The sequence below is a fragment of the Aptenodytes patagonicus genome, chromosome Z (genome assembly GCF_965638725.1).
Source record: "Aptenodytes patagonicus chromosome Z, bAptPat1.pri.cur, whole genome shotgun sequence".
Taxonomy (NCBI): Eukaryota; Metazoa; Chordata; class Aves; order Sphenisciformes; family Spheniscidae; genus Aptenodytes; species Aptenodytes patagonicus.
Window position 1 is genome coordinate 29,637,483 of NC_134982.1, and position 144,179 is coordinate 29,781,661.

The 144,179-nt window shown below is 39.2% G+C and overlaps 1 protein-coding gene across 2 annotated transcripts; it reads right to left on the reverse strand.

Moving 5' to 3' along the window:
- Window positions 1–5,152: 5,152 nt before the first annotated feature.
- TNPO1 (transportin 1) lies at window positions 5,153–91,402 on the reverse strand. 2 transcript variants are annotated; one of them, XM_076363113.1, is made up of 26 exons: window positions 91,334–91,402; window positions 69,622–69,813; window positions 69,320–69,433; window positions 65,430–65,505; window positions 49,287–49,436; window positions 44,167–44,273; window positions 42,929–43,062; window positions 40,426–40,507; window positions 39,566–39,688; window positions 35,457–35,575; window positions 32,875–32,935; window positions 32,051–32,219; window positions 29,248–29,400; window positions 27,852–28,077; window positions 24,948–25,119; window positions 23,368–23,454; window positions 22,481–22,588; window positions 22,119–22,277; window positions 21,938–22,025; window positions 20,767–20,865; window positions 20,463–20,558; window positions 17,534–17,609; window positions 16,637–16,736; window positions 15,125–15,199; window positions 12,150–12,292; window positions 5,153–10,571 (listed from the first exon to the last, which is right to left on the reverse strand). In XM_076363113.1, the coding sequence occupies exons 3-25, from the start codon at window positions 69,422–69,424 to the stop codon at window positions 12,185–12,187; spliced, it is 2,673 nt and encodes an 890-aa protein (XP_076219228.1). In that variant the 5' UTR covers window positions 69,425–69,433; window positions 69,622–69,813; window positions 91,334–91,402; the 3' UTR covers window positions 5,153–10,571; window positions 12,150–12,184. The 2 variants fall into 2 exon arrangements, with proteins under 2 accessions (XP_076219228.1, XP_076219229.1); XM_076363114.1 differs by lacking the exons at window positions 5,153–10,571; window positions 12,150–12,292; window positions 15,125–15,199; window positions 17,534–17,609 and having other exon boundaries at window positions 16,642–16,736.
- Window positions 91,403–144,179: the final 52,777 nt, after the last annotated feature.

Sequence of the window (144,179 nt, forward strand, 5' to 3'; positions counted from 1 at the left end):
TAGGTAAGCAGGCATTTATACTGCCAATTGAGGTATGTTCTGAAAGATTATGAGCACCAGAAGGAGATATAAAAAAATAGGAGTTGTTTACCACTGTGGTAGAGAACAAAAGATGGGGAAAAGGAAGGCAGCGTGAATTGTTAGGCAAGTCCCTTTTAAGAGTCATTTAACTTTGGTAAGTACTGTCAGGTTACCTCATAGGATTTAAAAAACACCAGGAGTGTGTTCTAACCAAGCAATTGTTCCTGAATACCTGCAGACGTTACCCAGAAGTTTAATAATTCACTTGCTTATGACCTACACATTACCTTCCTGACTAGAAATTTATTGCAGCCTTTTTGTACAAAAAGCGTAATGGAATCCGACAGACAGAAGTTAAAGCTAGAAAAGCTTAGGAAAAAAAATCTGGCTAGGAGAAAGAGATTATAAAGTTAGCAGCAAATACAGCTAACTTGAAATAATTTATTCAAAGAGTATCAGGAATTCTCCAACACAATCTTAGGACAGGCTAGGCCCTTTTCTGAAATACATGCACAAACTCAAATTGTGGTCCGATGAGAGGCCACTGGTGAGATTATGGCCTACATTAGCGTTCTGGGTAGGATGGATGTTTCTAACGTCTTTTTTGAGTTTAAGATAAACAAAAATACTTGTCCACAGAGTTATAGACAGCCACATTTATTACAGTAAGAGATGAACTGAATTTTTTTCAACTTTGTGCAACACCTCATCGAAGTTCTTTCAAAGCTAGTAATGATTTCTGTGTTCTGTTGAAGAGGCACAGCAAGTTTTAACGACACTGTTTTCAACATCCCTGGAATGATTTATTCCACTAGGCTGCCTCATCTGACTCACTATATACTTAAATGCACATTTCTATTGATCTAGTCACCAAGCTTGATCACATCCCATTCATTACTTCAATTACTTAAATTATGAACCCAACAGCATTGTTTCACAGTGAGTCACTTGGTGCCAATACTCCACCTTTATTACTCTTCTGCTCTGTTGTTGCCAAAAGCGTGTTTCATCAAATCAACCTTCAATCAAATGGAAGGATTAGAAAGCGTTAGTGAACATCAGTAACAACAAACTGGAATAGTTTAATGGTTGTAGATTCCATTTTTACTTTTTCTAGTCACGCTTCAGCCCTGCATGGAAATATCTGGGAGATTTCTAATATATTCAGGAGGTGCATTACTACAGAAACGCCATACTGAGTTTTTTCATCTGTATTCTATGTAAGATGGGGAAATCACATGATAAATTATTACGCTCTAATATTGTCATGAATACATTCAATGGTTAGCTGAATTTATACTGTTGATCTATCAATATGTTTGACATTGCATACCTGTTTTAGGCACTTACCTGCAAATATGTCAATCAATGAACTTGAAGCAGCTTCTTATTTGCAGTCAACTAGTAAAAATAACCTAAATGAAAAAAGACTGAAGTACTTAAAACATGTGAATTCAATGAAAAGCAAACAAAGCTGAAGTGTTTAGAAAAGCAAGTTCTGATTGTATAACTTCACTTAGTGCCAAAGTGCTCCATAGTGCTTACCACACGAGCAAGATGTGGTATCTAGATCACAAAGATCTTCTCCACTCTGGTTATGACAGAAACAGAAAAGGTAACTGGTGGTAGAAGGGTCTGAAGCTAAGCTAGTAAGATTACGTGGTGTCTCAGGAAAGTATTCTTAGTACAGCATAGCGGAATAAATGGTGCTTGTGTTCTTAATTAAACCAAATACAGCTTACAATTATTACCGTACTAACAAAGAGGAAATGCAAAGGCCTGGGAATGAGTTTATGAAAGACAGAAAATGAAATAATGAAAAAGATATTAGTCTGGACAGATTTTTTAGCTGTCTAGATAAGAAGCAGCTATTTGAGATACTGTGAAAGAGGTAAAATGATTTGGTTAACAGGTACTTAATTAGGATTGTGCGTTAAAAATCAGAATGGCAGTATGAACAGGATGGGCAGTGAATGGTTTGCATTTGGGCAGAAGTCATGCTGTGTGAAAATAATTCTTACCTTTGATTCTTTGCAGGATCCATAGATCTACATAATAGCGCTTACTAATGGCAGCCACCAGCTTGAGCAGCTGGAAGAAAGACGTGAACTTCATAGTGTCCTTATCACTTTGATAAAACTCTTAAGGCCTAAGTGCGTACGAAGATGTGCAGACTTGTATTAGTAATGATTTAGAGGGCCTCCTGTCTCCACACACATCGAGTAACATCCTGTTATTTCTGCCAAATTTGAAATTAAGATACTGAGGTTTGGGGTTTTTTTAAAAGAAATAAAAGTCGCCAAGATGCTTATGGTTCTTAATTAGACAAACTAAACTCTGACTTGTTACATTGGGCAATTATTTGCCCAACAAACCCCTGTTAAACACTGCCATTTTATGGACTGAAAAACAGTTACACAGATGAGTGAATGCTTGTAACAAACGAGAGCTATTGTCCAAGGTTCCAGCTAGCTTCCATCTGGTTTTGGCCCAAAGATGACAACAGTTTTGGTGTGTAAGGCCTTCAGTAAGGAGGATGGGGATAAGCAAAACTAAAATTAGCTACATCTTCCTGTGGCAGAGTACTGGAGAAAGTGACACAACTATTTTTCTCCCTTATGCTAAGGTATGTAAAGAATTTTAAAAAAATGAATACTTGAATTCTTACTTTGTCATGTAGTTCATCTGTTCTTCCAAAGTATTTCCAAAGCTGGAAGGAAAAGGTGCACATATTTACATGCCTGGGGTTATTTTGGACATGGTTCCAAAATGTTTATTTGAGCATGTACATTTCAGAATGAAAAATATATGTGCAAGACAATGACCATCAATGTGTTAAGGAGAAAAACCCCCCACCGTGTAAGATGACTCAAAATTTCCTTTTGAGATAATGATTAAGTTAAAAGAAGACACTGAAAGATGCCTTGTGTCAAGATGCTGTTCTGGGAAGAAAAATACCACCTCAGAATTTAGTTGTAAAACAGTTTGCATTTTTTTTGGTGGTTGTTATTTTTAAAGCAAATCCCTCTTTTTCATTTTTTTTTTATAGTCTCATTCACTATGTTTGAGTTTTCAAACCCTTCAAGTTTCTATACCTGCAAGCCACTGAATCCCCTCAACCAGTCACCATGAATGTAAAGCTTGAGAAAACTGCAAATTAAATGTGTCCTACATGTAAGGCCATTCCTTGACAATTTCCGTATTTTAAATATAAATTAAGATTCGACAAAAATGATTTATACCTGAAGCTACAAAGTAATTACCTCAATTTTCACTTTTATGATTCAAATGAAGTCTGGCAAAAAAGAATTGTCACAAAAACCCCCTGAAAAACTCTACGATTCAAAAATAATTCCTTATATGCCATCACTTACACATATGTGCATTAATACATGTGCAGCATAATTACATCTGTTTTCCTTAAAAAGTGGACTGATTATTGGAAACAACCTCATTTTAAGTCTGCCATTATTCAGATTAACATTTGGGTGTCTTTTGGGAGGTTTCGATGGTATATACTGCTCATTTTATGCAAAACAAGGGTAAATGCCACTGAAGGAAATGCATTTTACATATTAATACTTTATATAAGCAGTATGTTTCATTGTGAGTCATTCTGGGATAACAAAAGCTACCAATATCTACTCTGTGAGCACTTAACATACATAAATAATTTTACACACACAATATTCCTACTGAAATGCTTTGTCATTCAAGTACACCTTTAAATTAGATGTAAAAGTAATTTTTTTTTAAAAGAAATAGCATGACCTACGCTGAAAGCACAATCCTTAGTACAAACTTAGTCATAACATTCATTTCACTTACTCAAGATGCTAGTACTTACTCTACTCATCTTTTTTGTATATACAGGTAGAGTAATTAACCTCAGACTCAAAATTAGAGGCCACAGCTTAAGATCAGGCTGTAAGTTGATAGGAGGAGACTTGAACAAAACATCTGACTGACAGCAGGACGTACCATCATAGGTACCCCACAACGTAAGGGGAGTAGGGAGGGCTATTTGAAAGAAAACAGAAAGAAAACTTCCCCCCCATCCCCTCCCACACAGCCACTGGTGCGCTCAGCCAACAGGAACTGATCTCTCTGCTCATCAACTTGGTCTCTACACACCTACACCGCTGTTAACAGCTATTCCATGGCCGCCTCCTCTTCCCAGAGGCAGAAAACTAAGTCCTTCGTTAAGCAGTCTTTCAGCCGAGTATGCAGCAATTAATTTCTACTACAATTTTTATTATAGTCAGTAGTTATATCATGACAATGCATTTTATGGAATTATTATTGAATTATATAATTTATATAATAAAAATTACATATATCCATATATATTTATATATTATTGAATTATTATTTATTGAATCATTACACTATAGAAGCTATCTGTGCTAGACATGTGTAATTGTCTAAATTCTATACATGCTATTGACCAACTGTTAAATATTGGAAGCGAACATAAGATGTTCAAATCAACATGGGTGGATTTTGTTCAGAGAGCTACTACTGTTACCTACTACTGTTAGTTTCATACTTTCATTTTAGAGACTCCTGTATCAGGAAGTTATATAAATGGAAGGACAGATCTTTAAATAGTTTGTATTATCATGGTCCCATAAAAGCTAGATAAAATTAGACTAAGACCACTGCAAGCTTTGGTTGAAGGTCTTGAACAATTTTCATTTATTTTTATTTTACGCCTTTATTATTCACATTATTGATAGCACAAGCAATGAGAACGATTCCCCCTCCACCCCACCCCCCGCCCTTCCCATTTGGTCAGACTTAGCAAGCATCAGCTGTTTCAAACAAAAATACAATCCATGTACCAGTTCTCAGTAGTAAAGAAGCTACCGGTATCACCCAATAGGCATGAATTTCAGTTCATGTAAACCTCCTATTTCTACATTGATCTGCCCTCAAGCAGCATGAAGCATCTAAACTGAACTGACCTTAACTTATCCAAAGATCATTTTCTTTCAGATAAAATGAAAATCCTTATTCAAGAGACTCCAGAACTTACATGTGTGAACCAGAAGAGTGCACTACTGAGTCAGACAAAACATAAATTGAACATGAAATTTTCATCTTTCATTAAAAATTGGAATGCAACATCTATATTTAAACAACTTTATTAACATAGTCAAGCAGTGATTAACATTCACATCTATTATGTCACATCATACAAATGTAAATACAAAATTACTACAGTACAATATATATTCTCTGCATGATCCAAAATATTTGGTGGCCCCAAAAACTCTTTAAAATTCAGCAGCTTATCAAAAATTAAAACCATATTCTATTTAAAATGAAGTTCTGTTAGCACATAGGCAGACTTCAAGAAATATCACTCAATTTAGTACAGTTTGAGAGGTTGCAGGAGGATATGTTTGAAGGAAACATTCCAACATTGTGGCAGATACAGAAACATCAGATTTAAAGCTTTCAAGCAAAACTCATACAACCTAAGTTGTCAGCAGAAAGATCCAGTCATCTTTCATTTTAAACTATTTTGTATACTGCATCCAATTTAAAATTTACAAGTGTCTAGTATTAGTAAGTCAGATAATGTACAACATAACTACCTATCTCTTCCCATGAAAAAAAGACAGTATTACACTGGAGATTTCAACAGCAAAACGAACCAATCTTTTTCTCTAATTGCTGTCCTCGCAAAAAACACCCAGGCCTTCTCAATTTTGTTGCTCACCCAAAGTAAGGAAATAGATACCTAAGGTGAAAGTAGCACAATAGAACCAGCTGATAGAAAAATGATACTATAAGCGCTGAATTTTTCGAGACGTGGATTTGGCTTACTTAAAGTATACTCTAACACCACACAGGCATTCATCTTACAGAGCCATTTTAAACTTCCCTTATGTAAGTACATTCAAGTGAGTAAAGTATCCTTATTATTTTAGCAGAACATACTCTATAAGGCAAGCAACAAGAGTACTCGCCTCAGTTTCCCATTTAAAATAATAACCTAAAACTGGCTTGCTCCAACCATTAAGTGCAAAGAGCAAGCATCAGTGGCAGACAAAAACCAGTTTCTGTTGGAGAAGAATACCTAGAAGACTGATGTATGCAAGTCATTCTGAAGAATGCATAGGTGAGTGAAATACACAGCTACGGATCAAGCTTTATTTATTCAAGGTGAGGTTACTGGAAATACTTATGTAATATATAACAAATATGTATGCAAACTACATCAGCGTCTATCTGAGATAACTGCAGGATGTTTTGCCATTTACAGCAGTCATTTCACTGTAGAGCTTAACCTTTATCTAAGATAAAAAGTTACTCTTTAGACCCTATAGAAAGCTTTATGCGTCTATCATCCTCATGAAAGAGACAGTATTGAAGCAATTAGTGTTAAGTTGCAACTTCTTTCCTTGACAAAATCTGAAACAAACCATTTCCAATATGATGTTGCATTTAAAGCATTCTTCAAGAAATATTTCAGTTGTTTGAATATGGATGCATTCTCCTCAAGGGAAGAATGTTTTTGCACCTTATCTGTTAATACATTCAATATGAATAAAATAGGTGAAGCAAAAATCATTATTGTCCCACGGTAGGTTAATTTAGAATAAGTTTAAGACAGAGGAGCTGCCTAAATGAAATACATAAACTGATATAATTAAGACACATTTTTATTAGCATGTGTTCTGAACAAAAAGGGTACAAGAGTATTCACCTGAGATAAAGCTAGTATCTGAATATTTCTAAGTAGCGATGAGTTTCGCTTGAGGAAAGCCACTTGAAGTTTTAAAATATACATTTTACTATTATACAATATATGCAGTTTAAGTAATTAAGATTGATGCTAACATAAAAGTCCTAACAAAAAAAATAAATCACAGTGTGTATCAATATTGTTAGTTACAAAATTTATGCTACTTCATAACTTTTAAAAATTATAATTATTATAAATTTTAAACCCATTCTTCTAAAAGTGATCTTTCGAGTACAAGCTTTAAGGAGCAATAAACTAAAGCATAAGAATTAGCTTATTACAATTTAAATATATACATATTCACTGATTTAGAAAATAATCAAGCTTTGGAAAAAATTTACAAAATTGATTATTTTTGCTTGCACTGGTTAAAATAATGAACTATTCTAATCTTTTTCCCTAAATGAAAAGGGCTGTTTCCTGAATGTGTAATGAGAAAAATTTAGTATTGAACTTCACTTAAAACTAATTTAACAGCAATTTAGAACTGCCAAAAAGATTCATTTATAAGGATTTTAAATACACTTTCTGTTACCAACTTAGGTTGATCAGCAGCTTTTGTTCACTCTCAGAATCCTTCAAAAAGGGAAACTCAAACCAGGAAAAAGGCATATATAAAAACAGTAAACACTGACCTCCTGAGGTTCCTACAACAAAAATATTCAAGTAGAAAATCTACACCATTACTTAGCAGCGGCTATTTCTGTAGTTTAGCACACTAACAGCACTTTACTCAGTGTGTAAGGAGCAAATGAAGTAAGCCGTGCTTTTAGCATGCCAAGAGGCAGAAACACTGGAATGTAACAGACAAACTCACAATTCTACCAGTATAAACATTCAGTCAACATTCAAGAACTGTCACGACTACACCACAAGAATTAAGATGCTTTTTATATATCCCATGATGCAATAATTGAATTATAACTGTTAATGCTGAATCAGAACTTTTCTTACCTCACATTATACCCTAAATGGCTTCTGCAAATCTCTGCGCTATATTATGCATTAGGAATACGGTTTATTTGCTTTAAAGTATACCATGAGAGAACTTACTGATACAAAAGACTATTTTGTCAGTACTGTTTATTTCTGCCTTCTTTTAATTATCTTCCTTGCTGTTATACCAGATCAGTTCACATCTGTACAAATACCTCTTAAAATATGAATGTACAAAAGTGGCATCTGAAGCTAATCTGAGGTGAGGTGGAGTGGTTTTATTTGGTTAAAGGGGCTTTCTGAAATTTAAGAAGTTTAGTTAAACTCAGATTCTAGCTGTTATGCTACAGTATTATTTGGGTAGGTTTTCTATTCTACAAATTTTTTAATGTCATTTCTCTGAAACTCTTCCCTAATGTTCAAACACACTCAAAATTAAAGCAAGTTTGGGTCTAAAATAATATCCCACCTTGCTAAATTTTAAAGGTTTGGGGGTTTTTTCCCTCCCAGAATTTAAAGTGTTTTTAGTGACTATTACTAATTTACTTCAGAGTTATTAGTTAAGAAGGAATTTTGTATTTGCTACCAAAACAGTGTAATTTGAAAGCAAGTTATCACATGCAATTTTGACCAAATTGAATGAATACTATGTACTAGCATTACTGAATGCACTTCATACAGTACATGTCCAAACTATTCTTCAGGCATAATCCATTAAAATTTGCAAAGCCAAAAAAAAAAAAAGGGGGGAGGCATGTAAAACATGCATGCTATCATGCATTAAAAAAAAAAAAAAAAAAATCAAAACTCTTTAAACAGCATTTATAAGTTCACACTCACACAGCTCGAACTTCAGTGCAATGGCTAAATCATTCAACAGTCAAAGAACAGAACCATGCAAAGAAGAGCAAGTTCTTAAAAAAAAACCCAACCACCAAACAAAAAAACCCTAAAACTGTTATCCAGTATCCATTCTCCAATGCAAAGGTGAGAAACTAAATCTATAAAAAGGCTGTTATGGCTTAATTTTGTTTTGCAGATTAATTATGCAGCACTTGAAAAATGGAAAGGTGTGGCTTCACCTCTGACCAGCAGAGTTAAAAATCTCTCCATTTTCCTTTATCATCATGGGATACTCTTTAGGCAATCTAAATTATTAAAGACTTGCCACTTTCAGATGGACACAAGATCAAGTGTACCAGTTAGGATTTCACATTCACAGTACATAAGAAAATACACATGGAAGGAAAAGTAAAGGGTTAACTTAACAAGGATTTATTCACAGGAATACATGTAAGTAGAGAAAAAAAACACAACAGAAAAGCTAAACAAATGAAATGAAGAGGATCCAAACCAACTTTCACTCCGTAGCTTTAAACTTGCACCCTTGTGCATTTAACTACATCACAAAGGGCCACCAACATGCGCCGATACAGTGTAGATACCCTGCATTACATCCATTAACTTAAACATCTCTTTAAGATCATGCTTTGAACAAAAAGAAAGCATAGAGGGTAATATGTTGAGTGGGAATAAACACAAATATAGCAATCGTCATCAACTTCTACAATTGTCTTTATGTGCCAACTAACATTTATGCAGCCTTTAACGGGTCTTACCATGTAACTCATTTTTAGAGATTCTGATAAAATCACTAGTATATAACCATGCAGAAAGCACATCACACTGACAGCACAGAGGCAAATATTTTGCACAGCTATATCAGCTTTCCACATTGTGCAGGTTACACACAATACAATATCAATCTTATTCTTAACAGATCCTAAAAAGGTATTTCAAGGCCTAATTGTTAACTACAGTACTTTATATCTATATTCTTAATAAAAATAAAATCCACAGAATCTTAAAAAAGGAATTTTAAATGCAGGGCTATATTGAATTGGTAAACTGCAACACAAAACTGGCGCAACATAGGTAAATGTATACCAATTTCACTCTATGTGATGCAAGCATGCTACTTTCCCACTAATTTAAATTACTTCTGATCACTATGAGCCAGAACGCATGCCTGAACCTTAAACTGCACGTTAAGAATAATGCCTTACTCTAGAAATTAAATCTAATGAAGTACAATAATCAGATCATATCCACTACTTTAATTCTTTTTTTAATGTAAAAATTAAGATGTCAATCTTTCCTTTGAAATGTCCCTCCCCTTACCCCAAAAATGAAAGGAGTGACTCATTTGGCAGCTTGCAGGTTGCTTCATTTTATCCAAGTTAACCTTTATTAATTTACGATGGGGTTTCTACATTGTACACTGCAAGCGCCTGCTCCTAATACAGACACAAGCTGCATTTTAACTGTACTAACTTCATTTGTGTAGTTCTTCATTAACATGCAAATACCTAGGAATCCCATCAAGCAGGATGAAATAATGTAGAAAACCCTTACTTAAAAAAACATAAAAGAAAAAAGAAAGCCTTTTACTGTTTGTGACCCCCATTCTTAGGTTTCCTTTATTGTGCGCAAAATAGTTTTCTTCTTTACGTATCCCTATGGTTCAATTATATGGTTCTTATTTTGGTACAATTCCCCACAATATTCCAGAATGTGCTGTTTTGTGACTAGATTCTTTTTGTTTTTTTTTTTTTTTTTTCTTCTTCACATCCAGTGCAGAGTTGTAATAGGAGACAGATTTCCACCCACAAAGGCTCCAGATGTTAAAACATTTCCCAACATCGACTTAATACAGTGACGGCAACACCTCCCTCCCGCCCCTCCCAGTAGGGTTGGGATTGTACTGTATTCCCTACTGGTTTACCCTTCCCCCCAGTAAAGGGTAACATTTTCCCTGGGTGCAGAGGCTCCCTCATAGTCTCCCAGACTGAAGGACCTGTAAAAGGAAAAGATAAAGGTATAGTTAAATCTTTCCTTGAACCTTAACTGACAGATCTGTGCATAAACAAAGAGCTTTTTTGCCTTTTTTAAGCAGTAGGTGCCAACCTTTAACTTAAACCCCAATTTATGCCTAGATTTTCCCTCTTAAGTCTGCTTAAGAAAAGAGTCAATTTATATCAGGTAAATTATTATTCACGGAACAACAATGTATGCTTTAAAGCTACACTGACAGTTACACTATTGTGGCTAAGCTTAGATTTAAGATAAAAGCAGTCCTATATATTCTAAAAAGCTTTTCCATTTTTAGCACAAAAATATGAGGTAGTTATGACATTGAGAAAGAATATTAAACATATCTGCTACTGACCTAACAACTTCACTTTCAGGTGGATTAAACAAGATAGCCATAGTGTCTCCTCAGTTCAAACTGAGAATAATGGCAAATTTTATCCTTTGAATTTCTCTTCATTAGGAGTAGAAAACACCCTTATGTCACAACTAAAATGCCCTCATTGATAAATATGTAAATGTTTGACATTGGTTTATTTTTAATCCATTGTTCAGATCAAACATGTAATTCAAACAGGATTTCTTATGTCACTGACTTTGAAAAAATTTTAGGCTGATTTTTAAATAGTTGTCCATTCAACAATAAAACAGAATTGCATGATTCACTTCCACAATTTCAGTACAAAAAATTCTACAGCAAGTATCAAATTTTTATAAAGACTGAAGGAATAAGCTTAATTCACCCTCTTTTTTGGGTAGTATAATTCTTCACAGTATCACACCAGTTTACACATGGGAAATTTGTTTTATAGTGTGCAGAGACAGCATACAAAGCAAGGCCGTATAATAATATAACTATTCTAGAATGCACTATCATTGTTCTTTGCTGAAGTTGAATCATTCTCCACACAGAACTACAATAATTCTGAATCAGTGCACAAAATGGAACACGGCAGTAATAAACGCATCAGCCTCCCCAAAACATCAAGCTCTACAGTTACAGTAGAGTTACAGATTAGCATAACATACTTTATTCAGTGCAAAGATCATCTAGTATGTGGTTAGGAGTATATTTGACTTCTCATGGCTAAAGTGTGTTAACAAACTTGCTTTTCTATCCTGGAGGAGTATTCCTGCTTAGACCACATCTGCCATCTACTAATTCATAGGACATAAGGGAGCTGGTGTCTTTAGTGTGATGGCTTGAGGATCACATTCATCACTTTGCTTATTAAACCTGAACTGGCACTTTGTTATACCTACACTTCCAACCTTATCTTGATACACTACCGTGCGTATCATACACTCACTTTTTCTTTCTTTCTTTCTCTCTCTCTCTCTCTGTAAAAATAAAATAACGGAGTCAGACAATTGCTTTTGCTACAGCTACCATCATTTAGGTATACTATCATCCCTTTTTTTCCCTTCTTATAGGAAGGAAAGATATCTCATCCAGCGTATCTGAAAAATTCTAGTCTGATGAATTAATTATGTTTCATATAATACAAACAGGGAGAAAGTCTGCTATACAGCTCCGTTCAGCAAAGAAGATTTGTGTGCTTACCTCTAATTATGGGACTGCAGCTACAGTGCATGAGGTTAAACTCCATAGTAAGCTGCAAGGCGCTCTTTTAAGGGAAGAGGAAACTGGTCAGAGAAACGCCTCCAATTCTCATCCCCAACTTGATTTTTAAATCCATGAAGAATCTACAAATGAGAGGGGGGAAGTCAAGATAATCACTAAATAGTAGATAACATGATCATTATTTACTAGCAACATACACGGTAAGCCACAAACTGCTGGATTGTACATCTGTCCATTTGAATTCTCCAATTTAGTATTGAAATGCTACTAAGAAACAAAGGGAGTCTAGTAATGTCTTGCTTAACTGAAATGTTTTTTCTTTTAAGGGTGACATAGAATATAGCTACCCACACAAATTTGTGTGTGTATACATATCTATATGTATTTTTAATGAGCAAGGTGACTTACAACCTCAAGTTAGGCCATTTCAGAATGCTAAACATTTTATCAATTGACACAGTTTATATACGTTAAGATTACTGTAATCACATTTCTTTTTTAAATGTGTAATATGTTGCGGGAAGAAAGCTGAGCCAAAACTGCAGCCAGCATTTGGCTGAATGAATGCCTGTTAATTTCTAGCACAAATACAAAAGCATCCTGTGAGAGCTCTGTTTCTTTCATGGAACCTGTAAGACAACTTTCACTAAAAAGGAAGCTGTTAAAATCTTTTGTATTTTCAAAGAACAGCAATCCATAGTCAGTGGCAGAGAAAAGCCAGTGAAAGAGGAAAAAAAAGAAAAAGGTTTCAGTCTGGACCTTCCAACGTAATAAATTAACTGAAAACTACGAAAATTAAATGATACTATCAAAAAGGTCTTAGTATGTTAGCTCTGAAAACAGCAGGTTAAAAGGCAAACATTAGAAAGAACAAACGCAGATGAAATGGCTCCTCATCATAGAAAATAATGCCAAGAGAGTGAAGTTTTGTTTTTCTTTTTTAAATTCAAGGATACTGAATTGTGGAACAGTCTATCATGAACACATCCTCACAGAAAAGGCAATGTTAAAGTTAAAGCTCATGGTACCAAGTTTAGCCTCAACACAACATTCTCAAGCAGAGCTGTTCTTAAACAGCATGTAGCAATAATAACATTACAGTGTCACCAGTTAACTTAACTGCTTTTCTCCCTAAAAGAGAGCTTCCACAAGCAGGCCCACCTCTCTTTCCTAACCCAAAGAGTCTAATTAGCCAGCTGCCAAGAAATTACTGAAAATCTAAGAATGTTCAGGTATGACAAAAGGAACACTTTTAAAATCATCTTCCAGTAGACTTTTAGCAAGTGAGCTTCAGCTACAGTCTTCAGATACCTTGCTTTTATAAAAAGTGATAGAATTCTTAGGGTATGCATCAGATTTCAACACTGGCACCTCATCTACCCATGCTCTTGGAAGTGGTATTCTCTCTCTCAGCTCAAGTGCTAAAAAAACCAAACGAAACCAAAAAGGAAATACTGGACAATCCAGTTTTCTTCCATTGTTCCTGAAAGGCGTAATTATTGTTAGAAAAACATCTAACTGGACTACAGCAATCATGTATTCATGAGGGAGTAATCTAAAAAAATGTGCATGTCATCACTTGAAGAAAGCTTTGTCTCCTTTCTTGCATGGCAAAAAGCATAAAAGAATACACTTTAAAAAGCAAGGGTGTCCTTATGCCAAGTGACCAAGAACCATTGTGTCTAGTCTGAATGCATTAGGTCCCATATGGATAACTTGGAAAGAATCTGAAAAAGAGCCGCCTAACTTACTGAAGCAAGTATTCAATGCTGAAGGACCAGTGCAGAAACACACACAGAGACTACTTTGGACAATCATCACAGACAGCATTCTGGACTTTCTTTTAAGCTTGTATTTGCTGTTCTCTTCTGCTGATGCTAGAATGCTCACAGCTGTGCATTTCCTGGACTTAACGTTCCTTCGAAGGAGACTAGTTATCCGAGAGGCTAACTAGGACAGTGAGATTTCTGTCTTTGCTCTTAAAGATGGGATACAAAAGTTCTAGCTTCTGTTCCAATGCTCACACATGGCATTATCTGAAGAAAAAGTGCCAGTACTGACCCATGATCCTAGTAAGTACTGAGGAATATGCTCCATTTTTAAGAGGATTATCATGAACTTTTGACATACATTCTTCCTAAAACCAGAGATTTCACTTTACAACTTACGAGGGGAGCCACACTACTGAACAGTAACAGCATCTGTTCATGAAACTGAAATAAGTTTATTTTCTTTTTTTTTTTTTTTTTAATCTAAGACACTAGTTCCAAAACACAATATATCACATTCTGGGTGAGGTTTTTTTGCTTATTTTACACAAGGCAAACAGTCCTTTCACTTAAATTCTATTGACACTTTGTCTAGGGATGTATTCTTGGGTGTAACCGTACATTAGTTTCTTGAAACTTGCTCATCCAAGAGGGATTCTGAGGAGAATTAAGCAATCCTGAAAACTTATTTTCAGCAGGAGTAAGAGAAACAGAACAGGATACCGTGGAATATTTTTCATTTGCGATTTTCTAGATATTTCTCCAAATAAAGTTGGCATCTTTGTGGCAAAAAAGTACTGAACCATACAAATCTCATTTTCTAGAAAAAAAAAATCTTAAATATGGTATAAAAAACCCTGTTCTTCAAAATGCAGGCAAAACATAGTAGGCTGGACATTATGAAAAGCTCTCTGAGGATGATTATCCCTTCCAAATAAGATCTCAAGTGAACTTTTCAATACTGTTAAAATGTTTGGAATAACCCAAATGCATATAAAAAAAAATACAGATTAAAAAAAAAAGGCAGGATTTTTATGTTGTTTTGCCTGAACATTTATGACCTTGCAAAGAAGCCTCCATGACCACAAATACAGTAAGTGCTAACAGTGGAAATAGAAAGCAAGAAAAAAACAGAGGATCCAAAACAACCACCGTTAGGATATACTGTTATATTAGAAACATTACCTTACAGAACATGTCTCGGAGATCATCTTTTGGGCTAATCCACGATGCAACAGCATCACAAAAAAAAATAAAGTCCTACAAGATTGAACAATCACATAGGTTAGAAACCTCAATTTATAGGTCTGAAAACAATGCTTGATGTTCACTCTATGAACTATGCAGAGTCTTTGATCCTAATTCACAACTGCTTTTGTTTTTATGTATTTATTTTCCAGTTAATTCAGACAGTAACAGTAAGTTATTGTACGCCTATGTGTTCAGAAATAGAAATAGCTAAGTGTAGGAATAGCTTTGTTTAATCAGGTTTTTGATTAAATAAAACCACAGTTAAAAAACCCAACAACTCTCCCCTCCCATACCACAATTGTCTAACGTTAGTTATTTCAGTACACATACCAAGTTCAAGAACCAATCACCTTAATAACAAGCAACAAACTCAAGACCACAGTCACAACACTCTCTCTCTCACACATTTCCAGTTGGGGAAAAAAGCTGTTGTATTTCTTTAAGCAGAGCCAGAAGTTTTTTCTGGGACACACAGAATGTTTATCATACAGGTTCAAAACTAAAGCCACCCCAAAATCCCTATACTTAGTTCATCTGCATTACCTCCTACTACACCATTAAAAGACCAGTCTTAATTTTGTTGATAACGCACATGTTTTTTGGTAGGAACTGAGGATAACAACTACAGACAAGGAGAAATGGGATAATGAAAACAGTCCCTAATTATCCTTAAGCTATGTGAAAGAACAAATGGACAGCAGAAGAGGGAAATGCTAAGTACAGAATAAGGCATAAGTGAAACAAACTGAAAATTTCAAAACAAGGTAAAGGCTCAATTCTTGTGTTTCAGGAAGAAGAATTGCAGGCAGAGGAAAGGGAAAATCACCTTCATTTTCCTCTTAGAAAATATTACATTGGTACAGCTTTACTTTGGAGGTGTGGAGACTAAAGAGCAAGTCATATTCTATGCTTCAGATGTACCATTTATTTTAGAGGGATGCATATTCCTTGTCACATTGACTATTTAAGCAATATATCCAAAGTTGAAACAGAATCTTCCTTACCCAAGTTTTAAGACTGAAGGGGTGATTACTGTTTTTGTTCTGTTTCTTGTTTTAAAAGCCTAGGTTACATGTGGAAAATAGGTTTAAGTATGTCAACTTTTGCCATAAATTTTCCTACAGAACCTGAACACAACCTGACAGAAGTATCAAAATACAGTTATTTTAATCAAAGTTCATTGTTTACATATTCTTTGTAAGTAAAAGACAAAAACTGAATTTAACAATACTCTTCTCCTTTCCTTTGCTAGGTGGTAATTACTGAAGCATCGTGAGATGTATAATTCGCAATATAAACATTTTGGCCTCCTTGACCTCAAAATAAAGCTACATCATGTACTGCAGCAAATCACATCAAGCTGAACTTTTTCATACTCCATATACAGCTTTCACTAAATTTTACATGAGTAAAGAAAAGAAGTTAAGATCTATTCATGTATCTTACTTGGACTACTCCACTGGGGTTGACCGAGATCATGGTACATATCCCGCGGAACGCTGAATCCTTTTCCTCATTGTCTCTTATGTTTCGCAGAGAGGTGCACCTAGCAAGTTGGAGAGCAAAACTTAGCTAAGTCTATTACTTTTTCTTCAATCAAGTCAGAACTAGATGACAGTATTTGATGGAATAGGTCACACTGATAAGATGATCTGAAACACTATTTTGAACACTTAGAAAAACACTTGTTGCACACAGTCTTTACTAGCATATTCCCATTAGGCATCATCTCCAGAATATTGTTCTCCTGTTGCACTATACAGAGTTAGAAAGTGTGACCTGTATTCCATTAAATACAAAAGAAACATGGATCTGAAATATTTGTAGAAACTATCATAATTCGAAACGGAACATATAATACTATCACAGTATGAATTATGTCAGATACCACTTACAGAACAGTTATTTAACTTTTACAGCAGCAAGCAAGCTATTTTATACATAACAAATCTATAAACATATATTCCTTACAGCAATTCAAGCCTCAGACTGAATTTTAAGTAAAGTAATGCACGGTTTAAATTTTACAGTATTTGCATGCATTGTATTATCATTCTGGTGGATTTTAAAATGCTCTTTCATAATCAAGCTTTAACACAGCAAGCATGTGACAATCTTATCCCATGCATAAATTAGTTGTTAGCCACAACATAAAGAATACATGACGGTGCTACTAAAAACTCACAAACCTGATAGGACAAGATTAGTCACATGGTTGGCAATGATTAAGGATTGAGATTTTGTAACCAACTGAAAATATATCTAAAAGTGAGATAGAGAGAAGAAAGAAAGAAAGAGAGTGAAGAAAAATGAATTAAAAAAAAAAGATTGAATAATACACACCAGGGTCTTATAAACTGCTGTAGCATGGGGGCCACCTCTTGAGGACAAACGTAACCAAGACGACCAATTGTTATTGCTAAGGTAACGCAATCACGGTTATACACCACCAAACGCCAACCAAGACATGAGCAAATGAGGGGGGAGGAGAAAAAATAAAGAAAAAACAACAAATAACTCAGAAACAGAAACCAACAGAATCTGTGTATGATAATAAACATAAGATTTCACCAGTGCTGTTTATTACCACCCCCTAAATAAGAGGCAGCAACATATATGGTATACTCTCCAGGGTAAAAGAAAAATTAAAGAAGTAAATGAGAGAACACCAAAAACACAATTTAAAATCCAAAGGCTTTCTGATATAAGCAGTCATTCTGCCCTCTTCAGAGTAATGTCTTACAGTAAATTTACCTACCATATATTTAGAAGTTTTTATTCAAATGTACTATTATGGATACTCTTGATAAAAAGGAATTAACCATTTTCAGTTTTAGTATCAAGTATTCTAAACATTTTTTTTTCAATATTTAGAATTCAAGATTTCAATAGATCTAGTCTGTCAGTAAAAATACATTTATAAATACTTTTACATGGAAAATATTGTGGCCTATCTAAAAATGCTAAATAGATGAAACACTTCTCAAAGAGCACCAAATATTTGTTTTCTTCATAATCTCATAGACAATTTAATTTAAAGTGGCTGCAGATTAATTCTTTAATCCCAATGTTTCTCCTGTTCACAAAAGGCTTCCTCATAGAAGTCATGTAAGAATCCGACTTCTGATACCAAGGCATAAGGACACATGAAAAGCAAAATTGCTTAATCAGATGATTAGGTATTTCGGTTCTTTGTTCCAAGGGACAGACTGAAGAAAATATCATCGTGCAAATGTGTTTTAATGGTGTTTGCTCAACTCACAAAAGATTAATCTTTAGAAAAAGGAGAGGGTGGGGAATAATGTATCAGGATTACTTGAAGCAAAATACATGAATAATACTAAAATCCAGCAGATTTATATGAAGCAGAGAAAGGAAACCTATGTTCAAGGGACATACTATGCAACACTCTAATTAACAGGCATTTGTGAACAGTTTCATGAAACATGCAATAAAGCAGATGATGCTTTCTCCAATAAAAGTTTGGTGTAGGATATACTAGCAGTTTGAAACGTACTCATTCCATGAAAGCTGCAGCTCACTGGTAATGTACTGTTTTGCCCTGACGTTACTCAATTTCAATATGCAGTGTCTAAAATTTTTGGCAAATCTAACATAAAAACTGCATTTGAAGTGCTACTTTAAAATGAAAATACACTTTTAAGTTTTATCTGTAAGTTCTCACAGCTACAGTCTGTACAAGGAATAGTAACCTCTGTCAAAGGCCAACTTTTTGGCGTGTACTGATTATTTTCTATGCAATTACTTTTACTTAAGGTGGTCTCATGTTTCCATAGGAGAAGTGTTTTCATAGCTCATTACATAGCAAGCTAAAGCAGAAAACAGTAATGTTCTTGCACATACTAGTGGCATGCAGCACAATATCCCACAACAAACTTATAATAAGTACACCACACTCAACATTTATTTGCAGTTATGCATCCACATTTAAAGTAACTATTAAGAGAATAAAAAAAAAAAAAGTCAGTGTTTGAATGCTTCCAGAAATTCTCTAACAATGATGGAAGCAAACATTTAAGTACTGGATGCCTCTCAGTTACAGGTATTACACATCCATCAGTGCAGAGGAAGGGGGTCAGGGGAGGGGCAGGGGGAAAGAAAATTTATATTTCTATACTATTCCATGGTATATTTCACAACAAGTAGGTATTTGCTCCAAAATTATCTTTCAAAAAGTAGTACCTGTAATATGCCAGACAACTAGATAATTTTTCCTTCAAGTTCACCTTCCATACTAAATGGGGGGAGGGGAGCAGAGAAAGTGCAGCTTTTAAGTTTAGAGACTACCGGAGGAAAAATACGCATTGAAAATCTCTCTCCAATTTATCTCTTGCTTAGCCCAAAAAATGTAACTGTAGCACTGAATTTGCATAATTTTCAATCATGTCAGGTATAATGACTAAACTGTCATTTTCTTACAAGACAGTTAGTTTTCAAACAGGAAAAAAAAAAATCTCAATTAGTAAAATAGTAAACCAGAAACCTGTAAAATTATTAATAAAGTTTTGCTGAAGTATGGAAGGTGCTCTTCATACCAGAACGTGCCCTCTATAAATGCAAAAGAAACAAGCCTCAGAAATTCTGATTCAGCAAGGCATTTGGGGATTGCTCCCAATTTGGAAAGCAAAGCTGTGGGCCAGAACATAAAACATGCATGCCATTATTAGAATTCTTTTCAGAAATTTGTTATTAAGTGACCAGGTAATAGAAGTTACACATAATTTCAGTTATGTTGTGGTAAAACTGCCATCACAGATCTAGATTTTTGTGCATGATATTACAAGTTTATCTTAAAAAAAGAGTGCATTTTTTGTAAATTCAGAGAGTTCATTATTTGTTTTATATATGCAAATTACATTTGTTTCAAACACTAGACACATATATACAGTACACGTGTAAGGACATGCATATATTAAAATCAGTGTGAGCTAAGTCTTTAAGTGTTACTGCATACATTTGTCATTCAATAAATAAAACTGGAAGAATACTTAATTAAACAGATGATAAATACATATAATAAATGTTATAAAAGTGAGAAAGCAATAACTTTAAGAATCTAGATATATGATAGATGGTTTGCTGCAAGACTGAGACTTGTAAGAGCTTCTGCAAAACAGAGTTGCTTTTGCTTATAAAAGCCAAATACATAGCAATAAAATCAGTTCTGGCGTGGTTCCCCTATGCAATTTTTTAAATCATTATAAAAAAATCTCTAATTCCCTTCACCATGTATGGTTCATTTTTTGGGTACCTGTGTTCTCTAACAACGTCTTTGGTGTGTTGGGTCTGTTAATTATTTCTACAAGCTGGTGCAACACCATTGGAATATAAGGCTGCATCTCTATACCTGAAACAGCCAAAAAAAAAAAGGTTCAGAAGAAAATGACCATTAATATACATCATCTAAATAGATCCGGTACATTGAACTTACTACCAAGGACAAGAATCTCAAATTTAATTTAAATTTTAACATGAAACTATCACTAAAAGAACCCCCCAAACCCAGACAAACCATGCTAAATGTGCAAAGATTCGAAGAAAAAAATAAATCTTACCCATCTGGATGGAGATTTCTCCAATTGCCCAGGTGGCATTGTTACAGACAGAAATGAATTCGGGGTTTAGGTTGGTTCCCAAAATGGGCATGAAATCAGCTAGAAAGAACAACATTTTAAAATCTCATCACACAATACAACCATCCTGTCCCACTACTGTAAGATCATGGGGGAAAAAAAGAACAAGTTTTTTAAATAAATCGTGTAAGCCTATTTAAATGCTTGGAAAGTGTTACACATGAATGAACAAGAGCTCTATTTCTGGTATATATCAGATTAACCTGGATTTTAGAACCGAAACATATCAATGCAAATCTTTTCAAATTATGATTTTAAAATGTTTCTAATAGGCTTTATCTTTATGTAACTCTAGAAACTTTTTTTCTCCCCTTCCCTTGCTGGGGCGGGGGGAGAGAGGGGAAGAGGGAAGAAGAAAAAAACACAGCTACAAGTACTTCTAGTTTTATAACATAGTCGAATAACCCTCAAATCACCTGGATAGCTATGTATTCAGCTGTGCTTGAAAAAACAGTGAAGACAATCATGTCCTTGATTAAATTTTAAGAAAACATTAGTCACAAAGATAGATTATAACATCTGCCAAATAAATTTTAAATTCCAAGCCTATCCAAGCATTCATTTGGCAAGTTAAGTGTATCTCAAAAGTATCTGTGGGAAGAGACAGCAAATATCATGGAAGTGTGTAACTGATGCTACTTCCCTACTAAAACTAAAAATAAAGCAAAAAACCAAACCAAAACCTACTCTCTAGCCAAGTTTTCTAATTTTTATATATGTATAATTTTATGTAACGATGGATTCTAGTAGAACAAAAAAAGCTATAAATTCAAGAATTTATCAAAGCAAGCAACTATTCTAATTGAAGTCAAAGTACACCTGTTTTGCTGTTTTCCAGCATAACAGGTAGCTTGTTACATTATAAAAATCAAGAACAAAATGAACTTTTGCACTGTCGACAAAAACAAGAACATGTCTTTCAAACACACAATTCGAAGGAGAAAAGACTACAGACCCTTGCTGATAAAGGAAAATGAAAACTTACAACACCATGAAAACGCAACCCACAGAATAGGGAGCTTAACAATGGCTAAACCAGCCTCTTATCAGTTTGTAAATCAAGTTAATTGTTTAATATGTAAAAGAAACCTACCGATGCAAGGCTTAACATGCTGAAAACACGCCTTTGTCAGATCACCTAACAATGCAAAAGAACTCTGCCGTACCTCAGGCATTTTATCCTAAAGAAAGGAAGAAAAAAATGACAATTCTAGAAGTGTTTCTGATTGTCTTAAGAAAGAAAATCCTTGGATCAAACAGGTTACTCATCTCACCTGCATGCACTGGTACATTAGTGTCAGGATATTGCTGCGAGCCACCAGCTGTTCAATGTTGCCTCCAAGTCCTTCAGCTAAACCACTGAGTAAATCAAGAGCCACAATCATGAAATCTTTATCTGGAGCCTCATATTGGTCTGGCTGAGCATTATGCAACTGCAACAAATAAGGACACATTTTCAAAATGAGTATTAGATTTTCTCAGGGGTATGCATAAAAAAAAAGTTTCAGAACTGCAGCTTTATTTAGATATTCAATGGTTATACTGCAAAGCTCCCTGCCAACCCATAACTTTACGTAGTTAATATATTGGTTTAAGGAGATATTCTGAAAACATTGGAATAGCAATAGAAAAATACCATGGCTTGTGCAAGGGTCTTCTGCACCAGATTTACACAACGCTGGTACACAGGTTCACAGTATGGAAGAAAGCCAGATTGCAAGGCAGTAGCAACTGACGACAGGCACTGGAATTAAAAAAAGAAAAGAGAGAAAACAGTCACTACCTTTCCTCACATCCCTGAAGTGCCTTTTACTTGGGAGAGGTAAATTAAAAGATATTAGCATTTTAAGTATACCCACATGTAACTGATTAAGTAAACACAACCTAGAACAGCAGTACCGATTAGCTGAGCCAAGGCAACTATCAGCAAGTTGTTACTCTCTCCTACGTATACCAGTTGAGAAAATTTCTCAGCAGCAGCACCTTCTTAGAGGTAGCCAAGAAAGCGCATACGAAACCAGTTACGATAATTCAGCCAGCACTTACACTAAGCTTCAGTATCTTGACCATGTACAAGCCCTAACATTACCTAAGAGTTATGAAACTAATTTTTCCAGAGGTGCTTTCCTGCTTCACACTGGGAAAGTACAGAGAATAGACTACACGGTCTGGTTCATACCGTCAGCTTGTCTGACAATAGGTTTAAAGGAGGGATGAAGGGAGAGCAAGGAGAGAGAAGACAAGAATAAAAGGGGGATGGAACATTACATTTTTTTTCCTAAAAGAATCCCATCAAAGAAAACACTCCAGAATGGCAGAAGAAAAATCTAAAAGATTTCTGCTAAATCTAATGACATTTCCTTAGTCACAAAGTTTTCTTACTATAGTCAGAATATTTTCTCCATAATGGGAAACACCTAACGCTGTCAGCTTTTATAGTCATACTTCCTAGTAGGAGCATCTTTAGTAGAAAGTGTAATTCCTAAAAGAAGTTGATAAAAATATTCAAATTTTAACATCTACCTCTAATAAAGGGAAGAGATCTTTATCTTCATCCTTCAACATGTTCCACTTCTGGATTAATGGTGGCATTAGCATCTGAATATATTCCTGTTAGGATGAAAATGCATCAGCTGCTGAAACACTTCACTGCATAGTATTTTATTTCCAAGCTAGAAAATGGATGTATTAAGAATCGATATATATTCTACTTTTCCAGCAAAAAATCCCTGACATACCATAATTCAATAATTGTTGCAATACGTAGAAGTAGTTTAATATTAGAATTTAAAATCCGTGTCTTAAGATTTTCTGCTGAAGCACATAAGTACCTTTGCAGAGTGAATCTTTTCCTCCAGGTTTGTTTTCAGTCTAGCACCTTTTAATAGCTGCCTGGGTTGTAACAATTCTATATGATTGCCTCAGGGCCTACGGAAAATGATTTTACTAGCAATGCAATCTGGCTGTGCATCTGCCACCTGCTTTTCTCCATTTCCCATTGCCCTGATGCTACAACCCTATCCCCCCAAGTTCCTGAAACTCAAGCAACTAACCATCCAGGAAGAAAGTAGTTTCCTATCCCTCCAGAAGGACGCACTTACCCATTCTGTATACAGCTGTTGCATCCTCCCTGCCACTGGACAGCCACAGTCACAAGGACATTGAGCAAGGCATCCCTATAGCACTGTTGCTCCCAGAAGGTATCTTAAGAGCCAACAGATGCTGCCAGCTAATGCTGTGTCCAAAGATACAAAATTCTAAGTGACTGAAGAAAGTCCCACCATCACCAGGAGCTCCCATTTAGCTTCCTCCTGGTGCTGTCAAATGTCAAGGTGGCCAGGGCCAGAGAGATACTGAAAAAGAGGTCATTTGGTGGTGTGGGGTCTCAGATGGCAAGTAAAATGCCATGGACATAACTCAAATTGTTTTATTCTAGTGTGTCTATGTCATGTGAAGCACTATAGAGAAATAAAACAAGTTTCAATAACCATCATAAGAAGATGCACACGTGAGATGTATGCATATTCTATTAATTAATATACGTACACTAAAAAACCACCCAAACCCCACTGTTGGCCTATGTGTTATCTATGCTTTGTCCAAAGGATTCTGTTTTTATATACAAAATGAATGCCTGTCTCACTCTCTGATAAAGCAATTTCTAGCGATGATGTGCTCCAGTACATTGGAAAGAGGCAGAGAGAGCAGCTTAGCTATACTAAAAGTGGTTACAAAAACCAGTGTGGTCACTAGAAATTAAAACACATATTCCACCAATTTCTCTAAAGTACCATTGCATATCAATATTGATACATGTATCTCCTCTGAGCTGAAAAATTCTGAGCACGAGAAAAAAAAATCACGATGAGAAGCACATTTCACAAGCCACCACACACACAATTGTTTATTCAAAACGGCAAATATTTGTGTAGTGGCCAATTACATGCAATCTATGTATTTTACCTGTAAATATTTAGTATTATCAAAACCTACATAGAAATATCAGCATTTCTGGTTTATAACATGTAAAGCACACTACAAAAAACACTGAACCAGTTTTTCAATCACGATGAGTGCTTCTACAGAACATAAGGTATACTCACTGGTTTATTTAGGTGATGTCCTACAGAATCTGCCAGAGTTCCTATAGCATCATAAAGAATGAGCAGGTTTTTATGCTGGTATTTACTAAATGCAAAGACCAAAGTGTCAAGTATATATGCAAGATAAGGAACAAGCTCTGTACAAGCCTCCTCTTCTAGAGTAGCAAAGGCACTGAGGGAGAAAAAAGCAGGTCAGTTAGTATCTTGGAAAAAACAAAACAAAATGACCTCAAAAATGCTCCACAATACCCATTTCTGTTTAAACATAAGACTGTATATAGTCCTCAAATTCATCCAAGATATGTTTTCAAAATGGTATTACTGAGATAACCTCAATCTATTTTGATTGAACATGTAAGGATTCAGCTCCTACATTGTGATGAACAAAATTAAAAAATATTGCCATAAACCCCATTATGTATACGCAGGAAGCCCCCACCGAGAAAAGCATTACTGTACACAAGTTACAATACACTAACTGAAATAGTAGGAACCATAACAAAAACTTGTTTACTTAAGTTAAAAATGGCCCACTATCTTGAATATATGCTGTAGCTGCACTTGAAGCCCTAGTGCTGTTGTGCCACTACTATGCCAACATCAGCCAACATCAGTTCACTACATAGAAAAACAGATACAGAAAGACATGGAAAACTAAAAGCAAAGACAGGGGATGAACAATTTTAGCCAGCCTTGGTCAAAGCACATCGTGGCATCATGAAAACTTTTCAGGTTGTCTGTCAAGTGTTTGAACAACAGCGCTAAAAAACCAAAACCACCCAAAACAAACACCCCCCCACACACACACTGACATGCTACTTCAGAGAAACATTAAGGAAAGGAAAAAATGATGAGCTATTGAAGATTTACTGGCCTAGCTTGTGTCAACAAGATTATTATTAGCCTGTCCCTGCACTAAAAATGCATGCATCACCACATGAGGTGAACTATCCCCTCTATTAGTGTGCTACCAAATACAGAAATGCCTTTTTCTTAACACAATGCAACTGTGAACACTTAAGTGGCTAGCATTCTTATTTTATTTATTTATTATTTTATTATTATGAAGTATTATTTCAGAAAGGCATAAGATGTGAGCAGGAAAACATGTTTCAGTAAAATATCTTTTTGGGTGTCACCAACTAAAGGAGCAATTTCTCAACAGTAAGAAATTAAAGTTAGGCATCTGCTATGATACAGAAGTTAGTGATGAAAACATACAGTATCCTATGACTAATTTTCAGTTTGGTAGCCATTAATGATCTGTGCAACTATTCACTGTAGGGATGCAGCTTTTTGCTCCTCTCCAAGAAGGATCATTGTATTTCCTTGCAATTTAGAAAGCTAGTAAGTGTATTTTGACTTGTAACAGTTCTACATTTTCCTTAAAGTGGAGTTTACCAGACAGTTTATTTTTAAGCTGCAACAGTAATTTTAATGAATTTCTGCTCTAAAGAAAGCATTTCAAAACACACTATAAATCTGATATTGAGCTTCAAATAATAAAATAATCAGGTGTATTGTTATTTTTAATATTTCCATTTTATCTCTTTCTTATTACTTTAACAGTTTCCACTGCCCATTGCACCTCCTTCATAAGCACTACATAAGGGTATTTAACAACAGCAACACAGCTGTGTTCAACTACGTGCACATTTCAACCATGTTTTGGACAAGGAAAGTATGAACAGAAGTGTGGAATTTTTGTTTGTTGTTGTTTTTTGGTTTGTTTCAGTTTGTTTTTTTTTAATAGAATCTGTACATAATCTGATTCCTTGGATCTGAAAATGTGTGAAGGAAGTACTCTTGTATCACCATGTTCCTGCTCATTCAGGAAGGAATAGAAGATTATCACTATGAAAAGATAGAATGGAGCAGATGTTAAAGCCCAACAAATTTGCTAACCCAATGTATGAAAAGGTTCAGAGACAAAAAGGAAACAGTGTTTAATACTCAAATCTTACTAACTAGCTTTCATTAAGTTCACTGTATCTGTTCCCAGGCAAGGATACATCTACCCCTTTTGTGCAAAGCTTAGCACAAGAACTCTGACCTCAGCCTTGTCCTTAGGCACTACTGGTATTTGAGGGTGGGGTATAATAATGATGATGATGATGATAATAATAATAACAACAACAATAATAATAATAAAAAAATTTGCCTGTTTCAAGTGTTAAGCATACAATCACATGCAGATCTAACTCTGATTTATGAAGAAACCTTCTTGGCAGTCTGCTGTGTACACTCCTGCCCCACACAAACCGATATGTAAAAGCTTTATTTGATGAGCTTCCTGCACAAGAGGTGCACCCATTCCCATTCCATTAATGGCGTGTCCATTAATGGAGCCATTAGGTTGGGGTTTTTTTTTTAAATATCAGCAGACAAGCATGACAAGGGAATCTTATCTCCCAGGATCTTCCTTCAAGAGAAAGAGAATATCCCTTGAAATAATCATAACTCAAATGTTTTGGTAATCCTGAACTAAATATAAACACCATCAGTAATCCAATGATAGGACAGTTTTCCATTGCAATCAGTATTGACCTTATTCATATGCATATTAAAAAAAGCCAGATTTCTGGTCAATGAAACATCATATATTGAAAATAAACAAGTGTCACAAACAATTTATTTTGCTACAAGATATTATTTAGTTTGGTGATTCATATACTCTGAAAACAAACTGGACAAGAGAAATACAAATTAACTTTTTTCATGCTGTTACAACTTGGAGTAATTTGTGACTACTCCAGAAGAAGCTGCATCTACTTCAATTTCAAAGAGAAAGAAATACATTAAGAGCTATAAATGGAGTCATGCATTCATTGATAAAGGCATTCAAATAGTTTCCCATGAAAAGCAGTGTCATGGATAGCGCTTTTTGCTTAAGCTTTGGCTTACCTGCAGGCAGCTTCTTGTACTCTCTTGTTGCTATCCAGGATACGCTTTAGCAACTCAGTCATTAATGGCTTCAAGTATGTGTCTGGGGGTTGACTAACTACCCAGTGTGCATAGCGACTAAGAGTCCAGCATGTAATGGAGCGCACAAGAGCCTTTTTGTCGGAGAGGCACTGAATGAGGTGAGGGATCAGCTCTGGAAGATATGGAATCATACCCTGCATGCAGCCTAGAAGGAAAAATACAGCTCTTGCAGTACCAGCATTAACAAAAGGTTCTATTGTTTTCTATTTCCTAGAAGGGACATATTTTCATTCTCTATTACATAGGAATACATTTTAACAATATTCAAAGCAAGTCTACCTAATTTATGTTCAGTCCCAAAAAGAAACCTTACATCAACAATAATTAAAATCCCCAATTAAATTTACATTCATTTCAACTACATTTCTACTTCAGTGCTTCCCCAATCTCCAGAAATTCTGCTTTATTAAATGGAGTATGGCAAGTACATGTATGTTTATACATACATGAGTTTTTAACACGAGTTTATAAAGCTTGGAGGTCCTACGTCAGTCTACTCAGAGTAACCAAGACAACAAGTAGAGAAAGACTCGGTCGTGACAATGAATCATCACATCATTAAAAAGGATTCCTTAAGAAACTTAAATTTCTTCTTGTTTTCTCCTAGTATCATACAAATACTGACCAGCAATAAAAACTACACGTTTCAAGTCAGCAAGGGCAGTAATAACAGAAGTACTAACTTTCACCTTGCTTGACTTGAAATCAAAACCAACACAAAAGTTTTCTAGTAACAAAGAAAAAAGTATGTTCACTAGGCACTGTGGGAAGAAAAAGATAATCCAGGCATGGACCCAAATGTATTCCTTCAGCTTGCAAAAGGGACAGAGATGCTGGAAAAGCAGGCAAAAAGCCAAGCAAGCCTGTGAGTAAGTACAAAGGAATGGAAGTTATCATATTTAAGTTGGAGAACCATCCACAAAAAGCAGCTCAGGGCACTTAAGTCACACGAATGGTCTTCTCCATTTCTGAAAACACTTAAATGAAATGTAAGGCTCAAATTTATTAAATATTCCTCTTCTATGAAATCAAGGTAGTATCTCACGAGAGACCAATAAGTATATGCTGCAGAGTTAAGAAAGGGAGAAATAACAGAAATTATCTAAGTTATTTAGCCTCCCAAACATGCATAGATTTGAAAATGAAAAATTAAATAACTGCAGTCACCAATTAGTAGATGTAGAGATTAATCACCAAAACCAAACCAGCTAAGGACAGACACTTGTTTGCATAACTAAATTCACCTGGAAGGAATCACAGAGCTGCTTTAGAACCAATCAAGAATTCAGCAACCTGATATGCACTGTTGCCTTACCTTCAGCAATTGCTCCAAGAACAAGGATACCAGATTCTTTAACTACCCATTCGGGATGGAAGAGCAATTCCTTCAAAAGGGGCAAGATGTGTGGCAGAAGTTCATCACGAAATACATTGGCTAGGACATCTAGAGCAGCAGCAGAACATTTCCCTGAGGGGAATTAACAATGTTAATCCCTGCTTATTATACAAGTAGTTGTAGTTAGGCAATATAATCCTCATTCTAACTTTGAGCTGCCAGTGGAGTCTCAGGGCATTACGAGGAAAGATACTTCCATTTCATTACAATACACAGTGATCCACCGTGCTCTGGTGCAAAGCCACAGCTCTTACAAAGCCAGTTTTACAGCACTTAAATAGCCACTAAAAGGACTTACACACTGGGGATATTAAAACACTCACTGACAGGAACCACACCATTGTATTGCAGCATTATATACACTACATGATTTCAGGATGGCATAACACTAAGGAAGAGGGGGAAGGTCTGTGACACGCATAAAACATACTGGAGGAACTAAGGAGAAAGGAGAAATGGCCTAAAAATATTAGCATTTGATTCAAAAGAAAATGCTTAAACATGATGCATGTCTCAGCAAAAAAAGGCAAAATCATCCAACTCTAGAGAGTGAAAGGAATTTGCTGGCCTCTGAGCTTTTATACCTTACTCCTATTCTGTGATGCACCAATATAAAGAGGAACACCTCAAAATATGTTTGAAAGTTTTAATCCCATATTTTTAGCAAACAAAAGCTCATAAAAGAAAAATCAGAACAACTGCAAAACATGATTCAGCAGTCCTTACTCTGTTTTTCTGCTGTGGTGTTGTCATGTCTAGAAAAAATAATGCTAAGGTGGTTTTATAAAGAATGCTCATATTACAGAATTTATACTGCACTTTTTGCTTATTATGATCTCAGTTCCTTCTTAATCTGTCATAAAGGATCCAACTGGTCTCATTAGTAATCAATGCTGCTAACTGTCAGGCTGCGCTGATGCTTCCTCTCTGTTCAAATTGGAAGTCAAATATAGAACACTGAATAAGAAATAGGGCACACAATTCTGATTTTCAGATAATCCAAATTCTCTCAAGTCCAGATGACATTATGTCAATACAGATTTCTTAACTGTTCTGCTCTTTCTCTTTCAGGCCACCATTCCTGGACAACTTTAGCTTCCTCACCATCTTAATCAAAACTGTGATGACCCTCTGTCATTTCAGCTACTTTTTTCAGAAAATATGTATTTCATTCCGCAATCTCTGCACACAGCAGTGACAAGAACAGCATTATGGATCTAAAACTGTATTTTCTTTAAAAAAGAGGCTTTACGGAAACAAGCATATTTGCACTCATATCTTCTTCTAAAATAATAATAATAATAATTTATAAAATTCAGATATGTCTCAAATTTTTTTGACCATAAGCTTCAAGGTACATTCACCTGTTGTGAAAACTCAGGCCTTAGAAGAAAAAAAAAAATTATGTGGCTATGTCTAAATCTCAAAACATTATTCCACAATGAGGCTGCTTGCAGAGTATATTTAAGTCAGACTTGTCAGAATTTCACTAGCTATTTTCTATCACTGAGCTTAAAAATCACTTTGTGGAGTTTTCTTTCCTTACCACATGGCCTATTTGGCCTAAAGGTCCTATGACCCATACACAGGCCATCAGAACTGCAGTTTCCTCACAGCTATGTCCTCTCTTCATAACTGAGGTACTATATTCTGGTCAGAAGCAAATTCCTCAGATAGAAAAGAACCAAAGGTAATGGCCATCAGTAATAGCATGTTCACACGGAAAAAGAAAAAAAAAAAACCCAAAATGAAACACACAAACCAATTTTAGAGGTGTCATGGTTTAACCTGGCAGGCAGCTAAACACCACACAGCCGTTCACTCACTCCTCCCCCCGCAGTGGGATGGGGGAGAGAATCAGGGAAAAAAAAGTAAAATTAATGGGTTGAGATAAAGACAGTTTAATAGGACAGAAAAGGAAGGGAAAATAATGATAATGATAAAAGAATACACAAAATAAGTGATGCACAATGCAATTGCTCACCACCTGCCAACTGATGCTCAGCCAGTTCCCGAGCAGCGGCTACCGCCCCCCGGCCAACTCCCCCCAGTTTATATACTGAGCACGATGTCACGTGGTATGGAATATCCCTTCGGCCAGTTTGGGTCAGCTGTCCTGGCTGTGCCCCCTCCCAGCTTCTCACTGGCAGAGCAGGAGAAGCTGAAAAGTCCTTGACTAGTGTAAGCACTACTTAGCAACAACTAAAACATCGGTGTGTTATCAACATTATTCTCGTACTAAATCCAAACCATGGCACTGTACCAGCTACTGGGAAGAAAATTAACTCTATCCCAGCTGAAACCAGAGGGAAGACTGAAGTAAAAAAAAGCATTATTAAGCTTCCTCCAGCTATCAATGTGTAAGAGCTTTTTTTTTTTTCAAACTGAAGTTAAACAGGTGATACATGATTTTTATTATCTTGTAAAATTCTAAGTCCAAAAGTTCTCTTGAATTGCACCCAGTAAACATTTGTAGCTCGATCTGCCACATTTGAAATAAGAAATTAACTTGGCTAGCTTTTGCCAATACAGTTACCTAGTCAAAGTGTCATCTGAAAGACTCCCCCTCCACCCCATCCACCAATTATGTCAGCAGATAGTTCTTTTTGTATTCAAAAGCAAAGACTCGGTATTCCTATACATAAAGTCCTCTTTTTACTGTGGTTCTTGTATTATGTAAGTAGCTCTATTTTAAAACAGGTTACACATTACTTTGACATACTTAAATTCCAGTCAGAAATAGTATCATCATCATCAAGTTCATCATCATCATCGTCATCATCTTCAATACCATCTTCTTCATGTTGCTGAGCCACTGTCCGTGAACGATGAAAACGAGGTCTTATGTCCTGTTCACTATCTGGAATAGCTTCGTCTTCTTCAACATCCCCCTGTCATCAAAATGTTTTATCAGATAAACTAGTCCAACTATATTGCTCAAGGAAGTTAAGAATGTAGTTTTAGTTCAAGATTTTACAAGCATATAAAAGATTCACATCCCACTTGTGCTGTCCAGCTAACTAAAAATGCCATTGTTCCTGCATTCTGCTGCCACATTTACCAGAAAAATGACAGGAACATAGAAGCAAGAGAGGTAAGCTCCCACACAAAGTATCCTTCTTGTTAAGAAATTACTCGATGGGAATGAAATAGAAAGAAGAAGTGATAGAGAAATTCTGGTACACAGACATATTCTAAAATGTAGTGATGGAAAAAGCCATGTATTCAATTTAGAAGGCATTAGAACTAATTCTGAACATTTTTTTTAGGCTGCATTGTTGCAGTAGTGCATGTGTAATAATATTCCAGCTCTGCCTAAGTTGGGTGGGAGGGGACAGGGACAAAGCAGGAAAGCCCACTGATTATTTTCCAACAAACATGGCAGCAGTCGCATTTAGTATTTGGAACAGGACACCTTGCCCAGAAAGCTAATTCTCCAGTGAACAGATGGTAGACCAGATCTGCCCATTCTGATCTGAATCATTCTGATTTACAGGTCAGAAGCTAACCAGGTATTCTTACAGAGTAAAAGAAATTGATGCTCACCTTCAACAGAATAATATCGATCTCTGAATATTTCATACCATTTACCAGCACAGGTATCAGCCTACAAAGAAATATTGATACACGTCAAAATAACACATAAAAAAGCAAGCCAGTTTTCAGCTACCTGGGCCATAATTTTGGTTGTAAACCTCACCCCCCGCAACCCAAAATAAAAAAACCCCTTACTCTGATAACAAAAGCTAGTACCTAAACCAAGCTCCATTTCATAAGGTTCATCAATACTTTGTAATCTAAAAAAGTGTTAATTTCAAATTACAAACTTTTAACTAGAGGGTAGCCAGATGGCACAACTGAGTTTTAAACTTTAAAAAACAGATATTCTTCCATATGATGAATTTATTCTGAAGCACCTTTCGGAAATTAAGCCTAAAGGTTTTCAGCAAGAATTCAAACTCCCACAATATGCATGATAAACAAGTACCAAAAGTTGGCTCTCATCAATAGTAGTTGTCACTTTATTTGTTTGTGGCTGAAGACTCTACCTCACCACTCTTAAAGATAGAAGCCTAACTACATTAAGCCCTCCTATCCTTTTGTTATTACTTCAATAAGATGTCTCCAACATTGCACAGATCTTGACTAATCTGTATTAGGATTTCACTTTGTCATTAAACTGGTTATGGGACTCCAACTGTACAGATGTATAGCTAAAAAAAGTACTAAGGGAAAAAAAATCAAATATTTCACATAAAAACACATTCTCCACAAAAAAAAAAAAAAAAAAAATCCATAAAAGTGTGTATTATAAGTCAAATCAAGCTACTAATGAAATCACTGTGGACTGACCCAGCACCAGTGACAGACTCAATCTCTCTATATTCTGCAGCTGAGGAGTATTGTTTTTGAAGGTACCAGGCCAGCAATAACATTCACGCATTGCAATGGCACATCACCTTCTGAACTTTCAATGAAGGAATAGTAAGTATTCACATTAACACCAATTCATTGGCATTTCTGCAGCATACGTCATGAAGTATGCAGGAGCTATATATTTTATAAGAAAGTCCACAGGAGCAAAATGGAACAAGATGTTGATACCACATGAACAGGTTTTTGGAAGATCTTGTCCTACTTTTAATTCAATATTAAAAAAAAAATTAAGATTATCATCAAGTATTGACAAACTTACATAGCTCCCTAGTCAAATAGGACTCACCAACAAATAAGTTGCTTTCAACAAATATGTCATTGAAAGATCATGAAAGAAATGTAATGTTACTCTTATTTACTTGTTTTTCTAGAAATGTAAAAACTTTTTAAAAAAAATTAAAAAAATTGAGCATGATGCTGTTGCAGTGTCCATGTCAGCCAAAAGAGGTTTAATACTAGTTGTTATTAACTAGTACTTAAAAATTACTCTTATTCTCAGTCTAAACAGTTCTTAGCCAGCAGTTAATAACTACTGTTATTCTCAGTATAAACATGAAGTGTGTTGGGAAGGGGGTGGGTAGACTCAAGAATTGTGCTATCATTCTTTTACCTTTTACAGGAGTGGGAATTAAGTAAAACCATTTTAAAACTTAAAAATTATTTCTCATAACATTGGTTCTCCTGTTTTTAACTCCTATTCCTCCACTGCTACAGTAGGTGTTTTAATCTCAATTCTCTCCTTTCTGATTGCTTATGAAAACTGAAATTTTGCTGATTTTTTTTAATTGCTTCAAAGCTATACTGCTTATTTTTGCTGAGAAGAACGCATCTCTTCTGTCTGTGACTCTGTTCTTCCAGTCAAGATCTTGAGATAACTGCCCTAGTAATTTCAAAAACCTTCCACACATGTATAAAAACAAAGAGTATCCATTTACTGGGAACACTGAAGAATTCATTTCCTGTTGCAAAAGACTTCAGATTAGTCTGGAAAAAAGTTACAAGCACTGTTGCAGAAATGCAGATGTTTAAGTCTCAAACACGGACAGTCATTCCTATTCAATCAAAGATCTACATTTTGAGGCACAGGATAACTTTTTGAAACTTACAAAAAATAGTTTTTGAAACTTAAACTACTATCAGGCTGCAGAAATATGAAGGAACACATTTTACATGCTTTCTTCAAGTTAAAATAGCAATTGATATAAAATTGATTCCTAAATCCAAATGATGTCATGCCATTTTGTTATGCTCTTTAGAAAACGGGGAACCCTTTGCATGACTATGCACATAGAAGCATTGCACGGAGATGCCTACATCAGCAGTAGTCAAGACAACATGTTCTTGGTACACCAGATATTACAGGTAATGCCATGTGGAGATTTTGAGCTTAAGTGCATGTTAGTACATCTTTGCATTCATCTGAAGCTTAAGAGCCTGTTAAGCTTGAGGTAAAGCACCACAGTGACATGGTTTAGGTTGCTTCTGGAGCTCGTTGGGTCTAAAACCCTCAGAAGTCTTTTCAATGAACTCTGTGCTACAGCCATTTTTACTATGCACATGAACTAGCTACAGGAAAATTCTAAGCATACTGCAAGCTAGATACAGTCTCTGTAAGAGTAACCAGGAAGAAGTCAACTGATTTAAAGATGACTATTTCAAAATAAATAGGAGTTGTAATTCTTAATACTTACTTAGTAAGATGACGACATAATACATCTTTACAAATTGGCTGTTCAGCCAAGGTCAGCCAAAACTCACAAGCCTCCAAAGCCACATTTTCATCTTGGTCCTGGGTCCTCTGAAGCATGTACTACACAATATAAAAATAAATTTCTTGTATAAGATAGAAGTTTTAAGTGTCCAGAAGAAGCTACCAACATTGTAAAGTGTGTTCGCAAAACCAGACTATGCTACCATAGCAATTTTGTTTCTTTGGGGTGCGGGGAAGAAACAGACATAAGAGACTACTTAAGGCTATAGTGAGAATAAGCTAAGAAAATTCTTTCTTAATGCTAGATGATTCAGATTCTAAATTTCTTCATTGCTTAAGTGAGAACATTATTACCAAGAAACTGCAGAGACCCAAGATAATAAACAGCAGTTCCCTGTGAATAGATTTTTATTTTTAGTTTTTTACTCCTCCTTTGCACTTCTGAATAAAAAGGTACAACTATACCCTTAAGAAGATGGAAATACTTTGTATTTCCAGTACCATAAAAAAGCTTCCCTTCCAAATCTTGATTACCTGACAGGATGTAGGTAAGTAGAACCCGTAACAGGGGGGGGGGGGGGGGGGGGGGGGGGGAAAGTCTCACATTTTTCTAGCATGAATGCTAATTCAGAGATTCAGTATCAAATCTTTAAGCTTGCTATTAATATTTAATCCTCCTTCAACCAAAAATAATCAATACCTGCATAAACAAAAAGCCTAAGTAGACTACTGCTACATCAGTTTCTTACACACAACTGCCAAAACAATTTAGGAAAGAGTCTTGCAACTTCCAAAATAGTAATTTCTGCATTCTTCCATGTCAGCCCTTATTTCTGGAACAACTGGTTCTTCCATTCATTTTAGAAAACCTCATGGAAGTCCATGCAGCTACCTTTCCTCACACATGGATTTAGAGCAAAAGAAATCCTTCTTCAGTTGCTTCAGAATACCATTTTATTCTCAAAATTAAATAGAATGGGGGGACCTTTATTACCCTTATGTGTTTCAGGGATGCAAGACTTGCCACGAACACACCCCTTCCTACAAAATTGCACTAAATAACAAGCTTTTCCTAAAGGTTCACTATTGTGATTAAGAACCCACAGTAACAGAAATACTGCTCTATTCTGAGCTGTCAACAGATTGCAGCTTGGAAAAGTTGAAAAATATCCTACTCATTGTAAGCAAGGCTTCCTTAATGCACCTTAAGTTAAAGAGATTTGGCATTTTTCCCCAGAGGGCTTGAAAATCCACTATTTTGTTGTGGATTTCTTATTTGTCAGGAAGACAAAAACAGAATGACAAAAAGTAATCTGTTTGAAGATGCCCCTCACACTGTCATTTCCTCTTTAAGTATCTATTATAAGTATTATACTATATGCTTCATGAAGTTAGATAGCAGTAGATCGAAAAGGCTACTTACACTCAGTGGCGTAAGATAGCCATACACATAGCTTGGAAATCATAGCAAGAACAGTGATCCTAGTAATAGAGCAAAATGTGGGAAGGGCATTTGAAGGCTTTTTTTTTTTTAATATTATCATGCCAAATTGTAATAAGTACTTTTAATGATAAGCTATGAAGTTCTACTGACTTTAGTTGCTTCATTGCAATAAACTACAAAATAGCATAGGAAGATTATTCAGTACAGTTTTGTGTACTCTGTAACATAAACAATGTTGTGCTAGTCTTGTTAAGTCAAACCAGCAAGAAAAGAACAGTGGGATACACAAAGTGTTAAGAAGAACGCATCCTTTGAGCAGTAACAGACATGTCTTTATCTGAAGAAAGCAACAGGATGCAGAAGTCAGTATATATTTTTATATCTATATGTATTTCTACTGAGAAAGATCTTACGAGCCATGTGTTTGGATAAATATGCTCTGTGAGCATAAAAGTGCAATCTAATAATTGAAATGTTAGGTTGGTCTGCTCCTAACATATCCTGTTACCAAGTTCTCAGACAAAAAAAAGAAAAAACATGTGCTTCTGCTCACCTGGAAGTGCATGCTCAAAAAACCCAATGAAATCCAAACTCAGCCATTCCTGTATGCTCCAGGTATTTGGCAAGAAAGTTAATACTAAACCTGTCTGCTTCAAAAGCATGATGCCTGCCAAGGCCTTCTTAGAATTACTACTGGATCATTAACATTCTTAACTACTTTAAAAGTGATTCTCCATAAGCATAAAGAACATCATGTAGATACAACTTTCTCTCTTTTAAGACTTTCTTTACTTAGAGCAGCCATCAGCAGCAGCATTCAGCTTGGAGGCATTAAAGCCCCAAAGGTGCAAAACCTGACTCATTTGAATGCCGAACAATAGTCAGTTCTGGGATATTACATTTGCACATACCAGGATGTACACAGAACTGGGGAAATCAGTAACAGTAGACAGTAGTCCCAAAACTGAAAAAGACCTAACAGTCTAAACTTTATGTTACAGAACAGAAAATCACTACTACTGTCTTTTGTAGAGAGGAAGCCTAGTAATAGTTTTCCCAAAAGCAAAATACCAGATACCATGAGAATATAATCTTGGGTCTTTTTCTGGTTGGTGACACCATTTCTACCTACAAAGTCCAGAAGTTCCTTACTGATCTTAGGAGGGTGAAGAGCCAGAGAAGTTACCACTTCTTGACAATATAATCTCCAAAGCTTTATTCTCTCTCAAAAACCAAAAAATCTCTCAACCAAACAAACAAAAAACCCCACCACCAAGTACCAACATGTTATATGAGAACATGTCTGCCAAGACTGGTGTCAAGGCTGTGTCGACAGCTGGCTGAATATGAGCCAGCAGTGTGCCCAGGTGGCCAAGAAGGCCAATGGCATCCTGGCCTGTATCAGAACTAGTGTGGCCAGCAGGAGTAGGGAAGTGATCGTGCCCCTGTACTCAGCACTGGTGAGGCCGCACCTCGAATACTGTGTTCAGTTTTGGGCCCCTCACTACAAGAAGGACGTTGAGGTGCTGGAGCATGTCCAGAGAAGGGCAACGAGGCTGGTCAGGGGTCTGGAGCACAAGTCTTATGAGGAGCGGCTGAGGGAACTGGGGTTGTTTAGCCTGGAGAAAAGGAGGCTGAGGGGAGACCTCATCGCTCTCTACAACTACCTGAAAGGAGGTAGATGAGGCACTTAGGGACATGGTTTAGTGGGCATGGTGGTGTTGGGTCGATGGTTGGACTCGATGATCTTAGAGGTCTTTTCCAACCTCAATGATTCTATGATTCTAAGGAATTCCAGACAACATATAGGAAGACTAGACAGCAGGCCAAGGCTGTCAAAGGTCACCTCAGGTTTATGCATCTCTAATGCCTGCGTCCAGGAGCAGAAAAACTTAACACCTTCTTTTTTTTGTCTGGACGTAGTCCTCATGGAATTTGACACTGGCTTATGACCCACTTGTCCACATGAAATCTGCATGAGAAACATTCTGATCTTAGCTATATTTCCAGTCCGGTAAGTAGCATATGTAAACGCTACCTAGAAACTGCCAGTATTTCCCAGAAATGTGGAAATTACAGCTCAAACAGTTGAGTAGACAAAAAACCAGAGCTGATTGGTCCTCTAGTAGACAAGTCTGCACTCATCTAGAATGGTAAAGGAACTATCAAGTGACATTAACCTCTACAACTGAATGCAATGGGAGGCAATGTTGTTAGTAGCTCAAAGAGCATCTCAGCTATATAAAATAACATGCCTTATCCTTGTTATGGTCAACACATCCGAAAAAAGTGACAGCTTCAATGTGTAAACTGTAGTAGTAATAGCACTAGCACTAGATTTTTAACATGATTTTCTCACTTGGGGTCAAGCAATGCCTGGCTGCTCCATAGTATACCTGATCCCAGCCATTTCAGGATCAATCAACTTAACGAAGAATAAACAACCGCCACATGCATTGCCTGTCAAACACAATGTCAAGTTGGAAATTAGCTAAGAAGAAAGTTTTGCAATCTCAGTCTTGAAGGGAAATAAAGAGTAGGCAAGTGCAAGAGTAACATATCTGTTCTGATGAATACTTTTTATCTGTTATTACTCCTGCAACCCCAAACAGGTTTCAGCACACAATCTGGGAAATGAGACTCACCTCAACTATACTAATCATATGAGGAAGCAGGCGATCCATTCGAACTTCCAGCAACATTACCAGAGCACGGCAAACATTTTTGCGTACTTCAGGCTCCTCATCACCAGCCAGTGCAAAAAGATTCTGTTGGAAAGTAATACCAGTTGAAAAGCGTCAGTTCATCTAGTTCAACTGGTACTTAAATTGACATTACTGGCAAACTAAAGTATGCAAATATGTACTTCTGTACTCTCCCACCCCACACCTCAGAATACCATTTTATTTCTTAAAGACATACGGTTCAGCAAATGAACTCTTCACTCTCAATGCGTATTGTACACCTAACTAAAACACTGCGTAATATTAGCACTGGCACAAGAACAGTATTTCCTGGATTTTTTTTTCCTCCTAAACATAAATGAAGTTCTGAAGCCAGAAAACTCCATCAGTACATAACAGCAGCAAATCAAATACTCTAGATAACCCAAAATACCACCCTTCTAATCCATGTTCAGCAGCAGTATTCAGACAGACCCAGACAGACTCAGTGACATGATGAACCCTGTACTGCACTTTCTGTCACAGGTAAGTGACAGACTGCTGCCATTAGTTTTAAACCTTTATGCAACAAGAGTTTCCTCTACTTATGAAGAGGAAGCATCTTTCAAAATACTGTTTTTTGGGCTTGGAGAGTGCTTAGACTAATCAACTCTGAGCACAAGCATACAGAATGAACTTCAATCCATGAGGACTGAAGCTAAGAACAGGCAACCAGAAATGGGGAGTTTGGGTGCAGAGGTAGTTGTAAAACATAATTCAAAACTCTTGATAAATCAGATGTGTAATTTGACTTAATCACCCAAACAAGAACGCACACTCACCTCAATAAAAGAATCTATGTGCAACATAAGAGCTTGAGTTCTGCTGATGATAAATTGATTGACGCATGCAACAGCGTGAGACCTACAGATGGAACAGTTAAAATATACATTTTTTCATGAGTTAAAAACATTTTCTAAACGGTACATAGGCATCAAAAACATAAGGAAGAAAATTACATTGTCCAAACATCTTCTAGAACAAATCTGCAGATCTATAGTACTACCAAGGAAAATTACTAAACCACATTTTAAGTACCACCTTATACTCTGATATATCTAATAAATATTTAAAAATAAAGTATTCAGTAAATAAAAACCAGAGCAGGATGACTACATCTGGCATATTTGTTCTGAACAGTATGTAAGGATGTTCTTTTTGGGTATATTATGATTATTGATCTTCTCAGATATTAACAATTCCATACAAGTCAACACAGTGAAATTTTAGCATGCCCTTCTTCATTGTTAAGTATCCAACTGCCTTTGCAATATTTTTAGTATTTAGTGAGACCAGTATGTGTCAACAATACAGTTGTAGCTTAGAACAAACACGTACTTGTAGTAGGATACATACTAAAACACTTGTGGTAGAACCCTACTAAAAAAATGAGGCATTGGTTCTTGTATTCCATTTCATGCAAAGCCATTACTTACAGGTCTTTTTCATTCTCGGAGATACAAAAGTTAAATTCCGTAAGTAAAGGCACAAGGCAAAACTACCTGTAAAAGCCTTTGAAGATCCATTCAAGTATTTTTACTAATCTAACTCCAAACTTCTATTCTGTTCAGACATTTCTTGGAAGACTGTTTCATAAAACGTTGTTCAAAAGTTGTCTCTTGACACATTTAAATACAAAGTATTTTACTGACACTACTATAACAGTTTTCATACTTCAACACTATGTACTGAAACCAGGCTGTGGGTCAGCAGGTGGCCTGCTTTAAACTTGAAACTGGTTTAACAGTCTCAAAGCCAAAAACATCGCAGCATAGGAAAAAAGTGAAAAGACTGTATAACATGTTAAGGAAAAAAGCATGTTTTTCTCCATCTCTCCCAGCTCCAAAGAAGTATTAAGCTTAGCTTTCCACAAAGGAAAGTTCATGCTTTGTTATATATTTTTCTTAGTGTGCACCTATTTTAGGTGAGTTTCTAAATCTTATTTGAATCCTATCACGATATATTCCAAGTTACACTCTTCCTCTTGGTCGTCACCATCTACTACTGTTGGCAATAAAGAATTGCCACCTCCAAATTGTATCATCTTCAATATAATTTTCAAATAGGAGTTAAAAAACATGTATCACAGAGAATCACAGAATGGTTGAGGTTGGAGGGGACCTCTAGAGGTCATCTGGTCCAACCCCTCTGCTCAAGCAGGGCCACCTACAGCCAGTTGCCCTGGACCGTGTCCAGACAGCTTTTGAATACCTCCAAGGCTGGAGACTCCATCACCTCTGTGGACAACCTGTGCCAGTGCTTGGTCACTCTCACAGTGAAAAAGTGCCTCCTGATGTTCAGAGTGAACCTCCTGTGTTTCAGTTTGTGCCCATTGCCTCTGGTCCTGTCACTGGGCATCACTGGCAAGAGCCTGGCTCCATCCTCTTTACACCCTCCCTTCAGGTATTTACATACATTGATGAGCTCCCAGTCCCAGCTCTCTCAGCCTTTCCTCATGGGAGACATGCTCCAGTCCCTTCATCATCTTCATGGCCCTTTGCTGGACTCTCTCCAGTATGAACATGTCTCTCTTGCACTGGACAGCCCAGAACTGGACACAGTACTCCAGGTGTGGCCTCACCTGGAAGATGAGGGGAAGGATCACCTCCCTTAACCAGCTGGCAACAGTCCAGCCCAGGATACCATTAGCTGCCTTTGTGGCAGGGGCACACTGTTGGCTCATGTCAGGGTAAAAGCTACACTTCTTTGTAATAAATATTAGCAATAGCAATATAGTTCTGGATTTTTTCTTTTATCCTATACTTCTGTTAATTTGGAGAGCTTAATACAGTTTTACAGTGAAAAGATGATGAACCCATTTAATTTGATTCAGCTGAAAGATAAATAGCTTTCTAAGTTTTGGTGCAGTTAAAGCAGAAAAAATTTTCTGCAAGAACTCAGAAACTATTGTCAGCAAAAGAATTTTGACTCTCCCATTGCTGAAGTCATTACAAAATGAATGCAGAATTGTTCTTTCTAATCAGAATATTAAGTTCTAACCACAGCATTGAATTTTTCATAATAATACGCAAAAACTTAAAAGAAACAGCTTGATTTTCAAAACCAGAGGCTGATTGTGTATTTGGAAGATGTATAAAGAGGTGAGATTGTTGTATTAACAAAGCAGATAAACATGGAAATTACTGATGCATGGAATCTCTGTGGACCTCTGCAGGAGCATTTAAAAAAACTAAGCATGTTTTAAACAGATCTACAAAATAGCAACCTTGCTGCTCATGTAAAGAAAATTTTAACAGGTAACTGTACTACAACACCTAAATATACCTTATTTTTGGACTGCTGTGCTTGAAGAACTGCAAGAATTTAGGTATCATGATATTGAGTGGTCGGTCCAATACATCGCTATCTAAAATTTCAGCAGAATCTTCACATATCTTCTGAAGAGCGCCAAATGCACCCTGTTTAAAAAAAAAAAAGTCTCTTCTTTCACATTCTGAAGAAAGCAAAATTTCAGGTTTTGTACGGAACAGCACAACACAGTAAATGTAGCTAGTTAACACAGTAAATGCAGCTAACTAAACATGGAGTTAAACTGAAACATCCTTAAAGGCTTTTTATTTAAGCACTTTATACTGGCATCTGTAAGCTCTCAAGCTGGGTGAGTCAGTGGATAAGTGGTAATTTTAATTTTAGCATTCAATGCTCATCTATTCAATCATATTTTTAAAACTGCTTAAAAGCTAGTTCTTATTTGAGAAATAAATGTCCAGGTGCAGAAGTATCCAATTTAATTACATATATAATTGTATTCCCCTTTCGTGGTTTGTTATGGGGCAAAACAGAATTCTGGATACGATGGTCGATTTGAGTTTCATTTTCAAATGTTTTTTTCTTTTTCTTGAGAATGCAGCACTAAAACACTGCATAACAGCATGGCATCTTGGACCATTATCCTATCTCTGAGGATTATTTTATACAAAATGCTTCATACACTTTCATGGAGACAGTATCAAGTAACTAAAATTGTGTGATCACAGATTTTAATTTTTTTAACTCGCACAAGGCTTTTTTCCTCCTCGTGGTTTAAAACAATTCACTTGCTGTTTACTTATTTTCCTTCACACATACTGAACAAAACAGTTCATTTCACCCTGATACAGCAATGACAGATTGCTTTTCCAGATTAAGTTACAAGAGGAATGAACACTACTTTTAAGTAAGAGAAAATTCAGGGTCAGCTTTATGATGCTGATGCCTAAAAGATTAGGCATCACAGAGTGGTAACTTCAGGACACTACTCAACTGAGATGCTACGACTACCCATCTGCAGTCTTATTCTGCTTTTATGCAAAGAAAACAAATTTGTTTGAATGAACAGTAAGAACATGGAATGCAGGTAGAAGAAAAAGTATCAAATTCGAACCACTGTTCTCTGAGAAGAATATATGTGAACGTATACGCACACTCACACACAATACTATACATATACATAGTGTCTATGAAGATAGATAAAAATAATCAAATTCAGATTATAATCTTCTATTTTCTATAAGTCTCTTTACCTCACAGGTATTGTAATCTTCAGAATCCAACAGGCTGCAAAGCTTTGGTAAGAGTTCAGGCCAATTCTGTAATTCCCCTTTTGAGGCAATCGTTGTTATCAGAATGCCTAAAGGAATCAAAGGGATAAGGGAAATGAGATCTCACATATCTTCACATGTTTCATACCAATTTTTCTCATTTTTCTCCTCTCAAAGATCTAAGGAGTTAAGAAATTTCTTGTTTTGTTAAGAAGTGGCAAGCAGAAAAAGAGGAATGGTATTTGAAGGGCTTTGAAATGCAAAGGTGGGTTGTTCCTTCCTGCAATCATGAAGGGCTCAGATGTGAGAAATCAAGCACAAAGTAATTCCAGTTAATGAAATAATCATACCCAAACACTGCAGGGCAGCTTTGGCTCTAAATTTACTAATCACTGTACAAATCTTGACCTCCAGTAAATATAGAGTATCCACCTCAACTCATGTCTTCTTTATTATGATAAAAAAGCATAAATGTGGGAAGCTGTCATTCGATACACTTACAACCCAGTGGTAAGTTATGTGTTCACAACTTTACTGTGTTTACACAAAACATTAAGGACACATTCTAAGACTGAGATACCTACTAAGAGCTTACACACTACGGCAGGTCATCCATTGATCAGCTGTAGGGTTTGGCTGATTGAGAACCAGTGAACAGATAGGTCAGCCCAAAGAGTCACTAATTCTGTTTCCACCACATACAGAAATCCCAGAAAAAACTAATTAGGTGACAGGAAGAGGGAAGGCTGCTTATAAACTAGGACTGACTTTGTATGAGTCCATTTTGCCTCAAGACAAAATGAAACAGGTAGCACAATCCATTATGCTACTGACAGTTACTTCTAATGAGTATGAACACAGAAGAACTCGATACTACTACAACTAGTAATCTCCCAAGTGACAAGTGATGAAAAAACTTTCCTAAGCTTTTTCATTGAGCGAACCACAATATATCATTTTTCTTTGGAATAAAATGTTAAAATTATTGCTAAATACACAAGAACACAGAGCAACATTACAGAGCAAAGGACATTCTGGACAAGACACAGAGTAACTAAAAGATATTTTGCATCATGTTTCCTTTGATGCAATAAGGCTAGAGAACCCACGAAGACAAAGGGCAAAAATGAAGACAGAGGTAAAACACAACTTTACAGCTCCAGAAGTAGTTTGTATCCAGTTCTTTTCATAACTGCAACTGAATAGAAAAGATTCCCACAAGCCTACAAAGATCCATGGAGTCTTAAAGACTGCATTTCTCTTGAATATTATGGTCCTGCAAAGAATATCAGATGCATTAATAGAAAATACTTATTATAATGTTGCTGGACTTAATGATCCAATTCTTTTAAATTAAACTGAACTTCACAGAAAGAACAAAATAAATGAATTTTCTTGCCTCCTAGACAAAGGACTTAAATTACAAAATTGTCTCCCTAACTTAGATCTGGCACAGGTTTGTTCGTAGACTTAACATGGGTTCAGAAACAAACGTAAGAATGAAATTCCTGTATCTCCTCTGGACTAACATGTGACAGAAATTATATCATAAGTCTCAAAGGTGTAGGTAGTTTTGGAAAAGAATTGATTGAAGACCTTTTCAAGATCCTAGAAGTGGTTTCAGAGGATGACAAATGGTCTGGTTATACTTGCAATATATGCAAGCTTTCACAGCTGAAAGAAAGACTATTTGAAAACTACTTTAAGCATTCCTCCAAAAGGCTTATCGCAGATAGCAACAGGATAACCTAGGAGGAAATACTTCCAGATGCATAGGCAAGAAGTGACCTGAGGCCACTGCCCCTTGCAACAGAGATGTATGCAGTTCAGACCATACATGTCATTACGAACTTTCTGTACAGGTCTGCGGAGAAGCCATTTAATGCTGTGCTAGTGTTTTTGAAATGATAAAGAGACACTTTGGTGGGGACAAAAAAATAAAAGAATAACATCAGACTATCAAGAACTTAGAAAGGCAACAGCTATAGCATTTGAAGATTTGCAAAAGGTTTTAAAAACAATGAGGAAACACCCACATAAAATTAAGTTTTAGGCACTTATTTTCACGTTAAAAGGAATCTTCATGGGCTTCATCTCCTTTCAAATGTGAATTTTTTTCCCACTCACCTGCCACTTTATTTGGCCAGCAGGGAACAGAAGACACCAGAGATTAGCCTTTGTGGCCTTCTCTGTAACACTTCAGACACAGAAACATGGACATCAGAAGAATAATCAAAGTAAAGAAATAATGAATTTAGTAGCTTGCAGCTTTTTGACAGGTTTGGGCTAGAGCTGACAGTTAAAACAGGCCTCTCCTTCTGACCAACATACTAAGCTGCAAGGTTAGAAATCGGAAACTGAAAGTCTTTATAAAGATGGTCTTTGATTTGTAATGAACTTCAAAACAGTATTACAGTTACAGAATCTGTTGATCTTTCACTTGACAAATGTGAAATCTAATGAATATAGCAGCTGGGCTAACTGAGCAGTAAGTATACAAGAGAACAAACTCCAGAGGGATGTCAGAAGTTGTTAAAAACATAAGTGTTAATTGTCACGACAGCATCTTTAATGTCTCTGTTTCAATTACATGCAACCCCAGTTTACAGCATCAATTCTACAAGAAAAAAATTGAACATAAAGAAAAAGCAGCGATGCTTCAGTATTTTCATGATAGTAACAGGACAGGGGGAAGGTTGGAGTTTTTGGGATGGTGTTTTGCCTCTGTAGCTCCTAAAGTTTATTTCTGAACTCCTCAATTCTAAAAAGCTGAACTTCATAGCAAAATTACTCCTCACAGGGCAATCATTAGCTTTCACTTTCCTTCTGCAGTGAAGCTCCCCAGTCCTGCCACTATTCTTAAAACACTCAAACTATTTCTCCTCCTTGCTTTTAAGCAGCAGCTACACTAAGGTCCTGCCCAGACTAGAATCCCCAGAAAGTTTTAAGAACAGTCACAGACACTTCCTAAATAGACGCATTTATTTCCTGGTAAGTTTGTGGGTCCCTAACACATGCAGCCGCCTTTTTTGAACTTGAATCCCTATTTCAACATTAGCACATGGGGTTTTAAAACCTGTACCACACAGCACAGAGAAGTTCCACACTGTTACTCATTTGGGGATTAAAATAGGGAAAAGGTAAGTAAGGATACAACAACATGTAGCTACCATTTGGTCTCAAGTCACAGTTCTAAAATCAACTCTATTGCCATGCTCATTCTCCTCAGTGAGGTGACTTCAGAAGATGGGATTAATCAGCTTGCCTCCATCTTGGCCAAAAGGTATCAGCTTTTGTCTGGTTAGCACCAGATGCTAGAGACCACAAAGGAGAGTGAATGCTGAATTAAATCTTCTCTGATGCTATTTTGATGTACTTGCTCATCTTCCTCTCAGAATTCCAGAGATCTTATTTGCAGTTGGCTCATTAAATTGATAGTGCTTGAAATGCAAAAACCCATATGCATCTCAAAGAGCAGCTCTAACCAGCACATGCCAACTCGTATGCTAACAAGACAGCCTAGGTAGGTAGCAATATATTTACACCTAGATAGTACCAAGAAACCAGTGGGTACCAGACCAACCTCACTATTAAGACAGAAGGCTACAAGGATCCAACATTTAATTACTTCAAATCGGAGGGTGCAAAACATGCGCTAAATAGCAACTCTTACATAAGCATACAGTTCATCCATTGCTACTCCTCTTCAGAGTTCATACATGCTCAAATAATCCCTGCAAGGATCACTTAAAGCTGAACGGTAATTGAGCTACTAATCCACAAACATTTTGTACTAGGAGAAATCAAAGAATAACTGCTTGAAAACAAACAAATCCCCCACCCCGAAAAAAACCACCCCACAAACCATCACCACCAAACGACCCTAAGACAGCAATCCAAATGGAGCTGGAATATATGCTTTAGTCAGCTCCATTGTACTCCACTGACAACTCCTATGAACAAACAAGCAAGCATGACTCTTCTACAACCTGAAATCACAGAAGTACCCGCCAGTCAAAGACTTGTTTCTACTGTCATTAAGAAAATGGGACAGTAATAAAATTTATAGTAAAGCAGCTTCACAAGTGATGAGACAGCAGGAAAAACCTAAGGGATGAGCATTTTTCTCTAGCCCATGGTCCATAACCCAGATGTCTGGAGAAGGTATCCTATAGAAAAAGCAAAGGATTCTAAAGGAGCAGTAACTGGTAGATCATTTCGTAACAGGAATCAGCTGATACAAGCCGAATTTCTTTCTGAACTGACACCCTCACCTATTTTCTCTACTGTACTCAAATACATATTTATTTTACTTTTTTCTATTTTTTTGAGTGGACAAGGAAAATTACTACAATGACTGTAGTAACTGGAGGAAATCATATTCTCCAAGAGCAGACAGAAGAGCAACTTTACCTAGAAACATGCAAATATGCAAATATGCATATTTTATGGAAGAGGTGTACTAAAACAAAGTATCTACAAAATCAGAAATCCATGTAACAAAAAAACTTCCCACTGGAACTAGGTATCTTTAAGGTCCCTTCCAACCCAAACCATTCTATGATTCTATGATTCTATGACATTCACTTTATCTACTGTTTTCTGACATAAGGTATTTAAAAACAGAAACTCATTATGTGAATGTGTTATGCATGGTATGATGATTCCCTGAAGGGTTGTGCATGTGTGTGCATATGGGGGGCGGGGCACAGGAAATCAGCTAACAGAGGTGTTTCATTGATGCAAGTGGAGTACTGAAATAGTTCTGAAGTCAGACCTTTACCTTGTTCCTGTTTTTAGGTATAGAAATTGGCAGCAAGCTCAATTTTAGTAGATTCAAATAAACTTATGTTCAGTTACCTTTCAAGAGATATGAACTGAGTTGCTAAATCATTTCTAAGAGAACAAGAAGCAAAAGTAAGTGTGACTTTCATATCTTCACACTAAAGACAAATATCAGCCTTAAAACATGGTGAAGTTGTGACAATTATCAGAAGCAAACAGTTTTAGGAGTTTAATAACTTTTTATGTGACTAGTGCAGCTCTCACCAATATCAGTAACATTTTCAGTATGCAGAAGACGGTAATAAGAGGAAACTTACCTACAGTAGCTCTAATTAAGGGGGAGGAATCACCAATGTTGTTCAGACATTCACTTTTAATGAAGTCAGTTACCCCATTGGGAAAGTTGTGAAAATGTGCTTTTACATTATTCTTCAAGATGAGACCACTCAAGGAACGTGTTGGTTCATCTGCAACAGAAAATAATTACATTCAACCTTCAATAAGCTCATAGGAATAAGGCAGATTTCCAGAACAATGCAACAAGACCAAAACTTAGAGAGATATTAATCTTCATTTCCTTATCTCCTTCCAACTGCACCCATCAATTCACGTAGCAAAGCTTTTCAGATTCAGAGCTCGCTATTTCCATTTATTCAAAATTAGAGTATCAGTATTAAAAATTCTATGTTTTAAGAGAAAGTTTTGTATAGAGATATAGGCAAAGGAATAGATCTGAAGTCACAGGATATAGCAGACTCCTGAAAGATATTGGTCAGCCAAAGACACTCAGACATTCTGCTTATACTGACTGGCTTGCTGCAACACCGATACTGTAAGAAATCAATGACAAACCTGCTTTCACCATAGTAAGATATAGAAATGATGTAGGGACTATCAGTAAATCCTCCACCCTCTACTCCCACAGAAATACAGTGTTCAATTTTTCTACAAAATAAGGTATTGTAATCCCTTCAGATACCACCTGTTCTATTGACCTATTAAATTAATAATTAGAGGGAGAAGGAAAAAAAAAGTCTTTAAACAATGTTAACAGGTAGGTATTACATAGTGTGAACCATAAGAAAAAAGTGACAGGAATTGACCTGAACTGAGTAAGAATTTAAGTTTAGGCAATGGTTTGAGTTCTCTTCACTGAGCTCCTTTTGCCTGCAAATTTCTCTAAATTATTGGGACAAGAGGAGGAATGGAAAAAGAACAGCCTAGATTTTTCAATTATACTGGAGCAGACTCATGTTTGGTTCTTCAGCCAAGGGCAAAAGTAACTTAGTATTACTTCTGAAATATGCTGGAAGTAAGATCTGGATGTTCTACATAAGAAGGATTAGCTTATAGTATAAGGAAATTTAAATTTACAGTTTACAGCAACCCTAATCAGCACAGGAAGCGAATTTTAATTAGGATTTTAGCCACTTGCTTGAATTTTTTTGTATGAAGCCCTGATTTGGGCAAGAAATAAGGATGTTCAAAGTTCCTTTGCGCCAAGAATTAGTTTACACATGGATCTATTCCAGGCCTTCAAAACTATTAACATCCCAACAGAAATAAGGATAAGCAAAATAACAGATACAACTTTTAAATATAAAGTATTTTCAAACTAAAGTTACTGCATCACAACACCAAGACTCTCAATACACCCGCAATGTCTGACTATCGGACATTAAAGACACTGTCTATTGTGACCTGTGCTAGTTAGAACAGAAACAGCACTTTTCAGAAGAGGGGGTTTTGTTTGGCTGATCAGAAATTAAAATTCATTTTAATCAACTGATTTTGAGTGCCAAAACCAGACTGCCGTACTTTTCAATCTTGTTTTTATGTTCATATTTCAGTTCTCCTAAAGAAGCATTATTTTTCATGCTCCATAACTACAAATGTATTGATTTACAAACAAACATATCCTTTACACAGAATTCAGTAACTTTATAAACTAGGAAGCCATCCTATGCATACATATTTGAAACAATTCTGTAACTTTACCTACACCATAGGTTTTAAATACCCACCAACTTCTAAACAATATAAAAATATATTTTAGGTTTGCCTGAAATACTCCTTAAATTAAAAGTAAAATCTCCGCATCAACTCTTACACCAATATAGCATGTCAAACTCCAATTGCTTTACATGACTGTAATCCATTGATAGGTACACACATCTTCAAGAAATCCAGTCCTCCATGTATGATTATTAAGATTTAAAGTTGTGCGTGGTGAGAACGGAAGCCAAAGGAGTCTGCCTTTAATTTCCACATGATCTAAAACCCTTGCAAGCCACAATAAACCATCATCGTCAGCAGCCACAGTTAGACACAGAATACAATATTCATTCTGTATCAGGCAGCAGTATCTTCTTGGGGTGAAAGAAGTCTGAGTACCAACCGAGTCTGATTAGAATATGGTAAGTTAGCCACTATTAGTATAAACTCTAGCATGAAAATATTAAACAGTGCATTAAGGAAAAACATTAATCCTTTAGAATGCCTGGCTACAATTACAAAAGGGACAAGGCAACAGCTTCAGTTTAACCAAGCAGAGATAGATACTATTAAGTTCCTTGTGTTAGAAATAGGCAGATTAGCCAGCTGGTTTAGATAAAAATCAAGGTCATATTAAGGTGAAAACTCAGCACCATTTTTTTCTTCATGAACTATCCTATGGTATGCAGCAGCATGAAACATCTTAAATCCATTCCTTTAGCCAAGATAACAGAAAGACTACTTCATAGTAAGTGTTTATCCCACAGACCTGCAACAAAGATTCCAAGGGATTCACAGTGAAAGTTGCATCTCTGACAAATTAAAAAGAATTCATGAAGCAAGAAAAAGAAGATTAACAACAAAAAGCAAAACCAATTATCACTATACTGAGAGGTGACAAGCAGAAATCACAAAGATGGACTTAGTGCTAAACAAACACCAATCACTTGAGCTAGAGAAGCAGCACAGAATCTGATACTCAGGCATTTAAAAAAAACCCAAACAACCAAACCACAGCATAGCCAAAATCTTAATTTGAGAAAAAAATTTCTGATATGACTGCACAAGGATATTTATGGAACCCAGGGTGTTCAGAAACTTAACAGCTACACTGTCAGAAGACAGTAACGTAGGTCTGGATGGACTTCTTGCTGTAACACCAAGATTACAGGCAGATTGCCTAAGAGCTGAGTAAGACACTCTTTAGTCTTCACAGATTCTGTGATAAGTTCTGTCAGCCATATGCTTCAGCCACCAAGAAAGATCACAGTCCTGCCTCCTTTTATCTCAGTCAACCTGGAACTATAGAGTTGACAAGAACATACAGTACAAGAAAAAGAAGGAAAGCGAAGCAGACCTCTGGCATTTGATATCACCTTTGGTGCCAAATCAGTTCATCAGTGGAAGATTCCCCTCACATTGCCTCACTTTATAATAAAACCATACCACATAATCATCATTTGGTTCTCAGTAAATTTTCAATTCTGTTGCAAGACTCTAATACTAGTTCCAGGTTTTAATGGTTTACAGACAGAGCAAATGGACACATACCCACATTACACAGATATCAATTATTTTAGGGCTACTGCAGTGCTTTTAAGAACTAGAGTGTGTCCTCAAACAGCCATATGTCCTCTAACAAGGGTTTGTATGACATATTGTATGCATAGGGTGCATATGTGAAAGCAATGAGGTTTTTGTAGCTCACCTGCAAGTCCTGGTGAGCATTTGTTTCACTGTGAGTTTTCGTCCTCTCTTCCTTAGAACACAACTTCCTAGATTGCTGAAAGAACTGAGTGACTGAGATGAGGGTAGCGTTTATCCATTCACAGACTGTGATATAATGATTATGAGCATGGCTATATTTTTCCCTATTACTCTTGTGATGTTCACAACCCTAAATGTTAGGGTGAGACTTTTTCTAAAGCAAAACTGCCCTGTCTGTCAATTTCAGTCTCAAAGCTGTTAAGCCTTTTTCAGAAATAAGCTGTCATTCTGTGTGTTTTAACTAGTGATACGGATTTAATATGTACAAATACAAAATGTGATAAAAATCATGACTAGTGTCACTGTTGCACATGAAGATTTCTGATCCATTAATGAGAGATTGGTTGTCTCTTAAATAAAAAAACAAGGATCCCACCAGAGCAGTGTTATATGGGAAACAGAAGACGAATAATTTCTTCTGTCCTGATGTATAAGAATACAGTACAGAGACACCTTCATGAGCTTCCTAGCAGAAAAAGATCCTACTTTTTTTTGATGCTGGACTTTTAAGTAACCTTAAGTATAACACTTTTGGCTTAAATTGGTATGGTTTACTGTTATGTCAGAAGCAGGACTGAGGATGTTTCAAAACATTCAGTGCATCTGAATACATAAATGACCTTGAAATGTAGTGGCTAGTTTCAAATTAATCAGTGCTCAATTGACTCATGTGAGTCAAGAATTTGACACAACTGCCTAAGTTTAGGTATGTCTGTAAGACACTAAAACAAAGCTGGAAGCGTTCTGCTGACGCCGAGTGTTGCATATTTATTGAATAATAAGTAGCAACAGCTATGCTTCTGAAGACTGTTGGAAATAAAACTGAGCTGTGGACAATATGAGAAGGGTGTTGAACTGCTGACCTACAATTAGCTTTCTGGTCAGTTATGGAAGTTTCTGCATTCTAACTAATGATGACCACAGGTCAATCAGAATGCCAGAATTTGTACATGTCTACAGGCTTGCAAAAACACAACAAGTTTAAAGAACTAATCCTCCAGTTTCACTCCTACTTTCACCTTCTCTATCGTACCCCCACAAACTGGTTGTCTCAGCACTTTTCCTCTCAAATGCCATTTTATGTATCACCTTCTGATCCTGCAGTTAAATCTGCTAGAATTCTATCAAGAGCAGAATAATCCTTAATAAGAAATGGAGATTCAATGTGATGAGAGAATGATTCATTATGAAATCCCAAACTATGTAATGAACACAGGATATTATTGCAGTTTGAGAACATCTAAAAAGTAATGTCATCTCTCTTTGGTGTTTATATGTTGAGGGAAGGGGTGGACAACAAGTACCTTAGCACTAAGTCAAGCGTATAGGAAAAGGAAATTATGAGCTTCCCAATGGAAGTTGCTTAGGCAGCATTTGGCAGCGAATGAATTAGGATTTAGAGTCATTAATCTATCTGAAGAAATTACTTGGTCAGATGAACAGAAGTTTTGTCACTCTCTGAATATATCAAAGGTGAATGTTATATATTAAAACATGTAACAATCTGTCATACGAATAGCTGTTAGAACACAGGATTAATTAGATGAGTAAAATGAGGTTGTGTTACCAAATTGAATAATTCAGAATACTGTTCAGACTGTTAAGTTAAGCACAAAATACAGGACACTCACCAACACTGGTGTTGTATAGGGTGCTGTGCATTGGAAGTTTCGACTACTTCTTCTGTCTATATCCTATAGGTATAGCTTAACAGAAAGTTGTGTGGTGGCACACATGTATAGGCCTTGTCATAAAGCCGGACTACTTTGTTTCTCTAACTGATATCCTTCCTGGCCAGTAAGGCTTCTTCCCCTATAATGCCCAATTAATTCAAGACAAAACCTTCTCATTTTTATTCCTAAGCCTGTATGCAGTGTGTTTCCTATTTTTTTTTTCGTTCTGGCTAACTTTTCTGGATGCTGTAACCAGATTTTCAATTAGCAATATTAGGTTGCACTCTGGTGAATGGCAGAATAGAGTTTTGGCACTAGTGGAGGTGTTCTTCCTAAGCAGCTGTGCATCTAGCTACAATAATAAAATAGAGAGCATGGACCTGCTTTTAATTCAATACACCTTTATACAACTTCATCTTTTATTATTTTAGAAACTTGTATTTGGCTACACAAGAGTTCTTACTAGGAACAAAGGGAATGATCCTCTGCTACTTAGAGTACCACTGAAAATGAGACTATATATCTAAGAAGCTTTGAGTTGTGACCATGGGGCTCTTCCTCTTCCACGTCATTTGAAATCCATCTTCAGTTTCTTTAGTTTTCAGTTTCTACCTACGACTTCATCAGCCTCCTTTCTTTGGGGAGGGAGGAAAATGAGGGGAAACTATGAGTGCTTGCCATTTTGGAATGCTTAAAGCTCCTGAGACTTAAAGCTTGCCAGTCAGAATTACCGCTGATCAGTAGTATATCTTCCGATTCAGAGAAGAACCTCCATCACTTGAAGTTATGTAAATGCTTTTTCCTTGGAGATACCAAAATAAAAATTTTTACTGTTGAATCTGTACTTGCTTGAACAGCCAATGTGTGCCACTTCAGATGAAGCAGGCAACCTCATTAGGAAGGAATGGTGTTGCCCAGTCCAGTGCTGCAGGGCTAAGCTGTTACAAGCTGCCTATACTGAGCTGAACACAGACTACAGTCATTATTAGTACTTTACAACCCTGTCATGGCACTGTTGCTCCTGAATACCTTTTGAAAGCAGAAAGCACAGATGAGAAGTCTTCATGTGATTCTGAAGAGTGAGAATTATGTCATTATAGAAGGAAAAGAAAGGAGTTTAAAATGCTTTGGAAAAGCAGTAGTAATGCTTAGCCAGTTATTGATATTAGCATCAGACTGTGGGATCAAGATGTGCTTTTATAGGGATCTTTGGATTGCTTTCAGTAAAAATACTCAATTCTGGAGCTGGCCAGAAACACTGTGGGTACTACTATTGGTGGTATTGAAAAGTATTTGGGTTTTTTCTGGGTTATAATTCCTTTTGGCATTAAAGGAAAGGCATTTTTACTTGCACCTGAGAAGTGGTAATGGGCATTCGTTTATAAGGCTAGATTTGGCTTCATGAAAGTGGTCAGCTAACCAATTGCACCTGCCTCACCACTGCAGATAACAAACACACTGAAATTGTTATATCATCCTAACGCCTCACAGCAAGCCTGCTTCCTGAAAATCTAGAAAGAGGTGGTGATGTTGCTTCCTAGGAGCCATCACAGCCTAAATCAGACACCAGTGTGTAGTCTCATGAGTAGGAGGCACCATTTTTTCAGGTAGGATGCACCTCAGAACTTCACTGAATCAAGTACTGCTTGGTGGACGGAAGTGCCTTTAGAAATCACACCAGCAACACACCTTTCTGTAGGAAACCACTACATAGGGATGCCAGCATTTTGCGTACACTTAGATTTGACATGAGAAACAACCAAGCAACACTGAGTAGGAGAGTCTGACTTAAAAAAAAGCATACAAAGAAATACTCCTTGCAGCAGACTACATTCAGCTTATAAGACACACTAAGGAAAGGCTTCAAATAGCTGGCTAAATACCTCCCAACTTACCCCCATAAAAGTCACATTTATTGTGAGGCCAAAACAGACCTTACCCAAGACTACCTGAACTTCAGAAAAAGGCATAGCAAACAAAACCTTAAGAATCAAGGGAAAGCCTGAAAACTTCTGTCCTTTCTCTCCACAAGCTACTTGAGAGAAAAATATATTCCAAGACTCGCACCCAAAATGCTTACAGTGAACAGCACTTTTGAAGAACCTAAACCACTGCGATTAAGTACGTGAAGGCACTAAGCTAGTCAACAGGCCAAAATACTCCAAAGCTGCCTGGGAGGACTCCCAGCAAGGTACAGAGCATGGACCTGCCTCCAACATACACAAGACTCCTCGGGTGGCTTCCTTGCAGGAGCCTGGAAACAGGCATCTCCAGGAGTGTGTTGGTCTCCTCTGGAGACAAGTGAATTCTCAGATAGAAGCCTTAGACCCCTACAAGTTAACTTCCCAAGGAGTTTTGTTGATGTTGGTTGCAGGTCCATTCCCTGTAGGTCCTGGGAATTCTCCCAGGCATCTCCAGGAGTGCGTTGGTCTCCTCTGGAGACAGATGAATTCCCAGGTAGCAGCCCCAGACTCAAGGTATCTACTTGAAGAGCATTGTGTCTGTTGGGGGAAGGTCCATACCCTGTAGGTCCCCAGGAATTCTCCTAGGCATCTTCTGGAGTGTGTTAGCCTCCTGTCTAGACGTGCAAATTCCCAGGTAGCAGCCCCAGACTATTCTAAGGTAACTACTCAAAGACCATTGTGTATGTTGGGGGAAGATTCATGCCCGATAGCTCTTTGGGAATTTTCTCTATGACCAAGAAACTTGTTATTTTACTAGTTCTTTTTCAATGCTTTCCTTGTATGGGCTTCAGAGATAGGGAAAGAGATAATAATGGAGATCCCACACTCTGATTCTGGATGCTCAGAATAAGGAGCTCCAGGAAAGCATTCCTGAAGCATTGAATCACATACTGTAATCCACTGGATAACTTAAAAGTTTCTTTCAAGACTTAAAAGAAAAAAAAATACAATCCGCCACTTCTCACATGTGGTATGTATGCCATACAACTACGTAGGAGAAGCCTTTTCCTTAAATCTGCACTACAATATCCCTACAGAAGCATGGAAGGAAAGAATTAACCAGCATACAGGGAAAACCATGGAATTTTTAGTGATCTGACAAAATTCATTACCTCATAACTTGGTTTTCCTTAAGATATTTATGCACTTCAATTACTTTATGCATTGATTACTAAAACTCAGTCAGGCTTAATTTCTTTTCGTAATTCTTCATGTATCTGAACTTAAGAGAAAAAATGTTTTACTGTTGTTTAAGTAGGACACTACATATGTTATGCAGCATTTTAAACTGTAAGGATACATTAATCTAAATTGTAATACAATCGGATTCACTCCTTGGCAGTTGTTTTAGTATATGTAATAATGACATCATGCAGGACGATGGTATTGGGCTGGGGGGAGGGGGGCATTTTTTTTTTTAATTACACATTTAAAGGTACTGAACCACTTTTCTGGATTAATCCTGCTCATCAGAAAGATACCTTACTGAAACTGGTAGCTAGCAAATTAACACCTGACCTTACACAATGGTCTTTTTCTTGCTCACCTTCAAAGATCTTTCAACACCAACGTGCCAGGAAAGTTCATAATGGAATGGATTCATGAAAACTGTTCTCCAGGTCAAGTTTAAATTCCAACACTCATCAGAAAACATTCACATTAAACCCACAAGACCACTTTGGATCCCAGTAATAGTTTATAAAATGCCATTTCAAATTTTTCTTGCAGAGCCAGGTGAATTATTAGTGTCATGATTACCAGAAAATAAACTACCATATGTGCAGACTTCTACTGAAACAAAAACTTGGGGGGTGGGGAATGGGGACAGGACCTTCCACCATGGTAATGTTCCATGTCAAAATGAGGTACTCTGAATGACTAAGTCATCATACAAACAAGATCAAGAGTTGCAGAGACACTGCTCTATCTTCAATTGGTTTAAAAAATCCAAACCATTTTGGAAATAAACTTAAAAGACCATCCTTAAAGCCTATGACAGAGGCAGTACTAAAACAGTGTTCTCAGTCCCAGCTCATTCACTGTCAGACTAAAAGTTCTTCTCAAGGATTCTGATCCTTGACTGCAACAGCATTACACCAAGCCATGATCAATCCACTGAGATAACACTCTGTTGAGACCAAAGACTAGAGTTCCCATATTAAGATGGTGTGAAGAGTCAGTCACTAAAACACAATCCGAGATCAGAACAAAGGCTTTGTATAGCTGCAACACGATAGATAACTATGGCTATACGGGCCTGCAGAAAGCTACCAGGACCACCATGCATTTCTCTCAATATTTTCACATTAGCCTAGGTCCTGCCAAAAGCCCAGCAGACAGGGGAGAGGGAGACAAATGCAAAACTTTACAGAAACTGTGCACAAACTAACCATGTCCTCTGTCTCTTCTCTAAGAAGGATAAAAGGTAGATTGGAGAAAGGACATGTGTGTTTTGGGAATAAGGATGGACAATCATATCAGTAGTTCTGTTCTTTTTTCACCACATAGAGAGGCATTAGGTATAGAATCATAGAATCATTAAGGTTGGAAAAGACCTCTAAGATCATCGAGTCCAACCATCGACCCAACACCACCATGCCCACTAAACCATGTCCCTAAGTGCCTCATCTACACGTCTTTTAAATACCTCCAGGGATGGTGACTCAACCACTTCCCTGGGCAGCCTTCCAATGTTTAACCACTCGTTCAGTAAAGAAATTTCTCCTCATGTCCAGTCTAAACCTCCCCTGGCGCAACTTGAGGCCATTTCCTCTCGTCCTGTCGCTAGTTACTTGGGAGAAGAGACCGACACCCACCTCGCTACAACCTCCTTTCAGGTAGTTGTAGAGCGCAATAAGGTCTCCCCTCAGCCTCCTCTTCTCCAGGCTAAACAACCCCAGTTCCCTCAGCCGCTCCTCATAAAACTTGTTCTCCAGACCCAGACTTGTTCTCCAGACCAGTATATCAAATCTTACCTAAGAAGTGGTAAGCTTTGACACCACTTCTGTTATTCCAATTTTTTTTATATAAAACATCCACCAACATGAAGGCCATATTAGGCCAAGTAGAATGCCACATTAATTCTGACCCCATATAAAGACAGCTTCCCTTTTTTTGCTCAGAGGTGTGAAGATCACAGTCAAAGAATGGATACATGCAGAAACATAGTAGGAATAGTCTGCAGAGATTACAAAGTCTCAATTTAGTTTCTCCTTAGAGTTGAACGGAGAAATGTTACCAGAAGGCAACACAGTAGTCTTTGCTGATGCAAGTAGGCCCTGTCATCTCACAGTATGCTGATAAAACCTTGCATCAACAAAATATCGCGGCAGGATTATGACAGAATCATCACACCCAACGCTCCCTAACTGACAAATTGAATTTATGAAGATCAGAGAGTATTCTTGGTGAATGACAACAGATATCATCCTTTGATAATTTAGTGCAAGCCAGATCCACCTCTCATTCACAAAATTCAGGATGCTGTATGAGATAAAGCACGGTGTAATTCCAGGTTAAAAATAGTAAGAAGAAAACACCAGGGAATTGACAAAGTTGTCCTACAAAAGGCCAAGACGGATGAATTAAGGAGGATGCTATTTTTGTCAGTCTATTTTAGATGGGGGGGGGGGGGGGGAAGGGATCTTATAAACATTCATTTACAGAAGGTATAAACAAAGCAAGGCTTTGATACAGACAACTTTGGGAATTCCATCACTATGGCCAACAAGGTCCAAAACAAACTCAGATCTTATATTTACAGTATGAATTCTCTGTATTATGATACCTAGAGGTCCTTCCTCTGACCCGCCTCATGCTGCAGATGTCTTGGACAACTGCCTCAATGTACCTTAACTAGAGGCTAGAACTGGCCTCGGCAAGACAGCAAGGAGGCTGAAATCAGAACAGTACTTTCTCATGTTTTCCTTCAAGGAAACAGACTTGGACTACGGAAGCAAAAATGCGAACAAGGAAAGGAGGATTTAGATGCATGACTTGGAATAAAGAAGGGAAGCCGCAGGTAAGCAAAGAAAGCAACAACAGAGGCAAAGCTGATACTCCCTTGCAGCACTGGACTGTTTCAGTCAACCACACATAAAATACAGAAAGTGATCCGAGAAGCAGCAGCAGCAACACGCACATACTCTAGAAAACAACTCATTATCAGAATACAGAAGCCTATAGGATTCTGAACTCAGCTCAGGGGACACTAGGGGAAAAAAAAAAAACCAAACCAAAAACAAACCCCAACACTAAGGCAGGGCAGTACCACTACATTATCTGCCAAGTTTTATACCTGCCAAACCAAGAAGGAACAGCTACACTAACTGAGCATCTGAGGAACCTGCACAGGCTGGATCGATGGGCCGAGGCCAAGTGTATGAGGTTCAACAAGGCCAAGTGCCGGGTCCTGCACTTCGGCCACAACAACCCCATACAGCGCTACAGGCTTGGGGAAGAGTGGCTGGAAAGCTGCCTGGCAGAAAAGGACCTGGGGGTGTTGGTCAACAGCCAGCTGAACATGAGCCGGCAGTGTGCCCAGGTAGCCCAGAAGGCCAAAAGCATCCTGGCCTGTATCAGAAATAGTGTGGCCAGCAGGTGTAGGGAAGTGATCGTCCCCCTGTACTCGGCACTGGTGAGGCCGCACCTCAAATACTGTGTTCAGTTTTGGGCCCCTCACTACAAAAAGGACATTGAGGTGCTGGAGTGTGTCCAAAGAAGAGCAACAAAGCCAGGGAGCGGTCTAGAGCACAAGTCTTATGAGGAGCGGCTGAGGGAACTGGGGTTGTTTAGCCTGGAGAAAAGCAGGCTGAGGGGAGACCTTATCGCTCTCTACAACTACCTGAAAGGAGGTTGTAGCGAGGTGGGTGTCCGTCTCTTCTCCCAAGTAACTAGCAATAGGACAAAAGGAAACATCCTCAAGTTGCACCAGGGGAGGTTTAGTTTGGATATTAGGAAAAATTTCTTCACCGAAAGGGTTGTCAAGCATTGGAACAGGCTGCCCAGGGAAGGGGTTGAGTCACCATCCCTGGACGTATTTAAAAGACATGTAGATGTAGTACTTAGGGACATGGTTTAGTAGGTGAGTTGGCAGTGCTAGGTTAATGGTTGGACTTGTTGATCTTAAATGTCTTTTCCAACCTAAACAATTCTATGATTCTATAATATTTTCATTTACAAATAAATTAGTAAAAACAAGCTTCTTTCACTCAGGTATTTTTCAGTTAATCTGGACTCCATCTCACCCACCTAAGGAAGATCTCTGAGCACCATGCCTCCTGAGAAGTACATTCTAGAGACCTATACCTCAATCTTTAATGGCTTGCGATTGTATTTTATTCCATCAGCTTGCTGACTGTCTGACTTCCAGGACTGAACACTATTTCCTTGATATTTTTTATATTCTGTGATATTTATAACATTGGGGTTTGTCCAGATTCACAATGCTATCTTTAGAAATGCACACTAGTTAAAAAAAAAAAGAAAAGAAGTGCTTAAAGCTAGGGCATGTATATGCCATAGCTGCAAGCCAGGCCATGTATTTTCACTGATGAAATGGTAGCAGGGCAACACCTGTTTCCAGGAAGACCCCAGTTTAACAAGCTTTGACAGCTTAACAAGGTGCACAGAATTTAAAAACAAAACCAAGAAAACCACCACATACGTGTAGGAGTACCACAATAGACCTAAAACCAGCAAGTCACAAGCATTCAGACACAGAAGCCTGATGAAGCTAAGACTGGAAGGAAAAAGAAGTTACACTTTTTGCAACTGGAAAGTAATACCTCTGGCGCTAAAACAAAGCAAATTCCCTACACATAAGGTTTACTTCAGTATCTTAGAGGCAGGCCTCAGTGAAACAGCCAGCTTTGCAACCAAAGTTATTTGCTGGCAAATAAAAGTTTGCTTGCAAAGTTATTTGCCTGCAGAGGCACAAGACTCAGGCCAAAGATCATTTGGTAAAATCTCCACTACAGTAAAATGAGTGTATTTAACACACATTTCAACCAACCATTACAGAATTCCCACATTCGGGAACTGTCACCTAAATGTATCCTTAAGCACAGTTTTCTCAGCAGTGGTTTGAACAGTGACAAAATCCGAATCAAAGGTTAGTCCCACCTGCTATCAAACCAAGCTCTTTTTCTCATGCACTATCTAAACACCTTAATTTTTATTGAATAAGCTGTCAGTGATGTTGGAAGCTAACTTTCATGGCTCCTTCTGCTGGGTCGGTATGGCCATAACAGAAGCATGAACTTCCAACAGTATGAATATCTATGCTTTGGTCTGTGGTGCAAAGCACACTAGTTCTTTCCCCTAGCCAACAAACTTGGCAAGGCTGTAGGACAGACTGCCAACGGTCTGAACCCTCTTCAGGAGGCGAAAGGAAAGAATACTTTCCCAGTTGTACTGAAGACAGTTACCTACCTGATGAGTCCATCACATTTTCGCCTTCTGGTCAAAAAGAAGATGCAAGAGTATTGTAGCTACTGAATAGCTGTTCTAACAGTCTCTTTACCCTGCTTGGGCAGGACTAATGAGGGATGGCGGAGTGCTGTTGGCTGGATTCAAAGCAAATCCAACCAACAGACTTCTGTCGTTCCTCATTAGTCCTACACAAGCAAGGTAATAGGATATTTAGAACTTGGCAAATACTATGAAAAGCACCAACACCGGACTCAGTTATGGCACCTTCAATATTCTGCAAGTTCCCTGAACTAGAAATACAAAGTTAAAAAATAGTTGCTTTGGACAAAAGATGATGATTCTAAAAATGTCACTGATGCAGGACAAGAGCATCTCTGAAGCAACAGCTGCTTCTCAGCAGTCTCACAAAAGACCTGATGTACCTATGAGAGGTATCAGTGCAGTCTGATCCCAAACACTACTTCTTAGTTAACTTGCTACTTTTCCCCAACTTGCTTGTTGTGGTTTAACCCGGCAGGCACATGGGGTGCGTGTGCCTAAACACCACACAGCCGTTTACTCACTCTTCCCCTCCCCAGTGGGATGAGGGAGAGAATCAGGGGGAAAAAAAAAAAGTAAAATTCATGGGTTGAGATAAAGACAGTTTAAAAGGACAGAAAAGGAAGGGGAAAAAAAATAATAATGATAAAAGAATATACAAAATAAGTGATGCACAATGCAATTGCTCACCACCTGCTGACCAATGCCCAGCCAGTTCCCAAGCAGCGGTCACTGCCCCCCGGCCAACTCCCCCCAGTTTATGTACTGAGCGTGACATCACATAGTATGGAATGTCCCTTCGGCCAGTTTGGGTCAGCTGTCCTGGCTGTGCCCCCCTCCCAGCTTCTTGGGCACCTCCAGCCTTCTCAGTCAGTAGAGCATGGGAAGCTGAAAAGTCCTTGACTAGTGTAAGCACTACTTAGCAACAACTAAAACATCGGTGTGTTATCAACATTATTCTCACACTAAATCCAAAACACAGCACTGCACCAGCTACTAGGAAGAAAATTAACTCTATCCCAGCCGAAACCAGGACACCGCTCAACCTGCCAGATCCTATTTTTTTTTTCCTTCAGATAAAACAGCTTTATAAAACCATTTTGCAACAGTAAGCATCTCCTACTCTTCATCCAATTCCAAATAGATTGATGTGTGTAAACGTTCAGATTAAAAGAAGACTACTGGATAATCTAAGGAGATCTGTTGGGAAAAGAGATTCTGACATATCACTAAACACACATCAGTATCTAGAACCCCAAGCTCAAGTGGTAAACAGAATGAAGAAGGGAAAATTAGCAAGTAAGGCAGTGTTAGAAAACAAATTTTTTTGGGGAGAAAAAAAAGTGGAACAAAATTCTCATCACATCCTTTGTACAAACTCCAGATCCCACTACTGGACTTGCTCCACTTTTCATTTTTCAGTTAATGGTATAAAGCACATGGTGTATCTACAGTGGCACCTTGCTCAAAAACTTAATATGCTGGCTGACTCAGGTCTTGAAAGCTCGCTCTCTCAAACCAGAGGTATTCCCCCAAGGCCTTAGAGATATCAGGAGACTTCCTACATAGAACACAAAAACATTGGGATATACTCCAGCCTTCAAATATGAAAATATACTTTCTTCCTCCTCTCCGTTTCCTTCCTCCCGAAGTAAGCTGACACCAGAACACTAGTTAAAACTTAAGATAAATGTTCTTGCTGTTTCTTTGAATGTTACAGGGCCACATGTAAGTAAAATCTAATTCAAAGTGAAAAAAGCAAGCATCCAGAAACCCAGAGGTGAAACACTAGAAGGCAGAAAAAGTACTGGTAGCAGGGAACTAAGCAAAAAACCCCAGGAAACAACTCGAACAATTGAATACATTAATTACAAACAAATGTAAATAAGTCAGAGGTGCTAAAACAGACCTTGAAACAAACGTCTTTCATTGTCAAAGACCTCACAAATCAGTAGCTGTAGTACACTGGAAAGACAATCTTTCACACATCCTGATCATTACTAAAGAACTGTCTGAATGTATCAACTGGTAGAGCCTACACAGTATGCTATATGCAGTTTGTACTAACTTCCGTAAGAGTAAGACAAAAGTAAGTAGCCAGTTGATTTCTAACTGCATTTTACTGGAATTAAGACTTCAGAATGAAGATTCTGACAGACAACATCTTCAGACAACTCTAGTATGTGATCTTCAAAATACGTAACAGTCTTATTACTAGGGAGATCATTATCATAACTGAATTTAGCAGCATGTTTTGTAATGTGTATAGTCATTATTCATCAAAGTTATTCCAGAATTTCACTGCAGTCCAATTGAGGTATGATGCTCCAACATTTCTGGGAAGATTTCATAGGACATTTAGACTGGAATCTATTCCAAGGCTGAAACTACAAGCACCAATAAGTTATCAGATTTTTTTCCACAAGGACTCCTGAGAGCATAGATGAGTTCTACATGACTATGGAGCTCAACCAACCAGCAAACTGACTACAGGCATCAGCTTCCTATTTCTTTCAAGCTATAAAATACATTTAAAAAAAAAAGGCAAAAAAAAAAGTAGAATAAAACAGCCAATGTCTCAAGAACTTACCTTCAGATTTCAACTTTGTAAGAACAAAAATCAGGTAGTTGTTGAAATCTGGATACTGATTGAGTTGTTCTAGTTTCTGAAGAGAGAAACTGTTAAGGAAAGATGAATCTTCACACACAGCGTTTATAGCTTTCTGGATACAAAGATTATTAAATGAGTTATAAGCTCACAGTATACAGAGTATGAACAATCTAAAAACAGTTTCTGTAATTTTCTTACTGAAGCAACAGCTTTTAGTTATGGTGAAATCTGAAAAAAAATCCAGGGACAGACACAGAAATTAATAGATACTTAAAAATATTTGTAAAGCCTCTAAAAAAAAGCTTCCTCTGTACAGTTTTAGATTTCAATATTTACACTTAGAAGCCCGCCAAACCTAAGGAATCCACTGAGACATAATCCCATAATACATCTTTTTTTCCCCTCCACAATAAATAAAAGCATTTCAGCATTAAAATACAACAGCTATGATTTTGATAAGCTACTCATTTTAATATTAGACATATACTTCTTTATGACGCTAACTAGCCACAGCCTGAGCTTTCAGCAATGAGAACGTGTTTAATTGTAAATGCACAGACAGTTGTACCAAGAAGTTCATGCTTACCCATGGTCTCATAAAAAACCCAAAAAACCCCAAAACAACAAAACGATCCTTAACTGCAGGAAGAATGATCATGTTTCCGAACAGCTGTGAAAGTATGTAGCTGTTTTCCTAAAATTTGTCGTTACTTCTGCCTCAATTTTCCCAGTATTCTGCCACTGCTTGGCTAGAGCAGTGATCTGGCATTCTCCTTGTATCCTGTTCTCACACTCTGGTACTAACAGGTATTCTGCTCAACAATAATATTTTAAGTCAGTGCAGTATCACCTCTAAGTTACTAAACCTACTAGGTATCATCAGTATGCCAAACAATCAAGACATTTTACAAAAAGTAATTTTTAGAAGAAGTAAGATTATTTGCTCCATAGGCATTTACTTTACTTGCTGTTTAGCTAACTCTCTAAACATTCCAAGTAGCTAAACTTCAGCCAAATAGGTGTACGTTAGGACCTGATGGCCCAGTAAATACCTTCCAGTTCTAAAGGATCCATTTCCTTCCAATGACCAACAGCTAGTGTCTCAATCACAAACTTAAGAAACTTCACTTTTAGATATTTAGGCTGTTTGCATCAAGTAGTAACTTTGCTAGAGAAGCCTGCCCTTTTTCTACTTAATAAGAGAGTAAAGTGTACTTATCACAGCCACAAGCTCCTTTGCTGTGAAACACGCAGGAGATGAAATGTAAACAGGAGGATGGTCAGGGCAAGTGAAAATAATACAGAACACTCTACATGGCCCCTAGAAATGAAAAACCACACGTCCAGAGATTGTTGTCCAAGGTAGCCGACAGAGCTCTTTCAGGAACAGCCAAGAAGTAGGGTAGCACGTTTCGAAATTTTCTTCTTCTCCAAGCTTCAGAAACATGATCACCAAAACACTCAGTTGAACGTTACTAACAACTGTGAATTCCAATGGATCAAGTAGGAAGCAGCAGCAGAAGTGAGCAGAAAGAACTGAAAGAGCAGTATTTAATAGAAACTTAATGAAAAAACACTTAATTGGTCTAGGAATCAAAGAATAGCTTATAGGCCATGTTTTCTTAACAACTTCTTCACCCGCTTTTTCTTTTTTACTCCAGGAAACACCTAATATCTTCATTTGAAAAATATCTGAAGCCTTACCAATTCATAACTCTGTTAACAAAGGGTTTTGACTAACCTATACTCTCCGCTTTGTTATATTTGAGTTCTAAGCAGCCAAATGTGCCAAAACAGTGTCATAAAGAAAGAGCATGACAAAATCAACAGACTGATAATCTTACAAAAAATTATGGACTGAGATTACTTTAAATTTGAAACCATTAATCACCACCCTGCTTGGACATGCTACTAAGTAGCATTCTACAGTAAAACAGCCATCATAAATTTTTTCTGGAAACAGTCTCAAAGGACATATATATATATATACACTTTTTTTTTTTAAGTTATAGGACATGGCCTGTCAAGTTGTATTACAACATTTTCCCAAACTGATATATAATACAATGGTAAAAATGTGCCACTTCTATAACCTTTACAGGCCAACATATGAGGACCTCCTTGAAAGCACAGGTATCTCAGCACAGCAGGGAGTTACCACTACCATTTAAGAAGAATTTCAAACATCAGTTAACAGCACTTTCGCTCAGTCAATTTCTACTCATCTTCAAGACAGACAGCATCACCTATATTGCCCGTCCCACACATATGCTGCTATTTTTCAATAAACAAACCAGATGCTATTAAGTTATTTGAAGCAGAGCTTTAAAATGTAATTTTACATTAAAGCTACACTGTAAACACTGTTGCTATAAACGCTTTTGTATTTCAAATACTAAAGAGCACCAGTTTAAGTTTGAGGAATTATTAGAACACTTTACTTAGTCAGACACTTCTATTTAGGATTTTTCAAAGGAAGTAATAGCATCTTAAAAATCTGAAACATAGCTGCAAGAACAAGATGATCAAGATGAAAACTACCTTCACCTTTCAGGTAAGAGCAGAAGCCTTCCTAAGCTTGACCGCATCTGTTACGAAAGCCTAGAAGTGGAACAAATTTGGCTTCAAGCTAAACTCTTAAAATAACGTAAATATACATATATACACACACACACGTATGTTCTTACCTACTTAAATAAATTCTGTTGCTTTCTGTGAAGACCTTCAAGCAAATGCCTTAAATAAAAAGGGATCAAGATGATAAACTCATATCCTTCATAGAATTTCAGGACTTCTAGATATTTTAAAGCACTTATATGGCTAGCTCAAGGAGGAGGAGACAAGAGATGAGGGCTTTATTTTTCAAGACCTATGCTTCTAATTAATTTAATTAGAATTAATTTTAAATTAATTAATTTGAAATTTTACTCTCTCAATCTTTGTTCCTTAAAACCTTGCTATTTCATCATTTCTACAATCAAGAGAGACTTGGGGGGGGTAAAAAAAAAATCCAACAATCCACAACACTAGCACCAAATGCACTGCAAAGCAGCACAAGAAGCCACATACAGTAGATTTCCCCCTTCCCGTGAATTTTAACGGGTGTAACGAGCAGTATTTCAGGGTCAGGCTTCAAGGCAAGCAGAAACATCCTCACAACGCAGCAAAATGCGCAGTGTCAGAGCCAGCAGGCCAACGAGGGCGTGCAGGCAGCGGTTCCGCCAGGGGCACTCCCCCCACCAGCTACGGCTTTCGACTCGAACCCCAGCGCCGGATTACTTCAGGAGGCCCCTCTGCTCGTCCCCGCTTTGCCGCAGGGGCGACGGGTACCCCGCGCCGCGCCGCCTGCTCAGCCCGGCGGGCCGCGGGGCACCCCCGGCCCCGTCGGCGGGATCCGCCAGGGCGAGGGCCGCGTTCCCGCCCCGCCGCGGCTGGGGGCTGGGCGCTGGCGGCGGCTCAGCGTGGGGGTACCCGGGAAAGCGGCAGATACCGGCGGAGCCGCGCCAGAGCCTGGGCTTTAAAAAGAAAAAAAAAAAAAAAAAACAAACAAAAAACCAACCCGACCCTTGGCTCCGGCCTCGCAACAGGTGCCCGGGCCCCCGCCGGGGGAAGGCGGCCTCGCGGCCCACAGGCCGCCTCGGCGGTTCAAACGCCGCGCCACGGCCGCCCGCTCCGGCGGAGGCTCGGCCCACCGCGCTGTGGCGGTTCCCCGGGCAGGCCCGGCCGCCGCCCGCCGCAGCGCCGGCCTGCTGCCGCGCAGGCCGCGCTCCCCCCGCCCGCCGCCCCCGGCCTCCTCAGCGCCCGCCCGGGCCGCCGCGGCCCCGCTCCGCCCGCCCCGCCCGCGCGGCGCAGGCCTCGGCCAAGGATACTTGTTGCACGGCTCTCTGCGTGGTGGTGTCCGGCGACTGGGACTCCTTGAGCAGCTGCAGGATCTGCTGGAGCCCCTGCTCGTCGGGCTTCCACTCATACTCCATCTTGGCTTGCTGGAAAACACCAGACAACAGGCGGCCGCGGTTAGCGGCGCGGCAGGGCCCAGGCCGGGATAGGCGGGAGGGCGGAAAGGAAAGAAGGCCGGAGGGAGGGGGCGCCCGGCCCGCTTTGGCTCTCGTCCCCGCAGCGCGCACCCCGTCAAACGCCCGACCCCGCCGCCGGACGGACGCACGACACCGACCTGCTCCCGCCGCCGCCCGCTGTGCTCCGCGCCGAGCAGACTGAGTCACGGCGAATTTGTAATCTGGCCCGAAGAGCCGCCTCGCGTCCTCCTGGGTCCTAGCGCCGGGCACGCCTCCGCCCGCCCGGGCCGCCTCGGGCCCGCCGGCGCCGCCGTCAGCCTTTCCCCGGTGCGTCCCACACCCTCAGGAGCCTGGGGGCGACAAAACGCGGGCCCCTCAATCCCGGCCGGCGGGAAACGGGGCGCCTCCGCCTCAGCCACCCACCCAAGAACAGAGAGAAACCTCCAGCAGCCGCCCCAGGCGACGCACCAAGCGGCGCCGCGGCCCCGGGCCCGCCTTGTGGGGCAGCTGCGGCCGCACACCCGCAGCGCCTGGCAGCGAGCTGGGAGGCTGCCGGCCACGGAGGAGAAACGGGGGTGCGAAAGCAGACCCAGGAGTCAGGAACGTGGTACCTGCGTTGCCGTCTGCTGTACTTCTACGTGATTTGGTTGAGTGCTGAGCAGATCTCAGAAGTTCTCAATCTCACGTGTAAAGAGGGAATAGGACCAAGTATGCAAGAAGGGGCGGTGGGGGGGGAGAACCTCAAAAGAAACTGCTTCAAATACCTAGTGTATCTTATCCTTAGCCTCAAAACGTACCAGGGAAGATCTCAGGTCAAAATTAGCAATTTAGATACATATATACATGTGTGTATATATAATACATATGCATTACACATTTTTATATACATAGCTATTTTTTATACATTACACATATGCTAATGGGCAAAATGAGAACAACACATGCTGCTTAAAACTGGTCTAAAATATGAAATTGAAAAACAGTAATTCCTTGGCTTTTTACGATCTTACTTTTAGTCACCGTGTTTGTAAGCATCTCACTTGACTATATGAAAACTAGTTTCATTTTCTGCTGCTTCTGCTGCAGTACAGAACTCAGTGTGAGTGCCACACATCACAGCCTTAACAACTCTTCAGAGGCATTGAGGACAGGGAGCATTAGTAATTCCTAATGGTGCATCCCAGATAATTTGCTGTGTGGCTCTTCATCTCGCCTCCCCAGCACTGACAGTCAGCTGTCCGGTCTCAGGCGCTAAGAAGTGTCCTGAGCCAACTTCCCTTCTGTTACTATGAGCCACTATTCTTGAAGAAGGAGACAAAATTAGTAGTGCACAGTCTCCAGCAAAAGGAACCATCACAGGCAACAAGTAACACAGGCAGTGTACTTACAATATCTACGTATCTGGATAATGAGGACAGCGAAAGAGGGTACTTGATGAATGAGGAAAGCATGCACACTGGAATAAGAAGCAGGAAACGGCTAAACAGCAGAAAAGCATGCAGCACAGCGCACAAGAGAACAAAACCAATGGAGAGAACAAAAACAGCTTATAAAAAAGGCAAGAAATGGGACATGTTTCTTAAACTCTTCTATTTAAGAATTGCCGTAGTTATCACAGGGTTGTTTGGGAGACAGACTACTAAAGCAGCGCACCTCTTGAGAGCTTATCGCACTGAAACGTCTACGAGACGGAGTCAGTAAGGTGCGTAAAGGCATGCCACCAGTTACTAGAAAAGGATGGGCACAAGGTTTATACGAGATTTGTGTGACCAGGGTGAATCTCTACTAGTTTCCCTCTTGTACAGAAAAGTGTCAAAACAAAGGATGTGGACCCAGGCCATGAAAACTGATGTTCATGGCTCACACCATATGGGCAGGAGAGCTCTCCATAGTGATGCTTGCACAGCTGCAGCAGATGAAAGCTGAGGTCCAACAAATCAAGGAAGTGCTAATTTGGGCCTCGTTCCCCTAACTGCTGCCTTACCAGGAAGGTTGTAGAAACTTGATTATCTTGGATACTTCTGGCCCACTGTCAAGTTTGTTTGAAATTGATTAGAGCTTCAGAAGTTACTATTCAGAAATTACAACACAAGGATTAAATTTGTCTAATTTTATCAGGAAACCAAGTGTGCTAGACAAAAATAACATTAAATACGGGAAACGAGGGAAGAGACTAGAAAGGAAGGTTGAGGGACAGAACAGGAAAAAGCAGGAAGAGAAGCAGGCTGTGGATCCATAACTAAGAAAAACATAGGTTTCCTTTCCATGAATGTGATCAGAATTAAATCCTGGTAAGATCTTTCTGCAGTGGAAAGGAGAGAAAAAGGCCTACAAATCCGAGTATGAATGGGAGCCTCTACAATTAGTGGGGACATCTAAATGCTTTAGACAATCATCCTCCAAGATATGTTCCTCCTTAGGTTCCATACAGGATCCTTTGCCACTGGGAACTACTCAGCATATATAGAAATCAAAGCAGATACCTCATCTTGCTGGATACCTTCTCTTCTTGATCATTACCTTTAAGTTATTCTTACCTATCTCTAATCCTTTAAGTTCTGTAAGGAAGCAGGAAAGAGGAAAATAATTTAACTGAGTCAAGAAAAAAACTTCAGATTGAAAGCAAAGAACATTATAGAAAAAACGAGAAATTGTTTCGTTCCGTATCCTTTGCCTCTTTGTTTTCTACTACCTGTTTCCCTCACGCAAGAATCGTCTTGTGTAGAAAGGAATTCAGAATCAATATTAAATGAAGTACCAGGCAGAGGCATGAAAGCTACCTTTCAAAACATAAGTTGGCCTGGTTCATCCCAGTCAATCAGTAGAATGCACCAGAAATAAATTTGAAACACTTCACCTACATATGTTAAGAAGACAAAAGTTCATTGAAGGCAGGAGCCTTGCACAAATGCTGAGGCTAATCTTTGATTTCTCTATTATCCAAGCTTCAGATGTCATGCACTAGCCAGAATCCACTGGTATCACAACAATGTACAATATTAAAAAAAAAAAAATCACCCCCCCCCCATATTACGGTTTAACCCGGCAGGCAGCTGAACACCACACAGCCGTTCACTCACTCCTCCCCTCCCCAGTGGGATGGGGGACAGAATCGGGGGGGGGGGGAAAGTAAAATTCGTGGGTTGAGATAAAGACAGTTTAAAAGGACAGAAAAGGAAGGGGGAAAAAAAATAATAATCATAAAAGAATATACAAAATAAGTGATGCACAGTGCAGTTGCTCACCACCTGCTGACCAATGCCCAGCCAGTCCCCAGGCAGCGGCCCCCCCCCCCGGCCAGCTTTCCCCCAGTTTATGTACTGAGCGTGACGTCACATGGTATGGAATGTCCCTTTGGCCAGTTTGGGTCAGCTGTCCTGGCTGTGCCCCCTCCCAGCTTCTTGGGCACCTCCAGCCTTCTCAGTCGGTAGAGCATGGGAAGCCAAAAAGTCCTTGACTAGTGTAAGCACTACGTAGCAACAACTAAAACATCAGTGTGTGATCAACATTATTCTCATGCTAAATCCAAAACACAGCACTGCACCAGCTACTAGGAAGAAAATTAACTCTATCCCTGCCGAAACCAGGACACCCCACCAATCTGTATTTCTAATTCATTTCTTTCTCCACAAACTGTGCCGTGTTGTACTCGAGTATCCACAAGAAGCCCAGAAATAAATTTTTTATCTTTGGTTTTGTTGCCAATAATCTCTTCCCTTTCTCTCTCAGAATGCCCCATTAGATGAGGCTGAAACAACACATATCTGGCATTTGTCATACAAGCAACAAAAGGAATGGCTACATTATGTAGCACTGCTAACTCATTCAAAATCCAGCAGCTAGAGTAGTAGCTCTGAATCCACGAGGCAGGCTTCAATTCTTGCTTCTTCCTAGGGTGATGAACCCCATCTTTTTTCTGGGAAGTGTCCTTACCATCCCATTAGGGTGTACTTGGTGCTAGGTCTTTTAATCTCTCCTGTTGCTTTCCATTATGTTATGAACAGATATTAACAGGAACGTGGATTACGAACTGTTTTCTAATCAGCAATCTGTATAATAATTGACAGTTAAGAGACAAATGTAGACAGCAGAAATAGGAGATTCATAACAGAATACCCCCCCCATGCCTCCAGTAGTCTCAGTGCACTGAAAAGAGAAACAGGGGACTGGTGCAAATCCCTCCCATCAACCAGCCAGAAAAACAAATCTGCACTACTAGGAAGATGTCCCATCCCTCAAATGCCATAGCCTCCAAGCTGTACCTTTGGGAAGTACAACTTCTCGCTGCTAGCGGTTTTGAAACTAGTTTAAAATAATTATTCTCTAATCAAAATTAATTCTCAAATTTGTCCTAATTTCAGAATTATTAGACAGTTTCAGCCACTTTACCGTTTAGAAAATTTTTCCCAGTCTTTAGTTTTACTACAGTGGTAATACTGGATTTTTTTTTTTTTCTTTTAGAAAGAGAATTCTAACGAGCTACCTTCTTGTCACAAAATTCAGGCACTGCTACCTGTAAAACTGGTATTCAATAATGGGAATCAATCATTCAATTGCTAAAATTCAGGCTTCCAAGTTTCCACGCAGACTGCTTATAGTGTCTTACTGTACCTCTCTGCATAGAAGGTTTGTATGCACAGAGGAAATAACTGATACTCCATAATAGCCTTCTGTGTAAACCCTCTTGTTTCAGGCTAAGAGTGATGTGGATTAAGCTAGGCAGAAAAAAAGGTCTCATAACACAGAATAAATGTGTCTATGCAAAGGAGCTCATGCAGAATAGCTACTGCTATATTATCTTGCAATGCCTTCTGCCTGGAGACATGCCTGAAGCTTTCACTTAAAAAAATACTGGTAGTCCTCACATTCAGCCTATCAAAGGAGAATCCATTCTAAAACATTTAGTGTGGTCTTCCTGAGTTCAGCCATATGATACAAGATTAATATTTATTACACAATGATTTATTTGAATACTCTTTAGAAGAAGATAGTTTGACCCTGTGAAGCACCAGAGAGGTTACTGAGGAGACAGATGGAAAGACAGTCTGAAAGGATTTTCTGTCCATGACTGAAATGTCTATGAAATTAATTTTCTACTTCTCCACAGCTGATTGGTTATTACGATAGAAGGACTGTTTTAGAATCACAGAATCATAGAATAGTTTGGGTTGGAAGGGACCTCTAACGGTCATCGAGTCCAACCCCCCTGCCATGGGCAGGGACATCTTCAACTAGATCAGGTTGCTCAGAGCCCCGTCCAACCTGACCTTGAATGTGTCCAGGGATGGGGCATCCACCACCTCTCTGGGCAACCTGTGCCAGTGTTTTACCACCCGCAGCATAAAAAATTTCTTCCTTATACCTAGTCTAAATCTACCCCGCTTTAGTTTAAAGCCATTCCCCCTTGTCCTGTCGCAACAGGCCCTGCTAAAAAGTTTGCTGCCATCTTTTTTATAAGCCCCCTTTCAGTGCTGATAGGCTGCAATAAGGTCTCCCCAAAGCCTCCTCTTCTCTAGGCTGAACAACCCCAACTCTCTCAGCCTTTCTTCAGAGGAGAGGTGTTCCATCCCCCTGATCATTTTTGTGACCTTCCTCTGGACCCGCTCCAACAGGTCTGTGTCTTTCTTATGCTGAGGGCTCCAGAGCTGGATGCAGTACTGCAGGTGGGGTCTCACCAGAGCAGAGGAGAGAGGCAGAATCACCTCCCTCGCCCTGCTGGCCACGCTTCTTTTGACGCAGCCCAGGATACGGTTGGCCTTCTGGGCTGTGAGCGCACACTGCTGGCTCATGTCCAGCTTTTCATCCACCGGTACCCCCAAGTCCTTCTCGGCAGGGCTGCTCTCAATCCCTTCACCCCCCAGCCTGTATTGATACCGGGGTTGCCCCAACCCAGGTACAGGACCTTGCACTTGGCCTTGTTAAACCTCGTGAGGCTCACACGGGCCCACTTCTCGAGCTTGTCCAGGTCCCTCTGGATGGCATCCCATCCCTCTGGAGTGTCAACCGCACCACTCAGCTTGGTGTCATCTGCAAACTTGCTGAGGGTGCACTCGATCCCACTGTCTATGTCATTGATGAAGATATTAAACAGTACCGGTCCCAGTACGGACCCCTGTGGGACGCCACTCGTCACCAATCTCCATCTGGACATTGAGCCGTTGACCACTACCCTCTGGATGCGACCATCTAACCAATTCCTCACCCACCGGACAGTGCACCCATCAAATCCATACCTCTCCAGTTTACAGAGAAGGATGTTGTGGGGGACCGTGTCAAAGGCCTTACACAGGTCCAGATAGACAACATTTGTAGCCCTTCCCATGTCCACTGATGTAGTCACTCCATCATAGAAGGCCACTAGGTTAGTCAGGCAGGACTTGCCCTTGGTGAAGCCATGCTGGCTGTCCCGAATCACCTCCCTGTCCTCCATGTGCCTTAGCATAGCTTCCAGGAGGATCTGTTCCATGACCTTCCCAGGCACAGAGGTGAGACTGACTGGCCTGTAGTTCCCTGGGTCTTCTTTTTTTCCCTTTTTAAAAATGGGAGTTATGTTTCCCCTTTTCCAGTCAGCGGGAACTTCACTGGACTGCCACGACTTCTCAAATACAACGGACAGTGGCTTAACAACTTCATCCACCAGTTCCTTCAGGACCCGCGGATGGATCTCATCGGGTCCCATGGACTTGTGCACCTTCAGGTGCCTTAGGTGGTCTCAAATCTGATGTTCTCCCACAGTGGGCGACTCCTCATTCTCCCAGTCCCTGCCTTTGCCTTCTGTGGCTTGGGTGGTGAGGCTCAAGCACTTGCCGGTGAAGACCGAGGCAAAAAAGTCATTGAGTACCTCCGCCTTCTCCATGTCCCAGGTAACCAGGTCTCCCATTTTGTTCCGGAGAGGGCCCACATTTTCCCTCGTCTTCCTTTTATCCCCGACGTACCTATAGAATCTTTTCTTGTTGCCCTTGATGTCCCTGGCCAGATTTAATTCTATCAGGGCTTTAGCTTTCCTAACCTGATCCCTGGCTGCTCGGACAACTTCTCTGTATTCCTCCCAGGCTGCCTGTCTTTGCTTCCACCCTCTGTAGGCTTCCTTTTTGTGTGTGAGTTTGTCCAGGAGCTCCTTTTTCATCCATGCAGGCCTCCTGGCGTTTTTGCCTGACTTCCTCTTTGTTGGGATGCATCGCTCCTGAGCTTGGAGGAGGTGATCCTTGAATATTACCCAGCTTTCTTGGGCCCCTCTTCCCTCCAGGGCTTTGTCCCATGGCACTCTACTGAGCAGATCCCTGAAGAGGCCAAAGTCTGCTCTTCTGAAGGCCAGGGTACTGAGCTTGCTGTGCGCCCTCCTCGGTGCCCTCAGGATCTTGAACTCCACCATTTCGTGATCGCTGCAGCCCAGGCTGCCCTTGAGTTTCGCATTCCTCACGAGTCCATCCTTGTTGCTGAGAACAACGTCCAGCATAGCACCTCTCCTCATTGGCTCCTCTACCACTTGGAGAAGGAAGTTATCATCGACGCATTCCAGGAACCTCCCGGATTGCTTATGCCCTGCCGTGTTGTCCCTTCAACAGATGTCGGGGTGGTTGAAGTCCCCCATGAGGACCAGGGCTTGTGAGCATGAGGCTGCTGCTATCTGTCCATAGAGGGCCTCATCCGCTTGGTCTTCCTGGTCGGGTGGCCTGTAGCAGACCCCCACCGTAATGTCACCTGTCCCTGCCTTCCCTGTAATTCTGACCCATAAGTTCTCGGTTGGCTCCTCATCCATCCCCAGGCAGAGCTCCATGCACTCCAGCTGGTCATTGACATAGAGGGCGACACCCCCTCCTCGTCTCCCCTGCCTGTCCTTCCTAAAGAGCCTGTATCCCTCCATCCCAACACTCCAGCCATAGGAGCCATCCCACCACGTCTCCGTGATGCCAGTAAGGTCGCAGCCCTGCAGGCGTGCGCACGTCTCTAACTCCTCTTATTTATTCCCCATGCTACGCGCATTTGCATAGAGGCATTTAAGTTGGGCCCCTGATGAAGCTGTCTTACTGGCTGGAGTTCCTTTGGGCTGCTCTTCAGGCGCTCTCCTGCTGACCTGTGTTCCTTCTTCAGGCTCTGGGCATCTATCGCTGGCCCTGGCATCAAACTGGTAGGAGTGGCATGGATCGAGGTTCCCCTCCCCCAGCATCTCTAGTTTAAAGCCCTCTTCACCAGCTTGGCAAGCCTATGACCAGCGATGCTCTTCCCCTCCTCTGACAGATGGACCCCACCAGCCCCCTCAAAGCAAGTCCCATGGTCTAAGTAGCCGAACCCCTGGCTGTGGCACCAATCTCGTAACCATTTGTTGACTCGCCAGATTCGACTGGCCCTTTCCAACTCCTTCCCTTTGACCGGCAGGATTGATGATTAATTTTAAACAGGAAACTTTAGAAAAATATTTTTAAGATGGGATCTCAACATTACTTTTATTTCTGAAGAGTCATATCAAAACATCAGCCAGAAGAGGCTGTAAGCTCACCCCTTTCTGGCTAATGCAACAGTAACTAATTTCACTGCTGCAAGTGCAATTCTGTTGAACCCAGAACTTCATGGTAAGATAGGCACAAATAGCATTAAGTTCCCACATGCAGGAGTGAAATCTCTTTCTGGTAACTAAGGACAAAGAAAACATTTTTTTTTTAAAGAGTTCTTTGATGTCAGAGGATGACAAAAGACTGACTAAGAACCAACAGGAAATCCACCTAACAGAAGGTAAGACAAGTCCAACATGATTCAACGTACAATGGTAAGCGTTGGACTAAAGCAAAAAGTTTTGCGGAATGTACCAAACTAAGAATTTGCTTCATTGGTTAAGATTATCTTGAAAAAAGAACTTTTTTTCTTCTATCTACGGACAGAATGTCTTCTATCTGTAAGGAGCAATTTGATAGCAACATTCAAAGCAGCAAACGTATGGGATTTCAGATAATATAATTTCAGATTTGGGTACAGTTAATTGACCTTCATTTCCTACTGTTATTCATTCCCTGCAGCTGGTAGGTCTATGAGTAGAATAAGAAGCTGAAGAAACTAGGAGAAATTATGTTAGCTTCCTACCCTCTTTGAGACAATTCTAGCTGTAATTGGTTTTGTCTTATGTTGCATATCATACTAGAAATTGTGTGTGTGTACAATTGATCCCATAGTACACCACCTCATAATGAAGCTGAACTCAAATTTCCTGGAACACCGGACATTTCAATATTGGAGGCAAATAAATCTGTAATGCGATTTGCTCTCCATGGAATATCAGCTTGATGATGGACTTTTTCTCAGAGTACCTACAGTTATGATAATGTACCTGCTGAGGAAATCTGCTACGCTGTTGCCTGTGAGAAAGGGAGAGCTGTTTTGACTCATCATTGTTGTGGCATCACTATCCACAATTTCATGGTTTCTTTTCCCAAAGGTGAAGAGCAGTATTTCTTTTTGCAGATAACATCTGTAAAAGCCTGCACTGTGGAATCCCATTGAGCAGATGAAATAGTACACATGATAACCTGACAGCCTGTAATTCCACTCTTCTGACAGAAGTATGTTCCTTCTTTATTTAATGAATACCTCTGCTCCTCATGCATCCAACGAGCAAAGAGCAAAGAGTACAGCAATATAGTTTCTGTATATATGAAGGTGCAAAACCACCACACCACTGCAGGTAAAATGGATGACACGCCACAGCATGCACTAACATTTGATGTTTTGTAGAACAGTTAATTAAGACTTAATGCAAATTAGGTTTACAAACATCAATACGTAGCACAGGGTTATGCACAAGTCAGAACTGAAAACCAAGTCTATTGCTGGTGTTGGGTTCAATTAGATATGTGACATTGTCAGCTGCAGAGACAAAAACCTGTTAAGCTTTCACCAATTTGGAAATGATCAGGAGTGCTTTGAATTCTACTTTGATAGGATGAAACACCGTTCTTATAATTCATTAAAAGTCCAGCTGACTGAACAAGTGGTAGACATAGTGCAAAACTGCGAAGATCTCTGGATTTAAAATGCCTTTGATCAACTAATCTTCTGGACAAGGATTTGGATGCATCATCCCTTCAAACTTGCTGTTATTTCATTTCCATAGGCAGAGATACCAAGTGGAAAGATACTGTGTTGCCAATGATTTGCCCTACTGTAATCACACATGCTAGATATTAAAACAGCAGTACATGTTCTTAATGCTGGCAGTCATAAAACAATCTGAAACTGAATGGAGGGCTGTTTGAGAAAATCATTACCTCCTGAATTTGTGACAGAAGATATCAGATCTATCAGCTAAGTCTAAAACAGTAAAACCTCCCCCTCTACTTTTTTTTTTTTTTCTTTCCTCCAGGACACAAGCTTCTTTCTCCAAATTCTAGAGTACTTAGCTCTCCCACATGAAGCATATGAACCTCTGTAATTGCCTAACATGAGAGGGATTTTTGAAGGCACGGAAAATGAAGATTAACTACGGACTGGGAGGTGAAAGTGGAATGCTCTGCCCTGGGTAACAAGCCCCACTCATTACTGTAACAGGCTAAATCTATTCTGAGGGGTAAGTGGGTATGCAAAGACAGGAGTAATTCTTGAGGGTCCAGAGTCTTATTTAAATCTCTACTGTCAAATTTCATGTCTGTAATTCAGCATGTGCTTTTTGCCAGCTTAAAAATCTTTCAAGCAAGATTAGTGTCAGGTGCATATGAACCCTATTCAACTCCCTGTTTAAGTATATAGTAAGGTCTCTTTCTCTTAGCTGTAGGAGCCAAAGCAGCTGGTGCCTGCTGCAGGATTTTGGTTGAACTTAAGTTTCTGTAACTGATGATTCAGGCTGCCCCAAGACAGAGAGAAAACCAAAACGATACATAGCTTTTGAACCTGTTCCTCATTAATAGGTCAGAACTGAGACTTTTGAAAATACCTGAGAAAAGTAGCAGATATAATTTAAAAACTAAGTTATGGCTGAAAAAAGCCACATCCATGGATGAGAATGATATAAGACTGTGAGAAAAGAGACGTGGTCCCTGAAATTCTAGCATTTACTTTTGTTCAGTTATGCACTCATCCTTGTCAACTAAAAGAGATCAGTAAAAACAAAGAAACAAACAGATGTGAGATTCCTATCTCCACTTACTGCGCGTTTGAGAAGGTGGTCATAGCCCCTGCAGACCTTGGAAGGAAAGTCATAGAATGAGAGACGCCAAAGTGCCTGTTCCCCTAACAATGGCTCAGCCATGACAAACAGGGCCTTTGTGGGAGGCCTGGTGGCGTAGGTATGTGGTAAACATCTCTCTCTCCTTTTTCAAAAACATTCAGAGAGGAAGTCATCTCCTGCTCCAACAATAAGGAAGAAGTACACCACAGCAAATGCGAAGGACAGTACACCTCATCATGGGGTAGTGCCAAATATGGGGAAGTTCTTGGCCCTGAAAAGAGTGTATTGCTTCTTTAAAATTAAGTCATTCACAATTATTAAAAAAACTTAATCTAAGTAAGTGGCGATCTGTTTTTAAGCTAACTTTGAAAAATCTGCACCATGATGAACCAAAATACATCATCAGTTCTCTAACTATATTCAATACATACTTCAATAAACCAATGAATTTTAATGCAAAATATGTATAAATCACTTATACGTCTCGCATAAAGCAGTTTACCAGTTTAAATGCTTTTTTGTACAACACCATCTTAACATAAATAATAATTATGCAGTAGAAACATCTTTGTAATATTTTACATTAATGTAAAATATATTAATTAATTTACATCAATTAATTTAATTAATTTACATTAATTTTACATTACCATTAAAATGTAAAAATTAGGAATCTCATTAAATAAACAGAACATGTAAAGATACTGAGGCCCTTTTGCTAGTAGAAAGACATAACAAATACAAGACAAATGGTATATTTCTTTGCAAGTATGTTTTGATTCATAAATGAGATGAGAATGATCTACTGAGGAACAGAAAAGCTACAAATGTAAAGCAAAATTAAAACCAAATACACAAAATTAAACTTTTTGGCCTTCCGATTTGAATTATTAAGATTAGTTATTTTACACTGTTTAAATCAGACCACTGCCTTTTCACAGTATGCAGCAGCACCAACTGTAAAGAAATGAGCACAAAGGATGTCTCAAAAAACTGAGGAGTCTGCTCCGGTCAAAACTCATCAGGCATTAGGAATTCAGTATAGGGGTCAAGGCAAAAATGATATTGGGAGCACTAAGAACTGATTAGTCAGGATTAGGTTTTATTTTTACTTCTTGGCAAATATCTTGCATCCAGGATGCACAGAATTCAGAATCACACACTCACCTACCTTCCTCCCCATTTTTTCCTGAATACTCGAAGTGAATTAAAACATTCACACACAGAACATGCATTAAGACACGCAACCGTCAGTGATGCTACCTCCGTCAGATCTGTCAGTGGTGGCAGCACGGGTGCTTTGATGACACTTGCAATACTGACAGCAATACTGTAGGCTAAACCATCATCACTGGTCATTGTAACAGAAGGCTAGTGTATTGTTCCCTGGATGGCTGATGAATTTCCTTACTGCAGTAAGTGGCTTACCTAAGGTCCTTAAGATGCTGTTGCCTCAAGGAAGTGACAGTATATGGGTTTATACTAGTCCCTGCCTGACTCCAGTGAGATGGTATGTGTCCTGCACAGGGAGTAATGGGAGTCATATATGAGTTGGTAGGGACACAAATGGAAGAAGACTTAAAAAGCTTCAGACAGAAACTGGAATTCAATCTTTTATCCTATGAGCCTGAGTACAGTTGTTTGGCCTTCTCTAATCTCTAATGTCAGATAAATATTCTGAAATTACATCCTCCTGGAAAAGAGTGAGCAAATAATTACTGATCTGGAATGGAGCTCCCTCCAAAATAGATAAAGCTGTGCATGTGATCATCAGTGAGGGGAATGAACTGCTCCAATCATACATATAAACAAAAGGAATGATGCCCTAACCACCTTAATCAAAGCAGCAAAACTCTTAAGGTAAATAAGCAAATAGGACTTACTTGATCTTACTGAGACTGCTAAGGAATGACTGCAGACATTCCCTGTCTTTCAAGCCTCAGATGAGGAAGAGGGTAAAAAAGAATGAAGGGTAAAGGTAAAAGTACAGACAACCCCCTGCCACCTCCAAATTTTTCCTACATATACATACACAGTGGAATTTGCAGACACATTAAAAACAATGTTTTTGCCTCCTACAAATATCAGTATTTTTAGATGGCAAATAATAATATGAGTTGAATTTATTATTATTTAATATAAAACTCAGTATGATCCAAGTGCTTCAACATTAACTCAGCAGGAGTTATTTGAGACAAATATGAAAGAACAGAGAAATATCTTTAGAAATTAAAACAGTATTAAAAACTCCTTTAGAAAATGTCCAGTTTTCATCTGACTAGAACAATAAAACCCACTGGATAATCTGGTAAGGAAAACAGCATAATCTTAGCAGTGAAGACTATTTCAATTAATAGATGCACACTGAATATCTAATACAAATGGATGTTTCAATGGAAGAATGCTTCAACTTTTTCAGTTTAAGCATATTCAGTCATATTCTAAATGCTCTTGGATATGACATCTGAAGATGAGATTTAAGAGATTTAATTTCAATTAAACAAGATATTCAAGTTGCTACCGCTTGAAGCCAACAGACGTCACAGAAGAAAGCCTATATAGTTCTTTTACACAGATCTTCATGGCCCTTTCCAGCAACGGGTGTTAAGAGATCACTGAATAATTCCAGGTAGGCAGGTGGACTTACACTGTCTGGTTAAAAAAAGGCATAAATACAGGAAGTAATTTTAAAAGTAATGTATAATGGTATAATTCTTACTGTATTCTCTCATTTCTAACCTTGTTTTTTGAAAAAGCATTCTCACAACTGTATCTGTAAGACCAGCTTTGAAGCAATTATTAAACCAGTGTAAAGGAAATTGTGAGCGAGTCTGAATGCAAGCAATGCACCTAAGGTAAAGCTTGTGCACCGAAGTGGCCACATTGCTGTTTTTACACAGAGAGAGATTGTTGTTGTGTAGATGAATGATCAGGTAAAATTCTTTGGGGAGTTAATGCAGCCTTAGCCAAGAATGATAGACATTAAAAGTGCTACCAGTCCCCTTAGCAATTATTTTACCTCTTTCTAGTTCAAATGCAGCATTTCATTCCAAAAGAAGAAACATTAGAAACCAAAAATTAAATTAAAAGTACATTATACATTCAGATTAGAAAAGCCAGATAGACTTAAGGAATCTGAACATGTAAAAATGTAATCTGATGCGGAATTTAATTGTCATTTTTACTTGAGTTGTAAATTTTCAATATTTTAGGCATTTAAATACTTTAATGTTGGTTTGTGAAGGATATCAGAATGGTATTTGAATCAGAGATTAGCTGCTGTGATTAGTTGTTAGCCTAAATAGCTACATATGTAAAATAATTCCCTTAAAATGCTACTAATAAACACAACCAATACAAAACAAATATTTCAAGGTTTTTAAAGATTGGTTTTTCTTTTTCCCTTGCCCAAAAGTTAAAGAAATTCATTTAGTAAATTGTAATTTAAAAAAATTCGATTTACCTTAAATGCACAGGTCACTTAATAACTTTAAGGCCATTTTAATACATTTTTAATAAAAACCTATTGCAAATAGCTTCACCAACGCCACTAAATAAGTTTGCTGGCACTCTATATATCATCTTTGTCTTAAAATAATGTAACCACTACATGAAATGTAAAGCTATGAAGAGTTGAAACCACAGTCACAGGTTAAACTGTCTATAGACAAGAGAATAAATTAATGTCTCAGTCCTATATATCAGTTCTTATGTATTATCATGATGCAGAATCTGTGCTTTTCTTCCTGCTAGGGATTTTATGGTCTTCACCTTGAGGCTCAATTTACTGACCTGCAGCATGCTTTCTTGTATGCTGCCCTTAAAAAAAAAAAAATGCAAAAGGCGTTACAAGATACTTTCTGCCCTTTCTCACATTTTATGTGGAAATTTCCCTTTGGTGCAGTGTTCACAGACATCTTAAGTCTCTCTCATAGTTCTCATTCTCCCTGGATCTACTTATTTTAGAACATTTATCTTTTTGTTTTGTAATTCAGTTGTAAGCCATATGCAGAAAAGACGGTTGTTTTGTTACACTTGCCTAACGTGTTAGAGCCTTAATTCATATGTGGAGCTCCTGGGCACTACTGTAACTCAAATATTAACTATAAAATATTATATTCAATTGCAAAAAGATTTGGGCTATTTTCTGCATGACATGGCAGCCAGTTTTCTCTCTTTTTTTTTTGTTTAAAAATTTCTTTCAAATTCTCTTCAGTAACAAAACTGAGTATTTGACAATGTACAAGCTTTAAAGTGGTGTCTCACATACAACTAAAAAACCAGATTTGTAAAACTTCATCCTACCATCACAGCATACCAATACCAATAGTGTTAAAGTTGCTCAGCATGGATAAGACCAACACTGAATTTAAATATTTTTTCAGGATTTCAAAATTGAACTTAAAAGTCTAACTGAGGAAAGCAGAGTTCAGTCCCAAACACACTTTCGTCTAAATTAGCATAATCTTAAAGGACATCTGTATAATAAACAGTTTTCTCTAATACACGCTTACCAAAAGTATAGACAGGACAACTAAACTTCACTCAACTAAGAATATACATTTGCTTGCCTTCATTCAGGTCTTCCTAGATGCAAGGCTGAAGTAATTAATCTATACAATACTGTCACAACAGTGTCATGAATTTTATTATCTTAAATTGACATCATCTTCTGGAGGACTCAAGGATTAAATTGCAATGAAGACATTACACTATATGCGACCACTTTGTTGGATTTCCTCTGAACTTGAGGTATCTCTTGTAAGCTCCACAGAAGATGCTATGAGGGATGTTGCAGAGCTCAAGGCACATACTATAGTACCTTTTCTAGAATTCCTTCTGACAGATGTAATGTTTTATCACAGATATCAAATTCTCCTATACTGGATAACTTTTGAAATTAATACCTCACCTCCTTATTTATCACTTTATCACCAGATCTCTCAATTCTAGCACTTCCTTATGATTTCTGCTATTACCTCTGATAAAACAAGAGCATCAAGAAAACCAGATGAAAAATTTAAATGTTGTTTTCTATTATTGTTCTCCCTACCTGTAGAATTTTACATGAGAACCAAGTATTTCTAAGTATCATGTTTTATTTGTGAAAAGCAACTCAGATTACCAATAACTCACAGGCCAACTTTTAAAATTTCTATCATAGCTTAAGTCCAACTTGTATGACCTCAGAAAATTTCGGATGGTTATTTGTTTTCAAGGATATACTCTTTCTCCAAAGCTTCAAGAAATAAGTGTAGTAAAGAAGTTTTAAGTCATCCTTATGTCCAATTAAATCTGCATTACTTCTAAATTTAGAAACATCCTGAAATACATTTATCCAAAGCAAGACCTACAAGGAGATCCTCAAAAGGCAGCCTCTGCTATCTTACTTTATTTTTATTCTTTTTAAAAAAGGGAGAGTCCCACCCCAGTGGAGCTGAAGTCATCAAAGCCTTGCTATGATCCATTAGCCCTGTTACCTAGCATAAAAGAAACAAAGCAAGGGCAGTAATCTCAATGTCTGCTGATTCTCAATCTTGTGCACCGATATAAAAATCCATATTCTAAAAAGGGAAAATATTAAAGCATGCAGCTTCATACGCTCATTTTTTTCTTATCTAAAAGAAACCTATCTCATCTTTCAAACACACTGTGCAACAATTAATAAAAAAAGACTGAACTCTGTGGCAGTTACATGCAAGATTAACCTCTTTCTCATAGAATTCCCTTATCAGTATCATCTTTTCCAACCCACAGTTTAAAAGACTGCACATGGAAGTAGCAAACAAAAAAAGTATACCTTGAAATGTACACTGCAAATGAGGGAAGCTGTGAATACTGCCAATTGTGCTTTATTTAATTTTTGTTTGCTATTTTGATTCTGTGCAGTCACTGAGAAATTAAGAGAATCACTAGAATGCACAGTGCCTAACCTAAGATATGCTTCCTTGCTAAACTGAAAGACATATTATTGTCATAAGTGGTAAAATATATTACAAGTACTCATTGGCTCAGAGAACCAATAGGGTTCTTTTCTGGGAGAATAGGCTATTCTCCAGAAGCAAAGAATTGTGTGAAATTATAGCGTGTTACCCAGTTTCTAGTGGAGAAACAGAGTAAGACTATAGAAAGTGTTCTACAGAAAGGATGAGGATTTTGGAAGGGAAGGTGTCTGAAGTAATTTCGTAATGTGACCAAATGACCAACTGGATTTTTACATATGAAAGGTTAAAAGATTTTAAGATAATCAGGTATCTGAAGATATGATACACAAACACACACATACTTGCATTAATGTATACACTTCTGTGTTAGACAGAAACATGAAACAACCATACATTTCTAAATTTTTTTTAAACCAACCATTTCCTCTCATCAGTTGGCTTACTTTAATTCCTTTTCCAAGGGACTCCAGAAGCATCTCTGCTTCAGACTCCAGTGTTTTCAACCTAGTGCTGACTGGTTTCTCACACACAAGTGAAGAATGTAATTACATGATTCTTGTGTATGCAATTGGTTCCCATTTGTCCAAAAGCTCCATTCAAACCTCATCTTGTTTGTTTTTAACTACTTCTTAGGGGCCAGATTCTACAACTGAAGCTTTCACCTCTTATGCGAACTCCACTTACTTACATTACATCTAATGGAGTGCAGTGAAGTCACTCCTGATTTCCAGCCACGTAGCTCAGGGCTTGCCTGCACAAGAAAGTTAGACCGATTTAGCTTAAACTTGTCTGTACATCAATTTGGGAAATCGTGTGCAAAACAATTTATTTTAATTTAAGGTTGGCTTATGCTTTTTTTTTCCCTGCAGAATTGACTCAAGCTCAACTGATGTAAAAGAGACTGAAATACAGGTATCTATTTGGACTTTTGCATTGATTTAGCTTATTTGGTATAAAAAGCAGACCTGCACTTTTTAGTCTCTGAAGAGAATTAGACTCTTGACTCTCCACACTTGTCTGCTACTGACTTTCCTTGTTCCTCTGTAAAAGAGATGGCCAAACTGTAGTGCACATGCCACTCATGTCTGCTTCCATGATATGTTCAATACTGAACTGAGCCACAGCTCCTGGGTCTCGCTGCTCTTACACAGGCAGCACAGTAACTGCCTCCTAGGTCCTGTAAAACCTGTGTAAACAGAGTTAGGAACTACTGCAGCCACCACCTGCATTCAATAATAAATAGCTCTGCTGCCCCCAGGCAGACCTGCACTTCTGGTTCAGCATACAGGAAGACCACCAAGACACGGTGAAGTAGGAAGAACAGGATTAGAGAGATAGCATGCGTGCAGGGGAAGCCAAGGTTCCACTTTGCCTTTGCTGGAAGTGAAGGTTCATGACTGGGATGTGTGCAGGAGAAAGGATGAAATTAGAGTAAACTTCTGTGGGTGCACGAATGGATAGGGAAGGTTAAGTGTGAGCATTGGACTGCAATCCTAGCTTGGAAGATGGGAACATGCAGTAGGAAAGCTGGGAGAAAAGCCATAGATGAGGCTCTGGTTTTGCATGGTTAGAAAAGCATGTGACCCTGGATGCCAGAAGTTACTGATGATGATCATATACCCGCTAACTAAGTTTGGAAACCCCTGGTCTGTGCTACCTCACCATAATTTCTGCACGTGTGTTCTTTTTGGGTTCTAATATAGTAACAGTCTTCTTGCATCTTTGTACCTACTCACCTACTATTTATTTTCTATTCTCTGCCAAAACCATTTTGTCTTGCCTTTCCCTCTGCTTTTATATTTAGCATTTATCTATTATTTAAATTAATACACTTAATGGCAGGCTTGTCATAAGCAGCACATTTTAAACGTTAAAGGGTATCTCACAATGGCTTGTAGAAAATGCTCTAAAAAATTAAATTATTTAATAGAATAATTTAAGAGTAACTTTCTATTCTATACTCGAGGTTTAAAAAACAAAAGTTTTCTTTAAACACAAATTTTATTTCATGCCGTATTTCAGATTTGACTCACATATACTCACACATATATACAAACTCAAAATTTCAAAAGCATTCAGTATACAGGAAATTCACAGGGATTTTTTTTAATTGTATAAATTTCACTCTGGAGTCTGGTTTGGAAAGGAAAGCCTTCTAGAGACTAAAAGTGACATTTGGAACTTTATTTTATAATATATCATTAAAAGATGCCATATTCCATGGCATCCATGTGTACATGCATAATCATCATTATGTACACTGTTTTATCATGTATATGATAGATCACATACATAAACCAAACAACACTGGGTCTACACAAGTATAAATCTATCAAGGAGAGATTTTAAAAAATAAAATTTCAGTATGAATTGCATACTATACCTATATGAATATCTTTATATATATAAATATATTCTTATATGTATAATACATAATGAATAATATTTTATTTTTTTATATATATATATATATGAAATCTATCAATATATGTAGAAAACCTACCCAAACTATCCAAATCAATACTATAAAACAGTGGAAAGAAGTGGAATTGGTGATCAAGACATACTACTGTTACATGTATTTAAATGTTCATAGCATCTGGAATGAAATTAACTAGTAAAATTAATTTCCATGGTCAAAACTAATCAAAGTTGCAACATAATTAAGGCATGAAAATAATGGAAAACCAGTCCTACCCTTTCAAAAACAAAGCAAAGAAAAAACCCTCCCCCTGTTGCATGTCACTGGCACAACTTTATTGACAATAATGCATTGATCAGTGTGTACCAATTCCACACACCTGTGGTACAGATTTTTTTTGACAGTGACAACAACACTGGGTCTACAAAAGGAGATCTCTACCAATGAGACATTTCAAAGATAAAATCTCAGTCTTGATTTCAGCCCCAATCTTCAAACTGTACAGATTCTGAATATCAGCTTCGATGAAGGAGGATTATACTTGGCCTTCTGCCACCCTCCTTTGTAGCCATAGCATCTTGGTGTGCCTGAATCAGGAACAGGGAGGAAACTTGATTGAATTATACTCTACTCCAGCTCTGCCAGTCTGCTGGACAGCTCTGTGCATACCTATCACCTGATTATAAGGTAGCTCCGTCCCTGGGGTTGCCACCATGAACCTAAAATTAAGCACACATATCTGTGTTCTCTTGAATAGGCACATACAAGGACTCCTAAACTGGATTCTAAATAAATGTAATAGAAAACTATGTCAGATAATCCAATAAAAGCCTACATTCATAGACCCATCATTAATGTTTTCACCTTCCTGTCACAAGGCATGCTTAGCTCCATCTAGCAGCTGTGCTTACATCTGTATCAATTTCTGAAGTCACCGAGATGTGTGTCACTGCCTGTATCCAACGGTAAACATGGTCCTTAGTCAATATTAATTCTGACCAGAGCTTTCCTCCTTTGAAACAGACAATAAACTGTTTTAACCCTGTTTTTGCAGGATCATAGTTATCCTTCTGTATTATACTGCTTTGAGTATAAGCTAGCTAGATTTTGAAGAAATGCATTCTAAAGTAATTCTGAACATATAGAAACTATTCTTCCCAGTTTTAGGCTCCTTTCCTCCACCCTCCCACATATAACTCAAAAATAACTACAGTTCACACAGCAGATGCAGAATGAGGACTTTCAGAAACAGACCATGTACTGCCATTTTTAAACATAGCTGAGACTCTGGGCTCAGTTTCCAAGTCTACCAAAGGCTCCTTATATGATCTTGGGCATGAGATTACTTTTTCTGTTCAATTACTCATGTACAGAAGGTACACAAGTCAACTTTTTTTTCAATGAGTGTTGTAAGGATTGAACACATCTGTGAAGTATTAAAATACCACATTAAGGACTACTTAAACGTGCAAGAAGGCAAGCAAACAAGTTATGAAGCTGCGGTGGCCAGAATAAATCGCAGAACAATCCTCACAGTAGGAGGATCTCTCAGGTCCTGAGCAGAAATTCAAGTGAGAGGAATTATTACCTTCACAGCAAGGAGACAAACATCTCGCAGACTGATCAAGCCATTTATACCAACCCAAAAAGCATTCCTGCCCTTTGTACAGGCACTCCACAAAAGCTTTACAAGTTCGACTGGCTACTTCCACTGAGCGCCTAAATTAACAACCTCCCTAAGCAAACAAACAAAAGTACAAGACCGACACGGGATTTCTCTCCTCTCTAATATTTCGTGGGGAAAAAAAAAATTAAATCCCACCTAGCCAAATCTGCACAGCAGAGATCCCACGCACTCCAGAAAACAAGGCAGGAAATATGGCCACGTTCCTATATCCTGAGGCGACTTTCACTTTCCGGCTCGCTGCAATGCCAGAGTTTGCGGCCCGGCTGCGGAGACGGCACCAGCCGTAGCACCGGGAGGAGCCGGGAGGGTGGAAAGGGTGTGTGTGCCCGGCTCTCAGGCCGCGAGCCCTCAGGCCCCGGCCGCCCCTCAGGCCGCCACCGCCACCCCACCCCACCCCGCCCGCCCGCCCGCCATCCATCCATCCATCCATCCACCGGCACGCGGCGGCAGAGCCCGCGGCGACAGCGGGAGGGGAAGCCCACGGCAGGGCCCCCACAGCTCCCCTCCCAGCGGCGGCGCGGAGGCCCCTGACATCGGCCGGGCCCGCGACGGCGGGGGCGCTCCTGAGGCTGCTGCCGCCCCGGCCCGGCCCCCCGCTCGCGGGCAGGCCGCGGCTGCCGGGGATGGGACGTCCCAGCCCGCCCCTCGCAGCCCGGACACCTACCCACACCATCCCAGAGCCCGGCGGCAGGGGAGTGGCGAGGGAGCGGCCAGTCCTCTCCCTCCGCGGCTCCGCACCCGAGCCCGCTCCGGCCCCTGAAATGGCTGAACAAAGGGAACCTCGCTCCGCCGCCACCTCCCCTCCGATTGGCCGGGGGACGGGCGGGGGGCGGGGCACGGCGCGCGGGGGAGGGCGGGGGCGCCACTGGCCGGTCACCCTGGCAACGGCGGCCTCGTCTGGGGCCCGTGGCCGCGGGTGTGATGGAGACGGCAGTGAAATGGCCGCCCGGCCCCACCCAGCCTCCCAGCCCCGGCCCCGGCCCCCGCCCTCGGCGTGGTCCGGGCTTCCACGCAAAGGGACGCTCCTCCCTGCCGGCTCCCTGCTCCCGCGCGGCTTTCCGCTGCAGGCGCACGCGCGCAGGCTTCGTGCCCAGGCACTGTCTCCCGCAGTGATCTCCCTGGGGACGGGAGGGCATTTGCCCTCATCAGATGCACCCTTTCTCCCGACCGGCCACCACCTCCCTCAAAGAGGCACAAGTGCGAAGGGCCACCAGCCCCTCGAGCAGCACCCACCCACCCATAGGGAGCTCTCTTCCCTCTTCAGCAGTACCAGTCCATCTGACCCACTGGCACAAACAGGCTCCTCACAAGCGCCTTTCGCTCTGGGCCCTGCCAGGCTCCCCAGGCTGGGCTCCTCTCCCCACAGCCCCCAACGCCCCCCACACCAGCAGCTGCAGAGAGCTGCAGGGGCTCCACAGGAGGCGGCTGACGCATATGTCAAAAATCATAAAATTGAAAGATGAGGCTAAGGGCTAGGCAGCAAAGGTACGGCACCCTGGATTTCATCTTGAGCAGGCAATGCAAGTGCATAGCCAGGGTCTTCCCGGACTTCTCTGGGAGTGAATGGATTGAGAGCAGCCCTGCCGAGAAGGACTTGGGGGTACTGGTGGATGAAAAGCTGGACATGAGTCGGCAGTGTGCGCTCACAGCCCAGAAGGCCAATCGTCTCCTGGGCTGCGTCAAAAGAAGCGTGGCCAGCAGGGCGAGGGAGGTGATTCTGCCCCTCTACTCCACTCTGGTGAGACCCCACCTGCAGTACTGCATCCAGCTCTGGAGCCCTCAGCACAGGAAAGACACAGACCTGTTGGAGCGGGTCCAGAAGAGGGCCACAAAAATGATCAGGGGGCTGGAACACCTCTCCTATGAGGAAAGGCTGAGAGAGTTGGGGTTGTTCAGCCTGGAGAAGAGAAGGCTCCGGGGAGACCTTATGGCAGCCTTTCGATACTTAAAGGGGCTTGTAAGAAAGATGGAGACAGACTTTTACCAGGGTCTGTGGTGACAGAACACAGGGCAATGATTTTAAACTGAAAGAAGGTAGGTTTAGATTGGATATAAGGAAGAAATTTTTTATGGTGAGGGTGGAACAGGTTGCCCAGAGAAGTTGTGGATGCCCCATCACTGCAAGTGTTTAAGGTCAGGTTGGACAGAGCTTTGAGCAACCTGATCTAGTGGAAGGTGTCCCTGCTCACGGCAGCAGGGGTAGACTCATTGATCTTTAAAGGTCCCTTCCAACCCAAACCATTCTGTGGTTCTATGATTCTATGACTTGTGTGGACAGCTGTCGTGGCAAGAAGACCACTGCACATTCATTCATGGCTGTGGGTACCCCAACAAGTTACAGCAGCAATTTCTGCTTGTGCTGCAATCCTTGACTGCAAGCACTAGGTACTTTTTTATTAAACAATGAAAGCTAAACATTTTCACCCAATTTCTAAAGCTTACCGAGCATTTAAAAAAGCACAGTCTTGAGACAAACTCAGAGTTGGTAACTTTGTTTATGTTCCCCTTGTGCATCTCCTGCTCCTGGGGGGACACGGCCTTCTCTCAGGCACTCTCCTCATCCTGACAATCCTCTCTGTCTACCTCTTAGGCATGCACATACCCTTCCCACCTCCCCTGCATACTACCATGATTTCACAACAACCAAAATCCGTTGACAGTGTCTTCCGTAAAGAGAGATGCTTTCCCAGCCACTTGTCTAAGTCAGCACTGTAATGTTGCTGTGTTACATCAGCTCTAGCATTGTGTCAGGCTACTTCCACTTTTTCAAAACTTAATTTTAATATCTTTTAAAGGTCATTTTCTAATCCTCATTGTTGCAGAGGAAAACTTGAAAACACAACTGGGCTGAACACCAGAAGTTTATACCCATAACAAGTCCATCATCTATTATTCCAACACTTATGCCAATTTGATGATTTTCATGAGACCTGTCTGGTGATCTTGCAAGAATTAACACTTCAGTGCTATGTCTAGATCTCCTTGTGCTGAAAGATCTCTATGTGCACATTCAGAAGGCTGCTTCCCCCTATAAAAAGTCCTACTTACACAGTCCAATTAAATACGTTATTTTTCTCAAGTATTATTTTACTGCATAATGTTCAGAGCAGATTGTATTGTAGTTATAGACTGTATTTAGTTACACTACACTGAGTTATAGCTTAATACTTATACCTGCAATAATCACTGTATATCCACAATCTCACAAGAAAACCCAACCTCTCAGCTAACATGAAAGTAGGTACATGGGGCTATGTCTTCTAGTTCAGCCTTCCCGAGCACAGAGGCGTAAGTCCTATAGCTTACCTCCAGCTTTGGGGATCTACATGGCAGCCACAGCTACAGCAGGTAAGATGCCATAGTGCTAGGATGCAAATGTGTTAGTTGCTGTGGCCAGGAAAAAGGATATAAGAGCCAAATTCTTGAGTGTCATATTGAAAACATGAAACTTGACAGGTCAGAGTAAAAGCTGCTGGTAGAAGTTGTTAAAATTGTTTAATAATACTTTATTGAAAGAAACAGAACAAATATTCCAATCAAAAAAAGGTTAAACAGTACAGCAATAAAAATGCATTTACAATATATTTGCACAGTATAAACTGTATGGTTTATATGGTGATATGTGGCAAACATTTACAAGGTGTACATTTACATAAGCAAAATGGGCTCATTTAACTTTTTTACTTTTTACATTTAAAGCGCAAAAACCAAGACAGAGGATATAAATAGACACTGCAAATATAGCAGCTACTTTGAATCCAGGGAACTGCAGCTTTCACGCATCTGTAGTTCATTCACAGAAGATACCTACCTGAATTTCCTATAGCATCAGTCGAATCCTGGCCTGCTTTCCTCCTGACACGATGCTATGTGATTCTCATGTCTGCCTGGATGTCCAGTCCTCTGCTCTTCTTTTCCTAGCAGTTTTCAACCTCTTGGTCAGCTGCAGTCAAGTCTGACTGACAGGTAGAGGTGTCCAAAAGATAATGAAGTTCAAGTCTTGTGACAGACAGCAGGGAGCCAGGTAGAGGAGAGAGACTGTACTAAGAAGGAGATGTTGCAAGGGGTAACAGGAAGGCATATTTTCTGCCTGTTGATATCCTGCCAGTTTATCAGTACCAACACACTGGCTAGTCCGTCCCACACAAGTAACTTGAAACGTGACTCGTAATACTGTTTCTGGCCCTGCTGTCAGTCCAAAGATGTGGGAGGGGGCTCATGGTAACACAGAGGGTTTAGTGGCTATGGGAGGGAACTAGAAATAGTCAAGTTATGGTGCATACCCTGGTTCCTACTATAGGTATCTTAAACCAGTTCATAGTACAAGAAAGTGGCATAAGCAACTACTCAAGTATTCCTGCTAAAAGAGACAGGGAAGCCAGCATGGCCACATTGCCCTTGTACTTCACAATCTCAAATTGCAGAACAGCCTTTTTGATGGCTATCACAATTAAAATGATCCAGGGCCAGCGTGTCCTTTCACTGGCTAGAGACCAAGGGATGGAAGAATGAAAGATGAGAGTTACCTTTGCCTGACTTTAACCAGATTTAAGGTAAACACAGAATACTAACTTCCTGACAACTTTCTTAAGATTTCTCTGTTTTAATAAAATGAAGTATTATAAGCAAGCAATGCATTTTCAGGAGCAGTTAGCTAGGCTCAGTTGAAATACACCTTCAGACTTGATATACCACGCTGCTGTACCTAAACAAGGCCAATAAAACTATATGTTATATTTCTTTTTTTCTCTAACGATACAGAAGCACAATATGTTTCAATAGCTTCTGTTTTCCACGCACGCTCAACATCAACTGAAGGGGTCCATTAAAGCCGTCTTCCGTACCAAGACAAGTTCTTCCCTGGTGGTCCATTTCAGGTGGTGCTGATGTTCTGTCAAGAATGCATGAAGGAAATGGGTTACTGAAAAATGAACTTTGTCTCCGTGTTCATTCAGAATATACAGGCACTGCAGCCTATTGTGATGGTGACTTACTGTCATATCTCACCTACGAGAAGGGGGGAGTGACTAAGGTCCGCAAATCCCCTCGGTGTGGATTAAGGTGAGATAACACTCAAGGTCCAAACATGAACATCAACTTTAATGGAACAAACACTTCTATAAGCATCAACCCTCTGTGTATTAATATGTCACATAAGCTAAGCGGCTTTATGAGAAGTTGAGGTAGGCCTTGTGTTACTTAGCAGCATCAAGGGCAAAGAGCAAGAAGGGGGGCCAGGGGGGAGAGAGAGATTGGGGGGGGGGGAGGGGAGATCACCAATCCTGGATCCAGCGTCGGACCTGCCAACGGGGGGTGTCGGTGCGGAGAGCGCCCCAAGGAGGCTCATGTGCGCCCCTATTTATTGGCCCCAGTCCAAGGTTTCTGGAATCTTCTCTCACCCCAGCTTCAGGAGTGGTTGAGACATTAGTCAGCCAAGGTGAGTGACACCGGGCCCCTCCCTGTGGCTGGCTTCTGGAGCTTTCTCTGGGGCATTGTCTGTGCTTACAGCACAGTCACTTGGGCCTTGTCCCTTACAGTTACCTGGGTACCAAACACAGCCTGGCCATAACAGCACATAGCAAACCATAAGCCAATTTACCTGTTTTCTCAGCAGAATAAGTTTGCCTGAGAAAGCCAAAGTTCCATGCTAGACAATTCCTAAGTTTATTTGGAACCAGCTTAACCATCTCTACATTGCACTAGAGGGTGCATTATACAGACATACATTTATTTTTTCTTTTGATCAGAGGCTGCAATTCTTTCTGTGTGACTGCAGATCTATTTTTTTAGGAGCAGATTCAGTTATTTTCACTATTGTTTGTTATTGTAATCAATTGCCTTTTAAGCATCTGATTTTCATTGGCAGGATCAAGTAGTGGAGATAAGTCATCTGGATGCATGAACAGTTTTCTTAGTCATAAGGGAAGCTATGCAGTTCCCATGCAAATTTGTCCTCTAGCTTACAAAGAATCACTTAACTGAATTTTTGGTTTGTTGAACAGAGAAATAGGAAACAACCTGAGGTGTTCTATGGATGGTGATAATGTGTCCTGTGATTGCTCCAATTTTTTGTCTTCTATTTTTAAGTAAGTGTAAAATTACGATTGAATAAAACCTTTAAATTAATGTAAAGGTGTTGTGATATTTGCCAGAGTTTGCAAATTTCAAAACAACAGGTGGAAGAGGTGTTACTGTCCAATTTGTATCAGTGCGATGTCAACTTAGGTGATCACAGACCATATTTAAATGTTAATATTACTGTTTTATTGACCATCAAAGTCAGGGAAAAACCAAAATTGTGATTCTCATCATCTAATAGCTGGGATGTTTATTCTTGCTTAATGTTGGTGGATCTGTCAGAGTACTAGCAGTTATTGTATTCCCTAGGCAAGAAATAACTGAGATGAAAAAGTAGCAAAAAATGAGAAATCTGACAGAAAACTGCTGTCCTAAAAGGGGAGAACAAGGTGCAAATGTGTGTATTTGCATTAATACACTGTTTTTAAGGCAATAAGAAGAATAAGACGGATGGATGGATGGACAGAAGGAAGGAAGATTTAAGTAGTTAATGAAATATATATTTCTGTACAGTTAATTACTCTAGTAAAATATAGCAGGATTTGTTCAACAATATGCAGTTTACATCTTTTGGAAGCATTACATGTGAGAACAAAGTAAGATGAATAACTTGGCAAAGACCTGGTCACTAACTGTGAGAAATACATGATTAACTGGGGCTGCTGCTCAGACAAAAATGTCACAGATTAATTAATTAATTTCATAGACAAGATTAATTCACTTCGTAGACAAAATTTTCCATTGACCTTCAGTATGTGCAAAATTACTAACTTAACTAGTTCCTGGTCTACAAGAACATGAAAATATCACTGCTATTTCGCCTATCCAGAGTGTTTCTTTTTAGTGAAGTTCATGAGCTATCTCTGTTAAGCTGGGGAGTGAAAAAACTCACTGTTAACAGAAATGACATATGAACTTTTTATATTTGGGTCACTGCTTGTGAGAATTTGATCGCTGTTTTTCTAAGCTAAAAATATTTTTTCAGCTACATACAGGCAAGATGGTGTTTAGTGTTAGCTGTTGAGATCTTTCTCAAGTTAGTTTGTATATCGTATCACTACAAAGGAATAAGCTGCCTTCCTAAAGGTTTTGATTCACAATTGAAGATAAATTTAGCAGTAGCAACTAAAGCTGTTATTGCCTGAAGCAATCTACACCAGCCATTTCTCTGAGATTAGTCATAGGATGCCAAGTACATTTCAAGTGGAATTTAAAATATAAATGCTCTGTAGTAAAGGTAAAAGGATATTGATTATAATGTGTTTAAACTAAAACAAACAAAATATATGCTTTAAGGATATAGTTTCACTGGGCAGGCTGAAGGTCAGAAAGGTTAAAAGCTAGTATGTTAAATAAATGAATAGGAAAAGTGTGTGAAACAGGCTATCAACACGTAAACCAAGGCTGGTGGCAGTTGCAGACATAATAAACAAATTCATCATCTGTCCAGGTACCATTTTTAACAGAAAAACCTTCATGAACATCTTCTATCATCTTCATGTTGTTCTTGGTTGGCCAGCCAAGTTTTTTCAATAGAACACTTAGATACTGTTTGATTCCTGTTTCATAAAGCTACTGGTTGTCCATCTGGAAATGGTAGGAATTCATAGACAGAAGAAATCTTTGGACATCATCTGAAGGAGTTGAATGAGTTGCCCTGAGAATGTCATCTGTTGCCACTAGCACTGTGTTTTACGAAAGTTTTCAACTCCTTTCCTGTGAGTGGAAAAGTGACAGTAGTAGAACCAGCAGAAAAGATGTAAGTGCCTACCAGGCAAAGATTTATTATGTGGGGATGACAAAATTTTTAAAGAGTGGGGTAGAGACACAGACTGCTTACTTCTGTCTTTACAGTGAGTGAAGGCAACAGCAGCAAAGGAGTACTGAAAGCCCCTCTTTTTTTCAGGAGCAGTGCTGGTGACTACATTAACCAACTGTGAAGGTCTGTTTGTGGGTTATCTCTCAGATAGTGGTGCTGGAGGAGATCAAAAGAAAAAAAATACTATGAGAGGTTAGAGATTGGCTAACGAGAAAGATGAAAAAAATTTTGTGGAGAAGAACTAGGGAAAGACAAGGTGCTAGAAGAAAGAGAAGGGTTATAAAAGAGATTAAAAGATAGTGAGAATATCAGGTAGATATCCAAGATATGTGAGCAGTGGAGCTGGGAATAGAAAGGACTCAGAGAAGATTCTTCTCTTCTCAGGAAGAGAAGGAGTGTTGCCAGCTTTCTCCTTCTGCTTTTAATTCGCCTAGTTCTTTCTTAGAATAAAGCCTTGTATAACTTACTTTGTTGCTCCTTGACTTAAGTTTTTATAAATTCCTATATCTTAAAGCACCACCTTCCAAATAGTGAGGTGTGGAGCGTACCTGGTGAAGCTGTCTTGGCCCTGAAGAAGCAGCTTGGGTGTTGTTGCGTGGTGCTCCTGGGACCAGTGTGCTGGGGAGCCAGGGCAGAGCTGGCTGCGATGCTGATGCAGGGTCCTTCCTGCCTGGTGAGCCTTGCTGCGTGAGAGTCCTGCCAGCACCAGCAGTACAGCTGGCAGGGCAAAGGAGAGGTGGTGACAGGTATGGGAGCATGAACAAGCACTCTGTGGAATACCGCTAATTTTTCAAACAGTGTCTTTGGCTAAAAAGACTTTGGGAAAGGCTGGCCTAGCAATTACAGAGGTTATTATTGGTTTGTGTGATAGCTAGAAGTCCCACAGGGATCAGGAGTAGTTTCAAGGGTCTGGATACAAGGGCGACCCAAGAACACACCTGTGTGTGCCCCAAAATGTCCTGATAAAAATTCATATTGCAGTATTTTGCCCAAATAATATAATAATTTTATTTCTTTCTCACAACTCTGCTCAAAGAGATGGCAATGAATCCTCATTTAGCGAATGAAAAAAACACCAAATTCCATCTGTAATCAGGTTGGATAGATTTGTGCTAGCTTTGACACAGCTGTGATTTCTGTGTGCCCTCTTATACTGTATGCTTAAGAAGAAATACAATTACTGATCCATTAGGATACACGGTCCCAAAGTGCTCAGCCATGATGACATAAAAATAGAGAAATTGATTGCTTGCATTCCAGCAAGTCATATTTGTAAATAATACTAAAAGCCACAATGATGACATGACAAATGTGAATTGCATGAAGTATAAGAATTACATTATGAAACATCTCAGTATTACAAACAAGGTTAGGTTGCTTTTCTCTTCTCTTTTTGATTTTTTTGTTATGCTTACAGATATAAAGAAGAGATTTTATGTGTTTCATGATTACAGCTTAAAATATATTACAATATCCAAGTCATATCCAGGTCTAGATAGCCAGGAAAGTTGTATAGTAAATATAAAATTATGACATCGTCCCTAACTAACTCTGGCTTCATCAAAAGCGTTGGCAGCATTCCCACATTTTATGTGGTGCTAGGAGACCAAAAGGCCAAAGAGCTGGGTTTCTCAAGGGCACCAACTTTTTAAACATGGGAATATCCACTTAGATAAAATCATGAGGTCAAATATTTAGTAAAATGCTTATGTTTAACTTAGAAAAATGATTCCAGAGGTACTCTGGGTGATTACAGTACCTTTGAAAAATCTAATAACATCTCTTGAGCAAGGCATCATCACTATAATTTAAAAAGCATCACTCTTTTTTCTCCCCAATAAAAATGACTGTTGAAATGATGAATTCAAAGCTGATTTAAAAAAATTAAAAGATAGAATGATGAACATGTGAGGCATGAGAGAAAAAATTACTTTCTCTCTCTACACGCCCCCCCCCCCCCCAAAAAAAAAAAAAGAGTAATCGGACTTGTGTTTACTTAGATATTGGAAATTTATCAAAGGACAAACATTCCTGGAAAGTGTTCCAGTACAAGCTATAAACATTCTTGCTAAGGAAACATGTTTAGAAGGGCATTAACTGACCTTTCCTGGACAAAATATCCCCCTGTAAAATATCAGAGATGAGCCTGAAAAAAACCTCACCGTTCTAAACAGTCATTAACTGAGCTAAGTTAATTTACAGTATGTAAGGCATTAAGTTTGGCTGAATGGCAGTGGAGCTCTTGCTTTGACATGTATTTCTTCATGATCCCCGGAGGCATTCTGACGGCTGGCCAGAATCATCCTGGAGATTACTGAAGGCATGTATTGCACAACCTTTCTTACGCTCACTGCAATGCACTCATTTGAAAGCAATAATAATTTCACCGTTTGTGACCAAATTGTGTCTGATCTTATTGCAGATATAAAAGGAGGGGTGGAGGCTACACGATGTCCTTTTATTCCTTTTGCATATCTTTGGGCATGGAATATTGTTAGTTCTCACCTCCATCTAAAAGGTGGAGGAGTGGGGAGGACGTGGTAGCCGTGGTCCTCTCCTTTCTACCTCCGCAAGCCTGGGCATTGGAAAGGATATTTCCAGGAAGGCACACAGAGGCTCTCAGAGAAGTACTTCATACTGCACCACGCACACTTCCCTTGGAGATGTGGGAGTTGAGAAAAAGAATATGCCCCGTAAGGGATGAAAGTCAGCTGTTTATATCTTTCAATCTTAGCAGCACTGTGTTATTAGATAATGTTTTCATTTACAAAGAGAAAGTCTATACGCTTAATCTATTTTTATACAGTCTGTGGCTCTCTTTCATTGGCTTACGATAAAAGGCTCCCATGATCTTCATCCAGTGCTATTTTCTAGTGTTGGTTGTTGAAAGCAAAAACAAACAGCCACAGGAGGCAAAATTTTATAATTCTGGATTTTTTTTAATTGTAAAAAATTAATATAAGCATGAAAAACTTAGACACCAAAATTTCTACTTTGAGTTCTTTCAAGGCTGTGAAACCCTATTTCTCTTCTCCAAGTTCTTAACAGATAGTCTCCAGTCCCAAGAGGTTCTACATGGAGAAATTCTTTAAGTGCCGCATGCTCTGTCATATTCAGATTGTGTATTTAGTTTATATTTAGCTCCTTTTGTCATAAAGGGACATCAGAATACTTTGGAGCTTGTAATAATTTTGCAGACCTTAGACTCTGTATCAATTCCCTGGCATTACTGCAAACTGTTTCCCACAGGCTTTTGAACTGACGGACTTCTGCCAACCCTCAAATTTTCTTGCAACCTTTCTTTGCACAGTTTAACATTAAATTTTTAAATGCCACATTTTGGTTTTTGCTGGTTTATATTGCTTCCTATATGTCTGTGACCAATTACGATGACCACATGGATCATCAGTGGTTTCAGTTTGGAAATCATTTCCCTAGACAGCAGCTAGTAGCAGAGCTTGACAGCCAACACGCCTAATCCGTAAGAAATATTGTGTACTAGTGAACCCATTTGTTTCCCAACTCTGCACAGGGAGGTTATCATCCTTTCTGCCTGTCATCTTTAAATAACATTTATATTCATCAAACATCTTCACTTCCCTAGCAATTAAAAAAGAAATAGTTACTGAAGTCTCTTCCCACAAAAGATTTATATTACTTCCCAGTTGAAGAAGTGTTTTTTTGTTTCTATAAAAGCTATGCTAATGATTTCTTTATAGATATAATTTTTCAAGACTGATTTACTGTTTGTGACTGTGCTATATCCCTTCTGAAAAATAAAAAAACCCCACATATAAATTAGAAAAAAAAATTGTTATGAACTAGAAAATGTGTTTAGGTACAATAAGTCAATTTATTATTTGTTTCGTTCATTCCTTTGGTATGCTGAATTTTAGAACTGATGGACAGATCGTTTGCTGTCAAGGGAAGAAAGATATGGCAGTTCTAGGTGAGAAAAATCTCATTTCTGAATACATAACAGAAAATGATTCCATATAAACTTCAGAAATGGCTTTATTTTCTTTTGGAGATATTTTTCAAATCATAATGTATAGCATACACAGAATGGTTGAGGTTGGAAGGGACCTCTGGAGGTCATCTGGTCCAACCTCCCTGCTCAAGCAGTGCCACCTAGAGCTGCTTGCCCAGGACCATGTCCAGATGGCTTTTGAAGATCTCCAGGATGGAGACTCCACAACCTCTCTGGGCAACCTGTGCCAGTGCTCAGTCACTCTCACAGTAAAGAAAGTTTTTCCTGATGTTCGGGGGGAACATTCTGTGTTTCTGCTTCTTGTCCTGTCACTGGGCACCACTGGAAAGAGACTGGCTCTGTCTTCTGTGTACCCTCCCTTCAGGTACTTATATACACTGGTGAGATCCCCCCTGAGCATTCCCTTCTCCAAGCTGAACAGCCCCAGCTCTCTCAGCCTTTCCTCATAGGAGAGGTGATCCAGTCCCTTCATCATCTTTGTGGCCCTTCACTGGACTCTCTCCAGTATGTTCACGTCTCTCTTGCAATGGACAACCCAGAACTGGACACAGTACTCCGGGTGTGGCCTCACCAGTGCTGAGGAGAGAAGGATCACCTCCCTTGACCTGCTGGCAATACTCCTCCTAATGCAGCCTGGGATATCACTAGCCTTCTTTGCAGCAGGGGCTCTACATAACAAATTGTTTTCTTGTATTGTTTCTATTAGGGACTTGTTTGTAGAAAATTAACTTTTTTTCAACATTTAAAGACATTCCTTTTGCTGTTGCTGTGCTTTTCTCAGCAACAATGTGATGGCAGTAATTTTTCTAAAATCAACCGTAATAGGATCTACTTCATTATTTAAATTGAATTACATAATCTGAGATCATTTGCAAATAATACCCCACCTCTAGTGCATCAGTTTTGTAGTTCAGCACAATTAGTAATTTCCCAGAACAGAATCCATGAATGAATGATTATTGACATGCACATTGTAATGTTGCCTTGCTGTTCATACAGTGCTTTGGAAATTTGTACCATGGTAGAACACGTTACATTGACATAGAAGGGTACTGAAGAAAACAGAAATGGAGTAACATGCTCTTGGGTGTTCATACGGGTAGTGGACTTTTAAGGGCACAGTGTCCTGGTTTCAGCAGAGATAGAGTTAATTTCCTATTAAACTGTTTTTATCTCAACCCATGAGTTTTTCTCACTTTTACCCTTCCGATTCTCTCCCCCATCCCACCGGGGGGGAGTGAGCGAGCGGCTGCGTGGTGCTTAGTTGCCGGCTGAGGTTAAACCACGACACACAGTCTTGCATATTCTCACTCCTCTGGGTGAGTTTTACAAATGCAAGTTATTCTTTTAGTTGCAATTCTATCAATTAGAACTGCCTGTCCTCAATTAGGACAAGCTAGCACAGAAAGTGAAGAGGTTGCGCAGTCATAGTGAACCAAGATGAGCATCAGTTCTCTGTGCGTTTCATCCATCAATCTCTACAGTGATGTCATCAGCAGGGAGGAGAAGTTACAAGGGAAGGATGGCCACCAAAACCTGTCTGTTTGGGGTTTTAAAAAATATTTCTAAGGCAGGCAGGCAATATAAGTTGAAATTATCCAGATCGAGTAGAATGATGCTATGTTAAGAGACAGTGAACACAGTCCCAGTAATGTTTGTTGACTTGTTTGTTAACCTGAAGCTGCATCCAATTTACAGGTGGGGAACCTCAAGCAATAGAGATTCTACTTGATGTCCATTAACCTTTAATGTATTGGGGGCCTTATTTGAGAGAATTAGAGCAAGATATTCTGAGCTGCTGATAATTTCTATCTCCCATTTGTTTCAAGCTTGTCTAAATGAAGAATTTTGAAAATGGATGCCTAGGTGACTTGGCAGCATCACCCAGGAAGTCTTTGGGACAGGTACCAACCTCACTTTAATCTATCAGCTCTGAGACCCGCGCTTTATAACCACAAAATTGAGGACTCTTCATTCTTATCTGTCACCAGGTTTCAGTCATTGTCTTTTCTTGTTCCAGTGTTGTCCATTACTTAACAATCACAGTATAACACCCGGCAGATGCTATTTGTGTTTACGTTTTTGTTCTTCCCCTTCATCACTGAGAGCAGTAAGAACCTTAATGCTTGTATGCCATTTGTCCTTCAATGAAGGCAGCTGATGTACATTCTTCCCCCACTTAGACAAAGAGCATTTTAATGAGATTTGAGTGCTGTTTCTGGTAAGAGGCTAGTGGCTGATTAGTGTACTAGCAGTATACTGACCTCTTCTTTTAACCTGCTTTACATTCACTGCATGTTGACATACCAGTGTAAAGCTTAGAGCCAAATATTTAATGATGTTTCCATGATTCCACCCCCAAATTTTCACTCACAAGTACGTTTATGCATGCAGCAGGCTTACTGAATGTTATTCAATTTCCACAGTTCATCACTGAAAGTGAATATGTAGACATAGATGCTAGCTGTGTAGAGATCCTATGCCTCACCTTCTAGAAATGATCTTTGATTTTACATATTTTGAAGTATCTTTAAAAATATTTTGATAATTAAGATTTATTTCTTTAACCATTTTTCTGTAAGTGGTTAAGCATGACTTAAAAACAAAATACTACGTGTTTGGATTTTTCTTCACATGATGGACCATACCGGTGCTGGTATTTATCATATTTGCAAGACAAAATTTTGGAGGAACACCAGAGTCTTTTAAACTCCATTAAACTGATTTTTAGACTTGGCTTGCATTAAGTAATGGGTAGAAAAGGGTTACAGCAGAATACATCTATAAAAATTCTGCACTAAATCAAACTATGCTGGAATGTAACAGTTGCTGTCTTTGTGAGTGTCAATGCTATTTGCTGACGCAGCTCAGTGCAGTTGAACCACCACAAGGGAGACATTTCAAGAGCTCGGTGTTCAAGCATCTCTTGGATGAAATCCATAAAAGAGCAGACATGAACTGAGTAATAAATCCTGTAGACATATATGCTGGTGCCATGAAATGGTATCAGTAATCCTATCCACAGTTACAATTAAAGTATCACAGAGGAAGTCTACCAATACTTTTCCTTTTAATAAAAAAACTAATCATGAAAGCAGCAAAGTAAGAGATGATAGAAATTTTTATATAACAATAATGTTCTATTTCCAGTTATTAATATTTCATAATGGTGAAATATATGACTGCCTTTCTCCCTGTAAAAGCTGAAACATAAAAAATATGCCAATAAAGGCCAGGCCCTTAGACTTTTTATGCACAAAGAGGCAAGCATGAAAAATTCTGCATATATCCACTAACGTGCTGGCATTCTTAAATTCCATAGGAGTGTCTAACAGCTGGTTGTATATACTTGAACATCTTAAGGCAGCTTATGACACTGTAGATTGAAGGCTCCTAACTCGTTAAAATCTACAGAAGACTTCCAAGCTTAAATAACTAGAAAGTTGCAGCCTGCTTTTTGCAAGGCTGTGAGTCAAAAAACATTGAGGACATGGTTTTCAGGACTGGGCATAATAATGGGCAAATAATTCAGAATTTCATGACCACTGTTACCAGGCTGTTACAGTGTCCTGGTTTCAGCTGGGATACAGTTAATTTTCTTCCTAGTAGCTGGTACAGTGCTGTGTTTTGGATTTAGCATGAGAATAATGTTGATAACACACCGATGTTTTAGTTGTTGCTGAGCAGTGTCTACATTAAATCAAGGACTTTTCAGCTTCCCATGCTCTACCGACTGGGAAGGCTGGAGGTGCACAAGAAGCTGGGAGGGGGCACAGCCAGGACAGCTGACCCAAACTGGCCAAAGGGATATTCCATACCATGTGACGTCATTCTCAGTATATAAACTGGGGGAAAGCTGGATGGGGGGGCCGCTGCTTGGGGATTGGCTGGGCATCGGTCAGCGGGTGGTGACCTATTGCATCATGCATCACTTGCTTTATATATTCTTTTATTATTATTATCATTATTATTATTATTACTACTACTACTACTAATTCTATTTTACTTTATTTTATTTCAATTATTAAACTGTTCTCATCTCAACCCATGAGTTTACTCACTTTTACTCTTCCAATTCTCTCCCCCATCCCACCGGGGGGGAGTGAGCAAGCAGCTGGGTGGCGCTCAGTTGCCGGCTGAGGTTAAACCACAACATACAGGAGCAAACCCATCCTGAACCACCTGTGACTCTCTTGGTCTCTCCCAGGGTGTCTGAGGTTGCTCTGATAGCCATCGTCTTTGACAGAGTACTTCCTAATGATCACATCTGAGGATGTGAAAGTTACTGTGCCAAAAACAGAGGTAGCATGCAAATTAAAACAAATAATAGAGAGAATCTTCAATGGCAGATATGTAAATGGTAATTAGATTGCATTAGAAATAATGAAATCCTAAATCACACATAGGTAAGTTACGAATAGCAAGTAGTTATTAGGCATGCATGGAAGAGCTTTCAAATTGTCTCCATCATGATCCATTAGTGTGTTTCTGTATTAACCTTGCTAACCTACCGATTATGGGCAACCATTGTTTGGGCAGGAGAAATGCAGTTCCTTTCACACGGAGTATTTAATGACTAAGAACAGAAAGATATTATTTTCATATACTTTGCATCTCATTCAACTTTCTTTTCTGAGTGGTTCCAATGATTTCACACTTTTTTTAATGTGAATTTGACTGAACTAAATTTGACCCTTCATTTCTAAGTCAGCATTTTAATTTAGTGGGCTAGGGTCCCACAGTGTGCATTCAGAGCAGCACTAGCCATCTCTGTGCTTACATTTTCCTGTCTAGCAATGCCATCATAAAGTGGAGCGTGTTTCTGGTGAAGAGTGCAAGCAAATTTCAGACTTAGTTTTGAATGTGTGTTTTGATTTATTTTCCAGTCCCCCAGTCAAAGGGTAACTTCTGTTATATGATAGATACAGGAAGGATTTCAATGTCTGGGTGTATAGATTTTAAGATATGTGCACAGGGCGGGACTGTGTCTTCACTACAATTTCTTGTAAAGTTATTTCTTCCCAGGAAATGCAGAGGTATCAGTGGGTTTTGCAGTGGGCTGCTGGTGAGTAGGGCTATTTTATGTGCCAGTCTTCCTCAGAGAATCCCTTGGAACGGACTTGCTTCCTCTGGTCAGAGCATGAGATCTTGTGGAAGGGGCATTTTTGTTCATGAGAGGAAATCCAGAGGCGTTCTTTCCCTTTGCTAGAGTTTTGACCCATTACACTGAATTTTGTATAGCTGGGGAAATGCATGGGCCTTTTTCTGCACTATATTCCAGGAAGAATCAAGGCTTCAACTTGCCAAGTGAAAATGAAGTTGGCTTTGTTAAAGCTGTTGGAGGAATGTTGGAGGAGGGGAAAATGGTCAAGATAAAGACATATTTGAAATTCATTTGGGAGTGGACAGGGTAACAATAGCAAAACCCCTACACCAAAACTACTTGATACAGTCAGTGCAAGATCTTTTTAAATTAATTTAAGAATTTGAGTTTTACTAGTCTTTTTGTGCTTCACTGTATTAACGATGAAATCCACACTAAAATACATCATGACTTAAATACATGTAGGCCAACAGTTGTTATCTTGACTTAATAATAGCTTTTGTAAAATCTGATTAATTTTTAATTTGTATCACACCTACATTACACAGGGGTAATCACATAATCCAGATAATCTGGAGATAATCTGTTGATGACCCTAACCCAGACTGCACTGTGTTATATTATGTATTCCTGTCCATTCATGAAGCTATTTTTAACAACATGATTAAGAAAACAGTCTTTATTATAAATAAAAAGGCACAGCTCCCCATCCCAATTGTAAAAAAATAGCTTTATACTGATAATAAATTAATGAAATAAAGACTGAAAGTAGCACATCAAGAAGGCCAGGTGACAGCAACATAACTGTATTGATGCCTTTTGTTTGTAATGGGACCCCTTGTCCCATTTCATCAGTTGAAGAATGCCATACTTATACAGAGTATTTTTTTCCTACTTACTGGTTCTCTTACTTTTTGAGTGGGTGAAGAGAATGTTTGGCCATAGGATAAGAATACCTTCATTTTTTAAAGATTAACCTGTTTTAGACTAACACATACAAACACATTGGCCTAATTGCTTGGACACCTTTTACCTCCAAAGAATAGAACGGATGACATTTACTTTTTAAAACTAACTTTTTAGACAGTATTTAGAGACATGATTACACATTCAAAAATGTAAAGAAAGGGAAGAACCACCATTTTGTTAATATACGAGATTTGCATTACTTTATTGCTAAATATGAAGAGATTACAATTAAATAACTAATTTGTCTTTTTAAGTGGTCTGCTGTTTTCCTGCCAGTTGCGATAATATCTGAGTTATCTCATCAAATCTGACAGATTGATTCTGTGGTTTGTTTCTTGGATAAACACTTCAACTATTTTTCCAAAAACATTCTTCCAACAGGTACCCAAGACACTTAAAACAATGTTTAGATCTGCAAATGTCTAGATATATTTGGGAAATTAATATGGAAAATATGATAAAAAAGCAGGATATAGTTTACCTGAATTCTGGGATAATTTTGTGACATAAGATGATATATAATTCCAGTTATTAATTTTGGGGTAGAAAATTGCAGTACTGAAAACATCATGAAGTGCTTGCTGAAATTCTAAATGCTGATAAAAGCAATTTTTTTTCTAATTTGTAGCTATCTGGTAATTAACATGGCAACCAAAGCAAGTCATATACTAAAATGACTGGTTAATTATTAAAATGATAATGTAGCATCATCTGCAGAAGTTTATCTGGAGCACAAGAACGAAAAAGCAGTTTTAGACAAATGGCCTTTTTTTTTTATTTTGCAGTTACTTTTCTTAGAAAGTTTGCACTTGCCCTGTGCTAAAGAATTGAGGCTTTGGGGCAATCAAAGATGAGCTGATGAGGTTTTGAATGGAACCAGAGGGAAAATTTTAAAGTTCTAAACCATTCAACTGTGGAAAGTTCCATCTGAAAAGAAGTGGTTGGGAATAAATTAGACATTCTGTGAAGCTGGGGTACATAATTACCTAAACTCAATAGAACAAAAAGATATATATTTGCTTTACTGGCAGAATGAGCCACCAGGGGCTGACTAAGGCTATAGGTATAGTTAATTACCTAAAAAATTATTTCAGTTTCTTTTCTTTTGTCCCATGCCCATCTACTCACTTTCTGCCTCCTCCACATATACCTTATCTTCTCCCTGTCTTTTGGAACTTCAGGATGCCAATTCTGAGCCAGCCCATATGCAACAAAACGCTGGGAAAACCATCTTCCAAAAGTGTTCCCAAAATATCTGCCTGCTGTGATGTCCAAAGGAATCACAAACAAAAGTGCTGAAGAACAGAAAAAAGTCTGGTTTGTGAAAGAAAAGGAGGTACCAGTTCAGATGGTGGGTATTTGGGAGGCTGGCTTCTGATAGTAAAGATCTCTCTTTGTAATAACCAGAATAGCAAATCCAAATTTTATTTCCTTACTGCTGACACACGCAGGCTAGCAAAATTCTTTCTCTGAGGCTATCAACAAACAATGACACATCGATGATATATCAGATTGCCAGACAGTGTGAATTTTTTCTTCCTCTTCATGTACATATGCTCGCATTACACAAGATGAGCAGAAAAGGAAGACTTTTATTTGCAGCCTTCACTCCATTCTCATCACTAAATTGCCTTGGTTAGACTCTGTTAATAAATCATAGGACCTCTTTGGGTTTATGAGCCTTCTGTCTGCCAGAGTGCCTTGAGCGTTTAAAAGATGCCTAACTCTTATCTATTCCGAAGAAGAAAGAAAAATTCGGCCTAACCCTTGCTCTAGCTGTTTATCTCATTAATCAAGCAAATCTGGGTCATGGTAGCTAAATGTGATTCTGAGCCCAGAAATTGTTCTGGCATGGGCTTGCTGTGCTCTTCTGAAGAGAGATTTGGGTACTCGGTGAAGACCAGTTTTATAAGGCTCCAGTCTGTTACACCCACTGTAATGAAATGCTGCGATGGATATCTTTGCTGTACTTTATCATACCAGCCAGCCCTCTGCTTTAATAATCCAATGCTTAATGGACAAGGATCTGTGTAACTGAGCGAGGGAGAGCAGGAAGGAGGTAAAATGAGAGGATCAATCATTTGAAATGCAAGGTTGCCTTCAGAAACTTCTCGGAAGCTAATTCCATTGTAGAAACCCTGCGAAAGATGTCTGTGCTCATAATACAGTGAAAGCCTGCTTGCTCAGTTGATGCCAGAATTACCATCCTCTGTTCATTTCTTTTCTCTCTCTGTTAGTCTCTTTCCCACCAAAAATGTCTGAAAGAGTAGAAGAGCCAATGAAGGGTAATAAAGCTGCTGCAGCGAAAAGGGGTCTGTTTCTACTACTGTTTTAGGACTTTCACGGTGATGAAAGGCATCTCAACTCCCACTCTGCCTTGAAGAGTATGGAGGTGTGTTAAAAAACCTGTTTGTTCAGACAGTTCCCTGGCCTGTCAACACTCACATTTCACTCCACATTTTATCTGGTGCTCCAGCAGCTGACTCCTTGTCGTGGTTTAACCTCAGCCGGCAACTAAGCACCACGCAGCCGCTCGCTCACTCCCCCCCGGTGGGATGGGGGAGAGAATCGGAAGGGTAAAAGTGAGAAAAACTCATGGGTTGAGATAAAAACAGTTTAATAGGTAAAGCAAAAGCCACACACGCAAGCAAAGCAAAACAAGGAATTCAATCGCTACTTCCCATCGGCAGGCAGGTGTTCAGCCATCTCCAGGAAAGCAGGGCTCCATCACGCGTAACGGTTACTTGGGAAGACAAACGCCATCACTCCGAACGTCCCCCCTTTCCTTCTTCTTCCCCCAGCTTTATATACTGAGCATGACGTCACATGGTATGGAATATCCCTTTGGCCAGTTTCGGTCAGCTGTCCTGGCTGTGCCCCCTCCCAGCTTCTTGTGCACCTCCAGCCTGTTCAGTCAGTAGAGCATGGGAAGCTGAAAAGTCCTTGACTAGTGTAAACACTACCTAGCAACAACTAAAACATCGGTGAGTTATCAACATTGTTCTCACCCTAAATCCAAAACACAGCACTGTACCAGCTACTAGGAAGGAAATTAACTCTATCCCTGCTGAAACCAGGACACTCCTTTAGCTATGTTGAGCCGGAAGCTTACGTAAGAAAAAGGGACAAGTGAAAACGCTCACTACAGCATTTTCAGCATTACATTTTCAGCATGGTAGATGTAACACCATTACCTGCTTCCTGTTGCAGGACAATATTTATTTAGATATGGGCAGATGTGGCCAATGACAAGGGATATGCTAGGACAAGACAGATGTCCAGAAGCCACTAGATAAATCAGGGTGAGCCCTGGTAAGGAAGTGAAGAAACTTGCACTTTTCCAAGAACTTGTGCAGGAGCTGTGGTCAGAGGCAAGGCTGCAGGTCAAGCAGCTACAAAGCTCACGTGCAAAACAAGCTCTGGGATGAAGGGGAAGACAGGAGTGAAGTCAGGCAGACAGAAGGCTGATGAAATAGAAAAAGGAAGCAAAAGATCAGCAATACCCAAATGACACACAGTGATGGGGGAGGACAGCATTTGGCTCATGGCCAGTGTTCTGTTTCTCTTCAGCCAGGTTTGGGTTTTTAGGTCTTATTTGCCATAGATAGTAGTTGTAGCTAGGCTGCCAGTTACCAGGCAGATGTATTAATATGCAGTTAATTAAAAAAAATAATATGCAGGACTGGTACATCCTGACACAACTTTTAAATGGTAGTTGGAATCTGACAAACACATTTGTTTTTGTAATTAAAGTTGGCATTTTTCTACAGACATGGAAAATGTAGCTGGGAGGATGGTGGCAATGAGGAAATATACTCACTCAAGATTCATACAGAAAAGTGAATCTCTGCCTAAAACATGAACAGTATGGATGACTTCTTGGGATGGGGACACTGAAGAAATCTTCCCTGCCATATTAAAAAAAACAGGTTAGAAAGAGTCTGTGGTGGTGTGCCTGTGGTGAGCAGAGAGGCTTCCCTGGAGTCACTGTACTCTGGTCCCCTGAAATCCTCCATGAGGATGCCACAGCAACTGATCCCACACAGGTGTTTCCTCTGCTGAGACGGAAAAGCTTACCTGTACCTTGTTGTGAGAATGACTTCTGACATACTCATGTTTATTTTACCCATTTTTCGCGAAGAAGCAATGACCTATGTGCACCTTAAGAGTTAGACCTGCCAGTACAGTCATCAGCCACTATGTGTTGGAACATACAGACTGTAACATGTTTGCACTGTACCCTTTTCTGTTGCTTTCTTAAAATAAAAATTTACTTATTTCCACTCAATGCATTGAAAAATGTGTGTTCTGCAGGAATAATACAAAAAATACCATTTTTAGTATCTCATTAAAAAGTATTAAATATCAAATGCCAACTTGAGGGAAAGGTCTATATTTAGTTTTCAGGGTGAGTGTGTAACTCCTGGATTTACGCACTTGAGCTGAATTTTGTTTTTTTAAGCCATTGCTTAAATTGGCCATACTCTGCAGAATTTCTATGAATGCATCACGTATTTTGCTGTTTCTCTTAATCGATTTCCCAGATTTTCCAAAGAAATAAAGTGTAGTCATATGTAATCCTCATAGTCCATGAGTTCAGCACCTTCCAAAGTACAAATACATAACGGCACATGAATATTCACAGCTACCATCAAAGCCTCGGTACATCACTGTGACATTAATACCAAACAGAAGGGACTTCCCACTGGAAAGCTTGTGCAAGTAGGCTTAAGCAGGCTGTTCATCTATCCAATCATTTGCTGTCATGTGTGTCATGCAAAACTGGCACAACAACTTGTTAACAGGCATAATGTCACTGCAACATATCACTACAACCATAACTACAAAAGCACATATGTACACCAGATTGCAGGAAATACAGAAGGCAAACATGTTAGGAACAAAATTCTTGGCCAACACACTTTATCCTAAACTTGCATGTTTAAGTATCAAATAATAATTATAAATACTTTGTATAATGCTCTTACCTCTTTAAATATCAAACACTTTTACAAAGATTTTTTTCAACACTACCAAAGGGAAACTGGCAGAGTGATAGATTTAGGTTGAACTCTCCAAAGGGGCACAAATCAGTGTCACCACAGATAGAAATAGTCCTGTTCTTCCTGTACTTCAAGAAGTTTGTGCTATGGATGTGACTGCTGCAGCTGTGCTGGGGAGGTTGCACCACTACAAGTGAGGGGACAAAAGCCCTGCTAGTCTCTGTTGACTGCCAGCAAAGCCACAGTTAAATAATGTTGGAAAAGAGTTGCATTTTGTGTTTTTGAAGGTTTCTTCCCACACCTTCAAGCTCTAACTCTGAATTAATTAGGTAAAGCAGAATAGTAAAATGGTGTTAAAATATAGCACACCAAAAAGAAAAGCATTTAAGTTCTATGCAGTTAGTTTCTGTGGCAGGCTGAGGGATATCAAATTTATGTTTCTGCAAAATGTGGAAATAATACTTTGTGTGTTAAGCCCATCAGCGCCAAATGTCACAGTCCTGTAAGATGTATTGAACTGCTGGGGATCCAACTGCTGCTAGAGTCCAACATGAGGGGATGTAAAAATGAACACTTGAGAGCCCATTCTGCAGTCCTTTGCTGGCTCTGTTCCTGTCCTGGCTTGATCCTGGCCTCCTCCTCTTTGCCTTTCATGCCCTGCTGTTTTCACAAAGGCCATTTTCCAAAAGTAGTGACTCAGTACCCTAAACTGTTTCCTCCTTCATTTCTTCTTTTTTTTTCCCCTTGCTTTTCTGCAGGTACAAACATGTTGTAACAAACTTACCCCTCTGCAGAATTTACTGTATTCTTTTTTACCAAAATTAACTTTTGGTTATTCACTTGACTCCGGCTTTTAAGCAAATAAAATGCATTGTTCTATGTTTAGATGACTAAAACGATGTTTCAGTTATTTATTAATAATAGGCAGACCAAGCCAGCCCAACAAGCTTCCTCTTGACAAGAAAAGCTTTCTTGTTCTGGATGAATAATGCAAATTGGAGAAATAACACCGCTCCTGCATTTTATGCGTAGGCAGATAATGTCCTATCCTTCAGCAAATGCATTAGGCAAACAAGAACACTTTGGGGAAACAGCCGTCTCCCAGAATAGAACATTGTGTTCTCGCCATAGGAGAAAGAACTTTCTAAGTAAGTTACAGTATTATCAACTTTGTGTTTTAAGGTTTTGATGTGCAGCTGCTTTGGGTGCCTTGCCTTTGAACTCATGACTGGAGTTGCTGCAGCAGGAGGTGTTACAAATGAATGGTCCTCCTTACTGTCAGCAGAAACACCTGGCTCCAAAGGGCTCATGCCATCCTCAGCAAGTAGGGAAACAGGGTGATACTTCAGGCTGATGAAGCAATGAAATAAAGCTGCAGGGAGGTGCAGAATGTCCCACAAGTACATGCTCAGTACCAGTGCTTGGTTTACTTACTGATAGTAATCTTCCCAGCAGGTCCTTAGAAACTGTGATAATGTTCTCTGGAAAGAGTCAAGTTATGCCCCTTTTACTGAAGAGCGTTAGTCTCATTTGCAGGCTTTGAATGCCCAGAGGTTCTCAGACTCTCCGAGGGCTTAGGTGAGGAAGTCCCCACTGCCTCAGCTGGCTCAGCGTATCCTGTATCCCAGAAAAAACTTGTTAGGCTGGTGTTAAAGCCATGGGTTTTTATACATATCAATAAAGAAATTACAGGAAAAAAATGTCCACAAGCCTCACACCATAAGCTCTCTAAGGCAGGGAGATTCAGGACAAGCATTCCTTTATATATTCACAGTATATAAAAGACTATATATTTATGCAACATATATGAATGCAGCATGCATGCTGCATACAACTGACACATTTTTAGACTGTTCTGAACTAGGTAGTAATTCAATTATTATTACTTATATTTGTTAAGTTACTGCTGTATAGAAAAAACCCAAACCCAAGTATCTCTGTCTGAACTATTTAGGAAATAAATGCAGACGCGGTAGGATGTTCTGACACTCCCATAGAAAATGTCACCATTTCTCTTTTCACTTTCTTCATCTTAAACATGTGGGTGGTGAAGACATCTGATTAATGTGTCTGTGAGATCACAAATAAACTGGGTCTCTGGAAAAGCTCTAAATAGTTAGACGGTAAGAAGACAGCATGGACAGAGACAGAGAGACAGAAAACTGGAGAAGGAAATAAAACAGTCAGCTACACCGGTTCTTTGACAGCTCCATGTTGAGTGTGGGAAAGATCAAATGCAATCTGAGATGGGGCTGAATAGAAGATTGAACGTTCAAATGTAGTTTGAAAAAAACCTCAATGCATTAGAAAGTTAATTCAAAGCTAGGGTTTATCTCTGGGATGGTATAATGTATATGTGACCTATGTGGCATAAACAAAACAGAAATAATTTGGTTATTTAGAACAATTTTCCCACAGGAGTATAATGAGAAGTATACCCATGCAGAAAACACCAGAGGTTATTAATGCCCCCAGGAAATCTGCCTTCTGGGTTGTGGTTCAGTCATGTCCAGTGAATTTTGCGTACTCGTTCATGAAGGTAGTGTGTCCCTTCCTCCTCCATGGCAGCGACTCCTGGCTCCCAGCCATCTGCTCAGTGCCCTGGTCTGTACCGTGTCTGCACACCCAGCCATCCTATCACGTCCATACTGGCATAGACTAGTGACCTATTGGAATTGTGTTTGGGGTCTTGGACTGGACTGCAGCATTGCCTGGTGACAATTTCTTAGCTCACTGCCTAGACTGAAGACTTACTAAAAATTTTACGAGAATTTAAATGAGACTCTTCAAAAAGAAAATACCCTAGAACGTCTGGCTATGATTTATCGTTTTTGAAACTCAAGTGTCAGAATGAGGCAGAAGAGATTGAGAACATACCAGGGAAAGTTCTTCCTTCTTGTTTCTCAGTTCATCTAGCAGGAAAGTAAAACTGACCCTCTATTGCCACAATTTGATTATTTTCTCTGAGTTACTGATAAACATGGTTTTCATCTTGACTCTAGACACAATAAGGTATCTGGCTAGCACATAAAAGCTTCCTGAATATCATGTTTATTCGTGAAACACATAGAGATAACAGATAGTGCCAGCTGCTAGTCTTGTCTATTTGTATTGCTGTAATGCTTAGCGGCTCAACCAAATAGTCTCTGCTCATACCCAGCAAGTCAGTGATAGACTGGGCATAGAAATCAGGTTTCTCTGTGCACTGTGCACTGAACTACGTGTCTCAGTCACATTGTTTTACAGAATTATCCCAGCTGAATTCACTTCAGTATGAATTATTTCAGGACATTATCTACAAGGATCAAAATAGAAATGTAAAAGCCTCCATATATAACCTATTCTTTGGCAACAATATATAAAAAGAGAACTAATGTATGGCCTTGGTATTTTGAATGGGCCAGAATGTTTTACTATTGTACATGTCTCAGCAAAAAGAAGAGAAGAGTTATACAAGAATGGAATAGTATGCTTTCATACCAATTCTCATCAGAAACTTGGCATTTTTGCACCTCAAGCCTCCCTGCTAAAACTGGAAACTAATTTGAGTCTGACAATGTAAGTGCTGCAGTTTTCTAACTTCTGTTTTACTTATTAACTGTTTTGTTAATGTTGCTTTTTAAATCTGATTTCCTGCAGTTAAGTCAACAGCAGGTCAGTTTATAGCATCTTTTGGGTGAAATTAAGTCATCTAAAAATGTGTAACATAGATTTATTTTACATGAAGAAATTAAGTTCTGTGAAATAAATAATCTGCTAAAGGGCTATTTGGAAGGGGTAAGAAAGTTCTGTGGCTCTGCTTATAGTTCAACAACAAAACAACTGCCCTCCCTGTCACAGCTCACATATTTTCCTTTTGTGGCAGCTCTTGAATACTATGAAATTTACAGCGGTAGCATTTTATGTGGAGCTATAGAGAACTGTCCAGGAACATAATAGTAAGAATCAATGTGCTGGTTTTGGCTGGGATAGAGTTAATTTTCTTCACAGTAGCTAGTATGGGGCTGTGTTTTGGATTCGTGCTGGAAACAGTGTTGATAACACAGGGATGTTTTAGTTACTGCTGAGCAGTGCTTACACAGAGCCAAGGCCTCTTCTGCCCCTCACCCCACCCCACCAGCGAGTCGGCTGGGGGTGCACAAGAAGCTGGGAGGGGACACAGCTGGGACAGCTGACCCCAACTGACCACAGGGATATTCCATACCATATGACATCATGCTCGGCATATGAAGCTGGTGGAAGAAGGAGGAATGGGGGGACTTTCAGAGTGATGGCATTTGTCTTCCCAAGTAACCGTTAGGCGTGATGGAGCCCTGCTTTCCTGGAGATGGCTGAACACCTGCCTGCCGATGGGAAGGAGTGAATGAATTCCCTGTTTTGCTTTGCTTGTGTGCGTGGCTTTTGCTTTACCTATTGAACTGTCTATCTCAACCCATGAATTTTCTCACTTTTACTCTTCCGATTCTTTCCCCCATCCCACTGCAGGGGGAGTGAGCGCGCAGCTCTGTGGTGCTTAGTTGCTGGCTGGGGTTAAACCACGACAATCAATGAGACAATTTTTGAGAGCAGAGGAAAATATGAAACACCCTCTAATAGTCGAACACATGTTTGATTTCTGTTAAAGCAGACCAATAATGTAATTATAATCGGTTTGAAACCTTCCTTAGGATATATGGTAGATACACATGAAAGTTTTGGTATAGTACTATAACAGCAATCATGAAGAGAAATACAGGAAAGAGAGAAAGCCAGTCTGAGAACTGGGACTTATTTTGCATTCTGGGCAGAAACACAAATTTCATCATAAGTCTGTCAAAACTGGTACAAGAAGCAGCTGAATAAAGTAAATCACAAAACATACGTGGTAAGACTCTCTAAAGATGAAATTTTCAAACATCCTTGGGGAATATTCTTCTAAAAAAATTATAGTTTTGAGATGAAGAGAGTTCTTAGATAGTCAAGGTGTTAGCGAAGAATTTTCGATATCATTGCATTACTTTTGAATTCTTTAATACCCACACAGTCAAGTCACGCTAAAACTGACTACATAGTGTCTGCATAATTTTAATAGAAGAAATTCCTAAAGCTGCAAAATACGCTGAGCACAGAAAACCAAACTGCACTGCTGTTACTCATCCTGAGTAGTAGTTCCTCCTTGAGTAGCCCCTTGAATACATTAGGAGCACTTGCAGAATAAAGTGCTACTTAGTCTGAGTAACATGTGAGTAAAAGGAATGAACACTTTGTCTAGTCAATCCCAAACCTTATAACAGGTGTGCAATAGTGCAATAGTTGTAGAGACATAGCTTTTTTGGCAACCGTTCAACAGCTCCAGTGCCATAATCAGCTTGCAGCCTTGGCATTTACAGTGGCCTATGCTGTTGTGAACACCAAGCCTTGCCAACAGTAGCAAATCAAGAGAACACACAACCTAGTAGAGCTTTGAGGTTGGAATGGTCCCACATTTCATCAGAGGCAAAACGTACAGCTGTGCCCAATTCTTCTTTTTAATCTTTGCCTTCATAGGTAGTTTGTGCCTACTGAAAGACCCCTGTACCAAACAAGGTGCTGTGGAGAAGCAACCTTCTCCGAGTTGCATATTAAAAATTAACGGTAAGTAATCTGTAATCAGGGCTAATTTAAAGCAGATTGTGCTCATCATATTCTAGCTATAGGCTCATAGAGTGGTATGCTGATCTAGGAGTCAGAGACTACAGCATGCCTATCAAAGCAGCTGGCTTTCTGCCCACTTGAATGAATGGCTCAAAAAGCCGGTTGCTCATAGCCTAAATGATGAGTCAATTATCTGGTACTGCAGTGGCTGTAGCTAATGATGCTAGCATCGTTACAACTAGCAGCAAATTACTCAAAACAACACATTGTCTCAGTTTAATTCCATCGCTAGTACAGACAACAGCCATGTTCACTTTTTGTAAGTACAGGGAATTTTGGCCATGCTTGCCCTGTCTAAATTTGCCTTAATTCCTTGCTCACCTAGCCTAAATTTAATTCCCTGTGCCTGGCGTTTCCCAATGCCTAGCTGTACACTTACTCAGGATGTCTGAACTTCTGAGGCCAACAGAAAATTCACTGCATGGCTCAGACCTGGAGATTTAGGTATCCATTAGAATACCTCTTGGCCTGAGCTTTATGGGGCAGCAGGTGACATCTGCTTAGGGCACTTCCATCTCATGTAATTCAATGGATAAATTAGGTGGACCTCTCAAAGAAAGCACACCGTAAACCAGCCATGTATAAAGAGTACTTTCTTGTGCTTGAGCTCTGTGTGCTCAAAGCCAGGTAAGGCAGACCTTGCAGCACAGTGCTTCTGGAGGACAACCCTTGCAGAATCAAACCAACTGGAGCAGCGTCCTGGTGGGAAGCATTGCACCATAGCACCATGCAAAAGTGTAGAAATACAGAAAAATCCCTCCCATTCGGGCAGTGGCACATGCTCAGTGTCCTGGTTGGAGGCCAGAGTCCTGGCTAGGTCCCAGCTTACACTGACCCAGGGGCTCTGCAGACAGAGGATGCTCTCAACCCTGCCGTGGTCTTCACAAGCAGACAGACTTGTGTCCTGCATTATTTCAAATTGTGAATGAAACAAATGTACCCTACTAAGTAACATAAAGGCGGTATGTGCAATGGATCATGTGTGGCAAGTAAGATCTTTCTCTCCTGATGTCTGCAGCCAGGTATGGTATTAGTGGCAAAGATGAAGAAGGAATAGTGTGTCAAGCTGTTAGGTGCAGTGATGATAACCTTTGGTTTTGCCTAATAACAGTAGAGAGGTGATGTGAGAGAGGTCTCACATTAGAGACGGCATGTGGGACAATTTCTTCTGATATTCCTTCCTCTTTCTTCTGAAAATGTAGTCATTGGCATTGTCTGTGAAAATGCATTTCTTTCTGAGGAAGTCTGGCATTCTTAGCTTTCCAAGCACTCACCTAAATCACAAAACCATAAACTGAAGCTGTCTTAAACATTTTGTGAAGTATGTTTTTTTCTCGCAGGGAAACCCATGCAAAGAGATGATGCAAACACAAACTGCTTAAATCCCGTCTGATTTGCAGATAACATGTTAAACCTGATTAACGTAATGACTTCACTAATGAAGATACCTTCACTTAAGCTTAAGGATATTTTTCAAACTATCATGGCTGCTAACTCTTGTGAAAGGTTATGGTAATTTTTCAGTGCATCTGAAAAACAGGACAATTAGTTTGTTGAGTTACTGAGTTATACATCTGGATTTTGTTTTTAAACAGTCTGGTTTTGAAAGTATTGAATGTCTCCTTTACAGTGCTTTTCACCAACTACTCAAGATTTTGAGAATGCTACGTGAGAGTGATTACGATTTACCACCTTATCTCAATTTAGGCTCAGAGTGTGTAAGATCCAGGTGCAGAAAAATTTTTCTTATTGTCTTATTTTTCCCTCATTCCATCAGTTAACTTTATTTGGTTCCTTTTTACTGAGTCTTCATTTTAATCACATTGCCTTGTTTCGCCCTCCAAGCCTCTTGTTAAGGGGCAATAAGCACTTTAAAAGACAATTCCTCTTCATTATTAATTCAGAGAATGAAATGCCCAAGTCACACAAATTTGTTCAGGGTTTCAATTTTACCTTTATCACTACACTTACTAAGCTCAATGGGAGAAATACTGTTAATATAGAAGTTCTGTTTTGTTAAATATTTCACCTGGTATGATGGCCTCCCTTATGGTTCCCACTGTTGCTCTAAGTGATACATTACTCTGTAAAATCCTTTTGTTGGTTACACTGAACATTTTGTAAAACAAAATAGCAAAAGTTAAATCCAAAGACATTGGACCAAATAACTTGTTCTACAGGTCCACTGAAGTCCATCACCTGAGGGATGAGCTTGGCCAGCTGGTTCAATCTTTGCAGTCACTTGCCATATAGTGGTCCAAATTTCCTTTGATAAATCATGGAATCATAGAACAGCCCAGGTTGGAAGCGACCTCAAAAGCTCATCTGGTCCAACCTTTCATGGTTCCAGAGCAGTCTTGCATATTGGAGCAGTCTTGCAAGGATTCATAATTTGACATAAGGTTAAATTCAGGTAGTATACCACAGCTCGTCTGAAGAGCATCCAGGAAACTGTGACATTCCATTCTTGAAAACGTACTTGCATTTATGAAAATGATATGATGGGTTTACCTGTTATTGTTATTATGTCAAAGCCAAGAGTTTTCAGCTAGTTTGGGATCCCACAGAGAAAAGCATTCTGCAGATACACAGCAAGCTCTGTCAAGAGCTTGGGATTTACATCATTATCTAAATAGAAAACAAAGAGTAAAAGGAAAACACAATGACTTTAAAAAAGCTTGTAGCAGGGCCAGGAATGAGAATATTTTCCAAATACTTTTCTGTAAGCCCCTCTATCACGCCACATTATCTCATCAAGATAAGCAGATTAAGTTAACATCTTGTCACATGAAACAGCTTCTACATGTAAATTATATGTATGTGTGTCTGTGTATGTATGTATGTATGTATGTGTAGGTATGCAGATGCATACCTACATATTTCCATACAAACTTTTCAAAGTTTTCTTGGGTAGATGGCATTCTTTGCCCATGAGCTTTGACTTTCACATGAAGCTTGACTATCTCCTTTCAGGATAAATTGTGGTACGTTTTTATCCTTTCTATTTCTTGTTTATTTTCTGCTTCAGTAACTTCACTTGTCTTTCTGTTGTCTGCAAAATACTAAAGAAAAAAACACGAGCACTTCAAGAGCAAGCTTAGTGCCACCCCATAGCTGCACGACCTTTGCCTTACCTCAGTCTGTATTTTTTCAATAATGTTACACAGGCTCAAACCACTCTATTGCAATTATTTACACACACAGAGGTTTTATCACTGCCCTTGCTGATATATAGGCATGTGAATACATAAACTACTGTCTTAGTACTTTCGAAAATGGTAAAGAAATTAGGTATCTATTTACATGTTTGGACAATACATACCTTAAAAATCTGATCATGAGATATCAATACATAATTTCTGTAATACATAAAATGCAATACATAATTGGTGTAATTATAAAAAATATTGACAATTTATATATGCAATTATTTGCACTAGGGGAACAATGCCTAGGGTTTTAAAAACTATAATTGGGACAATCAGGATAGAAACTTTTCCCTTCATGTCTGTCCTGATGCAAGAACTTATGAAATCCTCAGTTCTGGCTGCTCAAGCCATCACTGGAGATCTGTTTGGTTTGTGATGACAGGGAAGCTATTTTCAACCCCCTTTTTTTTTTTAATGCAGATGAATTTATAGTGTTGGATCAAAATTAAACATTGTTCATTGATATACTGAAGGCACCTAAAATGTGTCTACAAAAGGGTAACAACATTCTTGATCCCCTCCCAGCTGCTCTCTCTCATCTCAATGTCTCTCCCTGCCCCTCACCCTTCCCCTGAGCTTGAGCAAAGGTGAATTTGTATGTACCAGTTTTGAAGGGCCCACAGAGACACTAATGAGCTGAAAGTGCATAGACTTTTAGCTATGGAGGATGTGCATTTTACCATTCAATATCATGCTTTCTTAAGTATTTACTTAACTTCCAATGACTAATATAACCCCTATATCACCAAGAACTGTCTTTAACAGTATTTTTGCTAGTAGCACATCCCTGAGATGAGACCAAGCACCTGCGTTTTTAGAGGTTTTACTCTGCTCTGTAAAACTTCGGCAACTTTTTTGCTTTTCCAAAGGGATATTTGTAAGCAGGATTCTGGCAGGTGTGGTTCACTGCAATGAGCTCCAGAAAAATCTCAGGTGTCAGCGCCCGGCTGTCTAACCTTGTACCTGTGCCAGAGGTTTGCCATCCGCAGTGCCGGCAGCGGGGATGCGGGTTTGTGCAGTTGACTGCCAGGTGTGCCAGCTTCAGCTGCCGTTGATGGCGACATTTACCAGGCTGTGACAGAGCTGGCCCAGGTCTCTGCCAAAACCTGTCGGAGCAGACGCCAAACCACCTCTCAGCAGACTCATGCTATAGGGAGTTCTGATTGCTTGCACATGCATATGCACACTCATGTGTGCACACACTTATGTACACACACAGAGCATTTTTTTCATGAATTCTTACTGTTGCTGTGGCTTTCCGCCAACAGCGGAGCTTTGAAGTACCAGTGTTCGGATGAAAGCGCTAACAATAAGGTAGCCAACACCTGCCAAAATTGCTTACAGAAGTTTTCATGTAATTGGCAACTTGAGGTCATGCACAAATCAAGCTCCTGTTTTGTTCCAACAGGACTTCAACTTTTGATAAATTTTGTAAGCGATTACTATAAAGTATAACTGCCAGCACAAAACATAGCAATGACCATGAAACTCTGTAGTACCCTGTGCTGCTGAACCAGTCCATTTTGCATTTCTCAGAAACATTTGCCATCTGTTTGAAGAAGAGGATCCCCTACAGCATTTTTTTTCATTTTGATGACGGAAATAGCATAATGATTCAGTCCAATAGCTCTTCTAATGGCAAACTACTGGCATGCAGGAGGTGTGAGAAAAATTAGGTTTGACACCTCACCGTATTCTGAAGCTGACAGAAAAGACCTGCAAGGCTTTTTGAAGCAATAACAAATGGCCATAAATTATTACACTGGACATGAGCACTGAAACTTCAGGTGTAAAAGCTGAGTTTGAATATCATGCCCACATAAACAGATGCTCCAAAACTTTGGATTTCCCCCTCGAGGGCTGGAAATTTGGACTGAAATACAATTGTAGTGAAACTCCTGCTATTTGGATTTAGAGAGTGTGACTTATGCCACTATGATTGTTTCTGCTTTTGGTATGCTGCTGTTTTGTGTTTCTGAGAGCTCTGCTCTGCAGAGATCAGCAGCCATTTTACAGGGGGCTGTTACAGTCTGCAGTAGGAGACAGACATAGTGTTGATCCTATTTTTAATACAGTTGAAAATGTTTAATGGAGAAGTTGTTTGCTTATTGTAGAGAGACATTTGTACTGTGAGCAGCAATCCAGATAAAGATATATATATTCAGGTATATCTCCAGCTGAAATGGATTTAGATACCATTGTTACATCTTGTAATTAAAAAGGAAATTTGCTGTCTCTTATGCTGTCATTCTCTTTCCAGATTTAGAAAACATGAGCAGGAATTTTTAACCACCTTAGCCATCTGAGAATTTTACATCAAAATTTTTTTCATCCTTTTCTTCACATATAATTTTTCATTAAAAAAATATCTTTTTTCTGATTCACAAGGAAAAAAAATCCATTTTGTTGCAAAGTGATTCCCTTCTGGTCATCCAGAGTATGTAATGTTTTATTTTGTTTTAATTTCATTTAAAAATAGCTTTATCAAAAGTTTTTTTTTTTTTTCCTGGAACTGGCTATAACTAGTAATGACATAAGAAATAGACATTAAAAGCTCAAACAAAAATCAGACTGTCAATCTTAATGACACTTAAAAATCACTAGCTTTTAAATAAGTAAGCACTACGTAACTAGAGCGAAAGCTGTTATCAGGAGCTATAGCGACAGGCTACAAAGCTTTCCTTCCCAGGGCCGAGAAATACAGTTGAGTTTTGTTGCTATTGTTGCAAAGCACTATCAAATTCCAGGATGATAATAACAGAGAAAATTGGTTTTGAAAAGCTTTTAAGGACAGAGTGTTTAACAACACTCCCGCTTGTACTGTCCAGAAGAGTGCTTTGATAACCATAAAAGCTGAAGCAGCTGAAGATTTAGAAACAGACTGAGTGTTTAGACATCGTATTACATACTTCTTAGTAGAAAACAGTTCACAGTTTTGCCTTGTAGATCTCTAATCAAGAACCAGCTGGACTGGGGATGAAACAGCTCTGAAAAGATACAGAACATCAGAAATTAAAGAATTAAAGCCAGTGCTATATCTCAACTGTAATGCAACTGTCAGTAAAATGAGGTGATAGTAATAATATACTTTGCATTTATATATTACAGCTCCTTCCCACCAGCGTCTTAAAAAACCTTTCTAATATTAAACACGTAATATTGCCAGTTGGTTCCTGTGTTTTGTTAGTAATATATATGCCTGGGGACTATGCCATTTTTCTAGCTGGCTGTTCACTATCTCAGATGACTTGCTGTTAGCACATTTTTCTGTCGCAGGTTGGTGGGGACTAGAAGTAAATATACTGGTGACTTCAGTGAAACCTCTACTCTGAATAAAGTCTATAGGGGATAGACAGGCCAGTGAACATGTTGCCCAGGGAGGCTGCGGAGTCTCCATCTTTGGAGATTCTCAAAACCCAACTCTGCATGGCCCCAAGCAGCCTGCTCTCAGTGACCCTGTTTTGAGCAGGAAGCCCCTTCCAACCTCAACCGTTTTGTGACTCAGCTGAGGTGCGTTGGCTTTCACAGCTCTGAAGGGAATCACATGTGACTTGGGAAATGAATGTCAGCATCCTGGTTGTTGCTTGCTGCGCTGAGTAAACCTGCAAAGGCTCCTATAGCCATAGATCTTATGTGATGGGGCCCAGTTTTCAAAACAGTTTGGTGTATGGTTGTTGCCATTTAAGAAAGCGGATCAGGAAGCTGCTTGATATTTTGGCAAATCCCTTCCATGTCAACAGCTTGTCTTAACTTTAACGGTCCTATGTTTCTTATCAAGCATTTTTCTTTGCAACTATGATTACATATATATATAACACTATGTAAATAGTATATATGTAACTATAAATAGCATTGCCCACGTTTGTTGTAATGTAATAGGCCCTGCAATCTCAACCCACCATTGTGTCACATTTGACATGGCCCTTAATACACGACTCCTGTGGCACTATCCCACACAGGGTTCTTCTTAAATGAGACTCGTAAATCTACCTAAGTGGACAGTCTCCATTAGCTGTATGGTAAAAAAGAACAATGAGATGCTTATGTTGTGTTTGTGTTGATTGCTTAGTTAAATGGTTACATCTGAGTTAATATTTAAACACCCTGGTTCCCAAGTATACTACTCCATAGCAGAGTTGTCTCCTCCTGTCTTAACAAATACAACGATGTAATGGGGCCTTTGTGTTGGCTGGGATACAAAAGCTGTTACATTATAATGGTTTAACTAAAATGATTTCTTTTTCTTTTTTAAAATAGCCTAATGCGCAGAGCTGGTTTGAAATGAATAGCACTTCACACATTGAATTAGAGATTGTACTGCATGGACAATAAGACACAGAAATAATAAAAAAGCTCTTCTTAGTAATGAAAAGTGAACACTCAGGTCTTGAACAGCTACTGCGAGTACTCCTGCAGAACAGCTGGTGCATATCACAGCCTCAGAGTTCTCTGTAATTGCAAGACATGAGCATTTCACAGAACACATCTTGTGCTTCTAGTCTAAGGAAATTGTCAGGAAATCAATTAATTAAAAGTTTAATTAATTGATTTTGATCAATTTGATTTGATTGATTTTATTGATTTGATTTGATTTGATTTAATTAATTGATTTTTAATTAAAATCAATTAAAAGTTCAGGTTTTGTGTAAAGTGAAATTCTGATGAAGGTATCATTGTATCAGCAGAATTTTTTTTAAGTTATGAAAACAGTGAAATAAGAGCAGAGGATCTGTCCTACTCCTAAGATAAAAACCAGCCCATTAGAACTTAAAAACAACAGGCTATCCTCAGACTGTAGTCAAGTTAGATCTTAACAACCCAAGGAAAAATAAAGATGGTACTGAAAGGTATCCTGTGAACAGAGCCTTATCTGCTGCCTACCCCAGGCTGCAGTGACTCTGAGTCTGGAAGTGAATATATTTCGAGCTCTGCCAAGACTTTGCAGCAAATTAAAATGGAATATCTGAATATATTTGTCAGTATCGGAACACTCAAGCACTTGGATGATCACTATGTTGTGTGAATTTTCTAACTGGTATGTGGAATTTGGCTGCCATTACACAAAGTGGTTTAAGAGTTGTTTTCTGGATTTAGTCCAGTTATAGTCAAGGCTGCTGCTGCTGTAAATCATTTGAGTGTTATGACAGAATCTCTGCTAGGCTGACTACACTAGGAAGGCAAATGAAGTGCTTCAATCGTGAAAGCTCTTCCCCAGCTGAAGAGCAGAAGCAGCGATATGAACTGCTGAAGCAGCCCTGACAAAGCTTCTATGGAGTCATCTTCATATTCCCATTCATCCCGGGTCCTCCAACAGCTCCGTTCTCCTGTCTTTTTAATCCCCATAAAGATCCCATGTTTCCAGTATTTAGGTGATGTAAATGGGTGAAATGTGAAGGCCAGTGGGAGTTTTGCCATTGCTATTCACCAATACCCCAGTGGTGACTGTGTTAAGTTCAGTTTGGGCTGTAGGGTTGCATGAATTTGGCACAGAAGCAGATGCACAGCCTAGCGCCCAGCCACTCGTGTCTTGGGGCCTTACCAGCACAACGCATTAGACAACGGATCCCGATAGGAATGACACAAGGCCATAGCCCTGTGCATCACAATAATAGGCAGAGTGGAACATAACCAAGCCACCAGCTTCAAGGCCACAGCTCTTTCAAAGGTCTCCGCACGTGGCTGGGATTTTAAGTCCCTCACCTCACCTCGCAGATCACATCACCCCCTCTCAACTGCTGGGAATGATTCCAGCTCAGCAAAACCCCATCGTGCAGAACCCTGCTCATCTCCTCTTGGTCACCCTCACCATGCAAAGGTGCAGCCTAGCTCCTGCCTTGGCTGGGCAGCCTTAAGGCTCAGTCTGGCACCTTGCTAATGAAAATAGTCCAGAATGGGTGTGGTGGAACAATTTCTGTGCTCTGGCTCCTTTTGTGGTCACATTTTTGCTGCATCAAGGGTGCCTTTGTGTGGTTTAACTTACACTGCCAAAGGGGACTAGAAAAGCACAGTCACTTCTCATGACTAGTGAGTCTTCTGGACAAGCTCTCTGTAGGAAACACAGAAGGTAGAGAGTGTGGAGATTCTAACTAACTTTACCGGATAAAAACTGTAATGTGGGTAACTAGAGGAAGCATTTCCCCTGCAGATTAGTATTTAGTGGGTTAGCCAGACTCTGTACATTTTGTTAATGGACTTCATAGTCTAAAAGAAAATTCACAAATAAAATTATTTGTGGAAATTTAGGGTTGGAGGTGCTTTTCAGTGAGTCTTACTGGCAACACAAATCGCTTGCACAAAAATTCAATATAAGCTCCTTGATAATATATAAGCCTAAACTCTAAAAAAATTTAAAAAAACCCAACACACAAATAGTTGCTAGAACTCAAAACTGCCCTAAATTGTGCTGTGCGATAGTCTATTAAGGGTCATTCTGTTAGCCAGATTTTCTGGAATATTACAACATATTGGCAATGACTTTCCCCTTGTAAACCACTTTCTAAACTCAATTAGTGTAACTATCCTTTAAAGAAATTCATCACTACTTTCTAGTCAAATGTTTTGTTGTTTTTGCAACCATTGTTTTTCATGAGATGATTAGCTTCCTTCAAACTATTGCAATTTTTCACTGCACATGTAAACAGAAAATTGAATTTCCCTCCTCTAGTTGAAACACTTTTTGGTTTTCAGTCTTTAAAGAAAACTCAAATTTTCAGTGTTTTTTTTACCCACAGAATAATAAATTTACCATTTTTTAATAATAGGAGTAATAAAGTAATGTCTATAATGTGATCCAGTAGATCTTATGTAATGTCAGAAATATCCCTGTTTGTGTGTTACCCAAATGAAATAGTTATTGGTATCACATATATTTATGTGAATTCAGTATTTCTTAAAAGATCTATATAAATAAGCTCCCTTCCATTAGATTAGTATGAACATTCATTCTTCAGAGGTACTCATGCTACATAAAATGCAGAGGACAAAACCAATCAGTTCTTCCAGGCACCGGAAGGAATACAAGAAGCTGATGCTACTGTTTCTATGTCATTCACTTATCATGTAGCCAATAATATGCATAATGTGATATTATTTTAAATGCTGGCAAAATTTACTTTCAAATAATATTTCATAATGAACTTTTTTTAAACTGTTTTGAATAAAAATACCTTGGACAAATGCTCCAAACACATAATTAGAGATTCACAGTGACTATAATTTTAAAAAATACATTAAAATTACCAGAACAACAGAACTTATATTTCAAAGAAGCACTCTAGGAGCACATACTAATTATTTTTGACTGCCTAGCTCTTTCTGAACTTAATTCTTAGGTTGGATCAAATATCTGATCTGAACATGCACCCAAATGAATAAGTTATTACCAACTAAGTAAACATAGGCTGAAAAAATACTATCAATGAGAATGCTTCAGTGACATAAGACAGCTGGAGTTCAGTCTAGGTCATAATTTTAAAAATAAAAATGTGTGCACTCTACAATCTTTCCTCTATGGACAGTGGGTAAAAAACATAGTCAGGGAGAAGATCAGTGCTGGCTGCACTGTTCCCATGAAGGAGCTCAGCGCACAAAAACCTTGTACCTCTCTAGAGAAGATGCAGAGGTGATGAGAAGGGAGGGGATGCACCCCTGAATCAATTCAATTTTACCCTGCTTTCATAGGGATGGCTTTCCACCCAGCTCAGAGTTCTGAGCTGAAGTGTTATGTTCCACAGCACTGTCCTTTGCAGAAACTGAGGTTTACCATGAGAGGGCTAATTTAATGGGCAGTTCTATTAGTTTTCTCAGGTAATGCATGATTTCTCAGCCTCTTTTTAGTGTATTAGTACCAATACACTAAAAGTGAGCAACATAAAAAATGAGACTTTTGGGAAGGAGCATACAGCTTAATATTTCTCTGTGTCAGAATGTGAGTAGCATGGATTTCTCTTTCCCTTTCAACATTAAAAAATGATAATAGAGTATAACAAGCAAATAATTGAAAACTAGAATCCATGAAGTTATAGCACCGGTGTATAAGCATTACATAGATCCTTCTGTGCACAACAGCATGTTCTCTTTCCATATAAAAAATGATGACTCTAAAAGCATCACATTTTCTAGACATTGATCCCATCCCTTGACACTGGGAAAACCCCCTGTGTTTTGGAAAAGTGCGTAAGATCTAATAATGCTCTATTCTTAGAAATCTGATGATGTGCTTCAAGAAGCTTAAAAAAACTAGCAGTGATACATGGTCAACAGAAGCGTAGAAGGGATCTTGTGTTCCTAGGGGAAGTTAAAGCCACTCTTTCCTCTTTATTAAAAAAAAAATGGAGGGAAAAACAAAAAAAGAACCAACGCCCCAAACTTTCTAGTCACTGCAATACAGTCATATGCATGCTGAGCAAACATGAACATAGCTGTTACAGCTCTGCCATGCAAGAGAAAAAAAAATCATCTGTACATTTACTTACATACTCTCTGCTCTGACATTTGGCCAGGCCACACAGCTCCAAGCTGAAGCGAAATACAAAAAATCATATACTGCAGACACGCGCAGTATGAGAGGGCTTCTCCTCCACAGCTGGCGTTCCTGTGCCGCACGTATAAACAGACAGAGAACTGAATCCCAATTAACCTACGGTCATCTTAGCACGTTAACTCCCAGTTCAATGTCCAACAGGCTGAAACCTTCTTCTCTCCAGGGTGCTGCTGGCAAGGGAAGGACGCAGGAGGTCGGAGGAAGCCCAGCTTGGGAGAGAGCCCCAGCAGAGCTGGCTGCAAAAGGGACGTGGGGCCCTGAGAAAGGAAGTGGGGACCTGTGAAAGCCCCCGAGCTGCACCCTGGCTGCTGGCAGAGGAGCCGGCAGTATGTGCAGGGGGGAGTACGCATCCCGCTGCCTGCAAGCAGAGGGGCAGCACACAGGGGTTACGTGGGGACTTTGGTGTTTTGTACCGCTGTACAAACCTGTCCTATGGCTGAACGTGTTGATCCAAGTGTTGTCCCTTAAAAAAGGAACCTCCAGTGCTCCAAAACTCAACCTTTGAATGATTTCACTATTTACTTCTGGTGGCTTTTCTGAGATACCTTCATTCTGAAGTAGGATAAAATGGAGAATTATGGTTCCACTGGGTGCAGTTTCAGGATCCCTAAAAATTTCCCAGGGGATGTTGAAAGAATATAAACCTATTGATTGCAGAGCTGCCATCCTTAACTCCTTTTCTCAGAAACTGTGGAAATAGCCCACAGGTCCCCAGGGTCTACAGACCATGGATTGAAAGTGTTGCTAGAAAAAAATAACAAACTTATTTCTGCAAATTATTACATCTACTCATTCATTCTAATTTGTGTCTGTAGGTTAGAAAATGCATGAAAACAAACTTGATTATATCTAGGTCTAAGAAGTTCCAGCTACTTGCTAGAACATCATGGTTCAGTTATTTAATTCCTGGACACGGTTCAGAGAGAGGTAAAATCAACATCCACTTGGCGGAATTTGTTTGCTTTTCTGTTCATCCCTCCATTGTTTTTCCAGTCCATCAAGATTTCTACAGGAAAACTGTATTTGTTTTCTTTTGGAGTTAACAGAATGTACAATGTTACCCATAAAATAAGAGGAGGCCTTATGTGTTGCTGTCTTCCTGAGCTTCGTGAGCCAGATTCTTCCCACAATTAGTTATGAGTAAGTTGGACCTATACATTGTGTATGCATACCACCCCTCCCGACCTCTTCAAATAAATTGACTGTAGAAATAATAATGGAAAAAATCTTAACAAAAATGGTCCACCTTTTCTATTTTTTTCATGGCTTGTTTCTGATTCTGTAGGCTTTGATCTAATTTGCGGGGAAAGGAATGTATAGATCAAAGCAAAACCTGAAATGAAATTCTAATAACATAATGTATCTACTAGCCACATTAAGAATACAAGCAGGAGAGCTGAATTTGGATATGATTTAAAGACTTGTTGATCAGAATATATATAAATATGCTTACATACACATGCTTTTGCTCAAGTCCAAGCCTCTCTGAGCTCATTTAGAATTAGTCCAGAGACTTTGTGGTGCAGTAGATCAGATTATGGTCTAAATGACATCATGCTGGCCAAATGGTGGCAGTGATTAATCTCTAAATTAATCATTTATAAAAAAAAATTGTAGTTGAGATGCCAAGTATGTTAAACCCTTGAAGAGGAATGATCTGAAAACTTGTCTGGAATGTGATGATTTCACCAACCCATGGGACAGAGTCTGCACACAGTTGCAGATGTAGAAATCTGTTCATGGCTTTATGACAGAGCACTAACCTGACCACGGGCCAATTTCAGACTTTGCGTAAGGGATTGCAGAACTGATTTAAATGGATGGAGTTGCACCGAGGGGGACTTTCTCCCCAGAGGCGCAGAAAGGTCCTTGGTGAGTATACTCCAGTTAACAAGGCTATGTTCATTCAGAGCCAGGTTTTGCTGATCTCACTCCTGCTGAATAACATCCGTTTAGGACACTAGCATCTCACTATATTTGGTGGATAAAGTAGGAGAGCCACACTGGAACCAGCCCTACAGATAAGAGTACCTTTCCAGTGCTTGGGCCTGGGGGAAGGCACACCCCACAGCACAGCACAGCCTGGGAGAGAGGCCCAGAAGTTATATGGTCTATTTAAGCCTCCAATGAAAACAGCTGACAGAAGATAAATATGCATGGTAGATCTTGGGACAATAAATTTTCACTCTTTGTAATTAAAAAAGATTCACAAAAGTCTTTGTTAATGGTGGTTTTAATTTCATTTAGCATATTTTGCAGCATTACATAATTAATGTCCTACTTCAATGCTCAGTAAAGAAAATAATAAAAATAGTGGGGGTGGGAATGATAGAAGAATCTGAAATAACTCGGGGATTATGCTTATCACTCTTGACTGAATATATGGCTGTTGAAGAAAAGACCCAATATCCATATGTTGAGATTATTGCCAGTCTGAGAAATGGCTGAGAATATACATGGTATATACAAGCATTAAATTTGTCTTTGTAGTTCAGGACTCAGAGGTAAAAGCCCCCATCATTTGGACACAGATTACCAGGGAAGAAGCTATGTGGTTTTGATTCCGCCGTTATTCCATGAAAGTTATTCTAAGCGTGCTAAAAATGAAAAAGTGAGATTTATGTAAGTCTCCTTTCCTTTGTTCAGAGCAAGAACTAGCTGCTCCCCATGGAAGTGACTCTCTGTGACAGTGTCTCCTGCCAATGCAGCCATATCCTCAGCAGGGTCTTCTGCAGGGTGGGCTGTGTGTTAGAGCCTCCTTATCCTCTGCAGAGAAGAAAAAAGGAAAAGATGGGGAAATTGCTCTGCGAAGTATCATCCATAGTGTCTTCCAGGATCTCCTAAACTACTTCACCTTGAGGCACTTGGTAGTACTGAACAGAGATGAGCACCATTCTTGCTGTCAGGGCCCTGACCGTGTCCCCCCAGCAGGGGATTTGGCGGTGGGGCTCAGGGCAGGGGCCAACCCCTCGCCCCAGGGGTTGCTCCATCCCTGCTGCCCTGCCTGTGCCCAGCCATGGCCCTGAACCAAGCCCCCACCCCATCCCAGCCTTGGCCCATCCTCATCCCCCCATCTGACCCTGGATCCCCTCGCTGTGCCTGATTTCCCAAATACCTCTTCAGACAGCCAAAGCCACTACACTAAAATGAGGTAGATGTTGATAGCTCTCCTTTAACACTTCATAGTTTCACAGAGTTTGGCTTAGGTGTCCTTTTACACTACTTCTAACAAATTACAAAACTGATTTTTACACCACTTCTTACAAATTACAAACACATGGCTGTGGTGCTCAGTTGCCAGCTGAGGTTAAACCGTGACACAGTACAAAGTCTGATGAAGAGAAACAAAGAAAATAAATTCTGCTATCAAGAAAAAGACAATACTCACTAAACAAACCAAGGACCATAGCTGTCCAAAACTGTCAAAGAGTGAAGATTTGATCTCAAAAATATATGGTCTTCATTCTACCGTTTGCCTCATGGAGACAGCAGTCCTGAAAGTTACGGTTATGTATTTCCACTGCAAGTAAGAAATATCTAAAATCTAGTGTTTGGCTGTGGTATGCATACTGAGAAGAGATTCATTCCCACAACTGTCAACACATTTCAAAGTTTAGTGCTTTTACTTGCAGTACGAAGGGCGTAACAATAATAGATAGAATAAAGGAACGGAAAGTCTTTTTGTTTCTATCAGGTTAATGGCAGAAGGATATGCTGAAAGACAGGTTAAGACGGTTGGAGCCATTCAAGAAAAATGAAAGGTCCAACTCATCACAAAATATGCCCTGGTTCACATATTCACTTGGAGCCATACACTATGATGTTTTAACTTAACTTTCGTTTATCTTTGTCCTGGTTTCGGCTGGGACAGAGTTAATTTCTTCCTATTAGCTGGTATAGTGCTGTGTTTTGGATTTAGCATGAGAATACTGGGATAACACACTGATGTTTTAGTAGTTGCTTATTATTATTATATTATTTCAAGTATTAAACTGTTCTTATCTCAACCCATGAGTTTTCTTGCTTTTGCTCTTCTGATTCTCTCCCCCATCCCACACAACGCGTGGCCGTGTGGTGCTTAGTTGCCAACTGGGGTTAAACCATGACAATATCTTTTACATCTGTAGCCCTTGCTTTTCAACTTAAAGAAGAATACAATGTAAATAATTTGCTTTTTAAGTTATATGCCCCTGATGAAGCAAGTATCTAATTGTTTGGCTTTTTAAATTGTTGTTTCATATGTTAATTATCAAACTCCATTAAAATAGACAAGGACACTTACACAGCAAAGCAATCTTTTCCTCTTGCTGTAAAATCACTTAATCAAATTCACTATGTCAAAACTATTTCAGTAGCAACATCTGATTTTGCAAACACAAGATTAAGCATTTGCTGCTAGAATATGCAAGCGCAACTCAGCTGAACGCAGTGGAGCTGTGCCTGCCTGTGTCAGCAATGGATTTGGCCCCAAGGCTTTATTATTTAGATTGCGAATTCCTGATGTGAGGAACTATGTCTCTGAGAGATGCTTCAGATACGTTAGCTGCTTTATAAATAATAAATAAAATCATAACTAGAAGCCTCAGGGAAGAGGAAGACTGATTATGAGAGAGAGGGGCTTTGTACAAATACAGAGAAACCTCACTCCAGCTACCTTCCAGGGACTCAGAAATAAAAAATAGCTTAGGCATTTATTAGGTATGTTGGTCTTTAATTAAAAGCTTTGGCCAGTGTGTATTTAGGTCTCTGGAGATACTATCTGGAGATAGGTGCCCCGGACAGTGAGTTAATCATCTATGGATGGTCTTACTGCAGATCTCAATGTATTCATCAGGTTTTGGGGAAATACACAGAAGGAAATAAATTACAGGAAGAACTTTTATGGTCCCCTTTTCAGATGTGCTTGGGAGAGGGTCTGCTGTGAAGGGTCTGGGAAGATAGGATCCTTTACTACCACCTTCTGGGCAATGTGTCTCACCATCACATGATGCTGATGAAACCATCAGCTATCCAGGCACCATGACCATCCTTGTACCTTCCCAGCTGGAGGCAGCTCACCCACATGCAAAGCCACCTTACACAGCCCAATCAACAGCCAAAAATTTGCTTTGATTCATCAATACTGAACAGCTAAGCTGTGCAGCCCTTAAGAAGTAAGTACAATCAGTCACACTGCAAGTAATTGGGAGAATTTTTACTGTAAATTTAAATAAACTAGAATTTGGAAGATCATAATCTTTATGAGGGAATGAAGGTTTAGATTTTTTGAGCCATAACATAAGCATTTAATGAATAACCTAGCCAAACAGGCTTTGTCTGTGCCATTAGGAGTACCAATTTCAAGATGTTAGCAGTCTAGGCAAGCATCACTCTGTCTTTGAGCATCCTGAGAATATGGCTAAATAGGAGCTTCAGTAGTGTGACGAATACAAGCAGATCCCAGAGCAATGGCTTTACAGGACTGAACTCATTTGAATACTCATTAGGTAAATGTATAGACATTGCTATACAGTCAAATTATTGGTGGGAATTTGCAAGAGCCCTCTTGCTGCAGAAATTATTGGAAGACGACAATCACAGTGTCACTTTTTCAGCACAGACCAACACTATGCTAAGAATTATATACGGGGGAAAATCCTCAGGGCCAAATGTAATTGAAACTTATTCCCACAGAAAATATTAACATGAAATGTGTTACCTATAAGGGCCTCTGGAACAATGTGTACAGTAATAGCTTTGAGACAGATAGAAAACTAGATGCATTTGCAGCTGAGAAGACAAGGACTACTGTGGGATTTCAGGTCCTTCTGCTAGTTTGTTGAATCTTTGAAATGACAGATTCATTCAGAAAATACATTAATTTCTTATTTCAATTTATCTAATCTCAGGAAACCTCTGAAAACCACAGAGATTTTGTGTCAGTACTCTTCTACTGCCAAAAGCAGTAATTTGAGCTCTCACACAGAGCTCCTCTGTGCATCGATGCATTGTACATCAATGAATGTGGGCCTCATTTTAGGTTGTCTAATCTGACACCATTTTTATGCATGTATATTTTATAGATTCAACTTTGAAGGCACAGGGAAAGAAGTTCTGTGTTTTGGGGATATGAATGTTATTAAAGGCTGGATGAATCAGCAACAAACAGTGTGTACTTAGATGTACAACAATGAATGAAATGCATTCTTCATTATTATTGAGAAGGAATTTTCAGTGACTACCAGTAATGATGGTGCTTTTACTACAGAACTGATTCAATCACATAATGTCAGGCATATGATAAATCTAACTTGTTCTCTTCTAATAATGCAAAAACAGATACTGTAGAATAAAGTAAAATGAACAACTGCTGACAAAAAAAATGCCTGCCCATAACATATCACTTCATTACTGATCATCTGATCAAATCATCTGCCATCCAAGGTATTTGTAATATTTCTTGAGACACAGTAGTCTTTTCCACCACCCTGTGGGACAGACAAGGCCTAAAAACCATCCTCCTCTTGAAAAAAGACACTTCAATAGGGCAAGTATTTTCTTCTATACATAATTTAAAGAGAAGAATGGAATGTACATGACTGTGAGTGGAATGAGAATTGTGTACTTTTCCACAAATTAGGAGACTGTCCAGAATACATTATTAGTGAACGACCAACAAGACCAAGCAATTTAATCAGAGAATTTAGTTCCTTTTCCTGAAATGTCCAAGAACCAATTTTTCTCAAACTTATTTAACCCATTTCAGTTTGTGCCGTTTACTTTAGGGGTTACACAGAAGTAAGTTAAATCTTAGTCATTTTACCCAGTTGTTACAAATCAGTGAAGTTATAGCAGTAACATTGTTTCTGTTCCCAGGTGTGAAAGCATTTCTGATACCAATTATAAAATTCAGTTTTTGGTTAAGCGTGCAAAAAAGCAAGCTTACATATGAAGTATAAAGGGAATAGCTTGTATAAAGAGAACTCCCTACATGTGTAAAACCTTGTGGGTTTTAGGTTTGAATTGAAAACAACATATAATAGAAATTTTTTTTAATAGGAATTTTGTTTGTTTTTTGGTTTAGAGGAATGGGAGCAAGCTAATTTTGTAATAGCCACAACAGCATTTTGGAACGCAGTCTGGCAAAAAAAAAAGATATATTATTTGATCGGCAAACACATACTACCATATGTATTAGTGTTTCAAATAATCTTCAGCAGAATTTGGCTCTATATTCAAGTATTTTAAGCTGAAGTAGTAGCTTTTGCTCTCCCATGCTATTTGTTGAAAATTGTCTCTGCTTCTATTTGGTCAAAGAATGCAAAAATAGAAAAAACCCCCCGACCCTTTCATGCCTCCAAGACTGCTCTGCTCTAGCAAAAAGGCAGAGAGAAGCACTATTGCTTCTAGTTTATTCAATTCCCCAGGGCGCAGTACTTGTAGTTGATTTTGTAGTTGTATTGCCAGGCAATAGGAGGTTCACAGAGTGCCTCCTGACCTATGAAGGTCACTGCACTCCAGGCTCAAAGGAAATTGTTCATGACCACAATATATAGGCACCGAAGTCTTTGTGTCCGTGATACGCAGAAGGGGAAATTTGGGAATGAGAGGCTGACACAGAACACTGGTTATAGCAATAATAAGAGATCATACTGTGGTTTTGCGGTCTGGGTGCAGGCAGAGTGCTTTGTACAACTTCACAACCTCCCTCCTTCATTGTCCCTGTATGTATAATGGGAATAATATCTCTCTGCATCAAAAGAGAATGGAAGAATTTGCAGGGTGTTTGTAAAGCACTGTAGAAGTGATAAAACACAGACAGTCAACAGAAAGCCAAGTTAAATAATTGTACAGAAAATGAAATAGAAATCTTGAGGAGGAAGTCCAAGAAAAAACATCTGGTAAAAGAGAGAGGCATAGGAGGCCTAACAGAAGGAACAGAAAAGCAGCATTATTGGTTTGTTTTTCCCTTTGTAGATCAAACTGGCATGTCAGATGCAATGCAATCTGTTGTTTGTACAGAAAAATTGGGGGAAGAAAGAATGGGAACATCTGAACTAAAAAGTCTCTTAAAAATTAATTGTGCTGTGCCAAGAAGTAGATGGAGGGTGTGGATGGACACACAGGGGTACATGGGAGGATCTGGCTTTGAGCACCAGCAGTTTCCCAGGACAGGGACGCTACCAGCTCTGAGATCCAGGCTGGGCTGATATGAGCAACACTCGTGGGTGGGTGGAAATAGCTTTTTGAGTCTCTACAAGGAAGAGAAAAAAGGTGGCAAGAGGCCTAACTTATCCATCAGCTCAGCTTCATAATACAGTGGTCGTCATTCAGGTACATCAGTGAAATGAGTTTTCAGAGATCATAGAGACTGGAGTTTTTCCTGTTGTCTTCTCCCCAAGCTCCCTGTTATTCTTACTTCATTTTCAGCTCCCCTCTTTCCCTCTTGTCTCTGTTATATTTCTTCATTTCTCCTGTACTCTTCCTTAGTCATCTCCTGTCCTATTCCTCCTTTTTCTCCCTCTTTTCTCCATTCCCATGGTCCTTTCTCCTTTGCATTTCACAGTGTAACTATGTACTAATTTTCCTGAAGTCTCACCACGTGTTGTTCCTTCAGGAAATAATAGCAATGACAACTGTTCAGCCTTGGTGCTCTTCTCCAGTTCTTTTGCCTGTAGGTAATGTTCCTGTTCTTAATATTCCTGTTTAGGGAACCAAAACCAAACTCATAATCCAAAACCTACAGCTACATCCTGTACAAACAGTAGCACAGAGAGACTTCATTATCAAAAAATCGACACTTAGTTTAAGACAAAAGAAACAGATGAATATTGTCGACAGTGAACTACAAGGGAGAAGAACCAGCCTGATGAGTCAAAGTCTTAGCAACTTAGCTCTAAGAAAGAAGGAGGTTTTTGTAAGTACCACAGTCAAGAAGATGGGTGATGAGGCTGATCTGAGGCAGAGCAGGGGAACCCCTAGGAAATGTAAGGAGCAACAAAACATAAAGCAGCGTCCTGGTCGTGGCTGGGATAGAGTTAATTTTCTTTGTAGTAGCTGGTATGGGGCCATGTTTTGGATTCGTGCTGGAAACAGTGTTGATAACACAGGGATGTTTTAGTTACTGCTGAGCAGTGCTTACACAGAGTCAAGGCCTTTTCTGCTTCTCACCCCACCCCACCAGTGAGTAGGCTGGGGGTGCACAAGAAGCTGGGAGGGGGCACAGCTGGGACAGCTGACCCCAACTGACCACAGGGACATTCCATACCATATGATGTCATGCTCAGCGTATAAAGCTGGGGGAAGAAGAAGGAAGAGGGGGCATTTGCAGTGATGGCATTTGTCTTCCCAAGTAACCGTTAGGCGTGATGGAGCCCTGCTTTCCTGGAGATGGCTGAACACCTGCCTGCCGATGGGAAGGGGTGAATGAATTCCTTGTTTTCCTTTGCTTGCGTGTGCGGCTTTTGCTTTCCCTATTAAACTGTTTTTATCTCAACCCACGAGTTTTCTCACTTTTACCCTTGCAATTGTATCCCCCATCCCACCGGGGGGAGTGACTGAGCGGCTGTGTGGGGCTTAAACCATGACAAGCAGAAAAGGGCTTGTGTGAAGATCCAGCATGGGAGCACTGTAAGATAGCATTGTGAGTGATCAGATGTGGGAGCTGATCTTGTCATTCAGAATGGGAGAGAGAAAGGCTATAGAAGACCTGTGAAAAGGAAGATGGGCAATTTCTGTCCTATGTGTTAGAGAAGGAAGAGCCAGCAGAGTTACATGGCTGAAATGCTTTAGCTAGGTGGGTAGCTGTTTTCCATGCACTTACAGTTCCCGTTTCAAGCTTTTTTCTTCTTATAGTTAAAGCAACTTTAAAAAAAAAGGACATTGAGATTCATACAACAACATTATTTCAAAAGCTATAGCTAAGGGTAGCACTGAGTCTTGTGCAACTCATAATAGAAGAGCCAAAGTCCAAAACGCTAGATGAAATCATGAAAGTTTCTGTGTAGAGTTGCAGTTGGATATGAGATTCTCCCTAAATACAGAGGACAGAGAAGACATGCAAAACACGCACCTTCATCTGAAGCTATCCTGTAGGAGAATGTAGATGGAAAATACCTTTAGGTGACTTCTCTAGAAAAGGTCCTCACATGATAATGTACCTGTTTCTGGGCCACTTGTCTCCAAGGCTCTCTCCAAGAAAGTGGCAAGTCTTTTTCCAGTGTTGTCAGGGACAAAGAGTCTGAAGTATCTGATTCCAAATGCCATCACAGCTCAAGGTCCCTGCTCAGACCTCAGTCTAAGCCTCCTTACCTATTCCATCTAGCTCAAGGTCATGTCCCCATCATATTCACTAGATTTTTTTTTTTTTTTCTAATTGAAATCACTAAACTTATAGTTTAAGAGGCATCAGGTCAGTTTGAGAACACATATAGTAGGCACCAGAAATCCTTTCATCCCTTCCTCCAAAGTATAATAGCTTTAGCGAAACTCTTATTCTACTTCTGTCAAATCCAGATAACTTTTCAAAGCAAAGAAATTATTTAATCTAAACAGGATAATTTCCTTTGTCAACATCTCCATCATATAATTTAATGTCAAGCATGCATGACTTTAGCAGCACCTCCTCATCAAACTCCCAAAACAGGAGTGGTTGGCAATCAGTGAAATTTATGAAAATCAGTAACATGTTCTTGTACAAACAGCCTGCTTAGATTAAACATATAGCGTACTGCTCTTTAGGTGGAAATCATACTGAAATGAAACATCAGAAGCAAAGCTAAAAGCGTGTAGTAGCTTTGTGGTGTGAGCTCTTAAGTCTCATTAATTGACATTAATTGTATGTATGGTTCCAAGAGATAATATACCCCAGGATATTTAAATTAATGTAACTGATTGAAATACAAACCCCACTACAGGCAATTACGAGTGAAAATATTAAGGGTCTGATTCTGCAAGCCCTTTCCCATCTAGTTAACTACACAGTCACAGTGAATTTACCTACATGCAGGAGGGCTGACTGAGCCAGGCCCTAATTTTCAAAATCAAATCTTTCCTTCATATTAAAGGAAGATAGCTAACTTTGAAATTATGGTTTTGGAAAGACATTTCTTGGCTATTTTTGGCAACACAATTTAATCTTAACATTGTAGTGTTTGGGAAACTTATTTGGCTCTCCTTCCATCCTCAGTTACGATGAATAATAAGTAAGAAAAATATCAATAACGTGTTGCACTTACACAATACCCTTCATTTCACGATCTTTAAGGGCTTCGTGGACATGAAGAAATTTAGCGTTACGCCAACAGTCTGGAAGTAAGCAATGTTGTGCTATAAGGAAGAAAATGAAGTGTGAGGAGTGACATGAATTACCCAAGTTGAGTCAGTTGCTGATTGGGAAGTGGAACTTGGACATCCTGGCTCTTGCTTTTCTCTTCTAACCACTAAGCACATTTTCTGCACTCGATCACTAGGATTGTTTTGTATTAGCAAAATCAAAACAAAAACTTCGTCAAAATGCTACAGAAAGAAAATAATGAATCGTGAATCAGAAAACATCCGGATCGTGAGAGTGCTTGAGGAGGCTGCCTCCTGAAGGTCTTTCTAGATACTGTTCCCAGGCAAGCAGAGAGAAAACCAGGAGCAACTATTGTCGAGAAAATGTTGCAAGATTCCCCCTGTGTTTTTCTACCTGGCTGCTCTGAAGATATTTTTAAAGCAAATTCCATGCAAAAGTCAGAGACATGTGTCTATAAGGGGAGGGGAGGAAGGGAAGCTGTGCACTTACCCACCCACCGTGCTCCTCATAGGTGCCACCAGCTGTGCTCTTCACCTTAGCCTCAAGATGAATGAAAAATAATCCAGCAGGTCTTTTTTTTAAACTCAGGTTTGCCTTAAAACTGAACTTTAAAAAGACTCCATCTACCAAAGGATTAACTTTCAGACTTGTCCCAGTACAGCACTCATTGCAATCAATACAGACCTTCCTGTTACCTGCAAAGCCTATGGCTATGCATAAGCACTGGAAGATGATGGCAGTGTTTGATAATGACAAAAAAAAAAGTGTTTCCCTTAGACATTTCTTGACTTTCTTATAAAAAATAATACTGAAAAGAAGAAAATGGGAGAATGAAATAACAAAATGACAGTGTAGCTGTAGCATATAAAAATGCCTTTGAGAGTAAATTAGTGACCTCTATCACTTTAGCTTGTGATACAGTGCTTTCCTCAGAGCAATAAAAAACAATTAAAGTGGTTCAATAATCAATGGCAAATGATCAGCCTCAAATCTGGTAATTCACCATTGATATAAAATGTGCACACACATACCCAGGTACAGGTGCATATTCCCTCGTGTGGCTAATTTTATAATGTTCACACTTAGGTTTTTTGGTGGATGGTTTCAGGCCTGTCACATTTTGTGATTACAGGAGATCTGAGCTGAAAGATGAGGGGATGCTTCACTCAGCAAGCACTGATGCTTAGACTTGAAAAGAGATCTCAGTCTTTGTGCTTGGAGGACTCTGTCCTAATACAGGCCTGAAGAGGCTCAAAGGATTCAAGTAAGGCCAGGCAGCACTGAAGAAAAGACCATATAGGGAAGTAAAGAAAAGAAGAGGAAAACACAAAAAGAAAAAGAACATGGAAAATTTCCCCTCTCCCAGTTACAGAACAGTAAATACGGAAAAAGTGTTGACTTAAATGGACTTATGCTGAACATGCTCCAGTTAACAGAAGAATGTGTGATCTGAGGTGCTCTCAGCAAAATAACTTGTTTTTTTTTTTTTCTTCTGGTCACTGTTACTGTTTCTTTGCAAGGAAAAAGTTGACCTAGCCTTAATTTTCTAACATGTTTCCCTGCATCTCATTTTGATCTGAGATGGAAAGCATTCATCCTCCTCTACACCCGTTTTAGCTTGTGTCTGTATTTCTGTGCAGAGATTTCTTGACCAAAGTGTTCTTTAACATCCAGGTGAGAAAGGGGAACTTTGTGGTGACCTGTTTGATAATAATTATGGTTACTATAACCATTGCTGGGACCTGGGACAGCCGTAGCCAGACACTGCAGTAGCCTTTTATTCCTCCAGGTGAAGAGGTTGGGTTTCTGCCACCACTGCTCATCTCATGTTGTGACCTGCTGGGAGA

What these genes read in the sequence shown, in the direction of transcription:
- TNPO1 (XM_076363113.1), bottom strand. Translation starts at nt 69,424, where the DNA reads ATGGAGTATGAGTGGAAGCCCGACGAGCAGGGGCTCCAGCAGATCCTG. An exon ending in CTTAATTAGAGCTACTGTAG is followed by an intron (nt 44,274 to 49,286) that starts GTAAGTTTCCTC and finishes TGATTCCTTTAG; the next exon opens with GCATTCTGATAACAACGATT. An exon ending in TCTTGGAGCAATTGCTGAAG is followed by an intron (nt 28,078 to 29,247) that starts GTAAGGCAACAG and finishes TTTTCCTTCTAG; the next exon opens with GCTGCATGCAGGGTATGATT.